The 144179-nt window shown below is 42.6% G+C and overlaps 1 protein-coding gene across 4 annotated transcripts; it reads left to right on the top strand.

The window, feature by feature from the left end:
- Nucleotides 1–59487: 59487 nt before the first annotated feature.
- Nucleotides 59488–131797, top strand: casz1 (castor zinc finger 1). Of its 4 annotated transcripts, none has more exons than XM_069660641.1 (19): nt 59488–59581; nt 101030–101581; nt 106673–107573; nt 109211–109276; nt 111926–112016; nt 114556–114720; nt 116266–116438; nt 116810–117666; nt 120946–121078; nt 121492–121555; nt 122516–122679; nt 122983–123105; nt 123214–123534; nt 123635–123833; nt 124613–124784; nt 126356–126504; nt 127392–127620; nt 128429–128773; nt 129528–131797. In XM_069660641.1, the coding sequence occupies exons 1-19, from the start codon at nt 59533–59535 to the stop codon at nt 130793–130795; spliced, it is 6021 nt and encodes a 2006-aa protein (XP_069516742.1). In that variant the 5' UTR covers nt 59488–59532; the 3' UTR covers nt 130796–131797. The 4 variants fall into 4 exon arrangements, with proteins under 4 accessions (XP_069516742.1, XP_069516741.1, XP_069516744.1 ...); XM_069660640.1 differs by having other exon boundaries at nt 111926–112022; XM_069660643.1 differs by lacking the exon at nt 128429–128773.
- The last annotated feature ends 12382 nt before the right edge of the window (nt 131798–144179 follow it).

Below are 144179 nucleotides of genomic sequence, written 5' to 3'. Positions count from 1 at the left end.
TGCGGTGCTGAGCAGGCCGCACCTGCAGCTCATCTACATGTGGCATAAGCATAGGGTGATGGAGAATCCTGAGCCTGCTGTGCTTGCCAGACTTCCTTTGGCACAAGTTTCAGTAACCGGAAAGGACAGAGAAGTGGCAAGAGAGGGGCGGAAGGAGCAAGATAAATGAGTGGAGTTTACCAAGGCGTCCTTTACAGCGTGATACCGGGGGCCTCTCACTTGTTTTATTGACCTTTTCTCTCGTCTTTCCTGTATATTTCTACACTATAAGAAATACCACTTAAATAAATCCCCAGTTTCAGTGTCACACAACGACGTGTGGTATTTTGATAGAATTCATTGGTTCATGCTGGCTGTTATATTGCATGACCTTACTGTATATAGAGCTGCATGTTGCTGTACATAGGCCCTAGCACTGCATCCTTTTTTTAAACACTCCTCCTTAACTGCCTCTTAAATCGCCAAACTGGTCGGCCTCACTGTGTTACTTTTTTGTACCATCTTGGGAGGACGAAGACGCTTTGGCTGAGACATTATTAGACCATTAAACCACTGCCCCTCCCACTCTCGAGCACTTTTAGTTCTGTATAAATGCATCGGAATTACTTCCGGGGGGGGGGGGTTGGTGCAAAAAGAAACCACTGGAAAGGCTACTTATTCTCTTAATGATGTCTTGTCCTTTTAAAAGTCGTCATCTTCATTCACAAATGGATGAGTACGGCAGAGGAGCACCCCAGGGACTGAGGTCATCCCAACCTTCTACTCCCGGCACAGGAAGCTTCTTTCTAAGAAATGAGAAAGGACATAAAAAGTTGAGTTTGTTGACGGGCCGGGGGGCGTGCAATGCCAAATACCACAGAGTAATTATTGTGGGGGTTGATTGGTTTTGAGTTATTCTGGATTAGTTTCCTGCTTAATTATGGCTGTGCCAGGAGAAACACTGTAAACACAGTACTTATGTTGAATAAGTGGGTTTCATTTAAAGCTGGATTATCACTTTCAGAGGACATCTTATTTGATTGTTTTGACATATTATAACTTTGCTCTTAGATTCATCAACTTTAAAATACTCTGTGTTTGAGTTTGAGCAGGCATTGTGAAATAAGTGAGGAATTTTTCTCATGGGAGTGTTCGAAAAGATAATCCATCCATTGGCAAGCTAAGTCATCAAACTATCAACACCCATCTATTATGGTTTGTGTCATGGTTACACAAATTAATTTTTGTTGAATTAAGATTTTTGACAAACAGCAGATTTCATTCTTATTCTTAGTCTTCTTGACTCTTAAAGGCGAGGGAGCTGCTGTGCTGTGAGAAACCATCCCAAGCAGTATTTTCAATAAGACGACACAGAAATATAATCTTATGTAAAACAGTCGCACATATTGATAGAAATATTACACTTTAAATCTAAAATACTTATTCGCTCAACAAGTGAAACAGCCTTGTCATCCGCTATCCGTTATCCGCTTCTCTTATGGGCCCTGGAAAACCTCCGCCAGATGACGCGTTTTAGCCAGGGAGCTCGCTAAACTACACGTCCTCGATCTAGGAAGCCTCCGCTGTCATGTCTCGTTCTAAATCCTCAAGTTTAAAATGTAGACATCAGACCCGAAGACCGGTATATTCTTATCGTATTCGAATCCTGTACCGCTCTGAGCCGTTGCCTGCAGCGAAAACGGTAGTATTTCACTCCAGCGTCTCTCGCTGGGCCGTTCCTTTCAGAGGGAGGGGCGCAATGCATGCTGGGTGTTGTAGGAATGTAGAATGGGCGAAAACACAAGCTGTTTGTACAACTTTCTCCATAGCTATGGCGCCAATTTCAAATATTCTCGCTTCTATTGATTACAGAGAACACCAGCTTTGACTGACAGTGGCTTTTTCAAGGGGCAAATTTCTCCTTTAAGGCGTTATGGGAAGGCGTGTCCCCATACCAAGATAATAAACCAGCTGATTCAACCGCCACTTTTTGTAAATGATTTCCCTGTGATCTGACTGAAACCCACTTTTACAAAAACTGTCCTTTTGACCAAATGAATATTTGCCTGTGACTATTTTATTGAACTGTAAACATTTAGAAGGTGAACATTTGAAAGAAGGTGGGCCTTTTGTCCCCTTCAGTGTTTGCATGATCGTTTTCTACTTGGAGGAGGGAATCACTGAAACGTTAAAAAATGCAGCTGTTGATTCACAATATAACATTAATTTCTTTTCCAATCCCAGCACCTTTGGGCTGCCTACAAGCACACATCAGGCGGGTGAGGTGTAGTCAGTGATATACATGACATGCGTCTCTAAGGACCCTCTGATTTGTATAATATCCTTCAGACAAGGTCATAGCCGTGCCTACGTCTTTGAAGATAAAGGAAAGTGAGCATGTTCCCCCTTCATTGTGCCTGTGGAAAAGAACAAACGTGAGATCACGGTGTCGAGGGGCTTCCACTCTTCAAATTTGATATGAATCAGACATGAAACGATTTAGATAAAGTGATAGTTATCTTGATTCCTGGCGCCGTCCGCTGAATAGACGTGTAACGCATGGGGAAGCTGAATGGCTGTGTTTTAGTGTGAAATCCCGGAGAAACGTATCCATCTGGTGTATGAATAATTTAGATGGCTCAAGTTGGTTCCTGTTGCTGTTGTGTTTGCGCTCAGCTTTCTCTCCCGGCTCTGCACCCCCCGCCACCCTCCCTCCCTCCTTGACATCACTCCTGAGGCTTGTTTGTGATGCTTAAAGGGAAGTTGGGCCACATGAGGAATCGTGGGGAGGAGAAACTCACTTTTCCTCTCTAATGTCTCTCTTCTTCTGTCTTTTCCAGACCTACACAAACCTCAGATAAACAGTTTAACACGTACGGACGCATACACACACACATCAGCGACAGACACTGTAGATGTAGAGAAAGCTGAAGATACTCTGGACCAAACGTAGAGAACACCTTGCCCATCTTTGAAGTTTGAAAGGCTTGGATTTCAATAATTAAAGTCTGATCATAAGCGTGCTCTGAGATTGTGTTAATAAAACTGGGTGTGACCGATTATGGATTTATACATGGTACTTTTAAACGCATTATGCAGCACTTAACAGAGATGCATCAGAGTTGGTGAAAGTTATTCCCATTGAGAGAAGGAAGTTTATAAAGGATTCAAAGTGCTGAATCGGCGAACTGATCCCCAAAGCAAGCACACGCATACACAGTTGCACAATTTGCCTGCAAAAACGCACATTATGACAAAGGTAGAATCTGTCTGCGGATAATTATAAACATGCCGGGCCGGCGATGTTTACCCTGCATTCACTTAGATTATTGTGAAAATGCAAACATGCTCAGGTTGAGTTGTTTCCTCTGGTGTAATCCAGTCCCTGTCTTTAAAAGAACCAGTCAGGATGAGGGGGGTGCCGTAGAGGAATAGGAGGAGAGAAAGACAAGAGAGAGAGGAGGAGAGGGAGGGAGGGAGGGAGGAGGAGGGGGATGTGACAGGCCCTTGGAATCTCAACCTCTCTCTCCTGGCGCCCGCACTAATCAACCCCTGTAATTTATGCAGAAAATATGATTTATATTTAATTTCACTACACTTGCATTGTTAATTTGAGATGTAATTAACGCGTCGCCACGGCAACTAATTTCTCAATGCCGTAAATTATCACCGCCTTTTCATCAAAATTCAGTTACTTTGGCTCCTGTGTGCAGTGTTGTGATGCAATTAGGTTACCAGGGCAACCCCAAAGTGTTAATTTTCTTTTGTTATATTGCAGCGAGGCAGAAGTTTTTATTCCACAAGTCACTTTTTTTGTGAACAAAGAAGTTGGATTTTTTTTTTCTTCCAAAACGAGGGGACATGCTGCAAGTGTACATTGCTGCATGCTGCTTTTCCCAACACTTGTTATGAACTGTTGTGGACTGATTGATTGCTGAGAATTCTCTGCTCCTGCTAGTAGAGGTGTTGCAAAGTTGTCCTTTGGGAAAGGGCATATTTGTCAAAGGGAATCTATATAAATGAGAAATGTGTGCATTGTTCACTTTTAAGGGAGCTCGGTCTTTCTCCCTCAAACATCCCTCCCTTTCCTCTCCGAGTCTGACTCTCTGTCTCATACATACAAACACGCACACGCTCACACACACACCGTAGCACATTTTCAGTACTTGCTCTCCTTTTATTCCCCCAACAGTGACTGTGAAATGACTCAATATTTTAATCAACTGTATCTAATTTGCACTCTAGCAGAAGATAGGGCCACATGTGTGCTGTTGTTGCCCTGGCTGGCACTGAGTATGCCCACCGGATGCCTCTGAGCCGCCCTGGATTGCCACGCTTGCCAGTCTCTGTGGTCCACTCGGCGCGTCCGTCTCCAATCCATCCCCCCTTAGCAAGTCTTCAGTGGAAATATCAGGTCATTGGCTGCTAAGCTCTGGTTAACTGCAAAGGTAATTAAATTTGTAAGCAGGCTTTTTGAATCTTTTTAGCCTCTTCGGTAATACCGGCAGGGATTACAGCCTTTTTGGAGCACAGCTCTATTTTGACGCCGTGGCAGAAAGGGGCCAAGTCCCAGTGACCAGGCATGGGTCACATGCGCCAAAGCCCTGACCGACAGGTCCAGAGCCACGACGTCTTCTTTCCTGTGGCGATACACAGGGAGGAATGTTGCAGCAAGATGCACCTCTGCATTTAAGTGAATGTTTGTGTGTAGTTAAATATTGTTGAATAGTCATACCAAATTTATTTATTATCTAATGCCCTGCAAAATCAATAGCCTAGCACTGGTCAATGCATTCATTTCTCTTGTGTCTTTTTGAGTTTGAGTAGCTCTGCCACGGCACTGATTTGCTTCATTCGTGGTACAAAGAGAAAGGAGGCAGCTGTAAGGTGTGGAACTTCTTTTTGATATCAAGATATTGTCCCTGCTGACTTTAAACAACGGTGTGACGATATTTGCAAAGACAGCATAATATGAAAGGATTCAGTGAAGGCTCTTTGTAGAGGGAGACCATGGGGAGAGCCCCAGCAGAGGCACTCTTTAAAAAGCCTGTTTCTCACAAAGTAATGATGCATTTGATGTAAAACACATCTTTCCAGTATAATTCTCTATGTCAGAACAGTACCTTATAAATGCAAAGAGAGTGATATTGGTTTCTGTGTACATAACATGTCGGGTATTTGAATGTAACTGCAACCTCCAGCCCTTTGATCCCTCCCTGTCTGATCTTTTAACTATAGATTAACTCCACCTCAGAGTTTAAAACAAGCTTGCACTTGCCTTGTTCAGCACACCTATGGTAAATACCAGGCATCATGTAGAAACTCCTAAAAAAGTACAATGTATTTCCCCATGTGCAAAGAGTTATGTGCAACATCTTCTGCATTATATAAAGACTGTTTCTTGTGGATAATGTTAAACAGCTGTTACTGCTGAGCGGTATGACTCAAAATCTGTATCGCGTTATTTTTTGATATTCTGGTGGTTTCACGGTATAACACGTTTTTTTCTTTTATAAAGGTTTATAGTAGGGGTGGGCAATATGACCTAAAATGTATATGTATTAATATTTATTTTCCTTTTGGCGGTATCAGTTTTATATTGCGGTATTACAAAATGAAAAGGTACTTAAAACATGATTCTAGCTCTTTTTGCTCAATTGTCAATATAAGGGAACACATCAATGTGTTTTAATGTACATATAAACAATTAACAATTATACTTAATATTATTCAGGACTTTAACGTGTATTTTCTATTTTGCAAACAAAAATCCTCCTACTTTTACCACACTTGTTTGAGCGACTACAAACAGACGTGTGGGCTGCAGCTTGGTTACTTGTCATCTAGCGTTTCTAATGTGTTCCAATGTATGTTTAATCAGCGTGAGCAACCCTGTGACGGTCACTTTTGGGAACCAAAACTCACGCATCCTACTTCCTGTCGCCAAACGCTCAACCTCATGCAGTGTGTGCGCAGCAGGTGAGGCCGCTAAAAGCAAACACTCCGCGGCACCTCCGCTCCGTTCATGCGGCCACAGCACCGGGACGAGGTTCCGCTAACAACACATTCACTGAAAATCCGACTCGTGTAACTGTGCGGCGCACGCTTGTTTACAGCCAAGTGGCGCACGCTTGTTTACAGCCAAGTGGCACATGCACATTCTGCATGCAGAGCGTCAGATCTCTGTGTTCTCTGCGGAAGCACGAAGTGGTATCAGACGGACTTTTTCTGTAGATAAGTCATGGAAAACGTGTACGAAAACCAAAATGTTTGTGTTTCTCCTGGTATTGACGGTATTACAAAATCCATTTTGTGGCAGAACGTGACACCGGTGTCGGCGTGAAACCGGAATACCACCCACCCCTAACAGCTGTACTTTATAACCCTAAAAACGTAGCATGAATTTCCACCTTCAGTTTGCCCACAAATATCATCTGTATAACAATAAAAAGTCACAGAGAGGCTGAACTGCCTAATCAACAGCAGTGAAATAGGACATCTAACCTGTCTGGTATGTCTGGCAAGTCTTGCTTGATTAGTGCAACAAAATATTCTTGCTATTGTCCTGGTGGATGCAAAGTACGAGCGTCAGGAAAGGTCATCAAGGAAGTTTTTATGTAACTGGCTCTGTAAAAACACTAAGTTGATTAGACTTGTTTATTTATTCAGGTCCAAAAGAGTGTTTGCTTTTGTCGCATTTATTCCCATTTTGCCAGCGCGAGGGGCCCTGGAAGACGAGTTACCAAGGAACACAAAATTTTAATTAGTGTATTTTAATCATTCAGGCTTTTCAAGCTAATCCACAGACTCCTGAGAATTCCCAAGATGCAGCTCTGTGCTGCTTTACCATTTATTGTTGAGTCTATTATAATTACTGTTAGCAGGTGGGGGCAGGGAGACGTTTATTATGTTTTTCCATCTTTATTATAATTACTAGAAAAAATGAAAGGATGCTGTTTCATTAAGTTTAGAGATGATGCCATTTTCCCCCTGTTTTTCCCCTCAATCTCCTTCCTGCCTTTGTTCCATAATGCTATTGTACTGGCTTTCATTCCCGGGCTTTCATACATTGCACAGCTTTATGAGAAAAAAAACAACAAAAAGAAACAGATCTCTTATTAAGAACAGAAGAGGGGAAAGATGGTCTTAAAGAACTTAATTTCTGAGAGAGTTTTCCCTCTTCTTCTTTTTTTTTTTTCAAATCCACGCAGTGCTCTGAGAATGAAGTTGACGCATCCTCTGAAACACAAATGTTTAATAGAGTTGGACTGGGATCAGAACAGAAATGCAAAAAGTAGAATATGTTTGCCTCTCTTTCACACTGCTCAGTAATGACAGATAAGAGGACCGCAGTAAATCTTTAAGCCGCATGCTTTTGGTGCTCTGCAGGGATTTTAACATCTTCCAGAAATATTTAATGTTTGTCTGTTTGTTTAAATACTGACACTCCCTCTTAAAACTTGTGTATCTGAAACAATCAGGCAGCTGAAGAAATGTCTGTTTCTCTTTTTGTATCCCCGTTTGTGATACTTCTCCAAAGTACAAACTTTAGTTTTCTAATTGAAGAAAGGCTGCTTTTAAACTGAGTGTGTCTTTGTCTGTGGGAGAGAAAAAGATCTCGGCTGTTTTTGTTGGATGCCAGGCGGGTTTGCTGGTTGATTGAAGCTTGTAGTCTGATGATGTTGGAGTCAACTACATCACATAAAACTTAACGCTTGCCGTCGTTTCTATGTCTATCAAGGGCACCATTTAGGCAAAGGATCTCATCAATTTTAAGTGAGCAGATCTGAAGCTGTCTCTTGGCTTGAGCGCACTATGCTAACGAAACTTTATTTCAGTATGATGTCATTATGCTTCAGCTTCTGTGAATGGATGGTGTGCTTTAAGCCTTTGTTCGTAAAATCCACCAGAAAAGCGTTTTTTAATGCTGCTTCTGATGGGTCTTACCAAATATCTAAAATGTGCTAAAGATGACACAACACACACCTTTGTAAACCCTCACAAAAGCCGAGTTATTTATTACCAGCAACAGAGATTTGACATTTATGTATTATTGCCACAGGAGCTGAAATGGTCAAGTCATGACAAGAGAGCCTTTACTCTGAAGAGGCAAACAGACAGATTAAGTCGAGAGATAAACACGGGAGCTTACTTTGTAAAGGCCTGGGAGACTGTGTTTGCATGTGCAGTGTTATGTTTTATGGTTGAGTGGTTGTATTTGATCTGTAGATTTAAAGAGAAGGATTCACACCTGTTGCACCTGGCTCGGTTACACAAAATAAAGTTTTTATTAGACGTCTCGTATGTGTCATGAGATGGCTCTCTGGAATCTGGCTTTTGAGCCAGTTCTTCGTATCCATAACAAAGAGTGCTAATAATAACTTTAGATTCTATATGTGGGATCTGACACAAGATGAAACCATAATTCATATTCATAGAATAATGTAAAGTGAAGTCTTGCCAGTAACTTTATGGATATCATGTCAGCACTAGTGGTTGACTATGCATTTTAACTATTACCTCCCTGTCATTGCTACTATTGAAAGAGATTTTCCTGCTTTCTTTCACCAAGAAGCTTTTCAAGCTCTTTGACCAGACTACATCTATGATACTCTCAGTTACAAACCACTTAACCATTCACTAATATCGGCCACATCCATCCATCCATTCATGCATTATCTAAACCGCCTTTCTTGTTCAGGGTCGCGGGGGGGCTGGAGCCAATCCCAGCTGTCATTGGACTGGTCGCCAGTCAATCGCAGCATGTACGGGGAGAACATGCAAACTCCACTGTGCGGCCTGGCCACATTCAGCATTCATTAAATCCATTTCCCCCCCTTTTAACTCAATTAATTAATTTTAAAGATACGTTTTAGGTCACCCACTGTCACGGTGACATCCCCTCTGTGCTGGTGTGGACATCAGGATCCAACAAAAACAATTCACTTGTTTGCAGAATAGTGATTAAGTGGGCGTTAGGACTTTGTATTGGCAAGAATCTAGCAATATGATACATGTAAGGGATAATGTATAGTCAGCAGGTTGCTATCGCGAAATGTACATTATCCCGCTTATTACACGGCTTTTTACTCACAAAATGAATTATTGGACACAATATTATTAATTTGGAAATTATTTTATTAATTTAAAAATGATTATCTTTCTGTTTTCCCTTTTAAAAATAATTAAAAAGTAGTCCATTACACACACAGTGAGAGCTGCGTCCATAGCAACGATTAACTCAGTAGCCTTCTTAATATGAGCTAAGCTAGCTCATATTACTCACATTAAAATGAGCTAACTCCGCTGTAACATGCTACCATGTGCCGTCTTCAGTGTTGTAGATCTCTCTGTCATAGCCTACATAGCATTGTTTAACCTTTATTGATTTCTCTCCACTGTTTTCCCAATGTAAACAAATCGACGTCAAACTTACCAGACTTCTATTGTTGGATTGATATTACAATTAGTCCTCCTGATTGTGTAATTAGAGCCGCATCCCTAGCAACGGTCTGTTCTTCATAACAATGGTCTGTTATTGAGAAATAACAGACCTCGGAATGCCGTAATTATAACCAAGCATTTAACACAGCCGTGTATGCCGTGCTATGATTCAAAATGTTAAGATATATTGTAAATCTTTACATTGGCGATATATTGTGCCCTTCATGACTTTGCCCATTGTATAAACCTCTGTTCTTTGTGTTTACGTCTTTTCCTCTACATCTGGGGTTCAAACACAACCCAAAACAAACTATGTCCAAGTATCTAGATATACCGTTAATAGACAATAAACATTGTTTTTAAGAATCCATCATAGTATAAGAGAACATAATATTGCGTTATATAGTGTATGTATTTTCTTAGATGGCATTATAGCCAACAAACTTATCTGAGCCAAAATGCAGACATGTAGAATAACTTACACGACGGTAAGACGCAGGGACACAGAACTCTGAGAAGCATTTTGTGTGACTGTAGACCTGCCACCCTTTAACTTATATATTTTAACATTTTTAAATGTACAATGACTGTCAGTAAAAGGCACCATGGCTGGTGTGGAGCAAATCTCTTTTTACTCTAGGTCACAAGGTTCCATACTGCAGTTTGAAGCTATTGTTTTGACCCATCTGCCCCTAAATCGGCCTCTTCCACTTGAAACTGTCCCCTCTCAATCCTTCTGAAATTCTTGACGCTACTCTGTGTATTTAGCACCGCATCATTGCTCTATTCTGGGGTGTTTTTGAGGGCAGAAAGGAGAGGAGAGTGTACGTCCATCTCAAGTGGACATTTTTCGTGTTTTCATGAAAAATTCCACATGCTCTCATGAGGTGGCTTTCAGGGAAAAAAGAGATATATTTCAGGACAGGTCATAGGGAAAAATAATTAATAGACCTTTGAAGTGTGAAAGGCCATTCTAATGCAATTATAGAGTCTTTGTGAAGTGTCAGGATTTTGGAATTATAAAATCACTCTGGATTGGCAGCAGTAATTATGGCGGGGGAAAGAGACATTCTCTCATATGTTTGCTGATACAGCTGCCCAGTCTTTCCACTCTGTTTGAGGGGTTTCCTTTTTTATATACGCTTGGGTTTCAGTAAGAGCTTTATAGCTTTTAATATTAGAAGATTTTTTTTAAAGTGTCTTTAAACACAATAATGAAATTCTTTTTATACTCATAGAAGCAATAGAAAACAGCTTCTGATGCAGGTATGCGTATTCTGTAGTTGCCAACCATTGTTCATATCATATTTGACATGACCCATTTGATTTGTTGTTGTTTTTTTTTATATCATATTTCATATCCGGGTTAACTATCAAAGACTGGATAGAAATATTTAGTAGTAGGAGTACTACTACATGTGAAAAAACAATTGTACAAAGCATTTTGTGGCTGCAGAAGACGCCGCAAAAGATATGATAAATTACCGCACACAACGTTTGAGGTGAAAGTTTTAAAATGAAAAAAAGTATAAAGGTACTTGGAGTTAGAAGCTATTAAACTCACCCTCTGCTGCCACTCGTGCAAAACGCCAGGATCTCCGACTGAACTGTCTGCTTCAAGAAACCGGGCAGTGGTGGTGAAAAAACCCTGAAAATAAATTCATCCAAAATCGGTCAAAACATAAACAACGTAATCATAAACGTTGTGCTTGCAGAATAAAAAGAAGACTCACATCCTTCAAAAAAAAATATTAACGGCAACAGCAGTCAAAAGCTATTACCACAAATGTATAACACCACATATAGGGAATGAAATAGCTTTTAAGGCCCCAAAAACCGACGAGGAAATCCTCGGCGCTGACACAAAATCCATAACGGTTCCTTTGACTGTGTATTACATTACCTGACAAGCTCACAGATACAGGGAGTTTACAGATAGATCAGCTTTACTTAAAAAAAGGGTCTCCCTAAGAGCTGTGACAGAAAATTTTAGTCTTAGCTGAGCGACAATAATTGTGCAGCCAAAGGAAAGGGAAATGCTTTAGGAGATATGATGTAGCGTCCTTTCTAGTAATCAAACTGTGTCAGAGGTCACACAAAGTTTCACCGTTCTTCTCCAGGTTCAAAAACACATCACAAAGTATAAACATCACAGCAGAGTTTAAATGCTGTGTCTGTCGTACAGTAACAGGAGAGTCTTTATTAGACCTCTCAGTAGCGTGGCCTTGATCAGCTTTGTGGAATAATAATGAGCACATCTGTTCTTTACACACAGAAAGCCAGGTGATGTTTAGGTTTTCGTATAATAGTAGGGCAAGTGATTCCATTAGCATCCATGATGGGTCTCCTGGGGTTACCGAGGACACAAAACATGTATACTGGTTCTGCCTTTTTTCCCCTCTTTTTTTTTAATCAGCTTCATGTCTGTTTCACCGTGATGCAATACAGAGGCTCTTTCCCCCCAGTCTGATCCTACGCTCCATGTGTTCAGTCTGAGCGAGGCAGGCTAACCAGACCTGATAAAAGTGGCATTAAACCATCAGACTTCTCCCCTCACACGGCACCCACGTCCACATCGTACAAATTACTGCTCAATTTGGCTGCAATCATGCTCTTAACATGGAGCTGGTTTGGAGAGGAGCTTTTCTAATTATGGGCAATCTGTAAAAGATTGTTGTTGTGATTACAGCACAGACATATGCCCCGGCGCAGACTACATACAAACTAGACACCAGCACGCTAAAAGCACCAAAAGAGACCCTGGTTACTGCCTGAACTATCAAAATATAAAAGTAAACATCACATGCATATATTGTCAGTTGTATTTTATGATTCTTATGGAATACAATAATGTAAGGCTTTGTTTATAGACATGAATTTAAAGGGGCTTTAAATGGATATTCTCATATTTTGGGTTTCACATTTTTGGGCGTTTATTGTTCAAAGTGAAAACTGCATAATTCGGTGTTTTTCCGGAATTCCATTTTTAAAAAGGTCGCCTGTGAAATGGGCCAGCTGCAGGTTTCTACGTAGAACCTTGCTTTCGCTGAAATCGACCGTTCATTCACCGTCATTCAGCTCAGGCTGCCTTCTTGCACAAGCTTGTAGTCAAGTCGTTGTCAAGATTTCAGCTTACTTTCTTGTGATTCTGGCTCGTACATATAAGGCAGAATAAACGATCCTAGAGCAGCCATGTTTTCTACAACTTTGGAGTGACTGTGCAGTGCGGCCGCTCCCCCACGTGAGATCGCACATGTGAGGGAGGGGCTACGCAGTCACTCCAAATACCGTCAGCCAATCGTGGCTAAGGTCTGACCTTTGAATGGCAAAACGGCTTGTTCGTTTCAGGAGGAAGGAGAGGCTCCGAAAAAATTAAAATATGTGTAAAAATGAGACAAACTTTACCAACGTGATTCAAAAACACAAGCTTTTTGAAATACTATAGAAAACAGGCATGCTATGATTGATTTAGTTGCAGTGATTAAACTTGGACACATTTCCTTTAAAAGATCAGGTCAAGAATAGCATAAAGACAAGATCAAATAATCCTAATTATACTGATAAATTTGGGTACAACAAGGGCATCCAGTCTGAAGGTTTCAATGACAGACACAAAAAAGGGCAAATAAGATATTTGGCATTGTTAAAAAACTACCTTTTGTCACTCCATGGCTTTTCAATGGATGACTTTGAGCGTGCGGTAGCTGCTTCTGTCTTCAGTGCCCTGACAAAGAGAGGTGGAATGAGCCGCCACTACTACTCCTTTTGAAAAAAGTCTTTGGCTCATCTCGCCTTAGAAAAACTCCTCATCCGCCCAAACCGCCACACGTGCCCTTTTCCTGTCTCCGTTTATTACACAGCCATGATCCTCTTACGAAGGCTTCCTCTCCAGTGGAATAGCATATGTTTCTTGTTAAGCCCAATTTCTTTTTCTCATCATTCAAGACGAGCACATGCCAAGCCAAAAGCATTGAGAAAGCCTAACTTCTGCCATTCTTTTCACCCCGCTCCCCCCCTCCAACATGTCTCTGAATATTTCAAATCGCTGAGGTTTTAAATTAATTTGCAGCCACAACAAAAGCTCAGCATTTAATAGCATTGTAAGTAATTTTAAGTTAATTCAGTAACCTTTGAAATAGAGTTCAGGCAGCCACTAAATTGTGGTTACTGTTGACGAACACAGAGGTCATGGAGAGGGCTCGGGCTTATTCATCAAAGGATTAGTGGGATTTCATTTTGGAATAGCTATTTTTTATCCAGTGACACTCAAAATGTGTCAGTGATACACTATGGAGGACTTAATAAACAATTACTCATTTGGATTAGATACATTTTACAGCTTCAACCCTATTCGCTTTGACTCATATCCTTTCAGAGCACTGACTGTTGTGCTCGGAACTACAGGAAAATCTTCTGACATCCTCACAGGCGCCTGATAGACGCTTTCACACAAAAACTACAGAAATCTTCAAGCATGCGATATATTAGATTGTATCTATGGGCAGATCTCACACAGATACACAGACAAACATTTTAAACAGGAGTGCAGATGTCATTAGTAACTGAGATCATCTACGTAATCACAACTATCCTTATGAACTCCACACCACCAGCTAGCTCATTCCCTGAACAGTATTTATCCTTTTTCACCCATTACTGCCTCACAACCAACAACATAAATAAGTGGCTCCCCTCATAATGTATTCCACAATATGAGAGTATGGCTGCGGTGTCACCTCCTTTTTAGTGTGAATTTTCCCCCCACATTAAATGTAAGCTGTTATAGGGCCCAAAGGAGCTCAGGAGTCTATTTTCCAATGATGTTGTCAGCCATGTGGCTTACACCCCCGAGAGGTGAAGGTAATCAGCCTTTTCATCTCCAGAGGAGGGGCAATGTCGAGGTCCACGGCTGACTCCATATTTTCCTCAGCCGCCCGCGCTGTGTCGGAGCAAAGCTTCACTCGTTCTCTGCTGAGTCCCTTCGACTCATGTCGACCATCTCGTTAATCCTGAGTAACTAAATCAAGATGTTTTTCTGCTTTTACAAATAAGTGTGTTTGTGTGTAAAGACTCGTAACACTCACAAAGCATACGGGAAGAGAAATGTTTGACAGCCATTGTCTTCCTTAGTTTTCCCAAGATTTACAACACAAATAACACTGAACAAAAGAAGCCTGAACATTGGTGTTTGTTATATGATAAATGTTTGTTTTCTTTTTTGGATTATTAGCTTTCATTCTCATTCTATCCTGGTGTCCGAATATTAATCCCAGTCACGATTTTGTCTTTCCCACGATTAAATAATTGATTGAAGTTGAAAATGTGTCTGTCCATAGAAAACTTTGCTGCTTATCAAATCAACCCCTCCTTAACTAACATCCACTCCCCCAGGGGGCGATAGAGAGGTTTAGGCTTCGCTTTTGGGAGTTGGCAGTGCAGCTGGCATGTTGTGTCATATGTGCCTACTTTGCAGCGGCAGTTTAAAGTGGAAGAGTAAACAACAGGCCGGTGTTATGGTTCAGTGAGTGAACAGGCCATTTTCAGCGGAATGCGTCTGTGGTTGCTGTAGTTACGGTAGCTGTTGAAAATGGGGTGAGAATAATGCCTCTTTGTTGTTTTCGTTACAGTCTCAAAATATACTGATCTGTTACGTCTCTGAAATGTTGTTTGTGCAAACGTGTCATGAAGGCTACTAACTCTCAGTCACGCTTTGAAAGCTGCTTGTTGTTACGCTAAAACAGGAAGTGAGCAAGTCACTCGTTAAATTGAAACACTGGTCCTCCCAAGATGGCTCGTCGTCAGTTCTTTGGATCGCTTCTTTGGAGGTATTTCGGGTTTAGGGCAAGCGATGCTTTGACTTGCTTTGAATTGAGACTCTTTAGAAATAATTTTGGTTATTGCGATTTGACTTACTTTTTCTGAATGTTTTTTTTTCTTTTTCTTTTATGTTGTCATTTCAAACATGTTCGAAATAAATAAAAAAAATGCTAAGGCACAGAAAATAATATACAAAGAGTCCATGAAACCTGTCTCTGCGCTGCAAAGCCACACAACTAACTAACTAACTAAAACACCACGCAGTATTAGTGTATGAGGGGCAAGGCTAATAACGACGTTACTCCCCATTCTTGTCTAGTGTCAACTCAGACGTCCATAACAGCGACGCTGTACAGCACAACACCCTATCCACCCAAATCCCAAAGACGCACTGTAATTACCAAAGCATTCTGCATTGCATTGCCCTTCTAGAAGATGCACCAAATTTAAGTAAGGAACCCAGTTCAGTCTTAGTTTGATGCAGAATTTGTACATGAGTCAGAATGCAGCACAAAATGTAACTGAAAGTGTTGCTTTGTTTATTTGAATGTGAAAGTGCAATTAAAAAAAGTCCCTAAAATGAATAAATCATTGTGATTAATAATCGTGATCTCAATACTGATCAAAATAATCATGATGAGCATTTTGGCAGCCCTCCCGGTGTCCCTGTTAAACATTCTTAGATATATAAAGTTGATAAAAACATCAACGTCCTGTTGCCATGCTCAGTTTCACATGTGCCAAACTACTGAAGAATAAAGGCTCTAATTCTAATTTAACACTGTTTATGGAGGTGTTAATGTTCTGATGACCTTAATGAGCAGGAATCAGAACTAAGGACTAAGATCAAACCCCAGTTTTAAGAAAAAGATCAAAACCTTAAATTCCCTCATTAGAGCACAAATTTCCTTTCAGGCTTTGAAATCTCTTTTCTTCTGAGGGCACATCCACGTTCACATTCCTTTTGTGTAGGTGTTGAAACAATTGCTCTCTTCTCTGCACCTCCCTAAAATAGCAGACGTACGGGGCTTGTAAGAAAATTAGTCAATTTAATTTCCTTGAGTAATGAAAATGTCATGCACCATTTAATAAAACTGTGAGAAAAAAGTCTGCGTTTCACACGGCGGAGATAGCTGGGGCCCCATGGATTTGAAAGTTTGACAGTTGCCCCTTTTGATGTTTTCTCTGAGTTTTGTTTCTTTTTCTTCTTGATGTGATTTTAAATTAATCTCAACAGCTTGGATGTAAATATGAAAATGAGACTTGTTTGGTCTCCCCCCGACAACCCAGAGCTCTGCTGGCTGAGGTAACTGATATCTCTTTCCCCTTTAAACTGCAAATTATTTTACGTTTATGAGTTTGTCTCATCTTCAAGGTCAAAAATGTAATTTTTGCTCTTTCAAAGGGTTATAACCTTAAAAGAGAGCCTCCATCCTTGCTGATTAATGAGAGACTCCTGCATTTGATGTTTCAACGGTGACATTTTAAACTTTAAATATTTTATATGCATACCTATGAAAAAAATGAAGATATGCATTCATGTGGAATAAACGGTATTGCAGAGAAGAAAGGCTGGGCCGGGTATCATTTTAATAGAACAGTTAGAGTGCAATGGTTTTTCTTGGTGATTTTTATTTGAGGTTTTTATGTGTGCGCAAGCTGATTTAAAGGCACACTAAATCATTGGGGATGGGGAGTAGTGGATTATGCATTTAATCAAGGAGTAGGCCTTGGGAGAGTGGCTGGCCGAGTCACCAGGGCATCAATGAGGGGTTGGCTCTAACATGGGGCCTATCCTCTTTGTTCCCTTCCATAATGGGCCATTTTCACATCATTTGTAAGGAAAAAAAGATGAGCATGTGCGTCTGTAGCAGCTGTGTTCCCACTGATCACTGGAATTGTGCGACTGTATGTGTTTAATATAGAAAACCGCTATCATTAGTGGCAATCCTTAAAGACGCTTGGACATGATCTGCCTGAGCAAGCAATTACAGTAACGCTTCTGCTTAAAGGTTAGCATGGTAGTGTTTTTTATTTATTTAGTACATTTTCCTTCTTATGCAGTCATTTTTCTTAATAAGGATATGTAACAACAGATATTTCCAAAATGAGTTGCCTCCCGTAGCCTGGTATACTCTGAGACAGATGCCGGAGGAAGAACATTACGCTCTCTTTAATGGGGCTGCTAGCGACTAAGGACTTTCCTAGTTGACTAGAACTCATTAGTTCTACACATTAGCCGACTAGTTGTTGCATGCCATGTTTTTAATTCAATTATTAATGTTTTTATTGGCCATCAAAAAAAGTTTGAGTTTCAGGGCTGAGAGAGGAAGTTAAAAGAAACATTGTTGAAATTGTGCAGAGAAATACAAAAAACATTGAAACCATAAATTTTACACGCGCACGCACAGAACAAGCCGCCTGTAATCATTCTCTATATGTCGGAAAATCCAGCAAGTAGACTGAACAACTCATTTCAACACAGTGTTCAATCTGCATCTTTAAAGCTTTAACCTGGATAGCACTGAGGATAAGCTAGCCTGATGAATTAAACCTTCACTGATACTTAGCCTGCAGTAACCTTTCCACCTTCGGTCCTCAAAACCCTAATTGGGCAGTCTCTTTTTAATTTGCCAATTCAAGTGGCTTTAACCGGGATCATAGCTGGTAAATAGATCTTAAGACAGCGTTGTCACATTACATACAACAGATGCTTAACTCACTTGTGTGCAGAAAACACAAACATGGGCCTTTTCACTTCACTGTGTGCATTGTGTACGTGTTCGTAGACAGACTCACTCACAGGATAAACACTCGAATCATAACAAAGCCATCTGTCTACGTCACATGCATACATTACCTACAAGTCTTTAAGGTGGAAGTTAAGTGGAACTTGTTTTAAATCAAGTTATTTAAGAACAGAAAAGTCACCTATGCATAACTGTTTTCACTAGGGGACGGAATCGCAGGATAACTCACGATGCAATGTGATGCGATAGGCGATAACGATAATATCACGATACAGCCATTCTGCGATAATTGATATATTGCAGGACAATCATATAATGATATGTGTTCTCTCCTTTTCTGGCCAGTTAGTTTCAGTTCATATATCTGTAAACTAGAAAATAGATATTTGGCAGCAGCCTCGGAAATTGTCCTCCTGGAGTCAGGATGAGGATATATTGCCGTATCGATATTTTGTCCCACCCTGAGTTTTTACAATTGATAATTCTTAGTAATGACTAAATGTTTGCTGGTTACAGTTTCACCATGTGAAGACTTTCTCTCTTTTCTCTGTTTTATATAATAATAAATACAAAATATTTTTTTATTTCAGGTGGTGTTAGCTGTTGGTCAGACAGACGTTTCACTTCTATCTGATAGTTATGCTTTACTGAACTGCCCTCTTTGCGTTCATTATTAGGAAGGATCAGTCAATGTGATGGTTGATTTCTGTTTTGTTTCATTGTGCCAATCATTTGTTTCATGATATAAGTGACAGAAATTAATGAGGTTTGTTTCTTAATTTACAGTCCTAGCATTAGTTTTTAGCATTATAACCCCCATAATGCACTCTGGCTGTCTGGTCTTCCTGACTGACACAATGACTGTGGTTTGTTAAGGTAACTGGTGATATGATAAGAAGCCACTTTGGCTTCTTTTAAAGTCTTGAAATATAATTATGAAATTGGAAACTATCCAAATAGCATCAAATGGTTTGGTATCAAAGGGGAAAAATTTCAGTGTGTAATTTGAATTTTCTATCATTAAATTGTCTTTTTGTACTTTTCTCTTGTCAAACCGACTCTAGAAACTGAAAGCTTTGCAAATTGCAGCGTAGAGTTTCCACAAACCTGCAGTTTGTCTTGGTTGTGTCATCGGCCTTATCACAGCTACCACAGTGCTCCCCATGAAATTGTAATACTCTGTGAGTGGTTTCGTCTTTAGACATGGATTGGTGCATGACGTCACGTCTAATGTTTTCACTTGGCGATACTGTACATTTTGTGAAAGATGCATGCATGTTTAAAATGTGTGCACAAAGCTGGATTTTGGTCACCATGTTGAGGGTTGTGTTTAATATGGATGTCCTGCCAGCTGCAGGTAACTTAGCATCACTGTCTCCGAGACGTTCCCATTACTGCTGCTGCTTTGAAAATTAATATGTGTGCTTAATGCTTGATGACTTGCTTTCTGCTGGCCAGGAAAGCTTAATGTTTAATTTAAAAGTCACAGTTTGCTTTGTATGTCAGAGCTGTGCAGCTGCCTCAGGTCTTAATCAGGTTGGCAGCATAAAAATCAGGGATGAACTTAGAAAGCCAATGGAAGTAAAGGAAACAAGTATTTTAAGTGTAGAGGTAAAATAACATGATTGCATTTGAAGGCTCTGTATAGGGTGGCGTGTATGTAATGAAAAACAAGTCATTTTGTTTTCATACAGCTTTGCATCCTAGATTCGGTTGTCATTTATTCCAAGACGATTAATGTGTGTCTTTTTTACAACATTAATTTGGTCAATTATGCAGCTTAGTTCTTAATAACCTCCACTGGTCTTGGCTGTGCAGTTAGATAGGTGAAATATTTACCCAAAGCAGGATTTAAACAGGGACATGTTTTCTATAAGGGCATGGTTTGTTTTCTCCTCCTATTTGCTCCTGTGGGGGATTAATACTGTCAATCACTTTGACTGGCACCTCTCAAATCACACCCTTGCAGCAAAGTGGCTGATTTTGTCAGGGAGAGAATGGCGTTATCGGAAGAACCTTGTTTGGAGACTCACAAAACCGCTAAACCCGCAATTCATGGGAGATCTGTTTACAATCTGCACCGGCCATTGACTGCTAAACAGCCCGCGCAGATCCATCCTGGGCCACTCCGAGGAGGAGAGGAGCAGAGCAATTACATCCTCAAACAGCAATCTGAGGCTAGGTCGGCATGCAAACAGACATCAAGTACACACACAAACACCGACGGATTCAGACACAAGCAATACGTTTGCTCAAGACTTTGTGAAGTCTTGTTAAGCTTTGGGTATGAATATTTTTGGCCCATCTAGTGTTGCACATGTGCCGTGCTGTACAGTTATTTCGCTGACATGTAGGTCGGAGTATCTAATTTTACTTCCCCTGATTCAGAAGCAGCATAAGAAACTCGAATCCTCATACTTAAAGGGACCATATCGTTCTCATATTTTGCATGGATTTCACATATTTGGGTGATTACAGAGAAAAAGTGAAAACTTGACAATTTCATATTTTTCCAGAATTACATATTTAAAATGGGTCGTTCAGAACATCTGCAGGTAGGTAGAACCTCGCTTTTGCTGAAATCCTCATTCACCTCAGGCTGCCTTCTTGCGCTAGCTTGTAGTCAAGTCATTGTCAAGATTTCAGCTAACCATTCCGGTACCTCCTGGTGATTCTGGCTCGTACATATAAGGCCGAATAACCGATCCTAGAGCAGCCATGTTTTCTACATCTTTGGAGTGACAGTGCGGTGCGGCCGCTCCCCCGCTTGGGTTAGCACACGCGGGAGAGGAGCTACTCCAAATACCGTCAGCCAATCATGGCTAAGGTCTGACCTTTGAATGGCGAAACGGCTTGTTTGTTTCAGGAGGAAGGAGAGGCTCCGAAAAATAATCAAATTGAAATATGGATACAATTTTTAAAACAACTTTACCAACGTTATTCAAAAACACATTAGAATAATAGTAAATTGATTGCATGGCTAAAATATGCGCTATTTTGCAGCTGTAATGTAACAAAACCTGTCACCAAATATTTAGAATTTTAGATTATCTCATGTTGCAGATTGTTGTTAATAAAAAAATCATTTTGATTTAAAAAAAGTATCCATTCATTAGCTTTGTCATGTGATACTTATATTCTTGTAACCTGACAAGCTATCATCATTGATCAAATGTTTCATGCTTACTTAAACCACACCATCGACCTCCAACATCACGAGGCTTTGCCATTAGCAGGCATTATTTTCCATCTGGAACATGCACAACCATTACACACAATGACACAATGGTTCATTCTGTTTTCTTTCTTTGTTAATGAATTATTGCTGGTTTTCATCGTGAATTTTAATACTGGTTAGAATTTTTTTTTTTTAGAATTTGTTGTTCTCAAAATATGTTGTATAAATTATTCTTGTAAGCCACCACAGTAAAAACACAATAACCAAACATACTGGTTGGTTTATGATTTTGAGCCAGAAGGGTGACAGATCTTTGAAGAACGTCAGATTCACAAACTAAGCTGCGTTCACTTGCATTTTCCATCATGTCTAAAATTGTCATCTACTTTATAAAATGTAAAGATATTACAATTACACTTTATATAATCAGTACCTTCACAGTTTCATACCTGATAGTGAATCAACTTCTCAGGCCCCAAATCCAGATCCAAAAGCTGTTCTTTGAACTAACAATGAGCCAAGCAGGGAGACATGTCTGCCTTACAAAGCAAGGTTAAAAGCTATAAAGATATCACAGGAAGATTAAAAGCATTAGAGGCGATGGCAGTGGATCATTTTATTTTGCCCAGCGCACTGCTAGTCAGCATCTTTCTCTTTTTTTTTTGGTTGTTGTTAAAGGACATATGGCCTTTTAATCCAAAGAGGCTGATTGTTGTTTTTACAGCCCAGGAAGTGTTTCTCGATTGGGGCGCACTAAATCATCGCTTCGCTCAATGCTATATAAAATGGCTAAAGGATGTCCAATGGGAAACATGTCGTACATGTTCAGCCCTGTCCGGACTGTCTGACAGTGTATTACTGTTCACTGAAGGTAACACGCCTTAAACAAAGCAATGTAGCATTATAGTTTTTAGCATACCAGCACTTTTATAGAATTTATCTTGTCACATTACACATTATGAAGTGCTGGAGCAGTGATAAGCATTTTTAATCCCGCCTCAGACCAATCATTCAGTGTAATACATACAGTATGTTGAAGCGATATGTCACAATAGGTGTCAGTCACGCTTTACGGTTCTGGAAATGTAAGCTCTCTTCTGTATAGTGCCGCGAGCATTAAAGCAGGAGGATGATGCAAACCTCTAAGTATATTGCTTCATCCATTACAGGATTTTAATAGTGGAGTTACATTATTGATTTTATTTTACAGTGATAAATACATCACTGATTGAAGGTTTTTCACGTCAAAGATGAATTGTACTTGTCCGGCTTTTTGACGAGTTGAAATGGAGATGGGACGCGTGAAAGCCATAAAATGTGTATATGTGACACTTAATGTGCGCATTACAACCGAGCTACTACAGCCTTTTACTGTGTTGTTTGAAAAAGCGGTAATGAGTAATCAGAAGAAGGAGTTATACGTTGCAAGTGAGCGTTTACACATTTTAATCCAATGCACAGTACATTAAGTAAAGTGCATTGAATATATCCGATGGACCACTTGAACAAACTCTAACCAGTGTGCACATCTCAACTCTTCTATATACATACATTTAGACACAATATTTGCTTTATTTAACATTACATTTAGAAGCAAAAGACTTATATTTTGTATTTATCTACCTTTTTACACAGACTACGAGGCTGGCACTGGTCTCATCATGCCAAAACAAGACCGCATGCACGGTGCAGCGACAAGACAAACTAATAAGCAGCAAAATAAATACATCTTACCGCGTGCACGGCAGAGTTTTTATCTGAAATTTGGTATTTAGAAGATTCAGTGTGAATGATGATATGTGACAATCAGTCACAGCAATTAGTGTTACTGTTAAGAAGCCTTTTTGTTTTCTCTCACCCATACAGAATGTCACAAATAAATCCTCACTTGCATTTGCATATTAATTGGATCTGAGACGTCAAGCATCTTTCATTAAGCAAAATGATCTGCATATTTGGAGACATAAAATAGTTTATTTCAATGTGGGAAAAGAAGTCATTGAAAATTGACCGCATATGGGATGTAAACTTTGGCTGATCCATTAACCCTTTACCCCCCTGCAGCAGATTGAACACAAAGCGACAACAGGCTGATTAACAATGGGATGATGTTTTTCAGATGCGCACAATGCAGAGGCAGATGCAGAAAATAAAGCAGCAGTGAGATCAAATGCTTATTGTAAGGATATTATTTGTGCTTTATACACAGTGTTAGTTACAATGTGATACTTTAAGATTCTTTTTTTTTATCAATGTAAAAATGTTGCTTTTTTACATGAGCTGGCTTCAGCTGTATTTGAGGAGGGAAATAGACGACCTGTGCCATGTGCCACATTTCCAATCTTGGAAATAGTGTGATTGCATAAATCTTACTTGCATTTGAATCAGCACTTTTGTTTATCTTCTTTTCGGATTAGGCCCTCAGGGAACCCAACCCCATGATTATCAAAATCCCTCGTGTCATCTGCAGTTGTCTTTCAAAGTTATTCTCAATAGCTCCATCTCTGCTCCGCTAATTACGACAACAGCCAACTTCCCTTGAAAGCATCATTCAAACATAATGTCCTATTGTCTTCAGATTGTGTACTTCCAGCGATAAAATTCTTTTTCTCTTAGTGCGCTCTGTTCTTCAAAAGTAAATCAAATCCCAGGACGGTGAGAAATGCCAAACAAAGTGGACAAGGGGGGAAAGATGTTGTTTGTCAGACACGGCCGCGCTTTGTTTGCCGCGTCTGTCGGCCATTCTAAAGGGAGGAGTGACATTGGTTGGTTCGATACGATTACGGCTCACAGGCTGGTAATGGAAAGGCTGTGTATCGCGGGGTCTACATAGTTAGGGGCTAGACTTGTGAATAATTTGATTAGGTTGCAGGGGAATATATCTGGAGGATTATGTAAATGGCGGTGCCCCCGTGCAGAATTCTTTTGAACTCTTCAGAACTCACATCTGCCGGGGTCGACAGCTAGACAGGACGGCTGCCTTCTTGTATCCTGATTCCTCTGTGTTGCAGGAAGGTGTTTAAAGGTCATTTTCAGTACAAACACACTTGTCCTGAAAGACCTCTCTTTTCTAAAGAACTTCAATTTATTTTTTGTTGATGCCCACGCAATTATCATTTTCTTTGAGTCAACAATAGCTGAGCTTAGGACAATTATTGTTGTATACTAATTAGCCTGACTGCGTGCGTGCGTGTCACCAGTAACCTCTTGCAGGCAGCGTATATGTACACACTGGAATAGCTTTGACCTGTTTACACTATATTTAAGGTTATATCAGCCTCTCCCTCTGCGCCGCCTGATTATGAGATTTTTTTCCCCCAAGCCTTATTTGGTGTATTTCTGGGTGGGGATATGTTTGTGTTGAGCGCTATGGCAACCAAAGTCAAGGTGACCAAGAGCATGTTGCACACATTAGATTACCAGAATAGAGGCAGGAGACAATGCAGTCAGCACAAAATACCATTTATCTGCAGCCTGATTGTAGGGATTTCAGAGACCATCTCTGGGCTGGCTGTGGATCTGTTGTCTCGGTGAGTCTGACCGCTGTGTTCTCAGCTGTATGAAAGAGAGGGGACCACTGCTGTACAGTGGCCTCTGTATGTTCTGTGTGCCTAAACACAACACCTTTACTAAAGTGGATATTTTAGCTTTTTGTTGAGAACTGCTTTAATGTTCCATGCATACAGAATATGTCTTTATCTTTTCTTTTTAAAGCATACATGGAGCATTTTAGAGGCCTTTCTTAAAGACCATCTCCAGTGAAAATCAAGTGTTTAACCTTGTAAACATCTCCATGTAGTGTTCTAAGCTACAAGACATATCAGGGACAACATAAGCAGTCATCTCCATGGCACCAAGGACAGGCTGAACAACACGTTTTTAGATTGGCAGCTTTGAGACGTCACAAACCTAATGAGCCAATCCCGTTAATGGAAGGGGTGACTAGGGCTGGGTTTAAAAAATATATTTTTTCCGATTCAAATCGATTCTTATTTGAATGACCCAAAATCGATTAATAAATCCTGAGATCGACCTTTAATAATATGTGTAAAACGTGTCTGATCACTCACGTATCTGAGCGCTCCTGAACGCAGCACGACTCAGCGCATCCCCCCGAAACACGGCAACAAGGGAGACATTCCCGGACTTGTTTATTGCACCTACTACGGAGACATCAGTGATTGGTGACAGCCTCTTTTTATCATGTGTGCGTCGATGAATATGTAAGTTAGTTTTGCGCTGATGTTTATGTTGCTCTCTGATAGCGTCGGCTTTGGCTGCGAGTGTATTTTCGGTATGTTGTTATACAGTATGCCTTTCCCCATAACTCGAGTGGTTTTGTTGTTTGCGCTATGAGATCTCGTGGCCAAATCTCATGCAAAGTGAAGCCCAGTTCGTTTAATCAAAACCATGAGCCAGATGTACAGACTAAAAATCTGAAAATGGAAAAAAAGTTAATACTAATTCATAAAATTGTTAATATTGTGTTGACTGCTGTGTGTTTGTCATGCTAAATAAAAAGTACATGATGTCACTTCTTTCTGGGTAATTCTTATCGTAAACATTAAAAAATTTGATAATGCACCAGATTAGAGGTGCATTGATATTGTAACTGAAATACCCCTAACCAAATCGATGTTGAATCGAATTTGATCGGAAATTGAATTAAATCGAATTGAGAAATCCTTATCGATACCCAGCCCTAGGGGCGATGCTACGCATATCATTATGTGTAACCTATGGCAACCACTTCTGAAATGTGCGAGCCAGCAGTAGCTGTCATCGTAATTTTTGCAAACTCACTACTGACTACTAACGTTAACGTTACTACTAGTAATTACTACATTTCAAGCTAGCTAAGGTTCAAAAAGCTGCCACTAAACGATGGCGGAGACGTGTTTTAGTTTTTTTCGCGATGGAGGTGCCGATTGACACAATTTATTATTTCAAGCAGAGCATTTTATATGTCTTAAACATGACTGGAGCTGCTCTTTAATGTTTTGTTGAAGACTTCAGTTGTACCATAATTCATATTTCCTTTAAAGTTGTTTGGATTCCACTCGCAGTAACTCCTTTACACTGTGTTGGGGGTGTTCTGTGTCTATTTGATCAATCTCCAAAAAGTCTAAAATGCTCCGATATTAGCAGCTGGCTGGAAATCTGGCAGGCTCATAGCAGCACATGTTTAGTAACTCTAGCAACTTATGCTTGCTCGTGCGCTGAGGCTGCAGTTGTATGTTGGGGCCTTCAGAGATGAAGTGTTTGGGACTGCTCTGCTGAAACTGAGGCACCAGAGCCAACACAGTAAAAACTTAATCACTTTGGCAGGCCGTGTAGTGGTGGGATTCAGTCTCACTCAACAAAACATGAAAAAGAAAACAAGCTGATTTTTACAGTGCTTAACCTCTTGGTTTATTGAAACTTCCTTCCACATGTGAACCCCCATACTGTGATGGATCTGTGAAATATGGGGAATGTCAGACGCGGTGCTTATGTGTGCTCTCAGTCCGTTTCCTCTCTTAGAAAAGCTGAAGTCCCGAAATATTGACTGAAAATAAGCTTGACAAAACCTCCCACTTCCCCTCTTTGACTGTTTTTTTTCATTCCTAGGAATGTTTGCAGGGCAGCAAGCGGTTCCTACACCAACAGGAAGGATGATACAAGGACATACTGTAATTATGTTCAAAGATACAGTTTCAACCCAGTTTTTACTTGTTAAACTTAAGCAATCAGTTTAGGAATCCAAAAGAATCCTCTTTTGTGGTTGTCATGTGCTATTGAAAGAGTCTGCTCTGCCTCGGCTTGTGACCACTTGTTGAAGGGGTTGGGAGTGATTTAGGGAGGGCAGCTGGATAACAGAGATTTTATTTATCTATTCTGAGAGCCCTTTATTTTTGCAAGCAGTTCTCAGCTCGCAGTTGCTGCTTTCATGACTTTGTGGCAGATTTTATGAATTGTGTGAAACGAGTGTGACTAAAGGGAGGAACAGCTGAGAGCGTGAATGTGTGGAGAAAAGTGCAGAAAATGGAAATGGCAGAGATGTTAACCAGAGGGCAATCTGGATCTGTGGAAGTGCTGCTTAAAGTGCTAAATGCTGATTTCCTCTGGCTCTGCTCGGAGAGAAGGGAAGGGAGGGCAAAACATTCTACAGAGGTCATGGGAAATGTGTTTTCTAACTTCACGCAGGTTGGACTCAACTTATTCACATCTTCATGTTAGAAATAATCGTAATTATAAATTAGACATGCTGGATAGCTTCCCAAAGAGTTCACGACACAAGTCTCTCTAAAAGAGGAAACTTTTATTAACAAGGCTTGCTTATTCGTCAGTGTTTCTCACGGCTTTGTGAAACCTCTCAAGGCATCTGAATATGTGATTGTTCTGTGCCGCTACGTGTGTGAGGATAGATATGAAGGCATTATTACCCAGGAGAGGTCAGGGGTCAAGCATTAAGCAAACTGCCTGCTTGGATCTCTGCATCAGAGATGTCGCACTCTTGGCCCAGGAAATACTCCTGTGACTTGTCTAAATAATCAAGGAGTCCTTCAGCGTACAAATTTAAAAACTGATAAATAAACACAAGAGACTGTGATTAAGAGGAAGTATCAGTGCAAGGAGCCCACGGTGCCAAAGTGAAGATTTTTCCTCTTAATTATAGATCAACAGAGCGCTGTTTACACGGCCTTGCTCAGGAACAGGAATACCCTGTTGCTCTCATGCCGTTACCTTTAGTCTCATTTTCTTAGTTTCATAACAATGTTGTTTGACCTTCTACATAGGAACAGTTTGTTTTAACCTCATTCCTCTAAAAATGTAGGAAAACAATGGAACGGGCTGCAGTAGGAAGTCACATATCACTGTATCAAAAACAGATTAGAAACTGGAGAAATACATGAATGCACGACAACAAAAGTGGAACAAAAACAGCTAAATGTTTCTCTCAAGCATGTGTTTGACAGAAATAGTTTTAGTATTAGAGCTTCCTCTTACTATAAACGCTAATGTGCCTTTACAGAGTGTGCTTACCAAGGTTTAAACACTTGACACTTTTTGTGCCCTGTGTTTGTACATAAGCACAGTGTGCATTATGATATGTATACACCTCATACAGTTTCTTATATTATTATTATTATTATTATTATTAGTATTATTAGTATTAGTATTAGTAGTAGTAGTAGTAGTAGTAGTAGTAGTATTAGTAGTAATGGCAGTTGTTTTAAAGACCCCCTCAGGTAAAAATTAATTGTGTAACATTGTAAACATCTCCATGTGGTGTTTGTCATGTGCTACAAGACATATCAGGGACAACATGAGCAGTCATCTCCATGGCTGGGCCTGTCTGCTTTTACACTGCAGTGTACCAAGGACAGGCTGAACAACACGTGTTCAGATTGGCAGGTTTGAAACGTCACAAATCTAAGGAGCCAATCCTGTTAATGGACGAGGTGACGCTACGCATATCATTATGTGCAACCCATGGCAACCACTTCGGCGATGCGCGAGTCAGCTGTAACCGTCATCGTGATTTTAGCAAACTCACTACTGACTAACGTAAACGTTACTCCTACTCATCACTACATTTCAAGCGAGCTAAGTTTCAACAAGTTGCCACTAAACGATGGCAGAGACATTTTTTGTTTTCGTGGGGGAGGGGGCGGTTATAAATTTGCATAGTGGGCGGAGACTATGAAGATTCAGTTTTTATTTTTTATTGAGGGAGAAGGAGGAGATGCATTGGGAGGATTTTTACAAGATGATTAAACGTATTTTGCAGACTAGAGCTGCTCTTTAGTGATAATTTCAGTGTTATGATAATGGTAGTAGCAGTTATAGAGTAGTATTAGTAGAATTAGTGATAGTAGTAGTGATGGTGTTTCACAGCTACTGTGAGGAACTTTAGGTTTGTGTTGATTTTGGTGCCCCCTGTGGACAAAACATACCTCTGATCGCTTTGCTGATTTTGTCCTGTACTTGCTCAAGTGCTGTTTTTTAACAAAAAATCGTATTCTTCCTTCTTTTATTATCATGTCATGTCATATGTATCACTCACTTTACATTTTTGCCCTGGAAAATGTAAACAAAGAAACTTAATCGCTTCGTCTGACACCTACTCCCCACCAGCGATTTCAAGCATTTAAAATAATGATATAGAAATCTTGTTGCTGATGGTCTGGTTTGGTTTTGTAGGTCATATAGAGTGATCAGAATGAATTTCAGTTTGTTTCATAACCAGCGGAAAACTCCTCACAGGAGCTTTAAGTTCTCCTTTTTATCTGATCAGACTGCCGTTCCCTGAGACTTCCCGGCTTTGCCTCCTCTTAGAATCTCTGCAGAGGGACAAAGTTAGTGTGAGCATTATCACACAAACTCAAAATAACTCCAGAATTTAGACAGAGCCATATTAGGTCATGAATTCACAATGGGAAGGAAGTGAACAAACAATTTATTGACAGGCCAGTGTTCCTTTGCGTCCAGGCACAGGACAGCATAACCTAAGATAGTGCTGTTGGCTGGGGGCTTTACTGTGAGGCCAGCTGCACACTTTAGGCTGAGTTTAGTTCAGTTAAAATGATGACTTACAGCTTACTAGACACACACAGACACATTATACGTCTCTGCCTCAGGCTTATCAAAGCACCTCGCTGAGTAATTGAATAAGTTCCCAGGTAACAAATCACAACACTGAAGTTTTTCTTCCACAAGTGCCTCTTATATACGGATATTATGGTCTGAAAGTGCTCTTAACTCATGCAGTCTAACTGTATAACTGTTATTAAACTAAGAATACAAATAAGTTCAACAAGTTAACAGTTTAATTGTGGAGGAAAAACATCCCAACACTGTCTATTTATGAATCCCCTTCATAAGAAGAGGCCTGTGTGTTCCACTGCATGCCTCACTTGTGTTTTGTTCTATTTCTGACCTGATTCTGTCCTTGAAAAGGACAAGAAAACTGACAGTCTGTGGGTGTGTGCATGCGTGTGTGTGTGTGTGTGTGTGGCAGTTGGATAGGGTGGGGTGAATGGCGTCACAAGTGCTCCAGTTTAGGAAAAGTGACACTTTGCCTTGAAAGACTCTTCAGGGCAGTTAGATAAGGAATTTAGTGGCTTTATCACAAATGCCACTATTTAATTTAAAAGGGTGAGGCACTTAGGATCTGGCACCGGTCTTTCAGTCCAGTGATAAATTTGCAAGAAAGTGGAAAAGATTGGAGCCTGAGAGCAGATTAGCAGGATACAAATATAGAAGTGACATTATAGTGGGTATTAGTCAGGTGCTCCTCTGAACAAGTGGCTGCGTCCTGATAGCACTGAGAATGGGGCCTGTCTGCAGGCTGCGGGGACTGCTGCTGGACACTCTGTGGAGAGACTAACAGTCGTAGTAAGATAATGTTTCACTCTTTTTAAAGAAATAAGCTCCTTCTTGTAGAGTATTTATAGTAAATCAGTTTATCAAATTAGCTGTAATAGCACTGTGCCCGAAAGATTGGGTCATTGCTTTGAAAATGTGTTAATTTTTTTGCTTTGCTCTCTGTGTCTCTATTCTTGTTGTTCGCTGGTACAAGTTTGCAGAAATATGTAGGAGCAAAGGCCAAAACAGAAGGAGTGTTCATACAGACACAAAAATACAGAGAACAGAAATGCAGTGGCATTACCACCATCATGGAAAAATCACATTAAACACATTATTTACTAATGCTCTGAACAAATGCTCCAAATAATGACTTTTATCTTACAATTATTCTGCTGTTTAATCTCTTGCTTAAAGTTGTAATCTCGGAGATCTCAGTTTCGTTCTCTTTGGCGGCACCTATGGTGATAAACGGTAATTGCGGGAGCAGACTTTATCCAGACAGTGTTGCGTGTGTGACGTCCACAGTCGGCTCCTGTTGTAACTCTTGATTTTCCTCGCTGACAGTTGCTTTCCTTTTTAGACTGGTTGCCTTCATCTGAGCGTCAAATTTGTTTGTTTTTCTTTGGATTTTTACTTATTTTTGAAGTCGTATCTGTAGTCATCGATCTTTTCTTTGTTTGTTCAGCCATAGTAGATTACTGTTTACTCACAACACTTGACCGGAAAAGCAGCCGCTTAGCTCCGCCCACCTCTCTGGCAGACCAACCACTGCTGGCTGATGGAAAACGCGTCACTTTCTGGGCGCTGCTTGTGATTTTTCCCGCAAAGGTCTCCACAGACACCCAGTCCATTATAATACTATATACTTCAAATGCAAAGACTTTCTTCAGTGAGCCATAGTCTCAATCACATTTGTGTTACCTTATTCGGTGATAGATAGTGACTTGACAGACATTTATTTAAATGAAAATCTTCGAGATTATTACTTTAAGTGCTTTGTTAACAAATTTCTGAAAATTATGGAAAAATGAAACCCTCAGTGACCCTCAGAGCAAAACCAGACTATCGTCAATTTACCATCCAGTTTGACAAAGAGAGCTTGAAATACCAACAATGTAAGACACTCTTATTATTAATTGTTTAGTATTAAAATAGATCTTCTGTCATCTTGTCAGAATTGAATTCAAGCCTGATAGAAAAACGGTATTTATGTTGCTCAGATTATTATTATATTAACAGTTGCTATCGGGTGTTGTCACAAGCCAAAGGCCAAACAAGAGATTGCTATTTCATAAGTATCACACACGATCCGTGCAGCCCAACCAGCCAGCAGGAGTCACTAGTTCAGCGACAAGGTCTCGACTACCAGCCCGTCTGCTGCTGATGGTGCGGGTTTCCATAACAGACTTGAGCAATATTGAAAGTACTTAAATGACAGCCCCATGAGTTAAACAACGAAAAACACATTTTTAATTATAGGTCAAAATATAGATGCCACTCCAAGTTACCCGTGATCGACTGCCCAAAACACAAAGAACTCACAGAAAAATAAAAGTGCATTTAAAGAATTCCTCATGTGAAAATGTATATTTCTTAGAGATAAGAAGCAGCTGAAATCACAAAGCTTTTTTAATGCTGTGGTGCACACGCTGTTTTTGTGTAGCTTTGCATTATGAACTTTAATTACATTCCTATAAGCTGTCTGTGTTTATATATGCTCAGACCCTGCTTTTGACTTAAGGCAGCAAGTTCACACCTGTTCTTAGGTGGTTGTTATAAAAGCAGAGTGGAAAATGAAGTAGGTGAGGAAAACTAACAGCAAGCACATTCATCAAGAACGTAAGTGACAGTTTTCAGTAAATATTGACGACACTTTGTCTGAAAATATTGATACATTGAGTCACACAGTAACACTAGTTTCCTCACTTCCCTTCATTCATTCTCTATCAGCGCCAAAATTCCCCTGGATTTCTATTTTTATTTCCTCTGATCCTCAAACATACTTTTTTTTGTTACTAAACTGTCCTTTTTTTCCGTTTGCTCCCCCCCTCCTTCCTCTCTTCCTCTCCTTCCCCTCCTTTTTTTTTTGCAACAGTTGGTGTGTGTTCGTCTTGGCAGCGCTCCATAGTCTGTTTGATGTGGTTTCCAGAAGTCCTGAACTGGAGTCCCTGGCCACTTTTTCTGTCATCGGTAGACCTGCTGTCTCTTTAGCCTCCATTGACTCCTTTTAACCTCCTCCTACCTTCCTCACATCGAAGCAGCTGCTTTCCTTCGCGCTGCACATTTCTGCATGGAAATGATCTGATTCCCATTATTTGGTAGTAAACTGCCTTTTGCTGTGCGCTGCATACACAATCATACTTTTGCAAATACAGTTTGCTCTGCAGCCGAGAGTACACTACATTACCGAACATCTTCCAGGCTGTGTTCCAGGCACTGGAGAAAAATTAAAGAAGGCTGCTATTTCCCTGTTGTAAATATAAATTAGAGAGGGCTGCATTTATGATTCTCTTTTTAAATCATGAGTCACCAAAGACTTGTGCTTTTTCCATCCAATAATAAGTAAAACTAGATCAAAGTTAATCAGCTCTGTTGAACCCATTTCGACCAGCGACCTCTACATTGTAATTTGAGTGATAGGAGGAGGGGAGGTAGAGCCAGAAAGATAGTAGCTTCAAAGCCTCGTAGAGGACAGTCAGTGACCCTATATGGGCGCCTTTCCTGCATATACCAGCACGTTTAAAGGGAAACTGATAGGCAGGTGAAATATCTGCCACTTACAGAAAAGAGGCAGGGACTAGCGAGGGCAGACAGGACAGAATGGATATGGATTGGGTCACAAGGCTGACGAGGCCTTCCTAAGGAAATGAATATTCCTTGCAAAGTACACTTGGTGACACTTAGGCCTAAGGACAAAACACAAGAGCAAAGGAAATCCATTCCTCACTTTTATTTGGCGTGCAAAGCACTGCATCATGGATGTTTTCTTCACATTATACCTTACACGCGGTGTTAGGCTTTTTATGGTGACATTACAACAAAATATGTTCTTACACAATTTATCCATCGTGATTTGTGAAAAAATCCTTTTTAATCTCTTCAATGTTCGGTGTCGCTTTGAAACAGAAACGTACAGGGATTCAGCAATCGGCTCTGAAGTGAATATGTATCCACTTTCACCCCACCAGCGCAGATACATATTGTTATCGGGTGGACTTCCACTTTGTATCAGATGAAGGCGTTGTGGTAGAGGCAGAGCTAAACATGCCCAGGGGGGCTGGAGTGAAACCGGTGTCTCATTTTCAGGGGCAAACAAACACATACAGGGAGCAGACATGGCTGTCACATCTCCCTTAGCTCCCCTGTCACCCCCGAGGGCAGCGGGCAGGGGCAACCTCTGCGCTGCGGAGATGCCACGAAAATCTACGTGTACTCGTGCTTGGACAGAAATACAAGAGCGGACACACACATTTACAGCGCCTAGACACAAATGCACCGGCGCATGCTGCGTCTGCGGTGGCTGTTATACAAACTTTATCTAATACAGTCAAAAGTACTCCATGTTGTTAAACCTTATCATCCCTGCTTAGATCACCACTTTGACCTTCCAAGCTGAAAAGCAGCAGATTTAGTCTCCATTTTTAACTTTCCCAGATTGATCAGTGATTGTGCTGGCGCCGAGCAGCTGTATAGCTTTACATCAGCGAGGAGGAGGTTTAGCGGTTTTCAATAGTATTTCAGGATATCCTTGCTGCTGCTGCTGCAGTTTTTGGCAGACTAACAGCTGCCACCAGCATTAGTGTACAAGCAGACACTTCTTAATGTTCCCCAGCCCGGGCCTCATGTGTCACATGGACTCCATCCAGCCTAACCCAGTCGCTCTCCGCATTGGCTGGTTTGGTTGAAAGCAGTGTGAGACCAGCAATTTACAGTATGCTTAAGATGATCCTTTCATTTTGGTTTAAGGTTAGTAACAATAATGTGACCAGTTCTGACGTTTCGGTGGCCTCGGCTTGCCCACAGAAGGCAAACAGAGTGCAGACACCTTTGTAATTATATGCGATTTATTATCACAGATGAAAAGTGATTTATTTCTTCTTTTTTTTTTAAACACTCTCTGGACCCAGGGAAATTAGTTACGTAGCCCTGTTGCTTATAATTTGACAACGCTGCCTTGAATTCACTGAGATGTAAAATTAATTCTTGCAGTTGTTTTCAATGGGACTTTCATGTTTGCCTTGCTCTCTGTTAAAAATCTGAGAAAAATACAAATGATTGGGCTTGGCTCAGTAACTTCATTGTGCAGGGAAAAGAAAGCCAAACTGGACGGGGTTCAGTGGTTTTAGGCCTTTTGAGGGTTTGTGTGTCAGGATTTATGTATTTAATTACACACTCATTCTACTAATGTAAGTGGAGAAAAAAGGAAAACGGATAAAAAGCCCCATCAAGCCTATAAGCTTGTAGTTTCCCTCTTACTGAAAGTTGGCCACCGCTGCTGTTTAGCTCCCCTTGAACTGGGCTAATACTTGTCTATTCCGATTAGGATTAGTATGTGTTGCATGGGCTCAGGGACCCGGGACTCGTAATCTAATAAATCAAGATAAAAAACTCTGAGATTGGTTTACAGAGGGCTCGGATTTACTATTGGCCATCTCAGAGAAACAGGGATTAACACAGCATTTGGTGCTGCAGCTACACCCCCCCTCAATTCTGTGCATAGGGAGACGGAGACAGACCGAGGCAGAGAGGGAGAGAGGAAGACTTAGAGGGGGGGCGGGGGTGGAGGAGAAGGGCTGGCGAGGGCTTTATATTGCCTAACAGACAGCAAGTTAAACTCGCAGTGACAAGGTCAGGTTAGTCCTTGTACAAAAGGCTTTGTTCCATGGGCAGATTAAAGGTCTCTTTGACAGTTTTTACACTTTTGGATCATGTTGAACATGTTAGGAGTTAATCCTGTCTGTGAGGGGAAGAAGCCCTGCTGCCACAGAAATGAGAGATAGGTGCAGAGAAACCTGTTCTGTGAAACGATCTGAAGACTGAATAACACAACTTTTTTTCACATTATTTCTTTTTTTGTTTTAATTATAGAAAAGCTTGTTGGTGATTTCTTTTTATCACATTTCCCCTGCCTGTACCGGCGCCATATGTGAGCTTCTGACATCAGGAGATTTAAAAGCTAAAAAAAAGAAATCAGCTCTGAATTGGATTTATTGTCTCTCCTCTGCTTTTGGCCTGTATCAAAGAAAACAGCCATTGTTGTCTCCCACGGCCAGACACAACACATGATTACACCGCTGTGTAATGTGAAGACAGCCCCACTTACTCCTTACAGAAAGGATACATTTTCCCATGCAGCATCTCCACGTCACAAATGAAACTGAGCTGATCATTTAAGGACGCTTGCTATGAGTTTGCATGATGCCCCCTTTTTGAAGCAGCTTCCGCTGTGATAACACAATGAGAGTTGTGGTTTCAAGGCTAAATGTTTACGATCAGCAAGACTCATTTCATAACCACCGCAGAGGAGAAAACTAACATGAGTTGCAAAGTAATTTCTTTTAAGCTGGATGGTTTGTCTGGAAGACTTAATTGTCCAGTCGGTCTGTTTCAATAAAGGTTTTTACCTGGTCTGATGACAGAATGCACTCATAACATATTCATGTCCACGATGGATCGAGCTTATGGCCAGTAGTTAGCTCCTGTTTAAAGACCAGCTCCAGTTAGGGCTGGGTGATATGGCCACAATCCTATAACTCATGATATAGGATTTTTTATATCTCGATAAATATATCAGGATTTGTTATTTATTTCACAAATAATCAGTCTGTATGAAATATGAAATAACCACATGGTAAAGCCTATTTTTGGATAATCCTGTGTGAATAACATACTGAGTTTCCGTTTTCACTTGGGCTGAGCCGGACTTGCTCCAGTCATGTTTTGAGACGTATAAAATGCTCTGCCTGAAATAATAAATTGTGTCTGTTTTTTTCTGCAAAATACATTTAATTACCTTGTAAAAATCCTCCCAAGGCATCTCCTTCTCCCTCATTAAAAATTCCTGAGTCTTCATAGTCTCCGCCCACTATGCAAATTTTCAACCGCCACCTCCTTCGCGAAAACACAACAAGACTCTGCCATCGTTTAGTGACAACTTGTTGAACCTTAGCTAGCTTGAAATGTAGTAATTAGTAGTAACGCTAACGCTAGTAATCAGTAGTGAGTTTGCAAAAATTACGATGACGGTTACAGCTGGCTCGCGCATCGCCGAAGTGGTTGCCATAGGTTGCACATAATGATATGCATAGCGTCACCCCGTCCATTAACAGGATTGGCTTCTTAGGTTTGTGACATCACAAACCTGCCAATCTGAAGACGTGTTGTTCAGCCTGTCCTTGGTACACTGCAGTTTAAAAGCAGACAGGCCCAGCCATGGAGATGACTGCTCATGTTGTCCCTGATATGTCTTGTAGCACATGAAAAACACCACATGGAGATGTTTACAAGGTCAAACACTTGATTTTCACTGGAGGGGGTCTTTAAGCTGAACAAAATATCAGAAATCTAAACAAATGTATCTGTATACAGTTTTGTGGATCATAAATAAGTGTTAATAGTAAATGTAAGGTTACTGTGTTACTGAGAGCAAAAGGAAATGTACAGAATTACAGGGGGCTGTGCTGCCTGATAAACATCCAGACTCTATTTATATTTGAGAAGTAATGTGTTTCCTGCAGTCCTGTATCTGCTGCAGCTCCTCTTCTGCTCAGCGTTTTTCTGAGAAACACGACGAAAATATCTCCCCACCTGAAATTTGAGCTCTTTCTATTTTCTCTCTGATGCCGCGGTTTCACATAAAGTTTTACATATCAAAAGTGGAATGTTCTTTCATCTGCTTGCTCGTCTTGTTAAGCAATATCAAACACATGCACATATAAAGGTGGAAAAATCCGAGCAACATATCCCAGCTTGTGCAAAAGAGGCCTTCACTTTCTTTCTGGGGGAACTGTTAGCAATATCACCGGGCAATTAGCAAGGAAACGAGAGAGAAATGGAGAAGCCAATTACTTGTGCGAGTTAGCTAAAGGCCATTTTAAACTGTGTGCCCATGACATAATAATGTTTATGGTAAATATTATAGTTGGAGACAGTGAGTGCATGGCGTGAGAGGCAATGAAAAAAAGGCATCAATCTCAGATCGAGAATAATTTATTAAGATCTGAGATGTGGCAATTACGTGGAAAGGACCAAAAAGAAAAAAAAAAGAAGAAGCCAACTCTCCAGGAACCGCATACATGATTGCAATCTTGATTAAATCCCCCTGGATCTAATGAGTTGATTTTCTGCTGTTAATATTGCATTGGCTGATGATGGATTCGTTAAGATAATGGAACGAAGCTAAAATATAAATGACTCCCTGTCAAGGAGCAGATTTTCGTCATTTTCCGTCTGACACCTCCGCCGTGGGGATTTGGTGAGGCCTTTTTGTGTTTAGAACCATCAGGATCTGGAATACTAATTGCTCATGTGTGGACGCTTCTAATGCCTCCCCTCCTCTCTACACCCCCCACCCCCCCCCCCACCCCTCCCTTTCGTCTTGGTAAATATCTCCTCCACATCTCGACACAGAAACAAAGAGACAGCTTTCTGTCTTTAATGCCACTGAAAGTATCTTTGATTTTACTACAATAAAAACATTTTACACCAACATAAATCATTTCCATCTGTTTGACACCTATCACAAAAAAAGGTCCAGATATTTAAAGGCCCTGTATATGACACCAAAACAGCCAACAAAAAGAAAACATGTAAGCAATAGCTCTCTAATATCGACCTGTGCTTTTGAGATAAATTAATAATGTGCTCTCTCTTTGTTGCCGTGCCGAGCAGCCGGGCTGGTCTCTCCTGCAGTTTTAAATGGTCTGTCACTTAGGTCAACTGGAGGAGTAAAATGTCCGATGCATAGAATATTGATCTCATATCACACGTGAACCACAGCGCTACATGTATAATTTTTCTCTCAAGTGTGGCACGGGACATAATGCAAAAAGCATTTGTAATAATTCCGATGTACACGATTGAACGGGCGAATGTGCTGAGATTATATGTGTGTTTGAATCAGCAGGGAGGCGTCGATCGGAAACAAAGTTAGCGTGTTCAACTTTTAAGACACATAAAGAGCCAACAAACATGGACTTTATGTAAATGAGTGCGATGTGCAGTTTGATGTAACCTTCAGAACTTTTTCCATCATTATCTTAATCACCATTCTTGTCAAGTTTCATGCTCGCCCTGATCCCTCCTTTGTGATGATTATAGTATTGTTCCTTCTTCTGTGCGATATTACCGGGGAACCCGCCTGATTGGGCGATCCCCGAGGGCCCTTTCTTCTGGGTGTCACTTTTTGTGTCCTTTAACATGGTTTTACTAAAAAGTCTTTTTTAATCAATCAAGAAGCAGGCAGAAAATAGGCTTTGTCATGGCTTGGCCCGGGGTCGTGTGATGCCTGCTCTGCCCGGTGACAGGTCTTCAAAAGGGATAAAAAGGAATATTTTGGGGGGAAAACGGGGGTTTCCATGGCACTGGCACTTGTTGCACATGGATCACCATTCTTTGGTTCTGCATGGGATTGAGGTTTCAAAGGGCCGGACAACAAAAATTAGGCGAGGAGGGGACAGCGGGACTGTGGAGGTAGCTGCCCTCGAGCCCCCAACCCTGTCCTCTCCTGGGGGGAAAGAAAGAATAGGAGCCAGAAGTGACAGCATAAAAAGGGGCCTACTAGGTGCTGTCAGATATGCATGAGTAAATGGTCAGTCTCTCACTCTGCAGTGCGTTCACAAGGCTGGGCCCGAACACCGACTTAGACGGCACAAAGTACAGACATGTTTAGTGAGAAGTATATTGTTGTTGCGGCTTCCACTTCATGTAATTAAAGGTTGTTTCACGTACAATGAGGTCACTTAAACGTGTACGTTTCTGAGTTTATGTGTGGGAAATGAAACCAGGAAACTTAGACAATAGATTGGCAGTCACACAGCAAAGAGGGTTATTCTATTAGCGCCTGTTTGTGTCTTCCTGTTATTTAAATGTGTGATTATTAAGACACTATGGAGTGATGTATCAGCCCCACATGTTTACTGACTTAAAGTTTAAAGGAAGGTTTGCTTTAACTGTGTTTATCGCATTAATATATGCGTGCCTGCATGCAGCCATATATTTCACACGTGAATGGCTGTCAGCTATTTCCACTTGTGTTAAATGTAGTTCAGTGATTACCTCGCTGCTCCACCTTGAATTCCTCTAACAATTACACATTCCTCTGTCTTTGGGAAACGGCATTGTGAGGTCAAGGTTTCTGCGTGTCAGGAGTCCTTTAACCAATTTGCAATAATTTCCATAGCATCATCACTGCCACCTTCAATAACAAACAAGGTTACCCACATGTGCTGCTTTTAACACACACAGTCATAGCTTCACGTGTGTGGAAGCCTGTTCTCACTCGGATAAAGAAGTAAAAAGCTGCAGAATCACATAAAGCTGCAGCTTCTGATCAACGTTTAAGAGTTGATGCAGAAGAAAAGGATTGTATTTCCCTGTCGTGCTATAATGATAGCTGGTAATGTTCAAATCTCAAAATACAGGGAAGGATCTATGCATGTTATTATAACTTCCGTGTTTAAATGTGTTTATTTATTTATTTAGTTCTTTCAGCTCCAACAATGTGCTGCCAGCCTGTTTAAAAGGTTAAGGCAGTCGGGATATGTTCCTTGATGGGATTTTATCATGCTAGGCATGCTCTGTTTCCTGATGAATATATTAAAATTATTACTGTGCAAACAGAGTTTCTAATTACTGACCTGCTTGCCATTGTACTGTGCGTTCTGTATGCCCCCCCTTCTTCTCCATGCCTTGTTTATTTATCTGCACCAGTGAATACAGAATAGTCTATGCAATGTCATTTCCATCCACATGAAAATGATTTTGAAAATGCCAATCTTGCCTATTATACAGTGTAATTACTTGTCTGCTTTTTGATTTTATCATATCTTCAGCCAGTGGGAAGATACTTGGAGAGGCTAAACATCTTAGCGGAGCTTGTCAGCTCATGATTTGCAGTGAAAAAAAAAAATCCCCCACTTTGGAAAGGAAAGTGCTTTGTGCCACATGTAAAAGACTGTAGTTCACCTTTAGTGTGCAGGGCTTCTTTTGAGATGCAGGCATTGTGTCATGTGTACGCTTTCAGGACATACCTGAGTATGTAAGATAGGGGTTATTTAGACAGCGTTGTACTTTTTGGGGACTAATAATTACAAGCCTCCAGTCAGAAAACCTGCCATCAGCTCTGAAGGCCACTTTATGTGTCATGAAATGCGTTTTTAACATACATCGTCAACCGAAAAATGGAAGAAGGTATGTTAAATATGGAACAACCTTGACGCATTCTTACATTAGGAATGAGCATCCACCCTCGTTTTCACTCACCAGGTTTTTCAACTTGCAAAGCCAAAAACATCATTTGTTGCCCTCATTTCGATCGGCTCGGCTGCACCTCTGACGCGTCACGTAACTGTGCGTGGGTGCATCTATATGTGTATGTGCAGTGCTAAATGTGTCACAGATTTTACTGAAGCATCTGCACTACATCATGGGAAAGGGCAACCCTGTTGTTTACTTGTCTGCCTGCAATGTTGCACAGGGGGTTGATCAGGGGAGTTGATAGGAGCTGCAATTTAAAAAGAGGACACTGCAGCTCTGAACAAAAACAATTAAAGGAAAATGAAAGACGGCCCCTAAGGGTTAAAAATAGAAAATTATCAACATGCATGCTGGAATCCACTACACCCCACCCCCCACACCACCTCCTGCACCAGCACCCCCCCCCAAGCACCCCCCCCTCAAACTTACTGGGCCTGCATTGTTATGTATGATCAGATCTGCCAGTTCTTCCTCTAAGCTCCTTGTCACATTTTGACTTAATGAAGTGCAACTTAGAAGGGAATTGGGTTCATCATGCTAGTCGCACGATGCTCCCTTGTTGTAGCAAACAGGAGTGGCATGGGACCGAAGCGCTACAGCGCGAGTCGTTATCATTCCGGTCAGTCTGTTTAACACAAAATTAAACAAAGAACTAATTAGTGCCTCATGAATTAATAACTGCACTGTTGCCGAGAAGAAGTTAGGTTGCTGAGGGGAGATATAAAATAAGTAGGAAGATCAGGTTAGAATTATTATTACTTTTTCTGGGATGCATGGGCTCTCAAGGTTAGGAAACTTTTCAGAGGATTTAAGAGTGACTCAACTGGTTCTGCCAAAGTCAGTTTCTGTCCTCATTTAACTCTGTGCCTGGGTTAATAGATGTCATATAAGACACTGCACTTTTCTGTGTATGAGAGAAACACTTACAGTTGTAATTGTCGACTTTAGTTTTTAACCATATGTATGATTTAATGAGCATAAATAAGGAACCAGCAGTTGTTATTTCCTTTACCTGTCTTGTTGGTTCATATTTGTTCTTTGTGGACTCACAGAAATCTGCTTACTTATTTCTAACTACATCAGATTTTTGGATCGCTCCCTGTGAGTAGATTCTTTCTAGCAAACTATTGAAATATGCACACTGTACTCGGTACATGCTTCCCAAGCTTCAATAGGCTTCTCAAACTATAGCTTCCCTATCGCCCTTTAGTTGCAACCCCCTCTCCCCCAGCTGTGATCTGGGGCCCGGGTACTTTTCTCTAAATCAAAAGCTACAGGACTGAACAAAAGTATGTATTATACTTTTGCATCAACTGGAAGCTTGTTATATTACGTAAACCGCTGTAGATGGGTTGGGCAAACGTATGCATTTCTTTAGAACATGTACGTGCACGCATATACACCTGAATAATCAGTGTCTTGGGTCTTAATGTTTCTTCTTTGCTCTCTTTCTCAGATGAAGTGAGCCCCTGCACGGAGTGACTCCCCAGGAAGAGAAAACGAGGTAGGACAAATCTCCAACATGACTGATTACTGTCCCCACCATCTCCCCTGTTCATATCTACAACAATATCAGGCATCTTCATTAATCCCCATGGATCAATGTGTCTGGGGGTTGTAAAAATTGACAAATGACTTATTAGAATCCCACCGTTTTATTTTCCAACTGATTAACTCACAGCAATGTCGTACACTATACAGGCACACTGATGTATCTGTTTTCCAAAGAGCGCGCTCTCTCTCTCTCTCTCGCTCTCTCTCTCTCTCTCTCTCTCTGTCTGTCTTTTGCTATGAGGGATCCATACAGTCTAAAATGAACCCCTAACACTGTGTATAAGAAACCCTGCCAGGCTGCGAAGCCTCAAAACTGTGACATAAAAAGCTGTTTCATTTTATGAGTTTCCTGACATAAGCAGCTGTTGAGACGTGGTTCGTCTGACTTGCAGGACGTTAAAATACAAAATGACATTAGTAAACACAAAGCAACCCAAATGATGGGCTACATTTGTAATTATGAGCCTTTTACAGTTATAAATAAACCTGTTTTAATACAAGGCTTTCTCATAAATGAGCCAGCGTGTACGCCACTGTTATCTGTCTTGTTGCACTGTTCAGTTAATTATAATTTGATCTTCTTTTATGCCTGCTTTATGTCTAGATCTTGTTGTGGCATCATCCCACATTGTCATCTCGACAAAATAATATAATTTTTCCACTATATGGCATTTATTACTGTAACAGACATTAGACACAGACATCTAAGTACAGATGACATCCACCAAATTAACAAGAGTATAAAACCTTTTGTTGCTGATAAAAAATCTGCCTCTGTACAATTTGACTCTCGAGAGGACGCTAATGACTTGTGACTTGAAGAAACTGGGTTGCTTTTTTTTCTCTCTCCCTGAGATGAAACCTTCGGTGCTAATGATGTTAGCTGGTATGAGCACAATGCTGATGTGGGAGTCTGTCATGAGGATGCATACAACAGCCCTTGCCCCTGGCCTCCTAGTCAAGAGGGATCTAAACATTCAGAAGTGACACCGTGGGCTGTCTCATGTCAAACCGGAGACCCTCACTATCACCGGGGGGTGGCATGGTCGTGAAATGAGGCGGAGGGCTACACCACAGTCCTTTGTTTCTGGTGGTGTCACTCACACACCAGAGAGAAGACACACTCCCTGCATCAATCAGAGCCCCTGATACATGCCCAGTGTACCTCCCTGCAACATGATGATGACACCATTTTCCACATAGATGCAAAAACTAACAGCAACAGGAGGAGAGGTGCAGATCACATTCAGTGCAGCCACATTCCCCCTTCATAAGTTCTCCATCTCAGCGGGACGCATGGATGGACATGCACACACAGTCTTAAACAGGCTGCTTTGGATGTCCTGTGAAGCACAGCTAAGTATGAGGTGCAGACTGCACAGATTTATTTAAGCCTCCACTTGTATAACTACATAACAACAACATAACTGAGTACAGTTAGTTTAATTGGGTTTTGATATATGTTAATGCAACTAATCATGAAGGCCAACTGGCTCCAACACGGGGCTGGCATGACGTCCCCCCTCTCCTTTTGGCTCCCACAGACTCAAGCTACCGAACGCTCCCAAAGAGGAGTCCCTCTCGTAGACAGTGGGAAGAAAATTAAACTGCCAAATTTGTTTTCATTGGTTCCAGGGACAATCTCCGGGGGTTTCAGGGCTTTTAATTGAGCTCACTGAGCAGAAATTTGTGGGGCTGCTTACCAAGAACAACAGTGTCTCCCTTTTACTTACCCTTTTATCTCTGGGAGAGATTCAGCAGATTTTTAAGTGTAGTCATGCTTTGCTAAAAATCACTGTATGGTTTTGTCGTTAAGAGCTCTGGTTCTAGGTTCTTTCTCTACTAACAGTTTGTAATAGAAAACAAGGTTTGATAATGTTCTCTAATTGAATTTCAGACACTTTGTTCAGTGTTTTGTTGGCCTTTCAGGGCTTGTGTGTAGGAGGGCGACGGTTCTCTATTAAACAGGAGTTCATTCAGTCACGGATAAAGGTAAATAAAGCTCAGGGTTTCGCTGTAGGAAAGATGATTTGTCTTACTGACAAAAAAGAGCAACAGCTCATAAAACTCAATTTGGTTTTATTGTATCACTCAGTAAAAACGAGAAGCCACCGTCTCATTTTCCGCACTTTTCTCTCTCCTACATGTTTTGTCTTTTGAATTTTTCCAGTGTGTCAAAACAAGCAAAGGCTACATGGAAACGGCAGCCCTGTGTAAATATTTATGATGTAACATCTCCATGTGAATAGACTTTCCTCCCAATCCATCCATCATTACGGGCATATCGTGAAAGCCCTCCTCCCGGTGGTGGCTCAGGGCCTTAGGAAGCTCAGACAGGAGCGGCGTGTCCCCCTCTCATTCAAAGTATTTGTTTTTCTTTTGACTGGGGGCAGCCCAGCTGTGAGGGCATTTCATGTGTCAGCCCCTCCGCTTTCATTCAGGGCTGACTTCAAAGCCCATTTTGGTTCATTGTTTCTGTGACGTGGCTGCTGGACCTCAAAATGCCCAAACAGAAAAATGTGATGTAGGTCAAATTACAGCAGTTGTGCCCCTGGAAAAAAGTGGGATTCTTACGGTGAAAACCTAAAGCCCTGGTTACGGCCTAACCTCTGCTTTTGTGCTTGTTGTCCTCATACTTCTTTATTTGTTCGTAGTAGAGCTGAATGGAAAGGGGGAATTTATAAAAACCCTGTAGTTTCAAGTGCTTGGCAGCAAATCAGTGATTAAGTTTAATCCTTCTACGCTGGAAAAACATGTGAAATCGCTAACGTGCTGAAGATGTATCTGTCAGGACTTGTGCATGCACAATTCTTCAGCTTGTGCAATGGTTATAAATGTGAAACATGTCTACCAAAGTGGGATGAAGGACCTGCTGTATTTCTTCAAGCCCGGCACTCTTTAAGAATGTAAGGTGCAGTGGATTTATGAGGTTGTGTGTTTGCAGAAGTAGGTAAGTCTACTGCCTTACCTAAGTGGATTACAAGGTTTTAGGCTTTCCTCCTTGCACAACTTATCGGCAGAAAATAGGCGTTGCAGACGTTAGCGAAATATTGCCGCCCAGACTCTCATAACATTATCATTAGCCACGGAGGATTGCTGAAATGTGATTAATACATCACCATTTTGACAGACTGAGCCTGAAAAGGTAATATGGATTATTACAATGCTTGTAGAGCTCAATACCGCCATCCAAGTTTATCCATTTATCTGCAATGATGAGACTCCTTTGTGTTGTATAGCATTGTAACATCTATCTAAATAACAAAAGATAGCGCTCCCATACACAATTGTCGAGCTGTTAATATTCAGCCCATGCAACAATGCACATGGGAATGGAGTGCTGAGACAGAACTTGACTCTGAACGGGGGGAAAGTCCATAGAACATTATGAGAATTATGAATCGATGTTCAAGCCTCTGGTACTGGGCACTTTTTCCTTGGCTGAGGTATCTGATTACCTTCAAACTAAAATATTGCTCCTGTATTGTTCAATTACCACTGGTTGAGTGCTGAATGATGCAATTCACTATCTGAGAGCTATTTTTTTTCTTTCTTTGTGTACGCACTTTGGGTGTGTTTCATTCAGTTGGCCTTGTGCGATTCATGTTGAATAAACGCCATTTTTCTGTCGTTTCAAGTGCCTCTTTTCTCTCTGCGGATCCATTCAAGCTTTCAATACCTTTCTCCCCCTCTCTTCTCCTGTCTCTTTTTTCCACGAGCAGGAGGGTTTTACTTTACTCCTTTGTCATCCTAATTGATTGCATTAACCTTTTGAGTATTGAATTTCCTGTGCATCACGCCGAGCACAATGTGGAATATTATCATAATCCTTCCAAGTAATGGACACAGGGCAATCAACAATGCTTTAGGAAAAGTACATCTTTGAAAGATGGAGCATCATATTATTTTCAGTCCGAAGACCTGGATAGGGTGAGACTGTTGGGCTTTAAGAAACTTTGTCAATAAGTGAAGTATGGTGTTTTTTTCTGTCTATGAAAGATGTCAGAGGAGCTTTAATGTGTGCTGTGTCGGGAAACAACATTAAAGTTTCTCTCAGTCTAAAAGACTCATACTAGCACACATAGGATCGGTCATACATATAATTATCTTCATATTTTTATATTTACAAACATTTTGTAATCACTGGAAAACAAGGACAACCTGGATACCAGTCCAGATTGTTTGGGGAATTTCTAATATATCTGTTTAACTTTTTTTGCACATTATCAAAACCTTTCAGTTGGTGTCACAATATCTCAGAAAATGTGCATAATGTATTTTGCAATAATCAACAGAATGGTTTAAATGTTGCCACTGATAATTACATATTGTAATAAGGTGATATGGATAGACGCCATGAATTACACACTTTAGCAAAACGTTAGTATGCTATGGAACAAAAGTGATTCAGTATGCACTAGTGGTGGGAATCACAGGGTAACTCACGGTATACAATACGATACGCGGCCTACGATAATATCGCGATGCAGCGATTCTGCAATAACCGATATATTGCAAGATACTAAAGAATGATACATCACGATATCTGATTCATCGGCCAATTAATTTCCGTTCACGTTACCATCGTTCGTGTCATACGCGCCACTGCAAGGAGTCATGAAGTAGTGACGTGGTGAGTCAAATCGCAGGGTCGTCTGTTTGGAGCGCCAAATACTTGTAGTACTACTAAATACTAAATACTACTTGTATTTTTAAGAGGTATAAAGAAGGCCATGATAAATCCCTGTTCATGCCCCCTCTGTGGAATACTCAGAGCTGGAAGTCTCAGAGAGTACATACCAACTGGCCATTGTTTAACCAAAGTAATATCTGTGTCTGTAAGTTATGTATCCATTACATATTGCCAATGTGTTCTTGGTGAGCATTAGTTAAGTGTTTTAATAAGTCTGTGACCTCCAGTAAAAATCCCAATGAATTGAAGCAGAGTGTGAAGTGGTTGAGATGAGAATCAACACTTCCAAGCCTGAGGCCATGGCACACTGCTGGTAGGTTGTGGTTTTCCCCATTTGCTTTGGGAATCCGTTGCAGCTCCAGTACAAATATCACTGAGTCTTGTTGCCGAGGGGGTAAAATGGGGCATGAGAATTACTGGCACATGGCGCGATGTTGGAAACGAAAAGGGCTGTTGTGGTGAAAAAGACTGCTGAGTCCTCTTGACAAGTTTATCCATGTTCCAGGCGTAACCTGTGGTCTACAGGAACCGTGAATGTCAGTGTGAAAGTTTGTGCTTATCCATCTTGGATATTTTTTTGGTATCATCAACCAAACTTTGCGCTTCAGAGTTAAACATAACATGCATCTGTTTCCTGCTGCAATAATACTGCTTTGCGAATTGGAGAGTACCAACAGGTCACTGATAGAAGTATAATTCTTATCCATGGTATAAAGTAATATCTTCATTTTACCCCACATAATAAACAGCTCCTGGTATACTGTATTTCTGAATGATCACAGTCACTGTGTTGCAGATATGGTGTATCACCCTTTAACACTCTGTTCCTCTGAACTATGCCAATCAAATTGAGATCAAAGTAATAACCTCTTAATTACATACATATTTATAATGATCTTTCTACACCTTCTGTAGTTTGTTTACTGAAGACCTCAATAGAGTTTGACTGCTTACATGGCAACAATTTCAAACCATGAACAATGAATTCACTTTTGACTTGCGGCTCGTGTGACAACTTACCAGGAGGTTTGTGAGAGTGAAGTGACGACACAGCACTATGAGGATATTACAGTTAAGGTAGTTTTATTTATAAACTGCAGGTAGTTTTAAATTGAGGGGTCAGGATAGACGAGCTTTAGCGGCCAGGTAAGCCCTCGATTTACCACGGCACATACTTTAATCTCTTTACCCGCTTTACAATCGCCTGTTTGGTTTGGGGGAAGTGTAAGTTGATTTTCTGTCTTTCTTAAGAGTCTTTGTACGAGAACCTCATACAGGTTTATTATTATCTGTCCTACCGGCCCACAAACATAAGAATGGGAATTTAGGCACAGGCAGTGGAATAGATTTAAACATGAATTAGTAGTATATTCTTTTACAACACCACATCTTCACTAAATCTATAATATTAAACCCCCAAGCCTCAAACCTACATAACACACTCCAAGGATAACACTAATATCCAGTTAACAAGGCAAGAGGTAGCCTATTGAGCTATTGAGTTTAATCTGTTGCTGTAGCTATTTTATTTAAACATGGTGGTAAAAGCGTAAATAGTAGTTCATGTTGCTAGAACAATGTAATACCCATAACTGTCTTATAAAGGCTTAATGTCAGGAGGCTTTAAGGGAGGTGTCACAAGAGTAACACTGATCAGCCTTGAGCTTGGGAATTAGAGACCGGATATCTTTGAGCATAATGTGACAACTGGGACAGTTTGGAGGCCTAAAGTGGGCTGCAACTTCTTTGTTTACGATGTATAGATTTATTCAATACAGATTATTATTAATTTATCATATTATGATAGTAAAGGCCACCTTGTATGCTACCTTCGTTAGCCCTGCAGGTGAACGCTAACATGTTTATTTACATTGGAATGAGATTTTTCGGATATTTCACAGCCCACTAAGTCACACATATGCTGCGTGTTTCTGCTACACACCACCCAGTTACAGTATTAGTGACTGCTAAAGACGGTTGCGTGTCTCTCTGTAAACACTAGCATAAATGCATTAAAGTAATTGATTGTTGAAAAAAACAGACAAAACTGTTACCGTGTTTCCTTGGCAACAGCGAGCATTATCTGGGCTCTGTTGATGAATTGAAGCAAAACACCCTGTAATTCATATCAACTCTATTATATTTTTCAGCTCAAAGAGGAAAAATCAATCGGAACAAGCTCTTATGCATGGATAGATGCTAGTTTTGATCAATACTATTTTCACAGGGATAGTGCCTTTGAGTTTGATTGAGGCCAGCTAATACAAAGCTCGCCGGTGGTGCTCACAACGAATAAAAAAGGGGGTTTTCAGAAGAGGGTCCGCTCACTATTTGGGCCCGCCTTTTGGCACGTTCACCTGAGTTTTATTGATCTAAATAGAATCATGTGATTGAGTGAGGATGTGGGTCAAAATATAGGTCAAGGTCAGTCAACAGCACAAAGCCAAATCCTGTTCATCTTTTGTATTCCATCAAGCGTCACTGGTATTCCTCTGGGAACCTGTGCCCTCAGCATATGGAAACGAAGGGCCCTTAGTTCAATTATACAAGCCCATTGAGCTTCAGAATATTGACATATCTCTGTGCTCTGAAAATGTCATGGATAATGATCAACCAGTTTGCCAGAAAATGCTTCATAGAAGCCGAGATCTGGACGGCTAGATGTGAAGTGCATTGAATTTGTGCACTGTAGCTATAAGGTCAGGATTTACCTGCTTAAAGGTAGGTCTGAAGGTTATCACACATCCATAGCCTCACCACGTGTTCACAAAACGAATGCATGCAATATTTTACACAAGGTGTGCCAAAGGGATGAAAGGTGAGGTTACAAAACAAATACAGTTACCGTCAATGATCACTATTCATTTCTGTTATCAATGCCTGGTTGCACAGAGACAGACTTTACCCTTATAATAAACTGAAAGACTCAGTATCAGTTTATTAGTTACACAAAAGTCTTTAATAATTGACTTCAGGAGGAGAAAGTGTATTTTCTTTGACTATAAAGACTTATAGAATTCATTAACATAGCCGATCAAATCGCAGCTTTGAGGTGATTAGCTGCCCCAGCAGAAAAATAAAATGTATGCCCCCTGGAAGAATTTAACAGCCAGGGTTACTGTCTCTTTACCCTGTTGTCAAACATGGTGTAAGCATAGTTTTGGGGATGCAAGACTTGAGACTCAGATTTGAAAGTAGAGGTATCTTACTCAGGGCCTCAGTTACCGTAAAATCCAGAATATAAGTCGCACCGGAATATAAGACGCAGTCTGTTTTTGGGAGTATCCCAGAGGGATAAAGGTTTTCTATAGCTGTTTATTAATAAAAACGTGCATACAAGTTATTTCAACACTATTTGCACTGATGCGGTAGCTATTAGGCTACGGTAACGCTGATTGCTGTGAGGGTGGCGGCAGCAATGGCGATCATGACCATGCATGTCCGTGATGAAGCGTTAGCAGCAGTCGAGTTTTCCTCGCTGTTTTAAGCGGGGAAAACGCAGAACAGCACTGCAGCATATTGTACATAGGAGACGTTGTTGTGGCTAGGACCCGGAAACAGTTTAATGCGGAGATGTGGAGTCACCCAGGAGTCACCACTTAACAACTGGATAGCAGCATCAGCTGGGTAAAATACTGTTGTTGAGTTTTATTTGCTTAACTTATCCCATGGTGGGAATCCCACCATTACACACCATATGATACGTAGCCCATGGTAACGATAATATCACGATACAGTGATTCGGCGGTAATTGATACATTGCAAGACAATCATATAAGGATCATGATATCTCGATAACTCCTTCTTTGGCCAATTAATTTCCGTTCACGTTACCCTCATTCATGCCATAAGCACCACCGCGAGGAGTCCTGATCGCAGGGAAATCTGTTAAGAGTGCCAAATATTTATCAATTATGATATCGATATTTGGCACCAGCCCGTTGATAAACATTTTTCTTCTTCTGTTTTGTATTTCCGTAGCTGTGTCTCTGTCCGTCCTCATGTTTGAGCCCTCAGTCTTGCTCTAGTCAGCAACAGATACAGACAGAATCTTAATTGATCTAATCTGGTTACTGCTGGCTATTTTCAACAGTTCCATTAGAAAACTCCCATCCTCCCCCACTCTGCCTCCCTCCCCTCACCTCCCACACTTTCTACCCCCCATCTGGCCTGACCTACATGGTAGTCACATGGCCCCGGCTCCCTGGCTTGGCATTTTATGGAAAATCTGCAGGAGATAAAGCCACAGGGTTTAAAATGTTATCCCTGCCTGTCCTTTGAGAAGGGCTAAACACTGAATGAGGTGTTATTGCATCAATGCTGTTGGACACACACAGGCAGCAAAGAGGATATCTTCCTCCCTCCTTCCCTCCCTCTCTCTCTCCCTCTCTCTCCCCCTCTCCCTCCTCAGTTTGATTGGATTTAGTAGAGTGTCACCACTGTGACTTTGGGGGATTTCTCTTTCCCTGTCACTGTCTTATGCATGCTTGCTTGGGTTATTTACTTAACTTGTCCAGAAAATGGACTGTGATCTGCAGCTTACTGCAAAAGCTAGGGAGAGACAAGTGCCTCATGCTGGTAAAGATATGCCAGACAGGCACCTAGACGCTCACTCCCTCGCTCGCTCGCTGCTGTGGCTTGCTTACTCCCTTGCTGGTGCTGAGGGCTTAGTTTTGCACTGTGACCGAGTCCCCTTCACACTGTTGTCTGCCTGTAAATTTTCTGCTGCCCTTGCTATTCAGCCAATTACAGCAAAAGAGCTTTAGCGATTTTTTTCCCCTTCTCTTCCTCCTGCTGTATACTTATATATTTATTTAACAAGCGAATGACAAGCGTTGCTGAAGGTTAAAAAAATGCTGAATTTCATAGTGCATATAATGTCAACTTTTTTTTCTGTAGCAGGACTAATCAATAGAAGTCAGCGCTGTCTTGTTCAGAACAAACACGCTGCAGACTAATACAGCTTCCTTGCCTGTTGCGTGTCAATTGAGCATCTTTGTTACACTTAAATGCAGCTTTATAACATTCACGCCGTTATTTGTAAGCCAGTCTGATAGAGAACAGTTCACTCCGGTCAAATAACTGTGTGCTATTTTTACATAAATATATATCCATACATTCTGTGCTGTTAAGTTTATGTCGTCCTCAACATTGAAGTGACTATTTGAGCGTGTCAGTGAAGGCAAATAAGTAAAGTTAATCTGAAGTTTGCAGGTGTTACGATTCCCTCTGCACCTATTGTAAGTTTGATGCAGTCAGCACCTTCCCTGTCCTCTCCACATTAATCTGCTTTGTCCCATACTGTCAACCTTAGTAGCCATATATTCAATAATTGGTTTAGAAGTTCACACCCTTAAGCCCATCTGCACAATAATACGGTCTTCCTCTCAGGTATGGTTTCCGAGACGTTTATTCCTCCTGAAGCTCCGGCGTGGTACTTAATATATTCGACCCGATCTCTGCGAAAGGCCGCACAATAACTATCATTACAATGTCAAATGTAATGCAGAGCTACAAAGCAGTCCAGGAATGCATCCAAAGTGCCAAATGCCATGTTGCATTGTGGTGCTAAGATGACCAGAGGAAATAAGATAAAGCAGTCGGCTTTGCGTCACCGTGTGGGTCGGTTGGAGTCATGCTATGGCTGTACTCGACAGGGTGAAGTGCCGGCTTAAAGCAGTCCCACTGCGACCAAAATAAGAACATCACATACGTTTTATTGTTCTGTCTCTCATAAAGACAAAACCAAAAGTTACACAAGTGATAATTGTGCATAAAAGAAGTGACACCACAAAATGCAGTGTTCCAAAACAGAGAGCAGAAGAATAAAGGGCTCTTTCCACCAGTGTACAGTCAGCCACGCCTAGCAGTGGGAACGGAAAGAGAAACTGCTTAATGTGACAAAATAAAGACAGAAACACTCCGAGGGAAAGTTAGAATTAGGATCCTGAAAGATTTATGCCTCCATTTTATTTATAATTTGTTTTCTTTTCCTTATTGGAATTGAGTTGCAACTGAATATTTGATGAACACAGCCTAGAAGTAAGGATGTTATGTCAGCAAGGAAACAAAAAGTAAAGAGAAACAACAAAGAAATGCATTTTGCAAAGTTTGCGCTTCAGAATAAACTAATGTGCCTCTGCCTCCACAGGCGACTTGTTAATTGAATGTGGGGGGAGTTCGCTATCTGCAGGTTGTGTTGAGCCCTAGCGAGGCTAGCTGCGCCTTTCCGTATGCACCGCGCTGAGTGCTGGGTACTCTCCGTGCACAGAACACCATCTGCATTTTGCTGTTAACGCGCCTTCACATCCAAGGGAGGATTAGGAGAAAATCCCCTGGTTTTTTTCAACCAGTTGACAAATATCAGATTTGTCTCTAAAAAATTAGCTCCATCTATATCTCCCACCATATGACACACAAAAAAGATTATCTTTAATACCCAGCCAGCTTGGGTGTGGAAAAAGCAGATTAAAGTTTCAGTTTGGTCATATTTACCCAGCCACTTCAACTACGAGACTGCCTGCATTACCCAGTAGACAGACCTCTTAACAAAGATTCCTCCCACCCCCGCATGTACGCCCACCCCCCACCCCCGAGCCTTTACCTTCCAGAAACAAGATGTCTGCCTTGAAACAATTAGACATCATACTTAAATAATTCATCATTTCCCAGTCAGTCTTTCTCTTCTACGTGTCCTTTAAACAGACAGAGTGAGCTGCCAAAGGGGCTAAAGTGAATAACAGCAGCAGGTGCCTTTTCAGATGGAGCTTTGTAGTCTGCGGAGGGTGCTGAGCTGTTATTTTAGTGGTCCACTGGTGAGGAGCAGGGGGTGGCTGGGAAATGGACCTGGTGGCTGACCTGAGACCCCAGAGCTGTCCTATTAGCAGTGTGCTCCCCATTGAACATTACCAGCAACGAGGCCTGGCTTCAGTGGCACATCACAGGGATACAACAAACCAATTTTCACCCACAGTCACCTGTAAAGTTAGCAAAAACAATGCTTTGATCCTCATTCGATAAGGTACCAACCTCATTCTCACAATATGAACTCCTTTGACCCTGAAGAGGTCATCTGTGTCTGCGGTGCCAGATTGTGAGACTGGACAGGCGTTATTATCACCCATCAGCATGCATCAGAGGGATTTAAACATATGAGTAAGATGCTCCTTAAGCCTCTGCTAAGTCAGTATGTTCTTCCCGACCAATTCATTATCAAATGCATAATCGTCATCTGCCGAGGAGCGGACTGAAGGCCTCAGGCTCTACCTGTTGTCCTGGATGTCGACTTCCTTGCTTCCGCTCAAGACCACTGCCCCACCCAGAGGTTGCTTTATGAACACAGGAGCCCCATAAATGAAATTAAGGTGTCAATTAGTCAATTACAGCATAATAACTCTGAGGGCAGACATTTAGAGACAGAGAGAACCTCAGCTAAGTTCATTTCCTCCGGCCCAGGAGCCTAGCGCTTGGCACACGTCACTCCCCGCCCAGACTCGCTGAATAAAGGCCCCAGTGCTCTCCCTAATGTTATTTTCCCCTGGATATCTTTTTTGATCAACAATTTCCTTTCATGGGTTTGTTTTTCAGATGCAGGGTATGCACTTTTTCTCTCCCCAATTTGGCTAGGGAGAATTTTATAATTTAGTAATTAAAATCTTTGTTAGGCTTTAGAAATTGCGGCTAATTGAATTTAATGGGAAGATGAATTTCAATTTTATTTGATTAGCAGGACCCCTGGCATAGGTATTTATGGAAAAAACTCTACAAAAATATGCTGTGTGGGCTAAGATGGCATAATAGAATTACAGATAATCGGATTTCACTGTCATGAATTTCACTCTAATTTCACTCTAATTTTCCATTAGATAGCTGGTTTACAAATATTTGCTCATCTGCGATGGGAAAGGCTATCTGTCTAAAATGATTACAGAGCAAGCCTTCAGAAATATGTCCCTTTTTTCCCCCTCCCTTTTAAAAACCAGATTGCGAGGGATCAAAATTAGGAAGATTGCATTATGGATGTCTGCATCCGGGAGAGCAATGGGGGAGATATGATGATTACGGCCGGGGGATGAAAGCAGTGTCAAGAAAAATGTATGACTCAAAAACATAGGCCTATTCTATCTACAAAATCTCTGCTCTCAGCACACTGCCGCCAAGCAACATGCAATATCATAACTCATGTAATATCACAAACAGTGCACAAATAAAGAGAGAGGCATTGCAGCATGTTGACATACAAATATACCTTATACCTCATACACACTCCATGTTAATTGCGTTCAAGTGTGTACCTATAATGAGATTTTACCACGCGGTTTTCACAGTGTATGTATGTAGCTGTATATACAGCTATACAGCAATTATGAAAATCAAATGAGATTCTGAAGAATCATTGTCATGAGTAATGCAAATGAAGATCATCAAGAAGTGGTGCATTGCCATCATCGTTGTTCGCCTGTATTTGTGTGTAAGTTTAATATTCAGCTCCTTCTCTGCTTAAAAATAAATATATAATGCAATATAAACAGACGTGAGAGGGAATAATATCCCACATCACAGACAACCTCGAATAACACGAGGGTGAACTCTTGTTGAATCCCGCTTTAAAAGCTCCTGCTTCAGAATTAAGCTTTTACACGTTCAATTTCCTGCCAATTTGACAACAACATGACAGTGAATATCAAGAATAAACTTCAGCCATCGTCTTCTCCAAAACACAAACTCTTTTAATTTGTTGTGTTCAAGTTAGATGCAGTGGAAGTGCTTCAGTGGCGCTCCTCCTCTTTAACCCCCCACCTGTACACTCCACCAGTTAGGACAGACCTCAACATCGCACCCACTCCTTTGCCTCTCATTCGCTCAGTCACTCTTTGCCCCCAACTGCCAGAGACAGCAAGAGGGGTTCAAAAACACAATCTGACTCTCGGCAAAGGTCAGATTTCTCACTCGGCATGTCTCTGGGCTTTGGGCACAAAAGCCACTGAATTCACATCTATCAAGCGGGCCCTGGCTTTTGTCCTGGGGAACGGAGGACTCGGAGTGGGCCCTTCACCAGACCAGCCCCTCCTGGAGTGCACTGTCAGGGGCAGCCAAACGTCTGGCCCGGCGGCCCTTTGACTGATGTACCCCTGCCATGTCACACGCACGGCAGCGCGCGCGCACACACTCACACGCATACACACTCCACCTTGCCCTCAACATTCTCCCGCATGCACCATACAATACCCTCAGACCACATCAAACGAAAAGCCCCACAGCTCCTTTTGAAAAGTAATGGTTTCGCCCCCAAAGATGGCAGCTCCAGGGCCAGAGGGCTGTAATGCATGGACGGAAAACCTTCCCTCCTGTGGACATCAATAGAAGTCACCCTCCAACCAGAAACGTCCGCAATATCAAGTTTAGAGATACTGTGGTAATTTTTCTTTTCATTATTGTTGTTGTACCTGTTAGCAACAAAACATCACAGTGTTACAGCAGATTCAACATCATTTAGAGTTCTTATTTCAAACTTTAAAAATGAGTGAATGAATATCACACTAGTGATTAGGTTGTTTATAAGATTTCAGTACCTTTAAAATGTTATAAATTACATCACTAGAGGTCGTAGTACTATTTGTGTTACATTATACATTTATTGACATTTGAACTCAAAGTTTTGGCTTTACTAGAGGGGTGGACTATGTAGCGAGATCATTTGGTTAGCGAGGTACACTACCAGTTAAAAGTTTGGACACACTTTCCCATTCACTTGTATGAGAAAATGTGTCCAAACTTTTGACTGGTAGTGTATGTTCAGTTAACCACTAGATTTCCAACATCATGACGTTGGCCCTTTAACTTGGCTAGATCGCCATGGTAACGTATAGTGCGCAGCTAACCTGCTCCAAAGGAGATTATTATTAAAGTTTCGGATTTAAAAGCACCTACTTTGCACTAATTCTTCTTTGATAATATCTAGGTTCCGAAGTGACAAAGACGTGCGGTTAAAGGAGCCGCCTCTCATTTTTTCCTATTTGCTTCAGATTACATCTTATGTTTCACAAAGCCTATCGTCCATACATTAAAAGAATGGTGAAGGCTCAGCAGGTGCAGGTCTGTTTATGAAACCTGTATTGCAGCCGGAACACAAGTTACAAAACTGATCAGTCTATTGTTTATACTCAATCAATAAAATCCATTCCTCTTTGGTTTTTTACATGTCTCTCATTATGGGACGGTGTAAGACCGACATTCATAACTACACTGTTAAATATAAATCTGCACTCAGTCTGAAGTTTAAGACCTCTGAAATCTGTGGTTGTGACATTAGAAATAAATGGGAGGCATTAGGAGTGCAGCAAGTGGTAAAATATAATATATATAATAATAACTTTTCTGCCAGCCTTTATTACAGCCACCTGCTCAAAGGTAGGCTGCCTGCGATCAGTCAATTTTGTGTAGCGGAAGATGACGAGTCTAACGCCCCCTATTGTGGGAACTCGCAGAGTGTGGAGAAGAAAGGCTGGGGTTAAAAAAAGAGTTAATAAGTGCCATGGTGACACCTGTTATCGTTAAATAGGGTATTAGCAGCCAGCTAACACAAGAAAGATTAAAACTTACTTTGTAGTTCATCCCCCAAGTCCCACTGGTCCAACTAACAAATATGTTTGTTTGCATTTATGAAGAACTGGATGGATATTTGACCAAAACTTTACAACAGTAGGAAAAGTCTGGGTGTAAGTTATCTAAAGCTGTTTGATTTTTGATCATGGCTAACAAAAGTATTATTTAAAGCACACATTTAGATCAAAGGTGGAACATTAAAATAGAAACTCTTATCAGGATTTTTTTTTCCATGTAGGTTTAAAAGAACGAGACAAAGTTGTTTCACCCCCATTATAAAACGGGATGAGTCATCATAGCTTAGAAATCAACCAAAACCTGTTCCATGTACATACTTTGCACTTTGCTGACATCACGCAGGAACTGAAGCCAGCTCTATGTATCGCTGTATGATAGTTCACAGCCATAAACATATTCATTTCCTCTTTTCTCAAACCTGTAAATGCTAGCTGTGCTCCACCTTTATTTAAAAAAGAGGAATATCCAATAACTTTCACCCTTTTTTCACATTCTTGAGAAGGAGCCATGTTTACACTACCAGTGCATTGCGTACAAATGGTCCAGAGAGGCGCTTTGCATGCCGCTGCGGAAGAAACTGCCAGGCAAATAAGGGGTTTGTCTTATAAAGTATTCATTGTCACCTGGTAACGGCTGTCGTTTATCATTTCACCTGAAATTACAATGAAAACTGATAGCTTATCAGAGGGAGGGAAGGAGAAAGAGAGAGCTCTGAGGGAGAGGCAAAGAAAGTATACGACACGGCACTGACACACAGAGGATCTCTGTTTTGTGTTGTTTGCTTAAAGCTAAAATGTGTGAGTAAAATTTTTGTCAAATGTTATAAAAACTCAGACATACAAAGAAAAACATGGATGTCATACGCAGTTTAAAATCTGCTGTTATAATTGTGTAGCTTTGAGTTGTGTAGTTTCATGTGACATTCAATGATAATTTAATACTTAAAATGTCCTTTCACTTACTGCAGTTTAGGTTTCTATAAGACAATCAGGAAACGTTCAAAAAGTCACACGCTATTTTATTCAAATAATTCCTCTAAAAGCTTAATATACTTGTGCGCAATAAAAGTATAATATATATTTAAAAAACACGTCATTTCTTCTTCCCCAAAAGCTCTTTTAAAAGTGTCCTGCTCCCCTCATTTGAATAGAGGCAGCGGAGGCTCCACCCCAAGAGAGTTGAAAGGCTAGAAGACCACAAAGATGGAAAAGGCCAGCCCACTGAGGGAGGGAGAAAAAACTGCTCCGGTTCCTCTGCCATAATTTCCTATCAGCCTATTCAGACAACATCACCAACAGCTTGGTCTGTGCGTGTGTGTGTGTGTGTGTGTATGGGGGCAAAAGCAGAGAGTGAGAGACAGAGAGGCAGCGCACGAGAGGCAGAGAGAGAGCGGCAGAGAGAGAGAGAGCAGGGAAGGGGGAGGCTCCGTATTCTTTCACCTACCCCCCGTCAAACCACAGGAAGGAGGGGCCAGACCCTAAGCTGCCAATCAAATCCGCTCGTGGCAGCCGGCATTATCTCAGCAACAAACTATTGACAGATTACATGTCAAGGAGTTTAGTGCATGATTGAAGGAAGCCTTTTTTATCTAGTTACTTTTCCGCTTTATTTCCCCCTCCACCAACCACCATTCGAATGACTTTCTAACAGAGTTGAGTAATATTATGAAAGTTACATGTCTGAGAGGATTTAACTTCGACTTCCCTGAATATGGTGAGTACTCTTCTTCTTTTCTATCTTTGCCTGATATGTTTTATTAGCTGACAGTTTAAGGTGTGCCTTTATCTCTGACTAAATATACTGAGAGGGGAAGTTCATGATTAAACTATGTGGCAGCGCGTACGTATACCCAAGTGTTGCGACACCCTTATTTATAGCTCTTTGACAGTGCCCAAAGGTGACTGCAATATCAAATATTATTGCCTGTTTCTCCTGCTCACGGCTCATGACGCTGTGAAACATGCAGTACACATGTAAAGAAAGTTCACAGAGCCAGTTTCATTTTCTCTTGTAGAGTATTTTTCATGTCCTCCTCTAGGACATGAGAGCAGAACAACTCCCTGTCAGCCTTTTTTTTTTTAACTTCATCCGTGTTTTTCTGCTTGTTTAGTTCCTTCATCTAATTACATGTTTTTGAATAAGCCGACATTCAGACCGGTAGAAATACAGGTATTGGGCTTACCCAGAGAGGCACTGGCAATGCCATTAGGGTACGTTGAATGGCCTAAGGGTTTGTTGCCAAGGGGACAAAGCAAACAAACTGTTGTGTTGCTTTTGTTGTCACACATGTAAAGGGAACAGGAGTAGTGCTAACACCTTTCCAGGTACTTCTAATTAATGTATAAATACCCAGCACACTGCTGTGTGTTATACTAAAATGATAACCATTGTGATGAATCAAAAACTTTACATGTAAGGTAAACTGATAACAAAAAGAATATCTATTATAATATTTAATATGTTTGTCATTGCACAGCATATTTGTGCACACACACCTGTGACTTTTTTAAATAGTAACAGGTCTGTAACTGTCAGGGTAACAACAGTGGAACTGTGCGTACTTCTGGGAGGGTAAACTTGTCCTGTTGTAACTGGCGTGCACCTCATACTTGCGAGCGTCACTCTTCACCACTTCACTTTAAAGAAAGCTTTTGTGTGTGTTTAAAAATAAGTCATATTTCACATTTATATTTAGTTCTTTCACTGTTTGTGTGTGCTGCATGCGTGTGTGTGCTCTGTTTGCATGTGGTTTGTTCCCTTTATACGTGTGTGTGTGTGTCTATTAGAAGTCAGTCTGTATTTCACTATTTGGACCCTGCATAAATACAGCACCCTTCACGAAAGTTTAACTTTTTACAGACAGTATATGTTCCTTTAAACTTTTATGAATCTTATCTGTCCTATTTTTGAAACGCTATTTTTAAACCATCTCGTATATAAATATTGAGTAAAGGTCGTGAGGATATATTTTAACTAGACTGTTATTTTAAAAATGATAGCAGGGTGTTTTAAATAACAGAGAGGATGCCCTAAAAATATTTATATACAGAATATTTATTTTTTGTAATTTATATATTTTTAGAAAAAAATGTAATTCAAACTTGATTCAAGCAGGTTTTGCTCCAGGCTGCTGTTTTTCATACATTTATTTGCAGGTAAGAAACCTCCTCTGTTTCTTATTTAAATCTTTACAATAATAAGTCTAATTCTGCCGTCCAGCACTTTTGACATTATGTAGGTTTTTCTGCTTTTTAACTTGTATATAACAGTATAATTTCTAATTATAAAAACATCCCAAGATGATGTTTCTTATTAACTTAAACTCTAAGAGCGTGTATAGTAGACCACTGTGACCACAGGGTTTCACAAACACATGAGAGGCACACATGAGGGCTCGGTCATTATGTCTGGTTATTTAAGGTGTCCTGTATTATAGTTTAAAATAACAACAAACACGTACAACCGTAATCGTGACACACCCTAAGTTCAAACTTTTCGTCAGCTCGGAAAATGTTTTTCTACCCTCCTGTGAGTCATAATGTTGATTGCCTTCTCCCTCACTGAGTTGTCTCATTAACCCTTTGTGGCCCTCTCCATCTTTTACGGCCTTCCACGAAAAACAGGATGAAACGAGGGAGAAAAACAAGACCGGTTCTGAAGGCCCTCAATAACCTTTTATCACAATTTAGCAATAACCTGAATCAATTTGATGTCTTAAGCAATAAAATATGCTGTTGCACTCCTATTTCTGCTGCTCCTTGGATGACAGTAAATTTACATTTTTTAATTAAACTAGCCGGAATTTTTATTAGGGGGCTGGGCTATGCTAATGGGAATGTTGTGTACAGCAGATTAACAGAGTTTTGAAATAAATTTAACAGGGAGACATTTGGAGGAAAAAAATGCGAGTCATTGTCTTTAACCTCTTTCATGCCTATTTCTCCTGGGGGATCCTTGTGTTCTAAGGAGCCTTGTCAGGGAAGAGTGCTCCTCAGCAACGAGGTGATTAGCATCGCCTTGTCAACCGAGGAAAAACACTCACATTCTCAAGATTTATTTTTTAAATACCTTTTTCAGACATATCATTTTTGTTATCACTTGCATATGCTATTAAATATCCTGACATAATTAAAATCACTCCCTTTGCGTTAGTTCAAATTAAATGACTGAAGAAAACTGCTTTTAATAATGTTTTATTTTCCTGTTTTCTAAAATGTAAAAAATAGAGAATTTCATCACATTTCAATTTATATTTAAAACCAGTATCAATGCATTCTCTTATTTAATTTTGCTGTCTAAACTTATACCTTTTTTTAAACCTACATCAGAGCAGATCCATTAAATAAGTGTCAAATACAGTAGTTAATGGGAGCGTATATGTTTGTGTAGTTTTATGGTCCGCTCTCAGTATTTGATTGATGTTACGCGAGGCTGTGTGTGTTATGCCTGGTTTTAGCAGAGTGGCAGGGGGAGAGAAAGGGGGAACATAGACAGCAGACAAGGGGAGGGTGGTGTGTGTGAGTGTGTGTTTGTGTGTCGGGGGGGTAGACAGAAAGAGAGGGACAGCTGAGTCCTGATTGAGCATGTGCCCAGTCATCAGACACAAGCCACCCAACACCGTAATTACCTTAACCCCTGTCTTTTAATACCCAAATCACACCAACTGGGCTTTTTTTCCTCGCTAGAAAGAGGAAACATTAGAGATCAAACGATCAAATAAACTCCAGATGCACGTGGGCTGCCGTGCATCTTGCCGCAGTAGCCAAAGTGTTCAGGGCTACTTGATATGGGCCAGGAGCGAGGCAAGTGGCATCACCACCCCCTTTCTTCAATCCTGTGCACTCATGCAGTGGCCAGCACCTAATTAAAACCTCAAAGCTCCCCGTCACCAATCTGGAGTAATGGCCTAATTAATACTCGGTGAAGAAATATTCCGGAATGATAAACAGGTTGCACCTTGGGTCTTCATTGCCTATATTATCTAAAATATAACAGGCTAAGTTTTTATTATCTCAGATAATGCATGTTTGTTAAACTGCTCTCGACTAAAATGACAGGAAATGGAAACGGTGAAAATTATCTTTTTAATTATACTGTATAAAAAAGGCTGGCAATTAATTATAAATTACATCATTTATTGGAAAGAAAAGTTTTATCATGTATAATTTTCTAGAAAAAAAAAGAAGTCTCTTTTTCCTCCACGTTTCCTGCTCACTTTCCTCAGCGTAACCAGCCGAGAGAACGCCGGCTTTTTATCTCACAGCCGAATTTGCCGCGTCATGTGTTCTTGTCTGTGGAGTCAAGAGAGAAGCTTCCGGTGACTTTTTTTTTTTTCCTTGACTCAATTTCCTAATCTTTAATATGAAATTATAATTTCATGCAGAGTAAGGGAGAAGAATAATCTTTAGTCGCTGATATGCTGCATAAGAGGGGAAAAGGGGAAAATGAAGAGGTAATTAGCAGGGAGGAAGACTTTGGCGCGTTTGTCTGAAAGCATGGTCTCCACTGGCCATGAATGAATTTGCATGCTTCGCTTATCGAAACACACTTATTAGGCCAGCTGAAAGAGAGATTAAGCCGGCACAAAATGTGGTGACTAATCCTTTTAAATGTGGCAGGGGGTCTTTAAGGTGTGGACCAGCCCGTACGTAGGTTAGTGGGCACTGTGTGCGACGGACCACAACTTTGATACTTTGAGCTGGATGTGTGTTTAAGCAGCGAATGCAGGGTTAACTATTTAAAGGCAGGACAGTGATTGACACGAGTAATAAATTGATAGTTTATCTCCTGACCCTCTTATCTCTGGAACAAATACAGCAGGTAGGGTCAGACCGGGTCTATATAATGATGGAGACACGTTGTGTCGTGCAACATCACTGGCTTTGCCTGGTTTTTTATTAATAATTGTTGAGTTAAGATAAAGGTACATGCACAAAAAAAACTTGAGATGAGAAGAGTAGGTGTTAAAAAATCTCTCCTCTCACTTCACAGCTGCCTGAAGTGCTGAGCACATATTGGTTTCATTTCTCTGTCACCTTTTCTTTGACAGGAATGAAGCCCTTGCTGTATTTTCTCTGGCTTTATTTTTGATAGAAGGAAAGGGAAAAAAATTGACACAAACAAACACGGAGCCTATTTTTCTGTCACCTTCACTGTAAGTGAGAAAATGTTTGCTCTGCGGAGTTACAGAGCCAATACCCCTGTCCTCCTCTGTAATTGACTGCAAACAGCAACGTAGTGACGTTTAAACACTGCTTCCCTCTCTAGAGTCACACACACACACACACACACACACACATATCCTCCACACAGCCCCCAACCCGGCACCCCTCAACTCCAGGTCCCCCTTCTGCCGGGTGTTTTTTCATGTGACATTCTATTCACTTGGGTCAGTAGCAGGCAGCACCGGCAATAATTACTGTCTGTACATGATAAATCTGAAGGCCAGCTGTTCATTTCTGTCACTGCCAATAGAGACAGAAAAAGAGGCAGAAAGACAGAGAAGTGAAGGGAGATAGGAGAGGAGCTCAGGAGTTTGCCGGATTTCTTTCCTTTTTTTTGGACTTGGTAACTTGATAGGATTACATGGTTCTAGAGCCCACACCTGTTAAGAGGCTGTTAGCAGAACAGTTGGCAGTCCCATAGCCACAGCTTAGCCTTTTTCTTCTCTCGCTGCTGTCCTTTCTCTATCCCCTTTTTGGGATTTCACCCCACACGTATGACGAGAGATAGTTTCTCCGGGTGAGGGGGGATAGCGCTCCCTGTGACACGTGAGTGTTGTGCGTTTGATGTTATAGCGCATACCCCACACTCCTGTGTGTGTGTGTTTGAGGGGCCAGGTCGGCTGACATCTCTTTTTCCCTCCCTCTCCTGAGACACGTTGTCTGCCATCAGCTGCGCTTCCCTCTCCGACCTCAGTCACTCCGGAGCCACCCCCGGAACAACGTATATGCAAGTTACACGACAGCAAACAGAGAGAATTCAATTTGGTTTGTTTTTCACAAGGGTGGGGGACAGGTGTTGGCAGAGTCGTAAAATGCCCAAATACAGGTTAAACCAGCCGATTTAAATGATTAAGGGTTAGGTTTAGAACGTTTGTGCATATTTTAGGAGTGCCAAAGCCCTGCTGTCAAATTAGAAATAGTTTTGGAAGGAGTGGAGAAATGAGTAATGCATCAAATTTGTTGCTTGTTTTCTCTTGTTCGGCCTTTATTCAAGTCAAAAACAGCCCTGAATATTTTCTGAGCACAGGGAGATATTGTGTGGAAGAGCGTTTGCGGGGGAATTAGTGACAGTCATCAGACGCAGAAAACCGCACTACAGTAGCTTGTTTTGTGCCTTGGTGCAACGTGTCTCACTGCCTTATTTGGCATTCAGCAGCAACCCGGCTCTTTGGCTTCGTCACTTTCTGTGGGCCCTCAGCACCTGTTCCCCCTATTGTGTCGGAATTTTCTATATTTGGCAAGAAGTTGCACTCTCCATTTGGTGTGCGGGTCAATGTTTTTATTAGTTTGGGTGAGATGAGCTCTATTTTCTACAGCGCTGTTTCTCTTTTTCTTCTGCTGCTGCTCAGACAATATTAGAAAACATGATCTAACCTGGGAGGACTCAAACATTTCTCTGCTGGGCATCTAAATGTCAGGTTGTCCCTCGCATGTTATTGACACGTTGCAGTTCAAATAATCTTCGGTGGAAAGCACAGGAGAAATAAAAAAGAGCAAAGTTAATAGATATCTCCAGCTAACTTTTAATTGTTCTGATATGTAATCGCTAAATGACAATAAAAAAGGAGCAGGGCCACTTTAAACGCTTTATCTCTCCTGCTCTGTGCCCAAAGTGTCATGTCCATAACAGCACCACCTGATCTACAGAGTAAAATAACCGCTAAGGCTTATTGTTTGGACAATATTGGAGCCCCCCCCACCCCCCACCGCCCCCCACACACCCCGCCCCCCTCCTTCCCCCTGCTGCTTCTCTCCCCTCTCCCTTGATTCATTTCACCCACTGTCCTCGGCTGCTGGAAAATGGCGTTAATTTTTTTATTACCTGTTTGACTCTCCAGCCTTATTACTGTAGCCCCTTAATGTTCTCTGTAACCGTGGAAACCAGATGAATAAATGTCCGCCAAAGAAAATGAGATGATTAAACAGGTCACCCTTGCAAAACAAATTCGCTTGGTCGAGCGCAATTTGTGTACCAAGCGGCTGTCTTAACAGTTTGCTAACAAGGGGATTGTTTGCCAGACTAACTGACAGAGAAGGGAGGAGGAGGGGGGGATGAAGATATCTGGGGAAAAGGATGTGATTGAAGAGATAATATTTTAGATCTCTGTGCTATTTGTCTCATCTCTTTATTCCTCATGATAATGTTGTGATCTGAAATTCTCTCTTTGCGTATTTTGTCCAGAACAAAAGGGAAACATACTTTAGAAATGTGTTTAATCCCGTGTACTGTACATTTAACCAGCATTGGAGTTTAAAGCAGCCATCCATATTATTGTCACACACATTCGGTCTGTGATCATCAGCAAGTGCAGTAGCAAATAGAATTTCCCTCATTTATGTGCCAACCAATCATTACTGCTAATTGTCCTTGAGGCCATCTGTATAGGAAGCCTCGTCCTCTGTTGGTGTTGGAGCCGTACTGGTCATGGATTTACTAGTCCGATAATAATACTTAACTCCTCCAACCTCCACAGTCAGCGCAAACCACTTCATACTCACAACGGCAGTAATAAATATGACGGAGGTTTGTTTTCTCAAATTAAACAGTAGCCTGAGCAGCATCCTGGTTTCAAAGTGTCACTAAGTTTCGTTCCCATGATGCCCCCGCCCTTCCCTTCCCTTCCCTTCCCTTCACCAAGTGTGATATTCTCATATGACTTGTTTTAAGCTCTCTGACAACCATACGAAGCGCCTGGTGTTTTCATCTGGGAAAATAAGAGACTTGGTCGGGCAGATTTAGCCATGTAACGATAGGGCAAACATGCAGACTTGGATCGGAATCAGGCCTGTGTTGCCATTCTGACCACAAATCATAAATGTCGGGGACACGGCGGTGGTGTTGTTTATGGAGGGATGCCACGCTGCGCCACTCAAGGGTGTTGCCTGTTTGCATTGATGCACCACCACCACTTACTGCCTCTTGCTTTAAAACAACTTCCGCATCCCACTCAGCCCAGCCATTTTGTCCCGTTACCAAAGCAGATCCCAAATATTCACCACAGCCTCAGCCTCAACTTTAGAGGAAGGGGGGGGCTGTTGCTCAAAGCAGGGCTGCGGCTTCTTTAAGTCGTCTGTGGGACAGAAGATGGCGAGCAGAGTTTTTCCACTGGTAGAGCGGGTATTTCATCCCAATACAGGGACACTACAGCTCAAAACTGAAAAGCACTTATGCATTATTGATGTTTTAATTTGTGCAAATGCCCAAGTCTTTGTTAAGTGATTATAGTGCTGGGGAGATAACAGGGGAGGTACTTCTCTATGAAACAAGAGCTCGCTTGCTGGCCGCACTGGGAAGCCATTGGACTAAATCTAACAAGTCGGCGCTTCTACTCAGCTCTGCGCGAGAGGGAGGGAGGGAAGCGAGGGGGGGTGGTGGTGGTGGCGGTGGTGTGGGAGGGAGTGAAGTTGACTGAAAAATATCAACGTGTCTTAAGATAAGGAAAAATTCAGCCGTTGATCTTTCGTCCTTATTTCAGCTACACCTCTCCCGTTTATGATGTGAGGTTTATAGTTCTTTTACATCCCTTATCAAAAATTATTTGATGTAAATACAATAGAACTGACCTGAAAAGCCCCGTGTGTAAATACTCCTCGTGGCACACTAGAAACTGACCTTGGGAGAAGAATGCAAAGTTATAATGCTTGCAAAACAAGCCAATAAAATAATAGCCGGCTGAAAGGAGGGAGTTTGGGTAAATATAAAAGAGGATATAAGAGAGGCAGTTTTCTTTCCCTGCAATGATTAACTCGGAACAAAGGTTATCAAGGCTTTTTTATAAATCTGTAATTCATGTAATTGCCCGCACCAGCTACCTTGTCTGATAAACAATGACGGAAGGAAAAGGTTGAAACGTTCCCCTTGAAAACAAACATGTTTGCATATGCAGGCTATGAGCTGAGCTGAAAAGATTTCGCTCCATATCCTAGTTGATCCGATCTCCAACTTCATCTCAGATCATTGTCACCAGTGCGTAGAAAACCTGTGTTTCCTCTATTGTGCCGTTCGCTGTCTGGGATGGTTGTTCAAACTCGGCCTCATCCGCGCTTGCTTCCACACCTGCAGCTGTTCACACAGTCGCCTTCCTCCGGCACCTAATGCGCGTATAACCTGTAAATTATGCTGTATTCATTTAGCTCACACTATTAATACGGGCTCTATCAATGTCAACCCATGAGATAAGTGTCTTAGTTTTGGCTTTGGTTTCACTATTACTCATTCTCTTTTGTTCATTGGCTTTATTCTTTGGGAAAATCTGCCTGAGTGTGGAACCAGGCTTTGCCTTCTGCTTTGAGGTCCCTGGTGGAGGTAAAACACGAGTGCATGCATGTGCACGTACGCACACACACTAGGCTGCGCGCACACGCTCAACACACACAGTAGGCTCTCAGGCTTCCCCAAGCATTTACTGCTTTATTAAGCTGTCTCATGAACCCACTAGCAGAACATGAGAATACAGGAAAAAAAGAAAAGCCCATATTACTTAGATGATTTGATGTCATTTGTGGACTACAAAACACTCGGCTTTATTGTGTGCGCAGGGAGAAAGAGCGCGAGCAGGGAAAAAAAGAAGTTGGCTTAGAAATTCAGAATTTCAATTAGCGTACGTAATCTGAACCTGCCGGCTTTGATAGAGGCTTTTTTTTTTTGACTAAGAATACAGCAGCACTTGTAAAACATTAATTAAGCAGACTTGTTTTTTTAAAAGGATGGAGTAAAGTGTTCTTTATGCAGTCCTTTTCACTGAACAAAAGGCAGTTACCTCACATAGAGGACCGCTTCACCCAAACCATTTGGAGAAAAAAAAAGGGGCCATTTAAATTGGAGAAAAACACAAAAGGGAGAAAAAGACAAGCTATTGAGCGTAATGTTCTAAAGGAGATGATATCATATGAGAGCGCAGGCTTTTGCTGAAGAATAGAAATGTATCCGAGCCTCAGTGAAACCTAAGCTCGCTGCAGGAAAACGAGCCCCTATTTTAATGACTTTCTACCTGACAGATGACTTTAGACAGCCTTTTGGATCAGATTGCTCTGACTTTGTCTGTTACATCATCAAACCATTGATAATTAATAGTTCATATGAATTGTTAATTGATGAGTAATACGAGTTATAATGGCGATATGCTCCTAAATGCGCAGTCTAAGGTGCTGGTTTGCGGTAAAGCCGTTTAATGTGTGTAGGCCTCTTAAAATGTCTTCTGGTTAGCTTAGCCGCGCGACTTTGAAGGCAACACTGCTTAGCATTAAAGGGCATTACAGTTCACTTACCTGCTTCGGTTTTATTTTCCATGAATGCATCAAGATAAAAAACACTTTGTTGCCAATAGATCATTTACAGAAGCAGATAATGGCAAAGTTATAAAAAGCATGTTAAAGGTGATTTTTTTTTTCCCCCACATATAACACGACATAAGAGCTCGTGTAGGCGCCACTTCTGGAATACATAACAGAGAAACAGCAGAAAAAATAAGTACCTGTGCTTTATTTGCACATGGTGTTGTATATGCATTTTCCACTGACTGTTGTAAATCCTGTTGCAGTGGGTGATGAGTACACATACAGATGATACATTAAAACTGCCATAACTCGCACACCCAGCAAAGCTAAAAATCAATTGGAATGGATAGTTAAGCTGGCTCCTAAAAATCAATGAGCAATTCATGTCCTTGATCACAGAGTGTCATTCCTCTCAATGTTAGAGGCTGATGAGGGCTGAACACACACGCACACACACACACACATATACTCCCATTCAGCACAAATATACAGGAATATACACAGTGAGTGTGCTGATACAATAAGCTAAGAGTAAATTAAACTTCAGGGCAAGGACACACTTGGTTTTAAACAACTTCTCTTTTAAACAGGTTTCACATGTATCCAGTAAAACACTGCGCTGACTATTTTAATATATATCTTTAGTTTTTAGTTCTTGTTCAAAGTGTATTGAGACAGTGTTAAATGAGGTTAGGGTATTTTATCAGGGCCAGCTGGTGAATACAACATTGTGGTCAATCCATCGAAAATAGCAGAGAGTCAAATTTCAGAGCTCATGTTGTTGTTTTTAAACCGTGCAAAATGTTGCAATCCAACGACATTGTACACCAAGCCTGGAAAATAGAGATGACCTTATAGCCATTACAAGGTGGGGGCTACTGAACCCCCGCCCCCCCCTCCCTTCTTACACACACACACATACACACACATTTACTCTTGTAGGAAGAGGAGAGAGGCAGCAGCCAAACGAAGAGGAGGAAAATTCTGTGTTTCAAAATAGCAATTTTGCCCTTATTAATGCCATTAGTGTAACAGTCATAATGGATCAAATCAACGGATGACCGAAGCAACTCCTCTGTCTCCGCGCTATGACGGGATCATGTCGGGAACAATTTGGGCATTTTGTGTTGATGAGTGAAGTTTGGAGTGCTGGAGTATCCTGCAAACTGCCTCTAAATTATGCCCATAGTTCCTCTCTTTATCTGTTTTCTCTCCCCCTCTCTCTTTAGCTCTTCATGCACAATTTATTAGTCATTTTTTTAAAATCACGTTTGAACATCCTTTTTCTATTGCCAACCTTCATTCGCACCAGTAGAAGTGACCCTTTTGCTGGGAACTACTGTATTTTTAACCCAGATCTGGATAATGGCACTGTGACGGTCCTTTTGGCTCCTGGGCCTCTCTGCTTTGAGGCCGTACGTGTCACTCACACTTTGTCTCCCTCCATTACCGATTATAACCACACTGACCCATTCAGAGTAATACCACCACACAAACTATGTCCATGCTGCAACATATTTCCAACTTCAAATCCTTTTTTTTTTAACCTTTTCTACAAACTCTGCTCTCCTTATTTGTCCATAGAGTCTGTGGTATATTAGTTTCGTGTTAGCAGTTGTTTGGCCTTAACAGGTGGCCATCTTTTACGGCCTGTTACTCTAGTAACATTTGAAAGGGTCATTCAGCACACCAGCTAAATACCTCAGATTTGGGGAGAGGAGAGGGCCTTCGAAACAGTTGTCGCCTGTCAGGAGGAGCAGAGAAGTCAGAAGGACCGGTGGAACACTTGCTCGTCCCCTCGCCGAGGTGAGAATTTTCCAGCAGCTGTCACTCGGCTTCTTTACCTCGTCTGTTTTTTTCTGTCATTTCCAATAAAGCAGAAATGAATATTTGTGGCAACTGGAGGAGGGGGGGGTGGGGGTGCGGAGGGAGGGAAAACTCCAGTGCTGTGCCCTGTCACTCACAATCTCGCCCGTGTGTGTCCTCCTCTAGAAGGGTTACATGTCTCATCAGCCGCCAATCATTAGACGCACGTGAGACGAGCCGAACGACGGAGACTTCTTTCTTGTCATTCAACTGTTTCAGAAGCTCTGCTGGTTTTATTCTCGCGTCTGGCTTCATAAAACTCTTTCTGTTTGCCCGTGTACAGTAGCAAAATGGTGCGTTTCTGCTCCGCATCCTCTCCGAGACTTCTCTCTCCCATTCTCTTTTCCTTTCCCTGTCTCCCTCACTCCCCCTTTCTCCCCCCCTCAATCCATCTGCATCATGTCGATCTGTCAGACTGCCAGTGTCTGTTCCAATTAGATTCCACTTAATACACGTAACCTCGATTAACACGCAATCAAGCCCAGATAAATCACGTCCTTTAAGTCCCCCCCTCTGCCTCTCCTGTGTTGCTTTGCATCACTCAGTTTTTCCCAACAAGCTTCCCTGAACACCGTCGTTGGTCACAATGTATAAAATCACACGCTGACTGCACGTGCAGGTAAACGTAAAAAACATCCTTGGCGGTGACATTTTGCTGCAGAGACAGGTGCTTTTCACCTCTAAGCCAACGCTCCGTCTTAGTGTGCGTTTCACTTCTGTTTCCAGTAATGTGAATCTCCTCTTGTGTTTCCAGCAGACTCTTGTTGGTGCCCTTCTCACCCCTGAAGATGAAGGTGTCTTAATTACATCTTTGGTTAAAAAGCTACAAAAGACACCCTGGGCTTTCTCTACATTGCGGGAGGCTGTGTAGTCTATTGTCTCTGTGACCTTTTTAGCTAGCGGACAATTGGTTTGACTAGATTACAAATTAAGACACAGCACCAGGCACTTAGAAAGCAAGTCTGTTAGAGAGCAGTTCTATTACTACCAGCCTGTGAAAGCCACTGGGCCATACGTTTTAAGCATCACATAAATGGCCACAAAGTCAGGCACCACGTGCACATTGTTCCCTATCTATAAAATATAAAGTTACATTTACTTTAATGATTTCTGCAAAGCCATGGTGCCTCTTTGCCAGTGGCAGAAAGGGAAAAACACACAAAGCCTCTACAGAGCTTAGGATTCAGGGACGATTATAATTCTTTTAACAAAGTTAATAATTTACACTGTTTATGCTAATAGGGGATAAGAGGACTGTTGAATTACCAAACAGCAAAAACCACTAAAAATACAAACCAAATGAAAACAACCTGGGGCACTGAAAACGCACACACAGCACTCTTGGGGTCTTCTTTTATTAATCGCAGCTAAAAGTGCTAACATTGACATGTTGAACAGATTAGCCTCTTTAATAACGGGGCGGGTCAACATGGCTACCACTGCTGATCCATGAGGATATCCTGTCGGGAGGTGGATAGCCTGTGTGTTTCATATCCTGACCCCTGCCTCTAAGGGGGCGAGCCCCTGCACTAAAGATACACTAAATCTGGTCAGGGCAAGACTTCTTCTGTCACTCAATATATAAACTTTTTCTCCTCACGCTTTGAAAGGTCTGGCAGTTGTCATTTGCAATATAAAAGTAGTGTCCGACTGCATGGTTACGTTTTTGTGCAGCCGTGCTGTGTTCACAAGTGGAAGCTGTGACACTTAGAGATCTGGCTTTGTTTCGCACAGCGACAGCTTGTGTCATACACGCTCAGGCTGCCGCTGTACAGCATTAATGGTTTTAAATATCTCAATGCTAGTTGGAGCTGACAAGGCCTGCCGGTGTGCAGTGTGTAAATAGGGCTTGGATTTAAAATAAATTAAGCCATGAGAAAGGCTCACGTTGATCCATTTCTTATCTCCTCTGCTGCCTTGTCAGCCCCGAGCCCTTTCAGATCGTGTGGACAAGTTAAGGGACAAGCAGGGCTCATTCACTGTTTTTAGCATGTAAGAATAGCTTCTTATTAGTACCTGCTATTAAACAATGTATATGTATAACTACAGTAGGCGCTGTATACTTTCTCAACTCCCTGTTGATCTCTGTAAAAGCAATTAAAAAGTTGTGCGTGTTTTATTTAATTAGTATTGGGTGCAAACAAAATGAGTATTGAATAGACACCCGATAACCCTCTGCCCTGTCTTTTTCCATTTATAAACTCCGTCCACCGCCACAACAATGTTGCACTGTCTCTTTAAAAGGGGGTGACAGTTTTGACTATAAGTTGAGCTAATTTTTTTCCTCTTTCCCAGAGAAAAAAAAAAGGGAATAACGCTGATGAGTTGTAACAGCTTCAGCCAGGCGATGGGCAAATATAATAAGTGTTTTCGTAGACGTCACCAATGATTATCTCATCTGGGCATTTTGGGTGAATGTAGTGGATTTAGAGGCTCGTCTCCCATTGTGCTGACATCACCCTTTAACAAACCAAATTAAATCATGGCTAAAATCATTCGAAACTCTCCCAGAGTCTGTCTCAAATGGCTAAACAATGAAAGTCTGGGAAAAATTTAAAGGGAACGCCGTGTGCGTTTGGGTGTGCAGGCGTATGTATGGGTTTGAGTGTGTTAAGTCAGGGGGGATGGGAGGGGGGCGCACTGTGGAAATGGGGACAAATTAACCCTCACACTGAATAATGGGATGAAGAAAGCTAATATTTAACGCATTGTTCAGCGCTTTCACACAGCTCTCTGCACTCGTGGCTTCATTTTCATTTCCAATACGTTTTTATTTTTCTGTGTTTAATGTGTTTTTTGTCGTTTGTAATTGTTTTCGAACGTGTGGGAAAATCTCACTGGACGCCGCACGGAAAGTTTTCTGCATGGAAAATGTAAGAAGGCGTATAAAAGTCTCACTCTCGATATAGCTGTGCTTTTATAGATTGAGATTCAGATTAAAGGGCAGGAGTGTCCAGTTTCCACAGGCAGGCGATGTAGAATGGAAGATGTGTTTTGATACTGATACCACTGTAACACACGACAAAATGACACCTCTATATTTTATAAACATGGGGTGACAGTCTCACACGGTGACGGTAGTCATTACAAGGGCCTCTTGAAAGTTTTCTTTTTCACTACAGAAAACTTAAATTTTGTTATATACTTTAATACAAGTCACCAAATTGAAGTAAATGTATTTATTCCATATCACAGTATTTACCTGTGTCACATGTTAGCTATAAGATAAAGTCTACAGCTTGAACGCAGGGATTCGTCAGCTGTCCCGTCTCACCACTCGCGTGCTGCAGTCGGCCACCCATGACCTTGTGAAATGAACAAGGGGGTAGGAGAAAGATAGAAAGAGAGCGAGAGAGAGAGGAGTCGGTGAAGGAGTAGTGGCAAAGTGTGGAGGTGAATGGAGGTGGTGGTAGGGGAGGGGGGAGCGGGGGGGATAGCTGCTAAAGGCCTCAATTCAGCCAACGTGGCCTGATGTGACAGGATTAGCTAAGCCCCGGTGAGCATGGCTGGTACTGTGAGCCCGTGTGTGTTAGTGTGTGTGTGTGTGTGTGTTAGTGTGTGTGCAGCAGACTGGGAGCCCAGAACTGCTGCTCACCACCAGCCGAGCCAAGACAAGACATGGGAGATCAACAGTGTGTCGGCCCATCGCTGCCATCAAGCCTTAGCCCTCATCGCCCTCCCCATCCACCAATGGGAGAGAGCCAGACCACAGAAGATACAGCCAAGGGAGTCAAGATACAGTGGGGTGGGGGGTGGGGGGGTAGACACAGTGGGGGACAAGTGGGCGGGCAGCTGGGGCTAAAGTGAACGTGAGTTGGAAAATGATCCTATTAAATTGAATTAAAGAGGCAGTCTTCATTTACCCCAAGAATGATGGATTTGGATAATTAACAGTGTTAATGGGGACTGGTTAAAGAGGGCAAGGGAAACCAGTGATTGCAGACACGGTGTAAAGGAGCCAGGTCAGACCTGCATTGTGTTCCGCCGGCAGCACATACAGTAAGGGGGTGGCCCTTTTTTTTCTCTCGCAACCACCTTTGGTAACTTTTCTGACGTTATGTTGTAAGCGTTTCCAGACTGTGGGCCGACATTCAGAGAACAGACTCCTTCCATTTCAAGGTGTTTTTTTCCTCCCATAACTCCACCTTTACAAAAGGGCAGCGGTACGATGATCTGAACGCGGCAGATCAAAGGCTGTTGTGTTGTGTGGTTTTGCTCTTGTGCGAGTAGGGAAATATAAGCAAAAGGAGGGTGTCACCGATGAGCATGTCAGTTTAGTTTCGATATATGTCGCGCTAGTGTGCTGCAGCAGTGAGTGCACTATACCAGTTTAATGCCCTCATCTCGAGACCTAATTATGGCACTACCAGCGTGTGTGTGAAGTGTATATGTGTGTGTTGACGCACAGGCAGTTAGTGTGCTTGTGTGCCTGGGTTTTCACTTTGGTCAGTGCACCAACCCTATCTGCATGTCCTTAATTCTTGATGATGTGTAGGCCTCGGGCGGTGTGTGTGATGGAGAGGATGTCCGTGTGCCAAGTTGAAGTGATCAGGCGGCTGGGCGTGGGCCCTCGTTGAAAAATCTCGTTGCTTTGCTCACATTAGCCGACCAGCGGTAGTGTGTCGTTCCACAGTTTAGTCGGGACTAGTGCCACCCTGCCACAAAGGAGCCAGATTTACACTTGCACTATGTGTCACCGAGGTATCTGCAGAGCATCTAGCGGTTTGGAAGTAACGACCTAGCTTCATTTACATGATCTTGGTCGCTGGCTTAGTAATTCTGCTCATCCCCTCTGTGCAGCTTTTATTGTGTGCTGCATTGTTTATAACCGAACCGTTTTTTTCTTTTGAGTTGTGGATGTAATCAATTTGGACAGTTTGTAGACGCGCACTCAACTCTCCATTACCTTGGATGACGCGCACCACGGCTTACCTGAACCCTGATTAGGGAGAGAATGTCTTAAGTAAAGGGATCAAATAATTTTATGCTACTTTTCTCCTTTCAAAAAAATTAACACCACAGTCGCACGCGTGTGTGTAAGCGAGAGAGTGATAGAGTGTGTGAAAAAAAACAATCTCATCAAGCAGGAGGCCGTTTGCTTAGCAAGAGCTGACAGTCTTTGTGTATGTAAATGAAGAATTTAGACTAATGGAGTTGAACCATTTCTAATTTTGTGATGGCAAGAGGATTTTGATTGAAAGTAATTAAGCAAGCTAGCTGTAAAATTAATTAAAGCAAAAGGAGGGGGGGACTTTTATTGGATTGGATAGCGATATAGCTGCTGTCAGGCAGGGGGACAAATGGGGGTGACCTGGATTCTCTGCCCTCCCTCCTCCCACTCGGGACTTTTATGTCACTTTAATCTCCTTAGAGCGGCTGGTGTGCATTTGTTCGAAATAATCAAGGAAATATGGTCAGAAATTGTCAGCTTTCAGATCTAATTTACCTGACAGCCTTGCGAGTGTGTGTGTGTGCACGCGCAAGTCTGCATGTGACAGTGGCAGGTCCTTTTTTTTCTCCTTGCCCTCTCCTCAGCTTTGTGGAAAATGCTTTTGACAGTCTTGAAGCATCTTGGTTGTCGGAGGGCGGGGGAGATGAGGAACTTGGGTGGCTTTAAGATGGACATTTCAATGAGGCACGTTTGGCCCGGCTTAGCACCTCTGACACCGTTGTGTGCGTGCACAAACACCAGCATGTTTAATTGCCACTGTAACATATTCAGACTCCGTTTGGCCACTGTACCAGCACTTCTCAGCTCCTGTTGTCTGAAGGTAGCCTAAACAAGCAGAAGCAGATTACAGCCATGGCAAAGCCTGTTACAGCTACTTAACCGCTGACCAATAAGATTGCCCAATCCTGCACAAATAGAAATGGAACTTATTGTCGGTTTCATTTAGAAACATAATAACTTAAAAATAATTCCTATGGTTTAAACCTTTATCTTCAGCTTATAGTTGAATGTCTGCAATATTGTTTAAAATATCAACCACCTGTGCAATTTGTACCGAGCTAATAACCAGCCATAAAATAGCCAGGCTAATGTCCTGCGACATCTATACGGCTCTGAGCGGTATGGGGTCCATATTAAAGGTCCACGGGGTTCCAAGCCATCCCACAGTGGGTGAGATGCCACTTCCTCTTAAAGCTTCTCGTTGCTTGCTGGCGTTTGTGACATAGGGTCTCAGTGTGGCCCTCAGTACCCCCTGAAGAGACAGTTAATTAAGGCCTGGGCCCAGACAATGCTGCCGGGACTCTCACCCACCACACCATCGTCTGCCCCTGCCGCCACCGTTCCCCCCCTCTGCAGCCGCCGGGGCCTCTGGGAAAGCAGAGCGCCACCATCGGGGCCCCTAACGGGATTAGGAGTCCTCTGAAAATAGGACCTCAGCTCCTAAAGCCTCTCTCCCACCTTCATCTGCCCAAAGGATCCCCCTCAATTCACCCCCAGCCCTCTCCCCGCCGTCTCCCCCCCTTTAAGACGGCTCCACCCGAGCTCCGTTTTATCAATTAATGTAATAAAAGGTGGAACAAAGAGCTTTCTTTCCCCCGCTCTGTAATTAGAGGGGGAGATCTCCTGAGGACTGGCATTCCTTGGGCCCGAAAAAACATGATTCTCACTCCCCCTCTACTCTGCCTCCACCACTCAAGCGGAACATGGCTCCTCGATGTATAAGGGTGATAATGTAAATGTGGTGTAGTCTGCCAGGCAAACCCGGCACAACCTATTCTGCAATAGCTTTATCTAAGTGTGAACAAATGAATGTAACATTTGGAAGAGTGATACATTATTAACTCTAATTGATTACTTTATAACACTATACTATACACTGTCACCTTCCCTTTGGCTCGCACGAGTACATGTGCTTTAAATCACTCTTGTCGCTGTCCCTATTCTAACACGTTACGTGTCACCACACACTGTTAACAAATGTGATAAAACCACCTGAATCGAGAATATCAGGTATGGCGTCTGCCTATGTGTGTTTTTGTCTGTTAAGGTGAGATACAGTAGACTTCACCGTGCGTGTGCATGCGTGTCTTACTCTCTCTCTCTTGTGCTTAACTGTCTACACGGGTGTGAAAGTAAAAGAGAGAGAGAGAGACAGAGAGAGAGAGAGAGAGAGAGCCCCTGCTTTCACAGCCACTGGAGCTTTCGATAGGAATTAGTTTTACAACATATGCAAATGTACCCCCTTGAAAAAAGGGGGTCTTTAACTGACAGGTTGATATGTGATTAAACGACAATTAGAGTGCTGAAAATAAGTGTCGGCAGTAGGTCAAGCACTGGGCGGCTCAGCTAAAAGGTAGCAGACTATTGAGGAGAAAACATTCCCAGGCGGAGGCCAGGAACAGGACCCAAAACAAATTAGAGAGGTGAAGGGGGAACTAGGTTGGCGCTGTGTTCCAATAAACCCACAACAACAAAAAAAGTTGTGTGTTTTTCCTGGATGACACATGACAAACTGTGAGTAGAGGAGGCTCCTGTTTTCAGTAAAGCAGCACCGAACAGAAATACAACCCCTGATAACTAACATTGCCACAGATCACATGCACTTTTAGCGTTTTATCTTCATACCTGACTGCTTAAACTTAACCTTTAAGGGACCCCATCATGTGACGGTGATACCCTGCTTGCCCTGATTTTAACCTTTAGTGCCCCCGGCCCAGATTAAAACCAGTTGTTTGCCCCAGTGTAGGCTGCACCCCTCTCCTCTGCTGCCCTTTAAGTTAAAAGTCCAGAGACGTGAGGGATCCTGTGTCTTTCTCTCTCTCTCTTGTCTATTCTCTAACAAACATGTACACACTCGCTAACACACACACACACACACACTCGACACAAACATACAGGCAGCGACATAAAAGGGCTCACGCTTATTCTGGCAACAGATGGCCCTGTCCCTATAATCCCCTTTGATGCTGCGGTGGGCAGTGGCTCCTGAACATCTCTGAAGCCAAAGCCCCAACAAAACTTGAGCTACTTTTCCTTTAACTGACCCCAATTGCCAAGGAGCTGTCAGCTGTCAGACCTGGTTAAGAGCGTCTTTACTGGGGGAGACTGAAGGGCACAGGTTTCTCTCTCCCTTTCTCTCTCTCTCTCTCTCTCTCTCTCCCCTCTTGCAGCTTCCTGTTTGTTTTCTGTCACAGACGGTTCATTCCACCTCCACGACACGGCTGCGAAAGCAGGTTGACCGTGGTACTCTGACTCGTAGTATAGACAGCACTTATTCCTTCCAGAAGGTGAAAGAGTGAACCTCCCCGAGCTTTAATATTGGAGCCACAGATGGCAGGAGGTGGGCTAAGAGGCTTAGATTTCATCAAAGACTCACCTTAATTATTGTCAGTTGAAAGAAAATCGTGTCTTTACAGCATGTGTAACCTGTACGGAAACGTATACTGACAAAATGTAATTAAAAACCCCTAACTTATTTTGTAGAAACAACTTTTCTTTTAACTTGTTTAGATATATCTTTCACTCTTCTTTTTTCATATAGTCTTTTCAGTCCATGTAAGTGGATGCTTCAGTTTATAAAACTGTCCTTTTGTTGCTGACGAAAATAAACCTGCTATCTCTAAATAAAGTGGCTCAGTCTCAGATAAGATAAAATCCCCCTGATAGTAATGAGCTCACTAATGGAGTTTTAAAAATAATTTAACAAGTACCCTTAACCCCTCTTTCTCAGCATCAGTAAATGGACGCAGTATAAATCTTAACTCCTTTTTTTAACAGAAAAACAACCTTTTTTTAACTCTGCAAACACCCTTTTATTCCCATCGCCTCTGATTGAAACAGAGTCGTGTTAAACACCCCTGATTAAATTGAAGATCACTCACCCAAATATTTGAGTGAACCGGCACTACGAAGCACTCTGCTTTCTTATTAATTCTGCACTGTAAATAGAATCAAATGTGAACTCGTGTCTCAACCTTTGTCTTAAATAATTTCCGTCTCCTAATGCAGGGAGCTGCGTTCCCGGGCCTCTAATTGGAGGACAGCAGTTAAACGTCTCCTCGGGTGCAGAGGCAACTGATTGCAGCGGTGTCTTCTGTTTCTTTTAGGAAGCACCAGGTTCTAACACAAGTGCTCTCTGGCTACGTGATTTCTTAGAAATGTGCTGTACTGTTCGATTATGTATTATCATTTGACAGCTTTGGGGGATAATCATCAGTGAGATTTGCTCATGTTTCCAGCAGGTCTGCTGAGATGCATGTACGTAGCTAATGGGATTGGGCTTTTTTTTATATCCCTCTCCTGTGGCGTTATGGAGCTCGCAGCTGAACTTGAACGGATGCGCACGGTGCTGAGTCGTGCACAGGACTATTTCAAGACTGAAATGCGATTGTTTTAATACTTTAATCCACCTGTCCTTGGCATTCAGGATGTTGCAGAAGTCGCCTAATTATTTCAGTGCCCTCTATCCTTCCTGGTTGAAATACAGCAGAGACAGCTCCTTTCTGGTGATAAATAAAAGACCATCCTGAAGGAATTTTTCTTTGAATTCTTCTGAATAGAAAAATTATATATCGCATTAAAACACTTAATGCCGCTAATATAGCAAAACACAACGTCTTATTCTTAGAATGAATAGCCTAATTGAAAATTTAAAAATGCATGTATGCAAAGAGGATCTAATATACCTCAAATCATTTTAAAGAGCGAGCCATTAAACAACCGGAATTCTCTGAATTGTCCTGGTTCTGACTGCGATAGTCTGCAAACACAAATATTTTCTTTTAATTAAAAAGGCCTCATCCCGCTGTATCCTCCCCCAAGCCTGCTGCCAGCCCTCGGCGACCCCCCCAATGCACACACACACACACACACACACACACACACACACACCGAACACTCCTGTGATGCTTTATTCAAACCCACTCGCGCTCAAAGTGACATGCATCCAGCCAAATTTGAGAAAAGTGATTATTTTAATTCGGTCCTGGGCCATGGATTCCTCTTGACTAGCTGCTAATCTGTCAGAGCCTGGTTGTCAATTGAGAACCAGGGACACCAGCAGGGACGGCTGCCCAGTTCACTGATAGCCCCCTGAGGGACAGTTAACCCTCAAACACCCCCCACCTCTGAAGAAAAAAAAAAAACCCCTCTCATGCAGTCGTCCACCCTTCCCCCCGACCGGTCCGGCACTAAAAGTTGCAGAGGGGGGAGATGAAGGACGGGTGCTTTACGTGCATGTGTGTGTATATCCCGGTTCGGGACAGTGTGTGTTTGTGGATATACGTGTGGTCTGTCGGGGGGGTGGTGGCTTGATAGTAATGCATGTTGATGGTTTCAGAGATACTTCATTTCAGAAACAGGGGCCTCATTAACCGTAGTCTTCATCAGGCCAGCAAGCAGCGGGCACATTAGGGGTCCACAGGAAGTTAGAGTACAGCAGGAGAGTGCATTAGGGAGGCCTGGGGAGACACACTCCCTCAGTTCCACTTCCACCTCCAGCGCTTTTCTATATCTTAATGCACCTTTCAGAGGAATTCGGATAGAGGTCAATAATTATGCTCTTTAAATTATTCAGTCGAGGTCCTCTGTAATTGTGCTTTTTAGAGCTCGGACACTGACAGCATGGTTTACTGCACCGCGTTCGGGGCACGGCCTGACCGGATGAATCAGTAAGAGAAAGACTTGTGTTTCAAAGCGCTCATCACCAACTGGTAACGGATGTAGGACTGGTCTTCATTTCCTTTATTTTACTACGCGTCAGCACCACATGAACAAATTAGCTCCTCTGCAGGGCAAATGTGTCACTATTTCAAACGCAGTATCTTTTTCGAACGGGCCGCAGGACCGAGTGTCTGCGCCGGCCATGTTGGTGTCGGAGACCTCGCACAATAACAGCCGCTCTGTGGGAATGTTTAGTTTGGGACACAACCGTGTTATTTTTGTTACATCGAGGAGAGGAAAGCGCAAACTGCAAGGGTAGCAGAAAAAATCACTAAACTTTCTCTACAAAGCCAGCCCCTGCAACGTTTCACTGCACATGATAACATCGTCCGTCCACACAACAAGTCCTCTTTCAGCTACAGATTATTAACACATCACTGAAAGCGGCAGAGAGCAATTCTCTGTTGTCACAGGGTCTAATATTTATATTTATCTAGTTGGGAGAGGCATTGACAAACATGTCACACACCTGCAGTTTTGTAGTACGTGCTACTGCAGTTTGGTGTCAAAGAAGGAGCCTGTACAGTAGAGTTTTGTCGGGGAGAGAGGAAGACTGTAATTACTGTCTGACGATTCATCTAGTCACTGCATAAAATAGTGTTTATCCAGTCGCCCGTGTTTCTGTCGTGGCTGAGGGAGGGGAGGGTCATGTTTTGCACAACTGAGACAGCTAGGGCAATCAGGAGAAGAATCGTGACTCCAAAACATTCAGCCTTTCTTTTCTCTCTTCTTCTCTTTGTCTCTCTCCCTCTCTCTCTCTTTCCGGTTGAGAACTGGTGCCTTAGAAAATGAAATCTCCCTTTTCTCCCCCCCTCTGACACACCCACACACAAATAAACATAAAAGGCTAATTTGTTAGCGCCCTCATTTCAGAGGCCTGAGCAGGAGAATATTGTTGGGGGAAAAGTAATGCTTTGTCAAATGTTGACATGTGTTGCAAACATGGGGCCTTCAGCAGCAGCAACAGCAGCAGCGTTTTGTAGAGCGGCTCGGGCACATTGTCGGCACATGAAGAGAGGATGCTTTGAAACAAGATTAGCCTCCAAATGGCCCTGCCTGCCCCCCATCTATACCCCTGTGCATAATGTGTGCGTGTGCGCCTGCTCTAAGATGCTAAATGATCATATCCAGTGAAATATTTGTGGGCCTGTTTTCTCACAGAATGAGTCCGGGTGTCATGTGCTGTTTATCACCGTACAGCTGAAGGTGTGTGTACACATTTGTTCTGCTGCAAGGGCCCCATTGTCTGGCACACGGTTTGGCTCGGTTTCTTGGGCCGGAAAGCACACGTCCCTGTCACTGAGGCTACCTCCCCTTGGCTTTGGGTCAGGGTGACACTGGGCAGGGGAGGGGGGAAAAAATCCATCACCCCTACACCCTGCCCCCACAAAAATGAATCAAAATTGGAAAACAACATGCAAGGTCCGCCTAATACAAGAACACTTGCAATATGCTGATGTTTTCTTTTGCACACTGTGTTTGCTAAATTGCCTTTGACTGCGTGCATCAGTAATGAAACTTTATGTCCTTGTGGAGAGGGCAGCAAGTCCGTTCCAGTTAGGACCGGGACGATCTCTCCTGTCTGGCTTTTGTAAGACTTTTTTTTCCCTCTAATACACGTCCTTATGAATAAATGAAGCCCATGAAGTCATTTTTTCCATATTTGTGTAAATTGCTTTAAAAGCATTTTATCATGTCATAAAAAAGCGCAATTGATCTGCTGGGCTTAGCCCATTGGACAGCTGTGTGTTTTGTTAATGGCCACTTTGCTCCAAGCAGCTTATTAAAAAATTTATATATAAATGCAAAAATTGCATAAATTATTTAGATACAGTAAGCATTTTTTTGTTTTGGTCCGGCAGGGAGGGGCTGTTATCAGTATGGAAATTTACCATAGTATATTATGTGCTGAAATATAGTAATATATCTGCCCAGACACATATGTGTCCTCCTCACTGCACCCCCACACATGCAGAGGCGCAGGAAAAAAAGTATATATTTTTTGATGACTTCGTTTCAGCAACCACGGAATGTCACCCATATCCTGGTTGATTGTACTTTCGAGTTTTATGATGTTTTTCCATTGATTTGTTTCCCCGGCGCAGCTGCCGACCTCTATTGAGGGACGAACGTAATCAGCGCTGACGCAAATTAGATGGTTATTCGTTTCGAAAATTGACAGAAAAACAATAAAAAAGATGAAATGCTCCCAAATCAATAGATATAATGAAATTCAAATAATCCGAGAGATGAGGTCTCCATGGCAACTGATAATGTGGAAAAGAAAACAATTTAATAAAGGACAGACACGCTTTGAAAACAGATTGGGGAGGGGGGGGCGGCTGTAAAGCGGGGAGAGGAGAGCAAAGCAGAGCAGAGGAGAGAGGAGGTGGGGAGATGGAGGGATAGAGGGAGGGAGGGAGGGAGGGTGGTGGAGGGGTGTTTGTGGCTGTAGTGGTTGCTCTATAGCTTGTTTCCCCCGGCGTGTGAAGGATCTGTGTCTGTCCCAAGGACACCGGAATAATTAGAAAAGCTTTCAGGCCAGAAAGTGCAGATTCAGGTTTTAATACACAAAATTATTTCAGGGGCAGTGAATCGGAAAACCATTTGTTGGTGACCTTCCTGAGAGGCCTCCCCCTCCCCGGTACAGGGCAAGATGGAGGCTATGTGGCAGCACAGCCTGAGTTATGGCATATTTGTGTTTTTATAGAGGCAGGGGGAATGGAGTTGGGGAAGTTGGGAGGGGGATGCGGGGGTAAATGTGTGTGTACGGTTGTGTTCGGTTTGTGTGTGCGTGCGTGCGTGAGATTGGGGAGTGGGGGGATGGATGGGGGGGGGGTCACAGGGAGACATTCATGTTATATGTGTGTGTGGGTCTGGCAGGAGTTTGGGCAGAGGGAGGGAGAGCAAAGATGAGAGGGGAGAAAGTGCAGCGAGAGAAAGGGGGAAGTTGCAGATCCGGCTGTATTTACAGATCAGTTGTCAAAAGGAGCCATTTAAGGGGAATGCGCCCGTTCCTGCACTTTGACAGGCGAGGTGCCTGTTTAAAAAGCAAAAGACAACTATGAACCTGAGACGGAGATAGTCAAACACAGGCTTTTTCTGTTGAAGACAGACAGAGCAGGGGGTGGCGAGGGAAGCGAGTGGGTGTTAAGTGACTTCATTTGTAGTCTATTTAAGGTATGTTTTACTTGTCCTTGTGCTGCTCCTCCAACATCTAATGCAGGGGCTGCGTTCTAGTTAGCACAGCGAGGGAATAATGATCGAGTGTGTCGCTCTTATTTCCTGTAAATACAAATGACTTTCCTTCATCTGCCTAAAAACTTGTATTTGATTTCAGTCTTGCTGTCAGGGGAGATTTGCTACTGATGCAAACAGAGATAAGAGTCAAACCAAAAGCACAGCTCTGTTGCCCTCATTAGCTTATCACAGCTGTAATATGTACACTTTCTGCCGGCTTTATTCAACATCCGTGTCCTGCTCTTTGAACATCCTATTTTCTTTATTACTCTTTGTCAACCTTTTGAAGGCGGGCTTGTTGGGCGTTGGAGCCTCGTCTGTCAAGTAGTGACTACTATTTTTTGTGTCATTAGAAGGCTTTGTTTGAGTCAAATAAAGGTGATCCACCCTCTGTTCAAATGATAGCAACAGCAGGTCCGGGATATCATGTCTTGAGTGCAGATACCCTTATCCTGTTCCAGGCAGCAATAAATGGAAAAACAAGTCCTGACACACGGCGAGGCCTAATAAATGCTCTTCTGATATTTTAATATCATAAGATCCTGATCCTGATCAGATCTGTGCTTTCCTGCAATATAAAGTGTCATAAAAGTTGGGCAATATTTGATAGATTAACACTATGTGGAACTTGATCCCACATTTCTAAGTCCTTGACTGGAGTTAGTTTGTTGCTTAACACACAATGAAGGTGTTCTTACACTTTTTAAAACTATGATTTCTTCTATTCTAACTTGACTTTAAAGCATTTTTCCACATTTAATGCAGTTGTAGGAGTGATTTTGCTCACTTAAGCTTCTGTTCCATCTTCCTTTTTTCGCTCAGAGCTAAACAGAGATCTGACATTCTTCAGCAGGACAGCTAATTTTCCCCTGTGCTGATATTGCGATGTGAAAAGTGCCCCACAAGTAGGAGAGAAACTAGAAATTCCCCACTGTACACTAGCTAAGAGCCTTCAAATCTCACATGCCAGTGTCAATGAAGACTGTTTTCTTTTTTTAAATGAAAAAAAAAAAAAGAACGGATAGAATACAGACCTGAAATACGAGAGGCGATAGGCATCCGCTGTGTGTTTGTGTCTGAATGTGTGTGTTTGTGCGCGCGTGCACAAACACGCATCGGGCACAAAGCACATGTTATCACTGTCAACAGCAGCAGTAGCAAACAGCGGCAGTTGTTCTGCGTGTGTGTGTCTGTGTTGTGTACGAGTGAAAGGGTGTATGCTGTTGCATGCCCACAATCTCTCTGTCTCTCTCTCTCTTTCTGGCTGCTGGCTCTGAGGGACCCACTGTAAGTCAATCTGTGTGTTCATATGCCCGTAAGTGTGTGTGTGGCTGTGAGTGTGTGTGAGCCACTACTGTACTACACTTCGGGGGCCAGGAGCCAGGACCGAGCCCAGCCGAACAGCACTGAACGGGGCTGGAAAGGGCCGAGGGCCAGCTCCCTGTGCACACCACCCACTTCACACCTGTCTCTCTCTCTCTCTCACACACGCACGCACGCACACACATGAACACACACAGCTCATACAGCCGTGCTGCTCGGCACAGGGCTCTCATTGTAGCAGTGACAGGAGGGCGCCCGTTAAGTGGCTCTCTCTTCCTGGGGCCTGTGTGTGTCTGTGTGTGTGTGCGTGCGTGCGTGTGTGTTTTGTTCCCCCATGTGTCTGTGGGGTGGAGAAGGGCGATGAAGGACCCCTACTGGTAAAGTGGGTAAACTCGCACAGCCTCGACATCTGTGCTCGGAGAGAGGGAGTGGGGGGGGGGGGGGGAGTAGGAGAGAGGGGGAGGGTAAGGAGGGAGGAGAGATAGACAGCGAGAGAGGAGGACAGGGTGGGAAAGAGGAAAGGAGTGAGAAGGAGTGAGGGAGGGAAAGAGAGACAGAGGGGGAGAGAGAGAGAGAGAGAGAGAGAGCAGAGCCTTGGCAGAGAGCAGTTGAGTAGAAAATGCCTTGCTTTGTGGAGAGAATTCTTCCAGGGCAGGAGGGAGAGGTGAGACAGAGCGCAGAGGGCGGTCTGCTGCCAGGTAAGACCCACACACACCTTCCTCTCCCCCTCTCTCTCCCCCCCCCCCCCTTCTCTCTCTCTCTCTCCCTCTCTCTCTCTCACCCCACACACACTCACACACATACACAGAGGAGTTGAGTGCTACCTCGAGGTGAACGGGTCTGCTACTAGTTGCAGTTGGCATGAGTCAGGCACGCATGTGTAGTAATGTGGTGGGTGGTGTCAGAGTGTGTGTGTGTGTGTGCGTGAGAGAGAGAGAGAGAGAGAGCGTCTGAGAGTGAGGAAGCAGAGCAGGTGTAATTTTTTTGCTCTCTGCAAAAATGTAGTAGTTTGTTTTTTTACCCATAGTGCACTGGATGTCAGCGATGTGTTTGATTAGTTTTAATGGTACGCTGCTTCCTCAAAAGTTGTGTTGTTGACTTTTGGTACTGCTCCTAATAGCACTTCACAGTTCCACTTTTTATGCTTTACAGTTATGTTTATGACATTGTGGTGGAAACTCACTCATACAGAACTTTACATTATCACATGCTTTCACTTTACATTTTCAGCTGCTTTGTACTTTTACTTCACTGCGGTTGCTTGCCATTTACAGTAAGTCATTCATTAACAGAGTCATATTTTAGTTAATATTGTAATACGTTTTATTAAATTATAGCATTATATTAAAGCAGAAGTTGTTTATTAAACTACACAAAGTGATGAAGTAGTTCAAAATGCGCTCCAACACGTAAACACTAAAGTTTTGCTTCATTAATCAGAAACAATCTGATCATTTAAATAACAAATAATAATATAAAACTTTCTACTTTTGCTACTTTTCATTTTTCAATCTTGTCTAAATTCAGGACTTTTTGTTGTAATTGTGTATATTTATATCAGGTTAGACATATAATCACTTGATCCACCACTAATTACACATTGATTAATTTTATAGCAGATACTTTTTATTTATTACTCAGCAATTTTCAGTCTGTTAAAGTGATCAAATACACTTTATTTGACTTTACAGGGAGTATAAATATAGTGTAAATACACCGCTGTGCAGGCTAAAAATAGAAATTATTAAAAAGCACCTAAAAACCCTTTGCCCTGATGTCAAGAACAGATGTGTTTGGAAATGACATGAGGTAATTTGCGGTATCGGTGCAGATTGATCTGCCTGTTTAGATACAGATGTTGTGAAGGAGACGTTTGTCATCCAAGGGATTTTCCACTCTGCTGATGTAAACAGTGTCTGTTGAAGTTAGGCTACAGAGTCCTTTTCTCCCTCGTGGAGGCTGCTTTCTGAGAGGAATAATCCTCCTCGTGTACAATTAGATTTTCTCCTTTTGGTAAAATAAATACAGTGTCTGTGAACATAAACACAGATTTACATGCGGCCTGTGGGCGTCTGTGTCTCTCCCAGCCTCCTGCTTCAGCCCGGGCCTGATATTTCTTGTCGAGGCCTAAAGGAGAAAAAAAAAGGAAAAGAAAAGAAAGACGAGGCAGAAGTTGGCCGGCTCTGACTTGACGCTTGGTGTTTATTTGTTTTTATAACAAATGGGACCAGCTTCCCGAGTGAAAGGTGAAGTCAGAATTGAATTTGGCTTGCGTTACCGTGGCGATCTGGCAACCGCTCCCGTGTCCCATAGGACTGCTCTGGTTGCTGTGTGCCGGGCGCGTGTGTTTGTTATTTAACTGGTGTGTGTGTGTGTGTGTATGCTACTGCTGTGTGTGAGTGTGTGTGTGTGTTTCAGTAGTGGGTGGTGGTAGCAGCATTCACGAGAGAGACATTTTACTAAGCAGACATTTCCCCCTCTGTTTTCACTCTGACCTGGTAGGAGATTGATGACTGAATTGTGGAGTACATGTTAACAGTAACTGGTGATTTATGAAGATACTTAGGGTAAGTGAGGCCGCACAGGCTGGAGGGGAAGAAAAAGATATAGCCTTTTAAGTTAATGCAAAAATATAGCCTTTTTAAGTAATAATTGTTATTACCACTGCAGGCTTTGGAGAGAGCTCTGACTTAGAGTTGGATGGAAGTCCAATGTGAAGCTTTTCTGCTGGCCTCGGGCCGTCCTTTGTCTCTGTCATCAAGTTTTTGTCAGAAAGAAACACATGTGCATTACGATACATGGCGAGACGGATATTTACATTCATTCAGATAGCTAAACTCCAATATTTGAATTGTCAATAAAAAACTTTTCCAGGGGAAACCACAGTGGAAAACTTTTCTTGGATGAACCCTTGCACTGCAACAAGTGCACTGTGTGTTTTGGCAGACCCCCTCAGCCAAAGATCCCTCAGAAAATCCGCATGCAATTTTAGAAGAATCAGATTCTTTCCCTTTCCTTAGCTCATGGACTCCCTTGATATTATGCACACGGAGAATCCTCCTCTCTATTCAAATATGAGATTCAATCCACTTGGATGTGATCTATAGCATTTTTAAAGAATAAAGCAATTTTGGGGAATACGGCGTCGTGCTTCCCCTGGAAGAAGGATGGCTTTCATTTTTTTTTCAAGGCACCTCTTAGACTGAGTGAAATGTTTCCCCTGTTCGCTCAGGGACGACTTTATTTCTTACCAGGGATTTAACACTCACTCAGTCCCCTCATAAATACAGCGTCCCTCAGCCCTTCGCTAGCCATAACTCATGCACTAACTCTCTAGCTAACTAAACTCATATAGCAGAGCCAACACTTGTTTGTCTTTTACCTCAGCCTTTCTCTCCCACTTTTCCTCTCTGTCTCTTTTCCTCCTCTCAGCTGATTTATACGTGACAGAATCTCCTCTGACTACCGTCTCACCAGGCTCCTGCACTGATCTCCTTGGCCCACTCGTGGAGTGGGTTTTGGAAGAAATGTGCATTTGAATATGAGCCAGCCTAATCTCCTTGAGGCTATTTAGAGTGAGCCTAATGCTCCAAGAATGAGCGAGAACAGCACCGGAGTAAACGCGGACGTCCCTCTCGGCGTGTCACAACACAACTCAGGTCTCGAAAGAACGAAGCAAGTCTTTGATTAACTGATGAAAATCTCTCTGTAAGCCAAATGACGTAAATTTGTGCTTTCAAGACACCTGTTGAAGCCCTCGGTCTCATTAATAAAGTCTTTGTGTGTGGTTTGTGTTTTGTCTCCCTGCCTCTATGGCACCGACCTGTACAGTTTTTACCTTTTAGCGTGTTATCCCAATGGTACAATAAATATCAGACATACAGCAGCTGGTGAACTTTCAAGCCATTTTACTTTCAGCAGATGAAAGAGCTCAGGTGGGGTATTACAGGACGGTGGAAGCCTTTACTGATCTGGTGCCGATTGGCATTTTGGGAGGAGACAGTCTTTCTGGCGTGGTTCCCGTATCGGTTGTTAACAGCCTGCTGGTACCTTCTGTTCCCTCAACTCCTCAAGCATCTGAAGACCCTCTGAAGTCAAAATCGCCCATTTTGATGTCTCATGGCAGCACCCGGCGTTTTGTTGTATTTGCGTTTGAGAAAAAAAAAGAATCCCTGCTCGGAGGAATTACCCTCAGCACTCATCAGTGTCGGATAGGGAGGAGGGTACCATTCCTCTTTTTCCCCCCCATTCTCCCAGCTCTCCCTGCTGTCCTTCCTTTCTTTTTGATCTCGCCATCAAATCTTCCCCCCGTTTTTTATGAGTGACGTTTACCCGAGAGCGGCTTGGGAAATGGTCGGCTGAAAGAGACGTTTGAGAAAATACGCCTGAGCAAGCTATCACCTTTGATAAAGCCATGGTTCCGTTGGGAGACGGAGAAGAAAGCCAAAGAGTGCGGGCATTGTTGGTAATGATAAATGCCATGCGAGCGGGAGCATCCCTCTGATCACAGCCTGTTAAACCAACAATGTATAGTACAACAGATACTCCAGTGGTACATCAAGCATTTGCTCTGTTGTTGTACCACAATGAGCGTTTGACCCACAGGACTGATCTGAATCTGGGGTACCACGCTGTGCCTTTATTGCACATCAGCTGGGCACCAAATAATCTCATAATAAAACACTCACACACGCACACAGTGGGTCACGCTGGCTCTGCCATCAACATTGGCATACCTTCAGCTGTGTCACCAGTTGGCAAAAGGCTGGCGAGGCACTTGAAAGGACTGCAAAAGGAAAGAAGAAATAATGGGGAAGTGGAGGGTAGTCGGAGGCACAGAGAGCGAGAAATGTTAGCTTTAGTAATTACTACCTCTATGGAGAAGCAGCGGAGAGGACAGTGAGGCAAGCGAGCGCACGAAGGAGGCCCCGTGTGCAGATAATGAAGGGGTATCATTGTAGCTCTGACAGCGTTAATCTTAGAGTGCTTCACAGTGTGTGTGTGTGTGTCTCTATCTGGATGTGTGTATACTGTCTGTGTAGCATATGTATTTACTGCTGGGGTGTATAGAGGCCATGATACAGTGTCATCGACTGTCCCCCTACCAGAGAGAGACCATCCGGCTGCCTGACACCACAGTTTGTCCTGACAGTTGCCGCCTCTCACGTGTTCCTGAAGGTAGTCCTGAAACTTCACAGCCTCTCGCTCGCCCTAACAAAAGCACTGGCATCACCTATCAGCGCCCGAAACTTGTCATCGTTGTGGAGGAGGAAGAAAAGAAAAGAGGGAAGCGGAAAAAAGGGGAAGAGCCGTCCAACTTTCTTTGTGCCGGCTTTTTCTTTTCTTTTTTCCTCTTCCCATTTGAAGTTGTGAGACACTCATTTAAGCCTCATTGCACACCAACACTCAACACACGAGAAAGTGTTATGAATATGTATCAACACAGCATATGGCAGCAGTAGCACTGGGACTAGGTGTGTCCAGAAGGGTAGAGTGCTGCCGATGCATTATTCTCCATTCAAATTACCAGAGTAAGAATGCAGCAGGGAGCTGTGAGGCTTCAGCACCTCTTCAGACGGGGCAGGAGAAGAACCTGGATCACGGGAAACAGCAGGGACGGAAGAGCGGTGATGAGCACAGTAGTGGGCCAGCTGAGTTTCCTTGATTTGGTCGATTTTTTCGGCAGGTTCAAACCCAGCACTCGCTGACACGAGCGTGATTAAAAGTGATATTTCTGACACATTAGGATGCGCACGGGAAGTAACCTCCTCTAAAGCGTTCATTATTAGATGCATGACAGACCTGAATATTTATAAAATAGGTTTTAATAATTAATAGCAGCAATCTGCTCCCGTAATTCATCAGATTTGCACTTCAACAGAGTATCCGTTTTCACTTTAAAATAATAATAAGAGGAATATTAATGTTGGAGAAATGTAAAACGGGCAGCTGGATTCAGCACAAATAGGCGAGCACTCCATGCTCGCTTCTGAGGCTTTCCTTTAACCTGTCACTTTACAAATAAAATTACATTTTAAGCTGTCAACGCTGCACCGTTTGAAAACCTTCAGCTGTTTGTGCTCGACAATTTAGTGAGTGGCTTCTGACAAATGTGGCAAGTCATGAAGATAAAGATGCAGGAAACAAAGTAGGTTTGGTGTCGAATGCAAAAGTAGTCGCTGTGGTTTTATCAAAAGCAAATTTATTTGTTTGAGTCAACTTAGCAGCACTTCCTTTTGTATACTGAGACCCAAAATAGACAGCCCTCTTTTTTCCTGTAAAGCAGCTTTGCTTGTTTCATCGTTTCACAGTCATTTTTTTTTTTTTTTTTTCTCCTCCCTTATTGTGCGTGTTGTTCTATCACACCTTCGAATTCAGTCACGGCACATTCCTGTCTCTATTGAACTCCCAGAAACAAGAATGTTCCTGTTTTAGGTGAAAACTGCCACGTTTAGTTCCGCCTCCACTTCACATTGAACTTTTCAGTAAAGCATACTTTTTTTTTTTAGTGCTGTCATTGGCGCAGCGGTGTGTTTATCCTCACTGTGGATCACTTTTTCCTCAGTGTGTAGGAATGTCAGTGTACGTATTTGTGTGTGTCTCTGACTAAATGACGTGACCTGCAGCCACTAGTCAGAGAGGAGCAGAATGAAAGCACAGAGCACAATGCCCTGCCGTCTGCAGCAGATAAACAACAACAAACTCACTCTTAATATCAGCTACAGCCACTTAACATATATGTTTGTGTATGTGCACATACGCGCTCTTTCCACTCTACATATGGACATGCAAACACTTTAAAATGTTATCTATCATTTCAACCCTGTTTTCGCTTCCAACATCGAAAGTAAAACCAAAGTTAGTGCAGAGTCTCAGCCACAGGGTCTTTAAAATGCAAATCCCAGGAGCAGGAAGACTCATTCTCATCACTTCCTCTCTTTGCTCTACAAAGAATGCGTTTTGATCAAAATTTAATCATGCTTCATTAGAAGGATGCATTGAACTTGAGATTTGGAAAGTGATAAGTGTGAGAAAAAGCGTCCGATTTTTGGTGAACCATGGGTCACTTTTGGACAGGTAGACATTTTAACCGGCACCTGTGCTTCATTCTACCGCATGTAAAGTCCAAAAGAGGAAAAGTCTGTCAGGCAGAGCAAATTTTTTAATGGCAGCCAGGGATCGATGTTGTCAGCACAGGCATCCTGTCTGGAAATGCATGCTTTTTTGGTGAAATGTCACCTCCTTTTTTTTTTTTTTTTGGGAGAAGGAGAGTGCGAGGAGAAAAGGAGCAAAGAGAGGAGGAGAAGAGGGAAGCGGGAGGAGGCAGGAGGTCAACGAGCTCTGAGGCAAACATTCCAAACAGGGCCGATTTTAGGGAAATTGCTTGAAAAACATCGACTCGCACTCTCGTTCGCAAGGCCCCGGATCTGAAAAACAAATTTGAAACGTAACCTTGGAAATCAATTAAGAAGTCCCCAGGAGCTCGAGAGAAAAGAAGGGAAAGGTCCACCCTTCTTTTTCCTCCCCGCCCCTCCCCACGTGTCTTTTCCTCTCCTCCACTTAACAGGGACTTGGATCTGCCCATCAGAACACTGACTTGTGTAAGGAGGCTTTGTCAGCAAGGGCTTTATTTAATTCTTTTTAACGGCAGAGTGCCGTATATGCTGTCAAAATGTCTTAAGAGTCTTATTAAAGAAATGCCACAGCTCATTTCCTTGTAATGCAATTCATATGCTGGTGAATGGGGGCATGTCTAAAGATCTAAACAGCTTTGCTTTTTAGGCTTCACATTAGGGGTTATCTGTGAGGGCTTGTCATTGATTGACATTATCTGGCCTGACAGGGCCTCATATCAAGGTTAACCTCATGGACAACAGTGCCACCCGCACGGACACACAAACACTCTCTCACCCTCACTCAAATAAGGCACGCTCTCCTCGACTTCCTGTCAAGAGGGGTGCTACGTATGTGTGCCGGCTTCGTCTGTGTGTGTAAGCCAGGTGGAGATTTCCTGACTTAATTGATAACTAATGGAGCGGCGTGTGCTGAGTTTACCCTGGAGGATTGACACTGTGTGTGTGTTTGTGTGTGTGTGTGTGTGTGTGTCCTGTGGAGAGATAGAGGGGGTAGGTGATGGTAAGAGGATGGGGATGACTTACTCAGCAGTGTCGATCCGGATTCTGCTAAATTAAATATGGCCCCAAAGATAATGACATGGATTGACACACACCAGTCTTGCAGCTCCTGACCTCTTGGGCGAGCAGGCCGCTCACTTCTCTTTAGAAGAAAGTGTGTAACCAACACTTACGAGAGCACGATACACACACTCACTCACATCTCCCCTTCTCCCTCCCAACAAGCCACAAAGGCGAAGAGAGATCCCCGTGACCAAAATACAACTGAAGCAGTTAATCTGTACAGATATTAGCTCAAGGGCCCTTGAGAGGTGCACCGCTGAGCCCCTTCTCCACTGTACTACCCACACTGCCTTGCTGCCGAACCAAGCGCAGCAACCATGAGGGAGGGACACAGGGTCGTCTGCTCATTTACCATGGCGGTTGGCTTATCAAATTGCACTCCCGGTGTCTTGAAAATGAACATGGGAGCCGAGCTTCAAAACAAAGCTGCAGGAATAAATTTCCCTTGTCCGGAGTGTGGAGGCATGGGACTGTGTGCGATTGTGTGTTTTTCAGAACAAACTTTTCGCCTCCTGCGACACTCACACATTAAGACGTCATCTGGTGCCAGCTGCGAGTCCAGATTTGATGTACAATTTTAACAAGTTAGCCGTGTGTCCCATGAATTACCCTGAGCAGCAAACTCAATAAAAGTTGGCTGTTTTGGTGCGTGGCTGTCAGAATGGCTCTTGTCAGTCATGTCAGATTGTTTTTCTCTCTCCCTTAGACCATTTTAGGCTGCTTGTCCTCTGTTCTGGAAAACACCATAATTACCCTGTTTGTGATGAAGCCGGAGGGCGTATTTGTCCTTAGATTTCAACTTTCCTGCCTGATTGCCCTCAAGTTCAGCGTCTTTCCTCTTCCGCCTGCACTTGAAATATACATTGTTTTCTTCAGCCATTGTCCTGTGCAGTCGGTGCATGTGTGCATGTGTGTGTGTGTGTTACTGGAGCCGTTCGGGTCTGCCTTTGTCCTGCAGCGTCTTCTTTGTGTTTTGCAGCGGTGTGACGGGAGCGCAGCACTTGGCTGAGGGCTCGTGTTTGATAACAGCCCGTGGACTGAGCTGAAGTGTAACAGTCCAAACGGGTCCTTCAAGGTCGGCACCCTCAGAAAGACAGCACACAATGTGCAAGGTCACATTCTAGACTAAAAGCAATAAGTGCTTTATTGATAGAAAAAAAACAACAAGCAGGCAGATGTGCAACCAACTGATTAATAATAAAATACATTTGTGAGAGAGAAAGAGACAGGGGGAGGGAGGGGAGGGGGCCGGGGAGAGGAGGCAGCTACCTCCTGACTGTTTGTCCATGTGTTTGTGTACTGTATGTGTGCCGGCACGCTCGCATGTACAGTCAGTTCAGAACATTGATCTTGTAGTGGAACCTAAAAAATCCATCAGAAATCCAGTATTTAAAAAAAGAAAGTGACAGATTGTTGCTGGTGGCAGTTTCCTGGGCGCTCGCCCTTTCTCTTTATGCCTGAATTATTTCCTGTCATTACTGCTGTTTGTGTCATCTGCAAAGCAGAGTGTGAAAGTGTTGCTTTAAAACTAACTTCTGCTGTTCTGACGGTAATCTGCGTATCATATATATCTCATCAGTATCATGTTTTATGACACAGACAACAGTTCCTTTTTTCCATTCGGTCACTTTATGAACAATGTGCCTTTTGTACCGCACCTTCTGTGCCATTATCTTTTTATGAAAATAAGCAGAGGGCATTGGACTGTCGTCATCTTTTATGTGCCTCTATCGTGCCTTCTCCCGAGCTCTCTCTCTCTTCTCTCTTTTCCAACCTGGCGAACCTGCCAAGTGAGTAAAGCTGAAAAGTGGATCAGTTAGTGGCAGATTTAGATTTGAGGTGGGGAAAGCTAAGTCTCAGTCCCAGCAAAACCTGTTTCTTCAGGAGGACTTATAGGGACACGAGGGCTGGGAGGTTTCCATATGCTCTGCCACCTCCTTCCCCTCAGTGATCACTTACAGTAGTCTCCCCCCACAGCGTATTCCAGCCCCCTTTCTAAATCCCTTCTCTACATAAACTTCCTCTCAGATGTACCCACCCCTAAACCCCCATCTATCAACTAGTTGGCAATGGCATTGTTTTTAATCATCAGAACCTCAAAATTATTATTATCGCTTCTGATGCGGCAATTAAAACTTCAGGTCAGAGGCACAACGAGCGGTGATCAGCAGCCGAGCTGAGAAGTTTTAATTAGACGATCAGAACCATTAATGCACAAAAAAAAGGTGTGCGCTGGGAAATTAACGGGAACGTCTTAATCAGGGTTAGCGACTCCGAAGAGGAGTCAAGTGAACAGAGAGCAAAAAACAAATCATTTCCGCACCACTGGGACAAAACTCAATTAAATATGCATGCGGAAAAATGGAAATTTCTCAGCATCGGCAGCACCGACTGTTGGAAAACTGTGGCAAAATCTCACGGCGGGGTCGACGACCTGCTTATTGTTATTCTTGTGTAATAAAAATGAGAGAGGGGCCAGATGCTGGGGTCTGGGTGTCGTGGCGTAGTTGTCCATCAGTGGCTTTCCGCTTGACTTCCTTGCGGCTGCCGCAGCCTCTCTACCGTGCAGCGGGAGAGAGAGGGAGAGAAGAAGAGAGAAGAGGAAAACATTCTCTTCCTGCGAGTCGTAAATTTACAAAAATAAAAACATGGTAATTTCAAGTGTGTCTGTGTATGTTTGCCTGTGTGGCTCAGTGATTCCTCTGAAACACACGTGCACACACGCGCTCTCACATATACATCTCCCCTGAGAGCCGGAGACACAAAAGGTTCACTGAGCTACACACAGGGAGCTGCAGTCTTGTCGATTAATCTGCCAAAGGTTCATAAAGTTATAACCGGGCTTTTTTTTTTTTAAGAGCTAAAGCAACTCTCTGTTGCATATTGTAAAATAATCCTGAGCTGAACAGACATCTCCCAGACCCTGTTTGTATTAATTAACTCCTGATATTGCGGGGGGTTTGTCCCTGTGTCAGTCATGTAGAAACTCAGCAGGAATCTACAACAAGCCCGGTACCTGTGTTTGATTAGGTGAAGACATAAGCTTCAGTTTAAACAGGCAATATCTACCTCTCTTATATTCAGACCTTCCTCTTGCTCCAAACAAACTGAAAGCACAGCAGGGAGTTGGTGTGTTTAAGGTGAAGCTCTGCACTTTAAATAAACAACACACTCACGTTATTCAATTATCTGTATGTTTAATAAGGGACTTTATATCTTTCATAAGATAAAAGCATTTTGGACTTAAGCGCCCTCGTCTTGTTTGTCAGGAAGAAGTCACAGCCGTTGTGAACTCCCACATTCTTTACCCGAAGCTGCCTTGATTGCAGTCTGCGCACGTTCACACAAATAATGCACTTCCAACAGCGTTATTAGGATTTGAAACACCACTTGATTGGGCATGATATCATTCTGGCACACAAACAGAGACTCTGCATCAAAAACCAACAAGACCTGTGGGGCTCGGAGCTGTGCAAGAGTAAGTCTGTAAGTGCAGGGAGCGGGACGTGAACACAAGCTGTGTTATCCAGCGCTGAGAAGAAACAGGGACCGAAACATCTTTGATGCACTTATTTCTGACTGAAGATGAAAAAGAACCTGAGCCGGTCCAAATGTATTCAAAATACTTTCTTGACTTTTTCCTCAGGTTTTTAACCTTATACAGACAGCAAACGGCGCTCCTTTGTGGCCCTGCTCTGTTTCCAGTAAAAATAGTGTCACTGTTAACGTAAGCAGTCGGAAAAATTACTTTCAGCTGTTGTGTTCAAATTCGAACCTGTCTGTTTTTTTCCAACTCGCAGTGCTCACTGAGGTGTCTCCTCCTTGACAATTAGCACACCAGGCTAAAACAGAGTGTAAATAATGTCCAGTGCGTGTGACAGTGTTGTTTTTCTTTCTGATATTCATTAATAAGGCAGAATGCTTACTGGACTCTCAGGGAGGTGGGGGAGTTAGTCCCAGAGGGAGAAGTTGTTCTTTCATGTAGGTCCCTACAGATTTTATCTCATTGTACGCTATCATGCACACAAACGACTTGAGGTAAACAGCTTAGTGTTACCATAGCAATCCCTATTGTAAGCAATGGCAAAAAGCTGCTGTGGACAGAAACCCTCAGCATAAATAATAGTTTAGACAGCTTCCATAAACCACCGAAGCATAGCGTGTTCCTCCTCACGGGAAGCTCACAATATAATATTATATACCTTTAAAAAGAAAACACTGAATTCATGCTTGAGATGTCTGATAATCCAGTTAGAGGCTGTTTTTAAATACTCAACCAGTAGCAAATGGTCCTTATGTTAACAGAACATCCTACATAGATTCTCACTAATGGAAAGAAACAACTGTGTAGGGGTCACTTCCTACAAGGAGCTTGAGATTTCAATGCAAAGGAAATCGGTAGTTAAAGCATGAAATACTGAACGCCGTAAACAGAAAAATGACCTCCACTGCAACACCCAAATGACCTCAATCTTCCTTTGTGGAGTATTTCTGTAAAAAAAAAAAAGAAAAAAAAGACCAACTTGAAAATTTATGTCTTCCACTTCCTAATAGTTTTTCCAGCTGATTCCTTTTTTTCCGTCTCCAAATTGCTGTCCTCTTAAAGGTGACCCTTTCACCTCCGCCTGCAATTGTCTAACACTAAATTGTACAGTAATGTGCCGCTGATATACGGCCCACTCAAAACTACATAATTCCTGAAGTCATTGTTTCGCAGAGGAAGCCTGCAATGTAAATACAGTAACTGAGAAAGCATGTGTGGGGAGCGCGGGGTGCATTGTCTGGCGACGGGGTGATCCGTAAACTCCTTCAAATTGTATATCCTCTAATGATTCCACAGCTTTGCAAAAGAAAATGAAAACAGGATCTTATGTCGCACCGATGTGATTTACATAATGCTCGCAATGGCTCACACATGATTGTGCTTGGCTTTATGGCTGAGGAATAATGAAGAGGCTTGTACTCATTGTTAGAGAGAGTGAATTGAGTCTTTAAGATAGAACTTTGTTACCTCTGATATCACACGTTTCTTCCACTGCAATGTCAATAGCTCTGTATGGTGTATTATCTTAACTACAGAGTTAGATTCAATACTACTTGAAACAAGCAGAATTATGTCTGCTGTGGCATGTTGAGCCCAGTAACAGCAGTATATACATTAACATGTAAGTTAAAGTGCTGGTCCCGTCACTGCTGTTTCTACTGCTTTCTTAATAGCGTAAATACTGTGTTACTTACGGTCACCTCCTCCTTGTTTTTAAGTTATTTACAACTTGATAAAGATCTGGCCTTGATTTGGAATCAGCAAAAAACAGTTGGAAGGTGAACTTTGGTGGCTCTGAAAATAAAGTGAAAGGTACTAGAGTGCAGTTTCTGCCCTAAAAAGGCAGCTCTGGATATGGAATGCCACAGGCAGCTGTTCCTGCCTCATCAGAGGACATGTTATAAAGATAGCCCCACTTGGGTTGAAATAATGCCACCCATTCCTGCCCCAAAGCACGCTCTATCGTGCTCTATTGTTCAGAGAGGCCGCACTGGGGAAAAAATGTTGAGACTGTGCAGTATGTCTTGTTAAGCAAAGATATGTAAAACAAGGTAACTTTTTTTATTTGATGTATCCATGGTGCTGTCTGCACCAGCAGTGAAAGACAGAGGTTGTATTATTATTTAGCTTTTAATAAAGTGAAAGCAGCAGCCTCCACAGAAACTCTTATTGAGTGTAATCCCACTGAAAAGCCAACATGAGAACAAGGCTGGAAAAGCCAAAAAAGTGCTCAGCATTTTCACGACACATCTTGACAGCTTTAATACTGTGCAGCCCCCCACTCAGTGGCAGGACCACAGCCTCTTGAGGTGAGAGTGAAGATAACATTTCACGGTGTCTCTATAGCGCTGTCATGTGAAGGATTATGTAGCCGTGTATCTGCTGCTTGTAGTACCGTAGGGGGTCTGATATCTATCGGCCTGCGATTTCAGCTGCCTGCACTTTTTTTTCTCCTTTTTTTTTCCACCCATGTGTTAAACTCTGCGCTGACCGAAGAGGTGTGACTTAGAAAGATATGTACAGTATCTCTGTCTGTCCTTCCAGTCTTGTGCTGTTATTGTTAAGTGCCTTTGGGTGTTATTAATAGCAGCAGTCCTTGTTGTTCTATGTAGTTTTTCCATTGTGACGAAAGTTAGTGACATGTAAAAGTTGGCTTAAACTTTGTTTCCGGTTCAACTCGCCTGGTTCTTTTTTAAACCTGCTTATTGATTGGAAAATGTTATTATTAGATGTTACATATTTATTACAGCGCAACATAGCATATTTGGTACTCTGAAAAACTTTAACTTATCTTGCATCTGTTCTTGTTTCCTTCAGCTGAAAGGAGTTTATGCACTGAAACGACCTCAGGAAAATCCAAGATGGCCGCCAAAAGAAAAGGTGGCCTAAAACTCAATGCTATCTGTGCCAAGCTGAGCCGCCAGGTGGTGTTCGACAGCAGCTCCCAGAACGCAGAGGGAGACCAGAGCGTAGCAGAAAACAGCGAGCGTGGCAGTTCCCACTACGATGACAGCGAGACCAACTTCCCCGAGAGCCTGAGCCTAAATCAGAGCCTAGAGGAGGACCAGAAGAGACGCGAGGCCATCGAGAAGTGGGTCAACGGCGAGTACGGCGATGAGCCACCAGCTCCTGAGGATGAACAGGAGCATGAACTCAAAGTCAGCAATGACGAAGACGGCCCTCCCGAGGGCGTGTACATGGTACAGCCCAAAGGCTGCAGCGATGACGAAGAAGAGGCTGAGCCAGCGGCGGGGTCTCAAGATGGCAGTTTCCATGACGACAAAGAACCTGAAGAAAGGCCTTCAAAGGAAGACACCTACATGCCGCCAAGTGAGGCCCAGAGTCGCCAAGCACCTTTCTCCTCTCCAGGTACAGTTTGGCTCTCTGCCCTCCAATCAGGTGTCTAATTTATACTCGACCATTTTCATTCATCTTAAACCAAACGCTACCTTTGGTCTTCAAAACATTCAACTCCATAGTATTAAGAGGAGGAGGCTCAGACAGAGGGTGGGTGACATTGCCACATCCACATAAGCTTAAGTGTGCCCATTATTGGAAAAGAGGCTCTAGAGTTACATTAAGAATAGCCAGTGACATTATTACCCTAAAGACAGATTCAACTGGCAGGCCAGAGGGGGAAAACAGGAACTTGTCAGTGTGTGTGGTTAACTCTACAAGAAATTCATAAATGGAGTAGGCTTACAACGTGAGGCAGTTTATGCACTCTCCCAGCAGCTGTGGGCCAAGAGCGCATAGCAGGACCAGGCTAAGCTTCATATTACACCCAGGATTACATATTGAGTCTTTGATTTTCCCTAAGCTCACTAAACTTAGCCTCTGCTTCAAGCTCCTCTATTTCATGGTGTTGTAGTCTGCCGTGGAGGAGTTTTTTTTCACAGTTGTCAAATCCACAAGATCAGATGAGATAAAACCAGAAATGGGGAAGTTTTATTGCACTGCCATATCATACTTAAGTATGTTATTATCCTCTTACAAACACTAGTGGCTCCATGTATTTATCATTAGCAGACAACATATTTTAATATATTCTTCGATACTATGTGCTCTTGTAAATGACTCATAATAACCTCTGTTTAATTGTGACATGATGTTCCCTCGGTATAATTCACTGATTATCAAACAGATAAAGCTGGCACAGACTTTCAACAGCCATTCTAAAGTAGTAATAGTGAGCGTTAACAGCACAAACAATCTTTTAAGAAAGTACCGTTAACAGTTATATGCTTTGTGACCCTTGAAACCACGCGCAGTCTCACTATGGGAGAGATTGTAAAGCAAAAGCTGAAACACAGAGCTGTAAAAAGAAAAAAAAAAAAAAGGTAGCTCGGTTATATGAATAGATAAAAACATTTTCACAGACAGACAGAGAAAAAAAAACAGCAATTTGCAGGTGAGACCGGTTGTTGCGGTAGAAAAACAAGTTTTGTTTTGTGCTTGCTCACATCAGTTTAACAGTTTTTTTGGTCTTTCATCTAGGTTTAGGTATCCACCTCAGTGTCGAGTACACATGCTCTTTTTGTCTTCATTTCTTTTTTGTTTTCACTCACTGCACAGCAGCAGCTCTGGCCACACAGTGAATTGGGGGCAGGGGCTTCTCAGAAAATGAAGCAGGTTTCATATCGGAGCCAAAAGAAAAAAAAGCTTTGTGGTTTTAATTAGTCATTTTGTGTTTATTTCATGGCCTTGAAAAAGCCTGTCTGTAAATATGTATTACTGTTGTGTAGCAGGCCTACACCTTTCCCTCCACTGGCTCCATCACTACTTTACATCTCACAACAAAGCCAGTGTTTGAAGACTGCGGGGAGAGCATACTGCATCAGTTGCAAATCTTGTCTTTAGAGTGTTTTTTTTTTTCAGAGTTGCTCTTTGTTGATTGTAACTAGGGCATCTATATTGCCATGTTTCTGCTCAGCACACAATTAAAACATTTTTTTCCCCCTCTCTCTCTCTCGCCGCTGTCTTTCAAAGGCTGATGCGGAGTGCACGTAATTATGCATATAAACATAGTGGCTTAATTATCTCTCACAACATCAGTGACAATGTAATTAACAAACATTGCAAGATCAATGAGAGAAACTGCGACCTTCAAAACATTTAACTCCTCACATTGAGGCATCGTGCGGATTTCCTATCAGTGCAAAACCCCAGAATACTTTTCCTAGATAATTTAGATGTCGCATTAGAGCCCTCATAAGCAAGTCAATGGAAAAGCCAATGAATAAAAACTATGAAAGCAATGACAGAGATGCTCATAGCGATGGATCAAACGGGGTTGACCATGACTTCCATTTGCAATTCTGGGTTCACTGTAAAAGGTTATTGTTCATTTCAAGCTGTTTCAAAGCCCTCTCTATTTACTGCCTGTTAATTAACTAACCAAACAGAGAGCAAGTTTGAAGCTCCGTACAGTTTTGTGTGTGTCAAATTAGTCCAAACAAATTCACATAATGTCATTTATTCAAAGCAACTCTTTATCAGGATACCACTGTCCATTTAAACAAAGCGCACTTAAACTAATTCACTGACATGAGCGCAAATTGCTTTTTAAAACTCTATTTAAACGATTGTTTCATATAAAATAATCCCACTATTCAAAACTTTCTCTAAATGTTATTAACACTTTTTTTTTTTGGTTTACATTGTGCACGTGTGGTTCAAAACTGACACCCTATGGAGGGTATTCAACTCTAGATTAGTCCATATATAGCCACTAGAATGCACCTTTATCATCAGCAACACCTCTGCCTCTCAGTCCTGCGAGCAGTGAAGCAATGGCACCATGTTTGGTCAGCCAAAAGGAGATAGAATACCCATCTGTTATCATATCTGGGAGGGTAAATGTAGCCTAATTGCCTCAAATATAGACAAGGCAGGTCTGCGTCCTGTGTTGGGGTTTGCTTGCGTTAAGTGTCAAGATTAGGAACCGTTCTTTGTAGATTTCCTCGTGACACCAGAGAGAGTACAGAAGGAATGTCAGATGTGTTAGAGACCAGGAGGAAAATGATGCTAATCAAAAGAAAAAAGAGGTTTATTTATATTCTTTAATGCCATGTGTGGTGGAATTAGTGGGTGGATCAATCTCGACTTAACCCATACAGGTTCCCACCTGGTGTCACATGCCTTCATTAAGAGGCAGCCAGATAGAAAAGTCATTTATATGGTGTTTAAGAAAGGTTATCTCCTGTCAGTGACAGTCATAATCCTTTCAAGTTCAATCATTTGCCTTTCATTGATAGCACGTCACGTGGCTCCACTGAGGAACACAGACTCCACTATTTTTTTTTTTTTATAAGTGACGATAATGACCTAAGCAATAATGATAATAAAAAACTTCTTCTGCGCTCAATTGATCCTCAAAAATTATAGAAGTGATACCTACTCCAAAACATCTCTCAGTAGACGCTGGGAACATTTTTGTTCTTCTAAACTAACTCCCATCCAGTGTTAGGTACACCTTTCTCTTTTTAAATATCACTTCTCACTTAGTAAAATGTAGTTCCCTATTTTAAATCATTCCGGTGTGGGGGGGTCGGCCCTAACTTTAGAGCTATATGATATACTGTGACCTGAGATGCCCTCATAAATACAGTAGCTGTAAAATCCCATCAACCACTAAAGTTATCAGCACCTAAATGACATGAGAGAATGTTTGGCTACATTTAAAATGGATATGTTCAGATGTTTTTCATGTTATATTCTATAATTAATCAAAGAGCTCAAGGGAAAACAAAACTTAAGTGCTGCACACTGGTATGTACAGTATGTCCCTCTGTGGTTTCAGTACATGTGAAAACACGGTAGATTCGATCAAATGATATGTGGCTAACGTCCAGGTATTTCCTCTCAAAATACCTGATCTATTTCTCTTAAATTTTTCATGCCCTTTCGATCCTCCAGATCCTCTTTCATACTGATCCACCGCTCACAGGAGCAACCCCGACACACTGAATGGAAATTTGGGGATTATTTTACATGCTGCGCAGGAGATGTGAAAAGCAGGGCACGGCGACTGATTTAGCAATAAGTGAGACATTTGAGACAAGAGCAGAAATATTTGTGGATTAGTTACCGGGTGGTAGCTGGTATTACGTCTCGCCAGCTCATCCGTGTTCTGGTGATAAAAAAAAGAAGCAATAAACCAAATTTGTAAAAAACAGTTTTGTCCCCTGGTTCTGTCACTGCGCCAAGGAGGAGTTAAGAAGGCCAAAGCTTTTACACGACCCAGGTGAATTATCATCTGGTATCCTGCCTCACATGCAAACTGACACAACCAGGGCTTTTTAACAAGTGAGTTGAATCAGCAAACACAACTGTGCAGGGAGAGTTCTCCCTCACTGTTTTTCTCATGTTTTCTCTTCTCTGCGCCTTTTCCTCTCATGCTCCTCTTCGTGATGCAGAACTTTGTCCCCCCACTGCTTTCAGGCCCAATCATTATTCCCTTTTCCCCACTCTCTGACCCCTTGCACTAACCTGGATGAAAGTTAATGGGCCAGAATTAATCTCCACATAATGCAATTAAACTATACATTGACTATATTTCGCCCATGTCCTTGGGGAAGTTGTCCAATTTAATGGACTCTTAAAATGAAAGTGATGTTTCACTTCACAAATGTGTAAAGAGAGGAAAGAAGGAAAGGATTTGTTCCTTTGACTCTTGAAGGTGACACAATAATCTAATTTTCCAATACCTCACACGAAGCTCTTTTGGGTGATTTTATGAACGGCAATTAACATACCATAATTTATCAGTTCATAGTATTTATAATTCTGCAAATTTTAAATAGTTAAACATCCGTTTTCATGTAAAAGACAGTGAGCATACAGTGTCTAGTGTGTCCTTTGGTACAGTCACCCGCAAAGGCTGCAGGACTGACTTATAGTGCAACCAAAACAGGAAGAGCGCCGCCTCAGACTGCCTGTTTGTAGACACATAAATGCACAGACATGTACAGATGCTGTCGGAGCTTGCAGTGCAGAATCACTTTTCCTGTTGTGACTTTACTACTGTTCTGAATGACAGCTTCACATCAATCATAAACATTGTTCAGAAAAATAGATTGACTATAATGCAGTAGGTTGGCAGGCTCCCATTACCACAACTTGTTTTTCAGCATGTTTTTCTTCAAATGTTGAGGTTACAAAATGTTGTTTCAGTCATTTGGTTGTTAAAATATATTCTCCACCTGTTACTCAAACCTACTAAGCAAGATGAATCCATTTGTAACTAATATCTCTGACGCCAAACAAATAAATAAACTGCTAAATATAGACTTTCCACTTCAGCCTCAAAGCAGTGCAACACAGTAAGACTGTGTTCATCATTAAATAAACTCTTACTTAAGTAACTTTTTAGCAGCTTCCTGAGGTAAAATCTGAAAGCAGTTAAACACATTATATGTACATATTAAAAGAAGCTCACTTTTTTTTGTCTCTGTACAGGAGAAGCATCTGCCCTGCGAGACTATGCAGCCAACACCATGAATGAATTTTTGGGAATGTTTGGTTATGACGACCAGCAGGTAAGGGATGAGCTGACCAAGAAGATCAGCTTTGAGAAGCTCAAAGCCGCTACCTCAGACCCCTCATCCCTCAGCAGTGAGGAGGCCTCACGGCGCGCCCGCTTCTCCAAGTACGAAGAGTACATACGAAAGCTAAAAGCCGGTGAGACCCTACCTTGGCCCATGCATGCTTCCCCACCCAAACCAGACGACCTCAACTCAAAACTGGCCCAAGACAAGAGCGCTACCATGCTCCAGACCTCGGGGGGCCTCCCAGGGGCTGAGCCGCAGATCTACCCCTCAAGCTTGGACCACAAACAGCCAGGAGGACCTCAACTAGGCACCTCACAGCCACCAAATCCCTCTCACATGCAGAACATAGCTTCCCGAGCCTCAAAGTATGACTTCTTTATTCAGAAGCTGAAGATGGGTGAGAGTCTACAACAGCAGAACGGCAATGCTTACAAACGACCCTCCAAGTACGACTTGGAGAACGTCAAATTTCTCCACCTTTTCAAGCCTGGTGAGGGCAACCCCGACATGGGTGGAGCCATTGCCTTTAAGACTGGCAAAATGGGCCGCCCTTCGAAGTATGACATCAGAACGATTCAGAAGCTGATGCCAGGAACTCCTGAGGCCTCACTGATGCCCAATGTCCTCGCCACAGCACCAGGGAACCCTGGAGCTCCTGGTGTCCCCACCGTAGGCGCAGCTGGGGCCAGCATCGCCCCAGGCCTCACAATGGACCAGGCGGGACACCTCAGCTTCAGCGCCTCTGACTACCTTAAATCCAGCTTTTCCAAGACTGACTCCATCACCACGGGCACCGTGTCCTCCGTTAAGTAAGTCTATTTAAACATTATAAAATATCACATTGTCAGGCTATCCCAAAAACATGCGTTACACCTTTAGCCCGTGATTTCCCACTACTTGTTACGGAAGTCATAATTTTTTTATATTTATATGACAAAATTTAAATTCAAATTTTGGGCAGAGGCCTTACAGAATCTCTTCTATTAATAATTGTGAGATGTGCGGTGGTAGTGTGCACCAAAATAATGCATACTTCTCAAGCTCAGAAGTAAGCTGATAAATCACACAAGTTGTCATTAAATTTCCAAATTAAAGTTTATGAGCAGATTGAAAATATTCCAAGTTCCAGTGGAGCACCTTGGAGCTAATGTGAGGCTCACATACACTTAACTGCTACTGTGAGTCAGTTAGCCTAACGCAAAGGTAATTGCTACCTCCACAGCAGCCAACAGGAATGTAGTGTGAAATAGCGCATAGCGCCCAATAGATCCACGACATGATGAGTTGCGAAGGCACATGAAGTGTTTACTCGCTGTAGCACTCCATGGAGACTGATTTAGCACAGTCATCGCAAAGTGACTGACTTCTTTCGTTTGGCTAGGGTGTAACAACTCTCCCTTTAATTACTTTGGAGCCATGACTAACCTCCCGGCAAGTCACAGGGGCCGACTCTACACTGCCTGACGAGTGCACTTTAAAGGAAGCAAACGAGGGGTTTGGGGAACTAGCCTACAGTCGTGTGCACTACCAGTAGGAAACAGCTCCCAGAGTCTGTTTGATTGGTTTTGACCTTGTCTCTAGTTAGTCAAGACCTATCAAAGACACTGTTCAAGAGCCCTCAGGCACCTCTCCCTCAGGCTTTGGCCTTTGTCAGGTTGGGGCTCAGGGAAGCTGCAAGCTTGGCTAACTGACCCAGACTGGTGCTTGTATACAGGAATGAGAGGGGGTCCTGGAGAGGATGTCTGGCAGCGTATCCTCCCCTCTGGGCCAGATTAACCTCAGGTCATCCCCCTGTGTGGAGCTGCTCACATGGAGCTAAATGCCATTTTTGAAAGGGAGCAAGCAGAACCAATACTGTCAGTCTACAGACGGTACTGCTGCCAGCTTCATGAAGGGAATCACATCATTGGTAACAAAAAGCACTCTGCCTTCCTCAGTACCCATCTGTTATGTGATAAATTCCTCTTGATTTTCTGAATCTGAGTGAGTTGAAACTGCTACTCTGTCAATTAGCGTGATCCATATTCATTTGAAGCTGCAGTGTTGTCTTACATCTTTTTTGAAAATGAGTCCAGACTGATTGGAGACAACCTGACATCAGTATTAGAGCCAAGGCCCTCAGAGACTATCAGAAAAGACCTTTTCAGAGCTTTTCTTCCACATCCCCATTATGCAGTTTTGCATATGAGCACTCACCAAAATACCCCATAAAAGATTAATGTACCTTTGCTCCTTTCATTGGGAGACCATGCATCAAAGTGTGCGCCTTCCATCCCTGATTCATACTGCACATGAAAACCCTGTTATGCTGCAAGAAAATGTATATTGATAGTCCAAAGTTTGGGAGCGGCTTGTAAGTAAATATTGTGTCAGTTTGTTTTTATTAACAACAGGCAGCCCAACCTCACCATTAATCCTGTCTCTTTTGTGTTTGCTGTGGCATTAGGAATGGCCTGCCACCAGATAAACCCGCCAGCGACGACATCAACCTCTACCAGAAATATATTGCCAGGTATGCAAATCCTTCAATGAGCAGCACGGATGAGAAAATATACCCAAAACAGAGACGAACCTTTTTTTAATCCACTGATGGTGTGTTTTATTCAGTGATGTATATCGTAGAGTGGTACGAGGGTGTTCAGTGTGCAGTAAATTGATTAAGAAAAGACTCCAATTTATGTGCTAAGAGGAAGTAGAAGGATGAGGGGTAATGAAAGTGAAATGGTTTGATGGTAGCTTACTGTAACTGGTTGAATAGAAGCTCATGGTGTGTATAGCACTAAAACACTGAGGATAACATGATTCTGTGAAGCTCTGCAGTGTTAGCTGTGACTGACACAGAGAGGATATGAGCTCAGGCCGGGGTCTTCTTGAGTTCTGCCATTTATTGTCGAACACAACAGGAACTGACTGATCTAAAAAGTCAGTCATTCACACCAACAGAGACAAAAACATGAGGGGAGGGGAGGTATCTTGTGTTTCAATGGACACAGAACAATGTCCCCCATTCTGGATTCATTTTGAGCCGACACTAGAAAGGTGATTATCGCTTGTTTGTTTATTCCATTTAAAAAGAGAGAAAAACAGCATTTGAAAAGCCAAAGTGGCTTTGGCGTTAATGATTACTTCTCCAAGCTATAACATGAAGGGCACAAATCAAAGCCTTGGCACTGACAGACACACACATACACACACACGTCCTCTTCTGCACACACATACACACACACACAAAACCCCTTCCTTGGACTGATTACATTTTGCAAGAAGATTTAATTAAGGAATTTTTAATGAGGCTTCTGCTGGCACTGCCAAGAACTGTTTTGATATTTGCGCTGCATAATGCATAAAATTTGTCTAAACATCTCGGCAGTTGATGCACGGGGAGGCTGCAGATAAGCCCAGATACAGTTTCAATTTCCGTGTTGGGGTTGGGAAAAAAAGAGAAAGGATAGAAGAGGAGGGAGGAAAAAATGGAAAAGGAGGGCTCATAAAAAGGGCAAATGTAGCACCGAGAGGGGAGGTAGAAGCGGGGGAAGGGTCCTCTTTGGAGCTGGGGCTAATGAGTGCACACACTAATACTAAAAACCAGCTTTGTAAACGTGTTCGTACCAATCCTTGAAAAAAAAGAGGGGAAAAAAGTTCTTCATCTCCTCAGCACACTACAGTTTGATATTTTAAAGAGCTTCCCTCATAGTGTTTAGCTGCAGTTTCACTCTTTAAATGCTTTCATGCACTCACTATTGCCTCGGCACTTTGATCTGTGTATCTCTATTGTAACTGGAGATGCGCTGCAATCTCTGTATCGTGGCGATATTAATATTTAATCTGCTGCTGAATAGCAGCGGCCCATTAGGCCCCCTGACGCGGCAAGTGGGAATTGTCCAGAGGCAAAGTGATACAGCTGGGCAATGAGAAGAGGGGTGGGCCATAGTCTCAGGGGGACGGGGGGGCTTTGTGTGTTCATAAGTGTAAATGTGTGCATGTGTATGTATGGGAAAGAAGGCTATAGAAAGCACTAATGGTTGGGACATATGTTGGCTTTTTTGTGTGCGCACACGTAGTTCAACTTTCCTAAAAGAGCCATCAAACCTAACCGACGCCCCCTCTACCACCCTCACCATCTTCCAGACAAACACACACACACACATAGACTCACGCAGCCAACTTAAAAAGAGTAGTGGATATGCCGTTCAATTAGCTTAATGAACTCAGCAAAGTGATCTGTAAATGCAGCTCTGGGATAATCCTAACAAGGAAAAAACGGAAAGAGAGATGGAAAAAATATTACTTAGCCCCCTTTTCCCCCTCTCCTCTGCACTAGCAGATGGAGCTCTTGGCAGCAGCAGTGCAAATGTTTATTTGTGTGTTTTCACTGGTAATTGGAGGATTTTAACAGTCATCATCGTCAGACTTATAATCACCACCGTAAAAGTGGCTGTACTGTAGCAAGCAGCCGCCTTTTCTTTTTTTTGTTACCAGCGCCAGACTCAAATCCGTTTTTTGCTCTCCAGATAAGAGTGAAGGGCTTTGTGGTGAAAATATAGACAGAGCTGTTCCTACAGCTCACGATACCTGACCCTTTTCCTCACAGAGGATAAAACTGTGGTTAACCTGAAAGAACTGTGCATTGATTTGACAAGGGTTTTCACAGCATTTAGAAATAAAGCAGTCATTGGGTTCCTGATCCTTGAGTGGGTGTGTGTATGCGCGCCAGGGGAAAGGGTTTCTGTGTAATAAGTGTCTCTTACGGCTGCTTTGGAAATAAATGGAGCTAATTCGGCTGAAATTGGTGTGACAGACGGTTAAATTGTTGCAGCAGGGTGGAAAGCAGAAGTCAGTTTGAAGGTGTTACTTTGAAGGTGAGACGAGCGCATTGCCTTTGAAAACTCCTTCACCTGTTTTATTTTCGCTGTTCCCGGTATTTCAAATAATTCTCCTCACTAATCATTCTTGATTTGCTGCTGATTACTTTTGAGTCACACTGTCGTCTTTGTGAGCGGCTTTATCTCGAAGCGTTTTCATCCCTGTGACTGTTCTTTGTGCGATAAGCTCTGATGTGTTTCCAGGTTGTGAACCAGCCGCGGATGTCTTTTTCTTCACGATTCTGAGTGGCTGTTGAAATGTGTAACTGTTGCACTGTGTGCTACAACTTTGTTTTCAGGTTCTCTGGAAGTCAACACTGTGGACACGTGCACTGTGCGTACCAGTACAGAGAGCATTACCACTGCATGGACCCCGAGTGTAACTACCAGGTGAGCGTGAGTACTTTATCACTTTTTTGAGCATCTCCCAAATACACATGAACAGTTTCTACTGTACGCTTCAAACTGAAACCTAACTGCCTCACAGGTCACATTCTGACAGAACGAGAAAAACAAGACGAATGTCATTGTGTGGCAAAAGTGTTATTACTTTAAATTAGTTCCATTGTAAATCTTTGAAACAATGTTCGGGGACTTAAAGTTAACCATGTTGTGTTACTTCAGGACATGACAAAGGGCATGTGGTGATTCAAACTAGACAAACTGGATAATGTTTTCGTTTCATTTGTAGTCACACCCAGCCAAAGTCTACTTAAATGCAAAGTTTGCTCGCCCTAAAAGGCTTTGTGTGTTTACAAGCGTACAGTTCGCAGGCGTCTTCCAGGCACAGTTGGTCTTTGATGGTTGGCCTTTAATCACAAGGGTTAATTGTAAATATGTTTGAAATATGGCTCTTTTTTATCTATGTGCTCTTTTTTCTAAAGACATCTGCCACTGACGGGGAGCCTGCCTTTAATCCCCTTTCACGTTATTAATCTTGTCCTGGTCCCAGGAGTTGTCATGTGTGGCACAGCAAGGAGAAAAAACACAGAGCAGATCATAACACAGGCCTTGTGTTTGCTGTAGCATATGGCCTGAGAGAGTTAGACAAACACAGGAAGATTTGTCAAAGATGTCAAAAATCCATGCACAGCTAGTGCTGCGTGTGTGCTTTCCTCCCTTTCTCAACAATTCTCTGAATTAAGCCATCTTCAGCTGTAATCTCCTTTGTCTGCTCCCGATCAAGAGAGATTACCGCTCGATAAATATTGTTTATCTGGAGAAAAGCATTGCAGATCCAAGCTTTCATTTTCTGCATGAATCCCACTTCACACACTGATGAGACACATTCTTGGAGGAATACAAAGGAAAATCATTTCATGTCATTATTTAGAGCGTTAGTTCAGGTTATCATGGCAATTTCCACGGTCAGGTCCACATTTCTCTGTTGCTGTTGCGTTGCGTGGAAACACAGATATGCTTTGGAAGCCGGCTCTCTGGGATGTCAATACCCTGAAAAAAACAAGCAGGCAGTGATGAGCAGCCCCTTTCGAAGCGATAACTCATGAAATGTTACATGACACACTCTCCTGGAATATTATCCCACTGCCAGCCTCTGGGCGATTGGCTGAGTCTTAACATTCTCCTTTCATGGGCTTGTACATGAGGGAGAGTGTGCATCTTGCCACACTAGTGGGAATCCTAAAATAAATGTAGCAAGTGGCTCCCAACCTTCATCGCCACTCAACTGAAAATGAGATCTTTTTCCCAGTCAGCTCTCTCCATGGCCTATTTCGGACGCCTTGATGGATCGAATGTACCATGACCGCAGTTCAACTTATCTTCCGGTCATCATTGCCCTCGAAATACCAGAAAGCATGAAAGCCCAGAACTGAGCTGTGGATTCTTTAAAAAGTGATGAATCCAAAGAATTCATCAATTAGATTAAAAAATGTTATCGAACAACGTGTCAAACATCTCAGAAACACGCAGTGGGAAACAGGCCAAGAGCGAGGGAAAGAACAGCTGTGTGAGATCTTAGCTTTTTACTTGTGCGCGAGTGGAACACATGACACAAAGCAATTACCCTACTTTGTACAGCAATTAGTTGCTTTTTAGAATAGTTCTTTCTGATGTTTTCCCCTCAACTGGAGATAAATATGGATTGAAGACAGAACTGTCTCATTGATTTACGCTTCTCCCGTTACAGCTTCTGTAACATCAGCTTAAGCCCAATTACAGCAGATTTGGTTGCTGCAGGTCTCTGTGGAGTGACTTTTCTGTTTTCCCTTCCTGAATGCTCGGTGTGGGAGGGATTTTTTTTCCCCTTATTTATTTATATATTTAGTAATTTAAGAAGGTGGGTCTCTTAGCATATTCACTCATCATTACAGACTACGCCTTCACCAAAAGCGAGTGTTAATGCTTTAATTAAAAATGGAATCATATCTCAGCAAATTGAAAGGGAAAACGTTTTTTTGGTTGGCTTGTTTGTTTGTTTGTTTCTGTTGTCTCCTCTTTTCCCCTGTGCACGTCTGAGAAATCATCTGCATGGAACATAATTTTTCCAGAGCCAGAAACATCAGAACTGTGATCTTGCATGTCAATTGATTCGTCTTAATTAAAAAAATACATTATGGTGAAAGGGAAAAACATAATGTGGAGACAGTGGGTGCACGGGGAGCGTACTTCATGTTCCATGTGGAAGCTTCTCCTGTGCTCAGAAAGTCCCAGAGCCTTTGGTGCTGCATTTGGATAGAACATAACTTTGAGATATGCAAAGTAAATCAATAACCACAGAACGCGTCATCTTTAAAGACGTCTTGGCCCTCTCCATTGCAGTTTCTACAGCGCTCCCCAACTGCCAATTGGCTCCTGCATGTTGCAGCTGCCGCTTCCACAGAGATAAAGTGACTTGTTGCTGATTCTGTGACTGGTTTAAATAAACACCAACCTGTTGCCGTACATTTTTCCCCCTCCCCTTTTGCAGAGGTTTACCAGTAAGCAGGATGTAATCAGGCACTACAACATGCACAAGAAGAGGGACAACTCCCTGCAGCATGGCTTCATGCGCTTCAGCCCTCTGGACGACTGCAGCGTCTACTACCATGGCTGCCACCTCAATGGAAAAAGCACCCATTACCACTGCATGCAGGTACACTACGCAGACTCACAACGCCTCCTCCACATACAAATATAACCACAACAAACCCACAAAAACGTACAGTAGACACGTATGCACACATAGACGGAAACAGAAAAATATCTGCTCATAGCATTACATACAGTACGGATAAGCCACAACTCACTTATGATGATGAGAAAATGTGAATATAATGCTGTGGAAAAATGCATAATTCATCATTCAATTTGCATTCCAGAGCCGCACAACAAACATAGTCAGTAAGCCAGATCACACAAAGTCCGAACAGAGCCTACAGCCTGGTACTTTGTCGACGGAAAACCTTAAAACAACTATTTTATAGCACTGAATTTAAAACAGGAAAAGGTAGGTAAAAAGGAGTTGTACACGGGAGTCTCACAGGTTACCTTCATCTGTAAAATAGAGTTTAACACCATTTTCATTCACACCTAAGTGTCTTCAAAGAACAGTTTGGCCTTACGTGTCCTAAAGTAAATACGGAATGATAAAACAAGTGAGGCTGCTTGTGCTTCCCTCACCTCTCCACTCTCTCGCTCCTTAATTGGCATGGATAAAATTCAGTTAGGTGTTTATATAAACTACACATTTTTCATCTTTTAGTACCAAGCAACCAGTTGAAGATTATTCCCCCTTCAGGATTTGTTTAATTTTTTACATCTGCTTATTTTCAATGTGTCATCGCACCGAGAGCTCTCTCACCGACGAGGCAGCAGCAGCAGCTCAGCAGAGGATGGTTTAAGATGTATTCTTCTTTAAACCTCTCTCCCAGAGTAATTGTTATTGGGATATTTCAGCCCTTGTTTTAACAGTCCCTGAGAATCTGCAGATGTTGGCATCGGTCTCTCTTGATTTAAGGGGGAAAAAAAACAGAGTGGCATTTTTTTCATTGTTTGACTCAATAAGGAGAAGTTGCCCGGTTTGTGCGGGTGAAAAGTGCCAGGCACGATACACAATTGCTGCTTTTAAGTCAAACATTACTTGTTTTTTCCCCTCTGTTGGCCCTGACTACCAGATCATTTAAACTAAGACATATACAGTCACCTTACTCTGTCTGCTTTCCTCTGCCCCCTCCATCTTTGAAATGTGTTCTCAGAGTTACAGTAAGTTTGTGGTGGCTGCATCATCACACTCAAATATGAAAGTCATTTTCTATAAGGCAGCTTTGCCAGGAAGGCACTGAACTTTCAGCTGCCTGCTGTGACCCCTGCCTCTTTCACTCACTTCTTTTTTACAATTGTCACAATAAAAAAAGATGGTTGCCATTTCACACGTTCATTTTTGAACATGTTCTTCTCTGCTGTGCATTAACACAAATCAAATTGTGAATGTGAGAAAACACCCGTCTTCCAGGCCACTAGCATCGTCCTAACCACACTCAGCTCTTGCTCTATAGTTTAGTGTATCACCTCTCTTTAACGTACTGCCTTTTAGAAGTTGGGTTTTTTTTTTCAATCCATTCTTGCAAACTGAAACTCTCATATCTGCTGTGGGCTCAGATCTCGTTTTCGATTGCCATGCTTTGTCTGTGCTCTGCAGGTGGGCTGCAGCAAGGTGTACACCAGCACCTCGGATGTCATGACCCATGAAAACTTCCATAAAAAGAATGCCCAGCTGATCAACGACGGCTTCCAGAGATTTCGTGCTACTGAGGACTGTGGCACAGTCGGGTGTCAGTTCTACGGGCAGAAGACGACACACTTCCACTGCAGGTGAATGCAATGGATTTCTTTTACATTTCCTTCATCTTTGCAAAATCATTTGAATTGCATCTTAATTGTGCTGGTCTCTTATTTAGAAGAGCATGCACCACCGAGCTATTATCAATGGATTTAGAGAATCACTTGGTTGATTCATCGAACTCCCCCTCTGGAATGTTTCCCTCTGGCAAAGGTTGCAGGTGGCAACGTGTCAATGAGCTGCTGCTGTGTTACTGAACCGCCTTAGTTATCATTCCTCCATTGTAAACTATTTGAATCATGTGGACCCTCTCCATGAATCCCAACTGCACCGAGGTACAGAGGTGGCTTTGTCACAGAGCATCCTAGCTTATCATGTTTTCCTTTTATCCGTTGTTTTTCAGGCGCCCTGGCTGCACTTTCACCTTTAAGAACAAGTGTGACATTGAGAAGCACAAGAGCTACCACATCAAGGATGATGCCTATGCCAAAGATGGCTTCAAGAAGTTCTATAAATATGAGGAGTGCAAGTACGAGGGCTGTGTGTACAGCAAAGCAACCAACCACTTCCACTGCATCCGCTCCGGCTGCGGCTTCACCTTTACCTCCACTAGCCAGATGACCTCCCACAAGCGCAAACACGAGCGCCGTCACATCCGCTCCTCCGGTGTCATGGGCCTCTCTTCCGCCTTCCTGGCACCAAAGGATGAGCCAGAGGAATCGAGCAATGATGATCTTATGGACTTCTCGGCCATCAGCAGCAAGAACTCCAGCCTGAGTGCCTCGCCCACGACCCAGCAGTCCACCACTGTACCGCATCTGTTGGCCACGCCCACCACTGCTGTCTCCTCCTCCTCTACATCGGGCCACACCCTCAAACCCGCACCCTCGCTGTCCAGCGCGAGCCAGCGTATGTCCAACCTGCTATCCCAGGCCCTGCCCAGCAACATGCCAGTGGCCCTTGCGCTTTCCAACAGTGCCCTGGCCACCTCCAACCCGTTCTACCCCCTTCTGCCCAGGCTGCCTCTCCAACCACCTCCACCAGCCGCTAGTCTGATTTCAGCTGTATCTTCTGGGGCCCATTCCATGCCCACTGACTCACTGACTACAGTGGGGGCAGACGGAGCCATGGCGTTCACCCCGACCTCCGTCGCCACCGCCTCCATCATGGAGAAGATCTCGGCAAGCAAAGGTCTGATATCACCCATGATGGCCCGACTGGCAGCTGCTGCCCTGAAGCCCTCCAACAACCCAGACATAGGTCAGTCTCTTCACTAATGTCAAGTCATTAATGATCACAAAACGAGTCAAAACAGACAACTTTCAATCTATAAATCTAAGAATAACCAACATTTTAACTTACAACACAGCCCTGTGACTGGTAGTCAGTTGTAAAGCTCAGCTTTGCTTGTTTCTCTATTCAGACAAATGTATTAAAATATGTGACGAGCAACAACCTTTTGAGCTCCGTCAGCACAGAAGTTGCATGTATTCCAAAAGCCACATCCTTTTTTCTGTGTGGACTTCTCCGCTGCAGCCTGAGAAGAGAGAGTGCACTCAGAGGTCATTCCTATCACTACCCACAGCGGAGAGAAAGGCAGAAAAAACTGCTGCTTTTAGGCTTAAAGGGACATACCGGAGGCATGGTCCTCTGCTCTGGGCTTGTTATTGTGTTGATCGTTTGTTAGATACCCACAATCCATTTGGAGATAAATGCGCTGACAGGGGAGAGTAGAGCCTGTAAAAGTCTCTTATGATGTTCAGAGTGGGGGCTCCTGGGGCTTGTGTCGAACATGTTTCCTCATCATTGGTCTCTTATCTATGTCTGCGCCCGTTCCAAGCAAATGGAGGTGGAATGAAATTAAGTTCAGAAATTGCGAGAACAAAAAAAAAAAGTGTTTTTTTTTTTCTTTTCCGTATCCTCTATGCAAACTGATAAAACAACAGAAATCGCTCAGGCAGAAATGACTCAATGCGCCCGAGCTGAGGAAGAAGCTTTTTTTCACTGATACAAGAAGTGCGACACACTTGCATGCATCAGTAAAGACACATTTTTTGAATTTCTAGAAACCTCCTGTTTGCACAAAAACATGTCAGTATCTATTTAGCATAAACACAATTCACATAAATTTTGGAGGTAATTGCCTTGTCTATGTTTATCATATGGCTCCAAACAAAGCTTCTGAAAATGAAAATGAAGTTAAAGCATTAAATTGATAATGCACGGCAGAGCGCCGTTTTGCATTCGCTAGCAGAGGGGCCTCCTGTGCTGAGCCTGAGCAGGTGGGGTGCGGATTGTAAATGGGGCTGCAAGGGGGAGCGTCTCCGGATGCTGGGACTGGGAAGGATTACAATTCCTGGTGGTGTTCCTGGAGCAGGACAGGCCCTGGGAGAGGGATGCGGCAGCTGCTCCGGGGAGCCGAGCTGAGCGCAGGCTGTCAGGCTGAGCTCCACCTCTGGGCTTCCAGCAGGTAGTCTGAACACTGGGTAGGCCCCCACTGAGGGCGGGGCCTCCACAGATGGTGCCTTCACCACCCCTCTCGTCGTCTCACCGAGAAGCTGCACCTCAGATCTCTCTGCTGGTTTGAAATAATCTTCTCCAGCTCAAAACTTAACCTTAACATTAAAGTTCAGTGCACATACAGCTGAAGTTTTGTTTCTCGTATTTGTTTCATTAAATGTGTGAACAGGACATTTGGGGCTAAAATGAGGAGGAAGTGGTTTGCGCTTCTCTATCAAAAAGGTGTGAGAAAAGTCACTGTGTTTGTGGCTATTTTCTCACACTGTTCTTTTTTTCACAGGGTTGTGAAACTTCACCTTCGTTGTGGTGAATTTTGCATTTTTCCTGTTTCTGCTTTCAGTATTTCTCGGTAGTATTTTTTTTTATTATTATTAAAAGTGTTCCGCTCTAATTTACCCCTAAGTGTTTTTCCCAGAGATTCGAGCATCTGAAGGGTTTACTAATTAGACACACATTACAAATGATCTTTCACTAGCTCTGTATCTTATCCAGGGTAATTACATGGTGATACATTATTCCTGGATAATTTCCAGAAAGAAGCTGCTTTGAGTCAAACTCATTTGTTCTCCCTCTTTGGGAAGCGGATAGAAGAAAATACTTCACTGTACGCAAAAGAAAAAGAGACTTCTGGGTTATAATTGACCTTAAATAGTCGACTGATCCTGTGATAAAGTAAAGGAATCCTGCGATCTGCCTGGTGATCATATGTAGATTATACAGCGAGTGGCTGCTCTTGATGTAATGTGCTCTCATTTGGTCTGAGAGTTGATTTAATTGTCAATGACAAGGAAGGATCTGTCTGGCTAGTTAATTTTGGGTGTACTCGTTTGAAGTCGGGGGGAGGGACGAGCGCTGGACGGAGACTTGGTAAGCATTCGGTGACCTCAAAGCAGACGCAAAATTGTTTGACTGCTGTTTTCCTTTAGCCCCACCCCAACTCCACCTCCAGCCCCTCCAACCTCAGCCTTTGTCAAACTGAACTGACACTGACACTGACACTTCCCCATCTCCTAGCTTTCAGCTGACAAGGCCCAGGACTGGCTTTTCCACTCCTATTCTCTCTGATATGTCTTTGGGTCATCTTGTAGCAGGGGGGAACTCTGCTCGGTTTCCCCCTTACGTAGGCTGGTCTTGTTTTCTCCCCAGCAAGAAAAAGGAGCGAGGCCTCACTAGGCTGAGGGCCAAGGGCACACACTTGGTTGCCCATGACCTTGCCTGTCACTATCCCTCAGCACCAGCCTCGATTCTTAAACAACAGATTCCTCACCAAACCAATCACGCCCGCTGATGCACTCTAGTCGCACAGGGTCACCCCTCCCAGTCACATTTTTTTTAAAGTAAAACACCACTTATTGCCTAACAAACGCCCGGCTTTCTCTTTGTAGCCCCAGGACAAATTAATATTTCAGTCCCTTGGGGATCGGGGGATGGGGCAGAATTCACCTTCCTGTCAGCATTTTTACCCTAAGTCATTCCCTGGTCTTTGTTTATCTCCTCTCAACTCTCCTGTCCACGCGCACAGCATCCACTGAATACCTATTTGGAGGAGAATGTGATCGAGAGGTCACGCTATTTGAACCAATCTGATTGGCTGTCAGCTCCAATCTGACCGACATGGCACCCCTGTTCCTTGTGGGTACGCTCAGTGGCATTGGCTGCCGTCCGTTGTCAGGCCAACGAGGAGCCCGGGAAGGTGGGAAGGGAGGGGGGTGGCCAATCTGAGACTGCCACTTTCCCTCAGCATTAGCATCTCACTTAATGACCAGTTAAGAGGCAGCCTGGCAAATGAGTTGTGACAAGTGCTGCAGAAAAAGGAGTCTTTTTCCCTCATATCTCCCGCCTCTCAATCACCATTTAAAAGGTTTGACGGCCTGACATAATTTCGCAATAATTATCACTCGGAGTATTCTTTTCGGGCCGGGACAGAAGTCAGATTGGATCTTGTCATAGCATAATAATGCTGACCAACAATAACTTTGTTGTCTCTTCTCTCCTCTGCTTCTCTGGCTTGATCCTCAGGGAATGGGCAGCCGTCTTCAGCCAGCCAGTTCAATCTGGTTCATGTGAAGCAGGAGCCGGTGGACGCACACTCCGGGGCCTCCCAAGACTCCATGCAGGAGCACAGCCTGGACCTGAGCAAAAAAGACCACAGGTACACACCATGCAGGGCACAAAGAGGGTTAATGCCGTATGGAAAAGGTTAAATCTGACTGGAAGTTTACGCAGTATATCCATGAAAGGAAAATACGGTTTCTCGCATTGATAGATGGTTTGTACGGTCTTGGCTGACAGGGTTGTGCCAGCAATTATTTATGAAAAATATCCCATTTATATACATGTGCATACAATTATACAATCCACAACATATTTCTCCATTTTGGTGCGAGAAGGATGTTTATATAAACCATCGACTCTAATCTTCCCTCCAACTCACAGTAGATCTTATTTCTTAAGAAGACAGCATTTTTCTTCTTCATTATACAGGCACACCTTGTGTGATAAATAGTAATATTTACTGTTCTCATGCAAATCTTGACTAAACATTGTTCATTTTCCTTGTTCCAGTAATGAATCAAATGGACACCCTGTACCAGGGAATACATCTCTTTTATCCTCGCTTATGAATAAGGTAAGATCCATCCATCAAACGCCTTTCATCCAAAGACAAATTAGCGCGACACGGAGGGGCCTGTTTGTTTTTTAATGTTTCACCGCTAATAAGATGAGTTTGTATCATTTAAATTTTCCAGCCATTTTTCATACAGTGTAATTTTCACCGCACCTCTCACAAATTAATATAATGAAGCAGTAGCTGGGTGCCATGCCAGATATATAGAGATGTTTGTTTTTTGATGAGCTGTTTTGAACTCGCCGTCCATTTTTTCTCCTCCTTTATACTTTTTCTTCCCCCGCCTCGCTCTACAGTTATTTATAGAGTTTGTAAATTATTTGATTAAAACTCAGAGGGGAAAAAAACAGGAAGGCGCTGCCCTCATTTTTTACCAAGTATTAATGTTAGCGTATTGAAATTTTTTTTTTTTTGTGAAGATTAAAATGGACATTGTCCTCCTCATACATCTTTTCTGATTGATACAAATGTGCCAGGTGGTTTCCATCACATTGATGATGTAATGCCACATCAGCCTCTATTTTTTACCCCCGCAAACTGATCAAGACCTCCTCCCTCCCCTCCGCACACTACTCGTCTTTTTTAACCTCTCCGCAGGAAAGCTTTAGAGTTGCTCTCCTTAATGCAGTTACTAAACTCAAACAGTGAAGGGGCACGCGGACCTGTTGTCCAACAGCTTCTCATGTCATGTCAGCTTTTGGAGCTTTGAATCGAGCCACCATTTCACATAAAAGGGTTAACTGTTACTCCCAGAGGACGCTTGGCAAACACGCTTGGCCTGCACTCAAGCAAAAGCCGGGATGTGTGTAAATCTGGCGGCGCTTTTTTGCTACGCCAAAACATTTGTGTGTGTGTGTGTTTGTTTTAACTCTCACACTGTCACTAACATATGCAAGTGCCCAGCTTATGTATGCTCTGCTAACCCAGCGGCTGGTTGTTTATGTGTTGCGTGTTTTGTAGATGTCACAGGTGAACCCTGCCCTGTTCAACGCCATGAACCTGAAGACAGAGCTGGAGGCGGGCCAGGGAAGCAGCACCTCAGAGGCAGCTCAGTATCTGAACAGAGTGCTGAAGAGGCCCATGGCAGAGAAACCCACGGAGATCTGGAGGACATACCTCCGCAGGTATGAAACATGAAAGTGCAGAGTCACTGTATTTGAGTCACTTAAATATACTTAACACATAATTTTAGGAGTAAGAAAACTTTCAGTGTACTGTACATAGAAGGCATTTTACTGTCAATACTACATCTCGCACACTGTATCTCTGGAAACTCCCTGAGACATAAAGAAGCCATTCTTGCGAGAGTTAGAAATGACTAACTGCAGCATGACAGAGCTGCAACATTTACAGTCAAATGAGGAGATCAAACAGTTGTTGTTTGTTTGTTTGAGAGGGCAGTAAATGAACTCTGTCTCTGTGTAAAGGTTTGACACTGATGACTTCTGTGAGGCTCAGTGCGACTTCCTGCAGAAAGTGCACTTTCATTGCCTGGTAGAGGACTGTGGTGCACTCTTCAGTACTGTGGATGGGGCCATAAAACATGCAAAGTGAGTGTCACACTGTTACTGTTGTTAACAGAAAAATACCACTTCCACATTTTAGCTTCTTTGGCTTCATTGATCAAATTAAAACCGAGCCAATATATTCTTTTTCAGCTTCCACCTCCGAGCCACCTTGAAAGTGAAGTCGGAGCCTCAGTTCGGTGAGGGCAAGGACTCCAGTGATGGAGCCCCGCTGCAGCCTGCTGCCCCTGTGTCGATTGCCAACAATCCTTCCATGGATGTTGCGCACCTCACCTCCTCTGGTGGCTACAGCTCTCCTCCTCCCTCCCTGCTGGCCTGGAAGCAGCTGACCGGCAGCATCCCTCAGATGCCGGCCTCGATGCCCAACCTGCCAGCTAACTCCCCTCTGGCCACCACCTCTCTGGAAAATGCAAAGCCACAAGTCAAACCTGGTTTCCTGCAATTCCAGGAAAAGTAGGAGAAACATTAACTTGTGTCATATTACATCATTTTACAGTATGTTAGTTTTACCTTTTTGCCAATTAAACTATATTTTCCATTTTTATTCACCCAGTGATCCCTGTTTGGCTACTGACTGCAAGTACTCAAACAAGTTCCACTTCCACTGCTTGTTTGGAAATTGCAAGTATGTGTGCAAGACGTCTGGCAAGGCCGAGTCCCACTGTTTGGACCACATCAATCCCAACAACAACCTGGTCAACGTCCGTGACCAGTTTTCCTACTACTCTCTGCAGTGTCTCTGTCCCAACCAGGTGAGTGCAGCTTGATAACTCAGCCAGGAGCTGAATCACCTACTGTCATCCCCCGAGTTTTCTAAGCATGAAGTATGCTATCTATTAGACCAGTGTTTGAGGTTATTTGACTCAAGGCTTTCACAACCGCTGCTCCCCGTCTTCCATCTCTGCTGAAAAGACAGTCGACTCACCCCAGTAATGCCTGTTTATATGTCAATGATGTCATTTTGACTGCCGCATTCTCCTCTCAGAAAAGGCCAATTTAGCTGATATTACCCAATAAATCATTGTCACTCGCACAGTAAACAAGGCTGTCTGGAATAGGGCAAAAATCAGGGGAATGCTTCGCAAATGAAACCTAAATGGCAGCCCTTGCCTGCTCTCATGAGCCCGTATTTGGAAAACCGTTTAAATGAATTCATTAATGTGTCGAAAATCACCCCTCTCACAAAAAGTCCCCCCCTCCTGCCTCCTCCTCCTTCCCCTCCTCCCCTCGCCCCTTAGTCTCTCCATCGCCTGAACTGAGCAGATCTTATTTTGCCCAGTCCTTTGGGATCTGGGCCTCACAAACAGATGGTGGTGTACAGACATGTTAGGAAGGAGGGGTGTTTGTGGAAAGCCTTAAAATAAAAAGTCATTGTATTTAGAAATGTGGAATGTTCACGCTGAGAATTGATCGTGTTTTTTGGGAAAAAAACTATTTTTAGTAGTGTATATAAAGAAAGATCATGTATGGTAATCAGCTCCACAATCACGTTTGGCTCATGATATTGGAAATGATGTGTTTCCTTCTGCAGCACTGCGAGTTCAGAATGAGGGGCCACTACCACTGTCTGCGGCCAGGCTGCTTCTTTGTCACCAACATCACCACCAAGCTGCCGTGGCACGTCAAGAAGCACGAGAAGGCAGAGCGCCGAGCCGCCAACGGCTTCAAATATTTCACCAAGAGGGAGGAGTGCGGGAGGCTGGGTAAGAAAGAAACACAGAAGTTTTGTCCTGCTGTCTGCCTTCTTAGCTTTTTGTCCTAGCGTCTTGTTCCCGTACATCACCCCACAAGCCCTCCTCGCCAGCTTAACCCTCCAGCTTTTGAAAACATCTTAGCAGCAGAGATGTGCAAATTAAAGAGTGTTAAATTGAAAAAGATGTAGATTGATTTTTGTTGGGCTGTGTTTACAAAGGGAGAGAGGCCGGTGTTGGCAGACAGGGTGTCGTGCTATTTGAGTTGTTTAAGAGGCATGAAACAAGTCTGCCTCGCAGGTTTTGTTGCTGTGTTTTGCATATTCACAATGGCACCTCGACTCCCAAAGGTGGTCTTGCCTGTACTATGCGAGCAATAACGTCAAAAGGGGGCAATCACATCCAGGTTGTTTTCTTCTTCCTTTTGCCCCTGTCAGAAATGAGCAATTAGGTTTGTGTTTGTTAATTATCCGGCTTGTCTGGTTTAGCCTGTTTGTGTTCTGAAGCTGCGCCTCACAGCCACCGCTGCCATCACACAGAAATGAATTAAAAGTGATCTGTTTTTTTCAGGGGGTTACACAAGCTTTTCAGAACACAGAAACAAAGCAAACAAAAACAGGCCCTAAACAGCTGTTTTTTGTCCCCAGCCTGATCTGCCAACTGTATTGTTCGGGCTGGGGGAAAAAAACAGAAAGGATTACCATCGCTCGCACTCCAGTCATAAAGAATTGATGGGTTGCCAGTATCCATGGCAGCAACATTAAACTGAACACTGCTGATGATGTTACCTGGTTTCTGTCTCACAAAAGGCCCTCCATGTCACGGGGGTTACTGTTATTTGCTCAACTTTGCGTGTTTAAAACGTTGTGTGTGCAAAAGCTATTTGATGACACAGACGTGTTGTGCTCTTAAACTGGGTGCCATGGTTACTGACATGCTAGCACCTGCCCAGCATGTTACTCTTTCAATTATTTCTGCCTGCTTTTATATAATGGTATTTGATTAACAGGCACAAAACGGAACATTCATTTAATTTGAAATCATAAAGCAATTAGAGCTAGACCGGTTAAAACAGGAGAAAAGAACAGAAGAATACGCGGCAGACAGCAGCACAATGGAGAACAAAAGGGAAAATGACAATGGAGATACTTTGAAAAATGAATTTAATATGGTAATAATTGTATATTTACTTTGGTTTGCAGGGGTGTGTGCATTATTGGCCCACAGAAAATGAGAATTTATTTATGTAAATTCCTAATTGAATAAAGCATGTCAGTGTAATAAAAGAGCTCCACAGGTTTAGTGCACAGAAGCCTCCACTTGCTCAGTGTGACACTGGAGTGATCTAATATTCCTCCTACATGTACACTCGGAAACACTTTGAAACCCGATCCCTCTTTTGTCACAGCCATATCATGAAATTAAAAAAAACTAAAAATATTTCAGTTTGTGTTTGATCTAATCACAACACCGTCCCACTGATGATATTGCGTTTAGTGCAGAAGCTGTTCTCAGATGTCTCTCACGGAGAAATTAATCTGCGAGTGGAGAGTTAACACTGCCGCCGCTTTTCTTTTTCGCAGGTTGTAAGTATAACCAAGTGAACAGCCACTTCCACTGCATCCGCGAAGGCTGCCAGTTCTCCTTCCTGCTCAAGCACCAGATGACCTCACATGCTCGCAAACACATGAGGCGGATGCTGGGGAAGAACTTTGACAGAGTCCCATCCCAGGTACAAACATATGACACATGCCACTCTGAAAGGTTAATTATGTGAAAATACGGGCTGAACACATCGAGGTGTTGAATAGTATGGGAAACATTTATGAACCAAGCCAAATACCGTTCACACCCTTTTTAACAACATAAAAAGGATGTTTGTGCAACATACAGGTTTAGAGCGTCTTATATTACCATGGATTTTGTTCAGTTTTATAGGACTGACACGTTTAAATTGACTTTCAGCCATACTGTATGTTCCCGCAAGAGATGATAAGACGATAAAAAGTGTTCTTCTGACAGGCAATGTGAGTGAGCTGCTAAACAGAAAAGTGTTTCAATGGAAAAGTGATTTTTTATAAATTAATTTTCACCCAAATTGGACACTCACTTATTATTTCTTCTACAAAATCTTCAGGTCTGTCTGTTTGTTGGGGTCCAATGTCCTGACAGTTGTACCCACTTTATTTAGTAAATTTGTTTTGTCTTATTTTTATAATTTAAACAATATAAATTGTGCTTCCTGCTCTATAAGTCAGATTTAGGCAAGAGTAAAATTAGTAAAAAGGAGACGACTGCTCTGATACTGTTCTAAAAATCAGTGACAAATCATTCACGACACTGTTTTGATGATTATTTGTTAAACTGGGTTGTCCCTCATTTCCCAACATGACCTCTGCAGTACACTGTGTGCCAAACGTCATTTTAAACATGTGGATTTTCTAGTTCTCTTTGTTCTTTTTTAGTTTCGAAGCCCTCATATAATGACAGAAGTGCGAGGTTCATTCTTTTAGAACTCTTGAGAAATAGTTGACTGCATGCCAAGAGCCAACACCTGCATTAATGACAAGTTTAATGTTTTGAAGCGTCCCTTCACAATGTGGATTATCCGTTTCCCAGGTGATGCCACTCGGTCAGAGAGCAGATGACATGCAGCACGTGTCCGGCATGCACGGAGCCGGCCAGCCCGGTATCAACTCCAGCTTCTCCTCTGGGGTCATGGATGAGACCGATGATTACATGGACTACATGGGAGGAGGCGGCAGCCCCTTGGGCCTCTCTTCTGAGTCCTCTAACCAGGACCGAAGCTGCACCAGCACACCTGTAGGCCACGATGGTTCCCCAGCAGGTGAGAATATGTAAAAGAAAAGCACAAAAAACACCTGACAGATGTCTGGGTGTGAGCATGTAGATGGTTGTAGGAGTTTTCCACTCCTACATTCAGCACCATGCATCAAGCGTCAGACCAAACTCATCTAACTTACCCAGAAAACCAGCAACTTGTCGTTTCCTTCATTATTCACTCCTGTATTTCTTTTTTACCTGCTTTAACTTACAGTCAGTAGCATAATGACACATCAGTCATAATATATAAGCTTGATGACAATGCTGTTTTCTTGTGTTCTGAGTCATAGATAAGATCTTTACAGTTAGCCTGGTCATCATCATAAAACATCCATTTTGCACATCAGTACTTTGAGTTATTGCACCGTGTGTAGCTTATTACATTTGCCTTTGGCCAGAGATCATCCCTGTGGCTTTATGTCCACTTTAGTGCTTTTAGTGGGTTGAATTGTGGGACAAAGGGAGGGAAAGTAGAACCAGCCTCTTTCCCCTCAAACTTACTGAATACATGGTTCCCCTCTGCTTCTTTTCTGAATCTGAGCCTGTCTTTGATTATCACATTTCTCCACGTGTTGCCAATATGATCCACTACTCTCATCATTGTTGTTTTGGCCCGTGTTTGGGTTACTTGTCTTGAATGGGCCTCATTTTGTATCATTCTCTTATCTTTTATCTTTCCCTTTTTACCTCCCATCCCTCTGTGTGTGTGTGCGTGTGTGTGTGTGCGTGTGCGTGACTTGGCCCTGGTTTTTGTGTGTGTTTCTTCCCCTCTTGTCTGTCCTTCACCCTCTCTGGTCAACCTGTCTCTCCAGGACAAGGCTGCCCCACCACTTCTGCTCCTACCACCCCTGCTGACAGTAGCGCTACCCAAAATGCACCTCCTTCTTCCCCTCCTCTTCCACCTCTTCCTCCTCTCTCCGCTCCTCAGCCTGGCCTCATGTCCCAGGCCCCATCCCTCTCTCCTGCTCTCCTCCGACCTCCTCTCCCCTCACTCCCATACCTCCTTTCTCCATCCTGTCTGTCATACTCTCTGCTCAGCGCCTCTCTGGGAGCCACTCGGAGTGTTGTCATGCCAACCAACACACCAGCTTTCAGCCCCATCATTGCCACTCCGTCTCCGGTTAAAAATGACGTCCCTATAGTGCAGGATGCTGCAGGTACTTATCCCCGGCGCAAACCAACACTGCAGCTGTCACTCTCAATTGAGTCCTGAGCAGCATTTAACTGTTTGATCTGCTCTATCGAGGCTTTCCAGCATGCAACAAAGAGAATATTTCTGTATAAATGATGAAATGTGCATTCTTACTGAGTGGGTACAAAACAAATGTGTTTCATTACTTCTCTGACATCTTTGCGTGTGTTAGAGTTAGCTTATTAGTGTAACTAATATTTAAAGATGGGGCAGTAAATTTGGCACCTGTAGTCTGAATTCTGAGCTTGCTTATCGTCCATTAACTAGGCTACATCAGCAGCCTCTTATTTTAATCACGCCTCAAGTTTTATCGAGGCCCACCGCTTCCTGTCTAGCAGAACAGGGATCACATCATTAGCAGTGACCCCAGGGTGTTGCAAAAGGTGGGTGCCCCTCATAAAACAACATGGAGATAAGAGGGTCGGTTAAGACCCACAGCTCCGCCTCTGTTTGGAGGCAGGAGACACCCTGTAAAAGTGTCATGTTCCAAAGTCAATCTATCATTTTCCCCTCCTTTAATCATTCTTGGAATTAGGACTAAAAAAAAAACTGTGGCTCTCTGTGCTTACTCAGCTGTGAACCACTTCTGGCTGAGTAAGGCTGCACATTAGGGTTTCAACCAGGCCGGTCTGGCTTTGTTATCTGCTTGTAGTTTGTGGGTTTGCTTTATGAACCAACTGATTATTTTTTAATGCGCTTCCTTCCTCTTTTTCTTCCAGGCAACACCATCTCCATTCCCACGGCCACCGGTTCAAAGAAGCGCTTCTGGATCATCGAAGACATGTCGCCATTCGGCAAGCGCCGCAAGACCGCATCTTCTCGTAAGATGCTCGATGAGGGGATGATGCTGGAGGGCTTCAGGCGCTACGACCTCTACGAGAACTGCAAGGACACGGGCTGCCAGTTTTCCCTGAAGGTGACCCACTACCACTGCACCCGTGAGAACTGCGGCTACAAGTTCTGCGGCCGCACCCACATGTACAAGCACGCGCAGCACCACGACCGCGTGGACAACCTGGTCCTGGACGACTTCAAGCGCTTCAAATCCTCGCTCAGCTGCAACTTCTCCGACTGCCAGTTTTCAGGCAACAGCACCCACTTCCACTGTCTGCGCTGCGGCTTCCGCTGCACTGACAGCACCAAGGTGACGGCCCACCGCAAGCACCACGGCAAGCAAGATGTGATCAGCGCTGCAGGCTTCTGCCAATTCAGCTCCAGTGTTGATTGTGAGGTTCCCGACTGCAAGTATAAGCTCAAGTGCTCGCACTTCCACTGCACCTTCCCTGAGTGTAAGCACACAGTGGTTGGCATGTCCCAAATGGACTCCCACAAGAGGAAGCACGAGAAGCAGGAGCGTGGCGAGCTGCCATCTGTGTCGCCCAAACAGGAAGGGATGCATCACCTGGGAGGTGTGTCCGTGGTCCCTCCAGTCTCATTGGGTCTCTCTACCTCCTCACCTGGAGGCTTCCACGGGTTGTCCCACGCCATCAACAGCACTGCTCGCTCCATGCTCTATCCGACAGGAGGCATGGGGTCTGAGTACACCCACCCGTACCCGCCCCACTCCATCAGCCTGGACGGCTCCCTCAACCTGGGCACCAACAGCAGCAGCTCCCTCTTCTTCCTGAAGAACGCAGCCGGCCTGGGTCTCAGTGACTCTCTGGACCTCAGCAAGAAGATGCACCAGGATGTAGCCAGGCCCGGCCAGAACCTCACAACCCCGCTGGGTCTGCCGGCTGCTCAGGACGACACCACGGGGACGTCCGGGGAGGCTGAAGACGACCTGTCACCAGAGGAGGAGGCGCACGCGGAGGAGGAGGATGAAGAAGAGGACGACGAAGAGGAGGAGGCCGAGGAGGACAACAGTGACTCGAATGATGATTCAATGGCAGAGCGTGATGGTGTAAAGAACAATGGCGAGAGTTTCAATGCTTCCGTTAACCACACTGATACTTCCCAACTGGAAAAGCTCGACGCTGACCCATGAAAAAAACAAACAGTGACTGTAGGAAGTGAAGAGAAGCCTGTGTACTATGAACAAACAATGAAAGTGGCCTCATTTATCATGTTTAGAGACTACAGATGACAACAAAAAAACAACAACAGTGTGGAGAAAATGACGGCCCAAAATGATTTATTATGATGTTTACAAGATGACCAACATTATTAATTCAATTATGCATTAAAAAAATATGAACGGAGACACACAGAATTAGGCCCTGTTTTACGCACGGGGCAGCAATGTAAAGCATTTTACTACACATCAGTCTTTTTGTGTGCGTGCATGTTTGACTTTAATTTATTTTTATTTTTTTCACTTTTTTGTGTGTGGATAAAAAAAAAAGTTAGAAAAACAAAAACAAATCTCTCTATATAACTATATATGTAAGTGTGTGTGTGTGCGTGCGAGTGTGTGTGAACGATGATATACAAAAGGAAATTGCTGGCACAGGCGACATGAACTGCAGGGCCGTGATATGTAGAAAAAAAGGGACGTGAATCACTAAAGGGGAAACAGGATGTGTTGAAACATTTGATCTTTTTTTCTGTATTAATATTAATTATTATTATTATTATTATTGGACACTGAGAGAAAGGGAGTTACATTCTGCTCGTTCCCGCCTCTCTCAGGTGTTCTTCTTTGTTCTCAATGACATGTGGAACCGACCAGTAAATGTGTGGTCGGCCTCAGCTGCAGTCTCAACAGTTCTCTCTGACATTCTGCTAGAAACGCTCGACTAGCACCGAAACCAAGCTCAGCCCCTGTAATTTAACCCCGCCCCCTGCGGAGGAATCAAGTTTGTGTGTGGATAGTGCACTTTTATATTAGCTGACCATGATGATTACCATGATGATAGATAACTCATAAGCATATTTAAAAATATTTTTGTTACCATTTGCATCTTTGCTTTACGATGTCGTTTTGTTGTGTTGTTAGTCAGAAGCATATCGATCTGTAAGCGGGCGAGGTCGTGATTAAAGACCGGTGACTCGGGGGTGGGAGGGTGTGGGGGGGGGGGGGGGGGGGGTGTCAGACTGACCAGAGGAGCCGATGAGTCACTCAGACGCTGCGAGGGAAGGGGGGGCGACAGAGGAAGTGTGTTTTATGTTGAAAAATATACAGACCGGTTTTCCATTCACTATGGCTGTGGTTGACATCCTGTTGTAACGGTTTTTATTTAATATTTATGTGACCTTCCAATGAGACATTTTTAGGGTGTTATTGCACTTTTTAGGTTCATTTTTACCGTCTGAAAAAACTATGATATATATCTTTTAACAGGGAATTTGCTTTAAAGATGTTGTTTTAGTTCACTTTTTGCTTTAATGCACAAATAGATGTTAGTGTGACAAAGAACTGTTGTTCTGTGATTATTTAAAGACTGGTTATTATTTTTGCTTCTGTGATTGGACAGTTTGAAGAAAAAAAAAAGGAAATGAGAGCGCCTGGAAAAAAAACCCGGTGCGCTGATGAGAAACACTAATACGGACTGTGATTTTAGATTAATTCTTAAGAAGTTCATGGCAATGCTCACTCACTGTAGAAGTAAATCTGTCAAAGCCACCCACTGGTTCATACTGAGCGAATATGTACGACCGACAAGTTGACACACTGATCATGAGTTATCTCCTGAGCTTGGCATTGGAAATAAATGATCATAATATAGGGAATAATAATGTGTGTAGATGATATTCCTCCAGATATTGTTTTGAGAAGAAAAAAAAAGGTTGTACAGTATTTTCCTCTGTAAAAAAATAACTATATATGAACAAAATGCTCTTTGATGAACAGCTTCCTTTAAAAAGAAAACCGTTAAAAGGAGAAATGAATAATAAAAAGTTAAAAATTCAAATAGCCTCATTTTAGTTTGCTTGTGTGCGTGACCTTTTTTTTTTTAATTGTCACAGATTGTTGGAAAAATCGAAGCAGCGCCAGATTCCGTTATGAAAACTTTGTCAGAAGCTCAAACTAAAATACACTGATTTGAATTGATTCACCGATGTTTCTGATTTATTTAACAACTTGTTTTAAGTCATTTTTCTATGTGTGCTTTTGTTTTATTGTTTTCTCATTAATTGAAACTCTGGTTTATATTTACTTTGCTGTGGGCATGCCTCGTTCACAGACTGAACTGTCTCCCGGGACTCTGCAGCAGCGGCAGCGCAGAGGCGTTCTCTCATCATCTGCTGAGATAACTGTCGGGGCTGGGAGACGTTGTGCACTTGAATTCAGTTTATGTGCGTGTAAGTGTGTGTGTGTGTGTGTGTGTGTGTGAGGGTGTATAAATAGCAGGATTTGTAAAAAGTTGAAAATAAAGAAACTATAATTATTCTAACACACATGCAGTGCTTGATAGTGCTTCAGCCTTGGCTCACGTGGAGGGGAAAGGTGCTGCTGGACGACAGAAGGCCAAAGGTCACAGCAGCGACCTCTCTGTCTCTTTTTTGTATCTGTCAGTGACACTACTGAAGTGTGTGTGCGCGTGCGTGCGTGTGTGTGTGTGTGTGTGTGTCTCCCCCTGAGAGAGACAGATAGGCCCCGGCTGTAAGAACACAGACCTGTGGCTCCGTCCCAGCTGCTCACAGCTCAGATTCATATTTCATGACCTTGTGCGTCTTTTCCCTGCTTTGTTCCGCTGTAAATCCAACTGGGAACTTTATTGTCAAAAACAAACAAACAAAAAAATCTGCATTTCTGCAGGTAGAGGAATCAACAATATTTGTTGCAGGGGTCGCCTGTTTGTTCCAGCGTGACATTGTGGTGCGAGAACAGGATCCGAGCTTAGGACCATTAGTGAGATTTAGAGACCGGCTACTGCTAACAAGATGGCTCTCTGTGTCTTGTTCACTGTTAACAGGGCACATTTATTTTTAGTTTTTTTTAGTTCACTTTTTTGTTTTGCCTTGAGCCATGTGCTGGGTTCTCCTCCCACTCCCTCATGTCACCCAGTGGCCAGTGTGCTGGTTCTGTCTGTCCCTTCGTCTACAGCTGTTCCTGTCCTTCCTCCTTCTCTTCCTTGTGATGTTTTTTTTTAATAAAAAAAAAAAGAAAGAAAAAAAAAAACACGGGTAAAGGCATCACCATCTGTCAGCCAGCTGGCATCCTGTATATAATCTACCAGAAAAAAAAAAGAATAAACATGAAAATTATATTACACAAAAACCAGACGGAAACGACCTCCAAATCCCGCATAGGCTGCTGCCGAAATGACAGATCGTTTTACTGTTTTAATTAACAGAGTAAAAAGGATGGTGTAAAAAAGTGGTGCGGAGCTAAACTGAGATGTATTTCCACTGCTGGAGAAATGTAATATGAAAGCCTCCCTGCTTACTGCGGCGTAGTGAATAAACAGAGCAACATTTTAGACTTTGTAAAATATATTGCACTTTTGGACTAAAAGCCATCTCCCGTTAGCGTTCAATTTGGCGAGATTCATGAGACATTTTATATGAAAAGTAGACAAAGAAGCAATTTTTTAAAAAGTCGCTACTTGAATTTGTTGCCCTCAGCACTACTATTCATTCTTGTGCTATTGCTTATTTCCACTTGGATACAGTGCTGTTCATCTTCATTGTGCTATATTTATGTTGTTCTTCTGTTTCTGCATGTCTGATGCAAAGATTGAGCTTTTCACTCAGTGAAATAAAAACGTACTGAACGACTTTAGGCGTGCTCTCAGTGTCGGTGTCTTTTTGAATGTCAAAGAAGAGAACAGATTCATAGTTTCAACCTTTTCACCAAACACCCCCTAGTCGTATATATACATAGACATATATTATGAGTGTGGTGGGTATGCATGCAGCCATCCCTGACATGCAGTGGGTTGATGTGCCAGGAACAGGTTGAGTGAGAGAGTGTGGAGAGGCAACAGTCGGAGCTGGGAACACACACGACAGGTGTGCGCTGCATATGTGGTCACATGATGCCTATAAGGCAGATTAGGGCCCAAACAGATGAAGCGCTGCTTAATGGCAGCTTTTATTAAGTTCACAAAGCGTGGAGGGGGGGTGAACAGAGGAAAAGCAGGTGGCCGGGCCTGTGCACTCCTAGATGAAGACAGATATTGTACAGTGGAGTCTGAAGAGGGGCAGCCACTGTGGAAGGATTTATGAAGATTTGCTCGCTCTGGACCCGGCGCCCGCCTGTTCCTGAATCCTGCAGTAATACAGAGGCCAGAGAGGGAGAGCCGAGGAGCGGAGAGAGAGTGTGATCATATAAGAAGAGATTAAACTATTATAATACCTGCGTGTACGGTCTGTCACTGCGACAAAAAGCACAGAAAGAAAGACAAATTTAATGTTTTTACCTCTCAACTAAGAATGAAAAATAAAAAACATTTTAATATAAGAAGCAAAATGTCAGTGATAAGAGAAACAACAAATAAAAAATAAGTGCAACTTATAAATGTGGGTGTACTTGTAGTAAATATTACACAAACTATGAAACGATAGACAATTACATATGCCATATCTATATCCAATCAGTTGGACAGAAGCGTGAATATTAAAGCAGGTTTATGTATACACAATATATCCTATTTCAACATGGAGCCAACCGCAAAAGGTAACAATGTGTGTAATTATGTCTGTTGTCATTATACATTTTAACGTATTTGAAGGTACAGGTGCGTATCTGCACAAAAACAAACAGACGCGCTCCCTATCAGAACAGACAGTCAGGGCACACAGGCTGATAGTCTGTTTGGACTGTATATAATTTACAGTGTGACGGCTGCCAACATGACATTAGACTGAAGCACTTCAGTGAGACGTGATGTCTACAACACAGTTCAGTTTAGTGCACATCACTCTGCAGAAGGATCTGCCTCCAGGCACACACCTTTCAAACAAACAGACTGTTCACCCGTTTGTTAATCCGCCTGTCTCCCCCTCAGCCTCTCTGATGCTTCAACAATCTCATGACTTTAGTATTTTGGGGGGATAAACTCCTGAAGCAGAAATTAGAGTATCTATGACTAGCTACACTTTTTTAAAGAAATGACAAGACAATGTGAAAATCAACCCATAGAACTAACAATAACATGTTTAAAGCAGCTATAATCAATATTTTCATAGTGACAACTACACACATGACTATCTGTGTGTGAAAGTGGTCGCTTGTAGTGATGAACCGTTACAGAACTATCACCTGACTCCCTTTCTCTCCACTCTGAGGGGCGTTTTAGTATCTTTCAATCACAATTTTACAGTTTTGGTTCGTTCTAAAGGCTCTCATTGCTGTGTTCTTTACTGCAGCAACTAGCTGGTAGACATCTTGGATTGTTTAGCAACATTAAGCCAGAAATATGCTCTCAGAAGGTGGTGGAGACCAAAACGGAGCTAAAAGGAGAATAAATAGATATCTTATTGTACGTTCATCAGGTGTACACATACATGCTTTAAAATGAACAATAATGTGGCCTTTTGGCTTCTGGCTGTGTAAATGTGCAGCTGTTGCTAAATGTACTTAAAAGGTGAAATGCTAGTGATGTGTTTGCAGCTTATTTGGGCTGCCTCTAAGAGGCCGCAAAATTCAGTCAAAGAAGATTTAGGAGAGACTAAAGAGATTTTTTATCAGTTTATAACAACAGAATTTGAGGCTTTATGCTAGTTAGTAAAATTAGTGCCTAGCTTACGATAGCTGGTGTGGCTAGTTTAAACAATAGTCATCTGAGCTAAAACTTTTGTGGGGTTTCATGTGCAAGGTCTAAGCTCTATAAGCTATACATATATCTGCAACTCCGAGTTGATAGCAAAAAATAAGTTTGTACTTTACAAAACAAAATTATTTCGTTGGCAACATAGCTAGGAGACTTACATTAACCTGTTGTATAAACTTTATTGGAGCTTTAGTTGTTAAATGTCGACAAAAGTAATGCTGATGAAACCCTGTACGACAAGTTCGGGCTGCGGCCCCCTGGTGGTCCATGAAGGTACTGCAGTTGGGCTGCAAGAGGTAAGTTACATAAAAAAGGTTTTTATTTCAATTTTATAATAAAAAAGCCAAACCACTTTTGTTGCCTTACAAACTGTTATGTGTATGTGAATAGGTTATTTATTTGCACTGCATTGCATAAGGTCCAGCTTTAGATTTTTATCTTGGTTTATGAGTTAAAAATATCTTGGAAAATACTTCATCTAGCTCTAAGTGCTGGTCAGGGTTGTTGGATTAGAGGTTTGGGTAGGGTCCAGAATATTTAAAAAATGTTTTAAAATGTTAATAAAGCACTGTCACAAATAAATATTGGACTATAAATCCATATCTGACTTATTACTATCAGTTTGGCTCCATGAATAATACACTAAATTATGAAATACAAGAAATTGGACAACAACTCAACCAACTACTTGTTGGTCTTAGGAACTGTGGGACTTTTGAACAGGCTGAATAACACAGTAACACAGAGATCTTACTGGCTCCCCGAAGTGATGTTTAAATATTCCAGTGAGATTTTTTCTGCCACAAATGTGTCAAGAAACTAAATCCTAAAGCTGCTCAGCTCAACACCACAAATAAAAGAAGCTCTGGCCACAAGAAGATCCTTTAGCACGAAATATCATATCATATCTTTGTCATCAGACGCAGTGCAGCTTGGTGTTGAGCGGCCCCGTAGGTGCACAGTATATCATGTATCATGTGTATATGACATGGCGGCGGTGCTCATTTTACTGCCTCATTGGCCCATTTATAGTTCAGGTTTTTGGATGAGATGTTTCCCTGGCCTCTGTCAGCGCTCTGCCCCTGCTGGACCTCCCTTTAAATCCTGTGCCCTTTGCAATAGATGTTCATTTATCTATTTTTGCATGTGTATGGGCTTATTTTGGAAAGACCTCAGTCACACGGCAGAAAAGGGGGCTGTGTGAAAAAAGCTGCTTTGCCATTGGTAGCAGCTGTTGCTGCTGAGACACCTCTGAGGAAATGGAGAATTGGACACACACTCATCCAATTTACCATTAACAAGACCTTATTGGATGCCGGGTCAGAGGAACATGCGGCTTTGCCTTATGTGGCTCTGTTTAGATATGCTGCTGCTCCTGTCGAGTGTGACTGGGCTCTGTGATCGTCCTGGCATCTCTGTGAGGAATCAAAGTGTGCCGTTCAAAGTAATCTAAAGCTGCTCAGGGAGGTGCCCTGTGTTGAAACACGTGGTTAGTGTACAGGACTTGTATGAAGCAATGGCACAAAAATAAGAATTTCCACGTCCATTCAGAGGAAAGTCTGTAATATGAGACGGTTTCAAACATCAAAAACCAAAGCTGCTCCACAAAGATCTGCAGAAACGACAGATTTCCATGCGTCTCATATTTCCACAGTAAATCCAACCACAGCAAGAGAAGAAGGTTGTTGTTAATCTTTTCAACATGGCAACCGCTGCTCAGAGTATTGACTTCATCCTCCTCCTAATATACAAATATATAATTATCTTTATAACATCCTTTGCTGCATGCAGTAAAGAGCTGCCTCTCTATTTGAATCATATATTCCTCTCTTGTGCAACACCTGTCAGGTTACTTTTTTCTTCTTCTCTTTTTTCCATAAACACACCTCACATACTTTACAGGGTGTATCTACAAATCTTTGTCTCTCAACACTTTTTTTTTTCTGTTGGGACGTAAAGATAACACGGCATTCTTCTCACAGTATTTCTGGTACATTCAGTTAGTGAAAACAAACATCAGCGGGATGTTATTAACTACAAAAACCAGATAAACTGGATTTAACTCTGGCCAGGTCACAGAGAAGAAGTTGAGCAACCCTTCCGGAAACTGCTGATCAGATAATGACAAGTATTATTTATGTCTTTGATAAAGATTATTTTTGTTTTTATCTCTGGAGAGAAAATGCATCGGGGGGCAAGAACCTGGTGAATTCATAAATGAGAAGTGAGAATGTTCTCGTCTTGGACCACAAGCTTAAATGTGCTAAAAAGTCAATGTGGTTTTGTGCTGAGGTGGAAAGACACACAGTTTCTGTATGTTTCATGTGCACACATTTTCAAAAGGGGGAGGGGTGGAGGTGGGTGTGGGGTAATCTTACACGGGAGATGTTATTCAGTAAACACGCAGTTGTCATCTTACAAACACAAACAGAATCCAGTGGAAAGATTAGCATTGAGGCCCCTCAAACAGCTTGTGAAAAATGAGCCTCCTGTCAGCCCTGTTACATAAATGTTTACTAAGAATACCAAACATTGTGTTCTATTTGTTTTACTTTACCTCAAGTTTGCCCATTGCCAGAGATTAGTCATCACCACGTTTAAACACTACAGAGCAAACAACTAGTAGGACACGGCGACCAGAAAGAAGAGCAGAGAACGGCCGATCAAGGCTGGCTCGTAGCCACGCGGCCATCACCCTTCAAGTAGCTCGCTTCAGAATCGGAGTAGAGGTCTCCACAGCAGAGCGGGAGTGTTTCATCACTTTATAAGTCTTATCCAAAAGAGAGAGCTTGAAGCAAAAAAAAAAAAAAATCTAATGGGCTGGCGGTCTCTCAGAAGCCAGAGTAATTCTCATTCCACTTCAATTGCCACAGCGCAGCGGCGTTAAACTGGCAACTGAGGCCTGCCGCTGCTGCTTTCTTGGCAAACGGAGAATTCTTAAGTGCTAAGCTGTAAATTTGCTTAATTTGACGTGAGTCCGAGGGGAATGGGATCATTTTCTTTCAGGGAAAAAGCCTGGCATATTGGCTGACAATAAGCTGGAATGGTCCAACATGGTGTTTCTGCTCGGCAATGATGGCTGGAACACACAACGGACAGCGTCTGACAGAGCTGTAAAAGCGCTCGACTGGCAGCGTCGTGTGTGACTCAGTCTGATGACGATGCTGGGAAAGCTTTCAGGGGGGGAATATGATGATTTTACAGTAAAGCAGGTTCAAGTGGTTTGTCTGTTTTTGTACCAGGAAAGCTGGTGTTTACTGAATGATTAACTCATACACACTCACACAAAACCTGTTAATAATCTGCTTTAATAAATTCCTCTTATTCAAAACCACAGCTCACACGTGCTCACTGAGTCTCATTTATATGAAGAACATGTAGAATTTATGGTGGCAGGAAGCAGGAAGTGTCTGTTCATTTATGACTTCTGGCTTGCAGCCAACAGGCAAATATCACAAAAAAAGATGAAGTTTGGTCACAAATGTGGAAGCAAAACAGAAAATATTTGATTTAATCCATGGGAACAGCTCAGTGCAGTCATGCTGTTACTGAAATAGAGTTACTGTCAGAGAGGAAATTAATGTAAGACTTGCTATTTTGTACATATTACACTCTTAAATCTCATTGTTTAATACCATGATTAATTATTCACTCTAATATCTATCATCAGTATATGTAAATTAAATAAATGTAGCAACACTGCTCTGCTTCCCGTTTTTAACAATTTCAAACTTAAAGTTAAAATCTCAAAGATCTCAGTTTCGTTCTCTTTGGCAGCACCTATGGTGATAATCGGTAATTGCGGGAGCACACTTCCCAGATATCCAGACAACTCTTGATTTTCCTCGCTGACGGTCGCTTTCATTTTTAGACTGTTTGCCTTCATTTGAGCATCAAATTTGTTTCTTTCTTTTTGGATTTTCACTTATTTTTGAAGTTGTATCTGTAGTCATCGATCTTTTCTTTGTTTGTTCAGCCATAGTAGATTACTGTTTACTCGCAGAGAGTTAACACTTGCAGAGACCAGAAAAACAGCCGCTTAGCTCCGCCTACCCTCTCTGGCAGACCAACCACTGCTGGGTGATAGAAAACCCGTCACTAACTGGGCGCTGCTTGTGATTTTTTACGCGAAAGTTGCACCAGACACCCAGTCTGTAATAGTGCAAAATGCAAAGGCTTTCATCAGCGGGCCATAGGCTCAATCAACATTGTGTTGCTTCATATGGTGATAGATAGTGACTTAACATTTGTTTAAATGAAAATCTTTTAGATTTTTACTTTAAAGCTACTGTGAGGAGTTTTCAGTTTGTGTTGATTTTGGCGCCCCCTGTGGACAAAACCGTACCTCTTATCTCTTTGCTGATTTTGCTCTGTACATGCTAAAACGGTGGTTCTTAACAAAAAATCTCATCCTGCTTTCTTTAACAGTCATATGTTTCACTCACTTTAAATCTTTACTCTCTGAGTAATAGAGAGTGAATGATTGCCAACAGTCAGTAAGTCTAGTGAGCCAAGGTTAATTTATAATGGCTTACTCTGACACAGGCCTGGCCATAGGCTTTGTTGCTTCATGCTGATTCCCATATAACGATGTTGCAAGACATCACCTGACTAATACAGCATGTCATGTGACCTTTACAAGTTTACTGAGTTTACTCTGGAAATATTGCAAAGAGCATTGATGTGACTGCTCTCATTGGTCGACAGTGGGTGGGGGGTGAGGGTGAATCTGAAATGGCGCTGGCTTAACTGAAATGTGACAACTGTGGCGTTTCAAAGACAGCATGTGGTGGAGACTTAAGTCTGATGTCTTTAGAAAATACTACAGAATGTTTGGGGAGTTTTGTTTTGTCTTTGGTTGGATTCATTTCTTTTGCAATACATTTAAAGTTAAAGCTTTACAATCATTTCTGCTGAGTGACTCTTGAATATCAGCAGCCCCCCCACATGAACATCCCGAGAGCCTGTAAAAACACCGGTTTCAGTATCACAGCTGTGACCTTCATAAAACAGAGCAGGGCAACAGGTGGGCATCATGTGTGTGCTAATCTTCCACATTATGGTTGTTGATAACAGACGCTGCACAGCCCCGCTCAGTTAAAACTCAGTAATTTAATATGGAATACATCAGCAATGTGATATTTGTAGCATGGAAGAAGCAAAGGTTGGGAAGATTCTGCTGATGCTAAGAATAGAAATCGTCCATCATTCACGATGGGTTTCTGTTACCAGAAGAATTCTGTGAGTACCGCAGACCCTCCAAAACAAGACATTGGGTGTCCACTGAGGGATTTTGGGATTATTTTTTTTGCTTGCTCTCCTCCTTACTAAGGGCATGAAAATGTGGATTGTATTTCGCTGTGACAATCCATGCCAATTTTGGAGGACAAGGTCGCTGAATGTACAGCCTTCCCCTTTTTCACGGACCATCCCACTTTGACCATCATTTCTCACACGTGGCTGATTGTGGGTGAGAGAGGTTGGGCCTGTGGGCAGCCAGGGCGCTACAAGAAAACGAGAGCCAACGACAACAATTATAAAGCTATAGGACGATGTTACGTGCATATTTTATTATAAAAAGGCTGTGGCTTTGAAAACTAACAAATGGTCACCAAAGACAAAAAATAAATATACCTTTTTTTGCATACAGACAAAAAACAGAAGAAGAAGCAGTAATGTTTGGTGAGTATTTGTTTCCAGACTTAGTTAAACTAGCTATGAAACTATACTTGTTGAGCACTAATTAGCAAATGTTAGCATGCTGACATGCTGAACTAAGACGATGATCATTATGTAACCATTATGACTGCTAAACATTAGCAATATCACATTGTGCGTGTTAGCATCGAGCAAAAGTGAGTCAGTCCTAATTACGGCTCATATAGCTAATTTCTCTATTCATAACAACTGTAGGGGGGGGTACATTTTTATATAACTCACCTGTTTAAATTATTTTAAGCCTAAAGTCACGCATTAGGGGCATGATCGCTTTGAGAGACAGGTGGTTGCTATTAGCTAACTGCTAGATGTCGCCTCAGCTACAAGTCACTTAGCTTCACCTCTTTGCAATACTTGTGTTGTTGGTGCTTTTTGCGGATGTTTAAGGGCTTGCTGTGTGATTTATTGTTCTAACAGGCTGTCTAAGAAGTCTGTGCTTTACTGTTTTTTACAGTGAGAGAATTTTTTGATACTTGAGCACTAATTAGCGGGTATTGTTTAACTAGCTCATTCATTAGCTTGTGAATGAGCTAGTTAACCATCTTGTTACCCGCCAGCTGATAAATGAGCTACTGGTACTGTAGCATTGATAACATGGCTATTGTCAACCCCTTGCTGTTCCCTGGCACCACCCTCTCGTCCAAATATGGTAACTTCTGGCTTAGGATAACCAACACGTTGGCGTCCAAATTGACGAACTTCCAAAAGGTTATGGTTAGCATCCTGACGTTTTCACAGAGTCACTATCACTTCTGTTGAATCTTAGTCTGGTTGAAGGTTTTAAGAGCAGTCGTGACCATAATACCCCTTTCCCACCTATATTTAGCGTGTTGACGCAGACACGGGAAGACCCACTTATAAATGCCAATTGTCTCTGTTCACATTGCCAGTGGAGTATGCTCCTGTCGGTCTCTTTTCTGCTGCGTCACCTTCTGACGTCAAAAACACGCCGGAAACCGGGTTAGTAAACAGTGAAGATGTTACGGTGGTTATGTCTTTATTGTATCTATTTCTCATTCAGTCTGTGTATCAAACTTGACGCAGACAAATTTGGAATGATGAATTTGTAGCTAAGATGACAAGGAGTCGCAGAAGTTACCGAGGGAGCGTAGCATCACGGCGGAAAGGGGGCGGAGATTAGCATGTCAACACTGGTTTTGTGTTCCCATCAATGCCCAGGCGATAATTACCCGGGCCTACTGCAGAGTCATTTGACCCGGGTCTGAATGCCGATTGTAGCCTTTCCCAATAAGCAAAAAAAGCCGGGTGTTAGTGGGTGTTAGCTGGTTTTTTGACCAGTTGGAAAGCGGCTTAATTGAATAGCGGTGAGCTAACAGAACGAGAGGCTGATTGTGAATACAAAGAGCCAAGAAGGCGACAGCGGTTGCACTCTTTATCCCCATTTATTTTCTTCTGCCTGCTACAATGCTTCAGGTGTTCCACAGTCAGGCCCTGTGATTAGTCTAATTTGCACAAACCCCACACCTGTTGCCCCTGCGCTGCCTGCAGCCGCGGTCCCTCAGCAGGCTGACAGGCCTTCCCTCGGATAATCCAATCTCCTCGCACCGGCGACGCAGCTTTCCACCAGCACAAGACAAGGGCATTTGTTTTTCTACCTCTTGTCTGCCTTCATGTTTTCATGGCCACCAAGCTCCTGATGGCTCATTATTGGACCATTCATAAATGCACCCGCCAGTACCCACCTCCCTGTTTTTTTTATAGCCTGCTGCTGTTTTCCCCTCACCAGTGCCTTCCTTCACCTGTCATTAAGGTGAGGAGAGCTTTTCCTTCAGGTTCAAAAGAGGCCCAACAGCCTTCCACATGACAGCCCTCCAGTATCCACACACTCCATTTGGATTTGAAACAGCGCCAGGAGAAAATCAAGTGACACAGGCCACACAGAGTGGGAGGGTGGGAGGGAGGGAATGTGATCCCACTTGATTGTTGAGAGTTTATATAGCGAGTGATGACAAAGTGCTTTATGACTTTGCT

This window comes from Semicossyphus pulcher, unplaced genomic scaffold (assembly GCF_022749685.1).
Source record: "Semicossyphus pulcher isolate SPU_LCO1_2020_fin unplaced genomic scaffold, fSemPul1.0.p SCAF_13, whole genome shotgun sequence".
Taxonomy (NCBI): Eukaryota; Metazoa; Chordata; class Actinopteri; order Labriformes; family Labridae; genus Semicossyphus; species Semicossyphus pulcher.
This window is presented reverse-complemented; position numbering and strand designations above follow the sequence as displayed.

Excerpts from the sequence above, each read along its gene's own strand:
- casz1 (XM_069660640.1), top strand. The coding sequence starts at position 59,533 with ATGAAAGTTACATGTCTGAGAGGATTTAACTTCGACTTCCCTGAATAT. Across the intron at positions 116,439-116,809 it reads ACGACACACTTCCACTGCAG|GCGCCCTGGCTGCACTTTCA; the intron begins GTGAATGCAATG and ends GTTGTTTTTCAG. Across the intron at positions 121,079-121,491 it reads CTGAGCAAAAAAGACCACAG|TAATGAATCAAATGGACACC; the intron begins GTACACACCATG and ends TCCTTGTTCCAG.